The sequence below is a fragment of the Megalopta genalis genome, chromosome 2 (genome assembly GCF_051020955.1).
Source record: "Megalopta genalis isolate 19385.01 chromosome 2, iyMegGena1_principal, whole genome shotgun sequence".
Taxonomy (NCBI): Eukaryota; Metazoa; Arthropoda; class Insecta; order Hymenoptera; family Halictidae; genus Megalopta; species Megalopta genalis.
In genome coordinates, this window is record NC_135014.1 from 29968203 (window position 1) to 30108849 (window position 140647).

The 140647-nt window shown below is 43.5% G+C and overlaps 11 protein-coding genes, 2 long non-coding RNA genes and 1 pseudogene across 34 annotated transcripts in view; 7 read left to right on the forward strand and 7 right to left on the reverse strand.

Moving 5' to 3' along the window:
* The first annotated feature begins 1144 nt into the window (after window positions 1-1144).
* On the forward strand, window positions 1145-26299 carry LOC117229708 (uncharacterized). Of its 7 annotated transcripts, none has more exons than XM_076519072.1 (10): window positions 19357-19914; window positions 19980-20176; window positions 20258-20364; window positions 20501-20644; window positions 20718-20945; window positions 21064-21255; window positions 21342-21513; window positions 21601-21715; window positions 21910-21951; window positions 25882-26299. In XM_076519072.1, the coding sequence occupies exons 3-10, from the start codon at window positions 20270-20272 to the stop codon at window positions 25884-25886; spliced, it is 993 nt and encodes a 330-aa protein (XP_076375187.1). In that variant the 5' UTR covers window positions 19357-19914; window positions 19980-20176; window positions 20258-20269; the 3' UTR covers window positions 25887-26299. The 7 variants fall into 7 exon arrangements, with proteins under 7 accessions (XP_033342277.1, XP_076375187.1, XP_076375186.1 ...); XM_076519071.1 differs by lacking the exon at window positions 25882-26299 and adding an exon at window positions 24544-24784; XM_033486385.2 differs by lacking the exon at window positions 25882-26299 and adding an exon at window positions 22563-24140.
* Window positions 1461-15508, reverse strand: LOC117229695 (putative multidrug resistance-associated protein lethal(2)03659). Of its 5 annotated transcripts, none has more exons than XM_076519058.1 (15): window positions 13833-15508; window positions 9186-9329; window positions 8530-8640; window positions 8285-8419; window positions 7998-8202; window positions 6933-7155; window positions 5671-6842; window positions 5311-5592; window positions 4991-5220; window positions 4418-4917; window positions 4113-4343; window positions 3584-3918; window positions 3267-3512; window positions 2884-3186; window positions 1461-2689 (listed from the first exon to the last, which is right to left on the reverse strand). In XM_076519058.1, the coding sequence occupies exons 2-15, from the start codon at window positions 9257-9259 to the stop codon at window positions 2552-2554; spliced, it is 4185 nt and encodes a 1394-aa protein (XP_076375173.1). In that variant the 5' UTR covers window positions 9260-9329; window positions 13833-15508; the 3' UTR covers window positions 1461-2551. The 5 variants fall into 5 exon arrangements, with proteins under 5 accessions (XP_076375173.1, XP_076375170.1, XP_076375171.1 ...); XM_076519055.1 differs by having other exon boundaries at window positions 9186-9644; XM_076519056.1 differs by having other exon boundaries at window positions 9186-9667.
* polo (Serine/threonine-protein kinase polo) lies at window positions 15661-19294 on the reverse strand. 2 transcript variants are annotated; one of them, XR_013032741.1, is made up of 8 exons: window positions 19054-19294; window positions 18555-18779; window positions 18258-18475; window positions 17891-18186; window positions 17515-17808; window positions 16981-17381; window positions 16590-16843; window positions 15661-16478 (listed from the first exon to the last, which is right to left on the reverse strand). XR_013032741.1 is itself a non-coding variant. In XM_033486377.2 (7 exons), the coding sequence occupies exons 1-7, from the start codon at window positions 19144-19146 to the stop codon at window positions 16646-16648; spliced, it is 1725 nt and encodes a 574-aa protein (XP_033342268.1). In that variant the 5' UTR covers window positions 19147-19293; the 3' UTR covers window positions 15661-16645. The 2 variants fall into 2 exon arrangements, 1 of the variants encoding a protein (XP_033342268.1); XM_033486377.2 differs by having other exon boundaries at window positions 15661-16843; window positions 19054-19293.
* On the reverse strand, window positions 26170-31481 carry LOC117229706 (uncharacterized). 2 transcript variants are annotated; one of them, XM_076519067.1, is made up of 6 exons: window positions 28826-31481; window positions 27728-28292; window positions 27445-27501; window positions 27248-27375; window positions 26965-27161; window positions 26170-26891 (listed from the first exon to the last, which is right to left on the reverse strand). In XM_076519067.1, exons 1-6 carry the CDS (start codon window positions 29066-29068, stop codon window positions 26813-26815), a joined length of 1269 nt encoding a protein of 422 aa, XP_076375182.1. In that variant the 5' UTR covers window positions 29069-31481; the 3' UTR covers window positions 26170-26812. The 2 variants fall into 2 exon arrangements, with proteins under 2 accessions (XP_076375182.1, XP_076375181.1); XM_076519066.1 differs by having other exon boundaries at window positions 27674-28292; window positions 28826-31480.
* Window positions 31482-31739: 258 nt separating this feature from the next.
* On the forward strand, window positions 31740-34997 carry Taf5 (TATA-box binding protein associated factor 5). 2 transcript variants are annotated; one of them, XM_033486369.2, is made up of 11 exons: window positions 31740-32209; window positions 32358-32543; window positions 32621-32823; window positions 32907-33103; window positions 33163-33367; window positions 33441-33560; window positions 33621-33772; window positions 33844-33981; window positions 34044-34237; window positions 34305-34596; window positions 34668-34997. In XM_033486369.2, the coding sequence occupies exons 1-11, from the start codon at window positions 32096-32098 to the stop codon at window positions 34880-34882; spliced, it is 2016 nt and encodes a 671-aa protein (XP_033342260.1). In that variant the 5' UTR covers window positions 31740-32095; the 3' UTR covers window positions 34883-34997. The 2 variants fall into 2 exon arrangements, with proteins under 2 accessions (XP_033342260.1, XP_033342261.1); XM_033486370.2 differs by having other exon boundaries at window positions 33627-33772.
* A 385-nt stretch (window positions 34998-35382) lies between these two features.
* LOC117229710 (uncharacterized) lies at window positions 35383-43832 on the forward strand. Of its 6 annotated transcripts, none has more exons than XR_013032744.1 (8): window positions 35383-35514; window positions 35621-38220; window positions 38318-38694; window positions 38759-40726; window positions 40859-41195; window positions 41510-41822; window positions 41944-43180; window positions 43650-43832. It is a non-coding gene; the product is annotated as an uncharacterized LOC117229710 (long non-coding RNA). The 6 variants fall into 6 exon arrangements; XR_004492617.2 differs by lacking the exon at window positions 35383-35514 and having other exon boundaries at window positions 36670-36803; window positions 36876-38220; XR_013032745.1 differs by lacking the exon at window positions 35383-35514 and having other exon boundaries at window positions 38137-38220; window positions 38759-39427; window positions 39505-40726.
* On the reverse strand, window positions 36321-44031 carry LOC117229697 (uncharacterized). The gene is made up of 10 exons (XM_076519060.1): window positions 43826-44031; window positions 43057-43163; window positions 42500-42636; window positions 41518-41718; window positions 40832-41175; window positions 40541-40760; window positions 40176-40481; window positions 39533-40093; window positions 38733-39460; window positions 36321-38660 (listed from the first exon to the last, which is right to left on the reverse strand). The coding sequence occupies exons 1-10, from the start codon at window positions 44029-44031 to the stop codon at window positions 38285-38287; spliced, it is 3186 nt and encodes a 1061-aa protein (XP_076375175.1). The 3' UTR covers window positions 36321-38284.
* Window positions 44032-115897: 71866 nt separating this feature from the next.
* Window positions 115898-117685, reverse strand: RfC3 (replication factor C subunit RfC3). The gene is made up of 8 exons (XM_033486620.2): window positions 117427-117685; window positions 117277-117341; window positions 117068-117195; window positions 116834-116996; window positions 116608-116767; window positions 116336-116547; window positions 116185-116262; window positions 115898-116119 (listed from the first exon to the last, which is right to left on the reverse strand). The coding sequence occupies exons 1-8, from the start codon at window positions 117462-117464 to the stop codon at window positions 115974-115976; spliced, it is 990 nt and encodes a 329-aa protein (XP_033342511.2). The 5' UTR covers window positions 117465-117685; the 3' UTR covers window positions 115898-115973.
* Window positions 117686-117839: 154 nt separating this feature from the next.
* LOC117229805 (26S proteasome non-ATPase regulatory subunit 6 pseudogene) lies at window positions 117840-119418 on the forward strand (annotated as a pseudogene).
* A 588-nt stretch (window positions 119419-120006) lies between these two features.
* heix (UbiA prenyltransferase domain-containing heix) lies at window positions 120007-123968 on the forward strand. Of its 2 annotated transcripts, XM_033486618.2 has the most exons (3): window positions 120007-120330; window positions 120446-120940; window positions 121373-123968. In XM_033486618.2, exon 3 carries the CDS (start codon window positions 121386-121388, stop codon window positions 122382-122384), a length of 999 nt encoding a protein of 332 aa, XP_033342509.1. In that variant the 5' UTR covers window positions 120007-120330; window positions 120446-120940; window positions 121373-121385; the 3' UTR covers window positions 122385-123968. The 2 variants fall into 2 exon arrangements, with proteins under 2 accessions (XP_033342509.1, XP_033342510.1); XM_033486619.2 differs by lacking the exons at window positions 120007-120330; window positions 120446-120940 and adding an exon at window positions 120963-121288.
* A 147-nt stretch (window positions 123969-124115) lies between these two features.
* Window positions 124116-125298, forward strand: LOC117229808 (uncharacterized). The gene is made up of 4 exons (XM_033486621.2): window positions 124116-124406; window positions 124496-124622; window positions 124698-124848; window positions 124936-125298. Exons 1-4 carry the CDS (start codon window positions 124299-124301, stop codon window positions 125120-125122), a joined length of 573 nt encoding a protein of 190 aa, XP_033342512.2. The 5' UTR covers window positions 124116-124298; the 3' UTR covers window positions 125123-125298.
* Window positions 125299-126355: 1057 nt separating this feature from the next.
* Ube4B (Ubiquitination factor E4B) lies at window positions 126356-132259 on the reverse strand. Of its 3 annotated transcripts, none has more exons than XM_033487080.2 (8): window positions 131783-132259; window positions 130774-131064; window positions 130293-130697; window positions 128842-130208; window positions 128621-128768; window positions 127857-128543; window positions 127464-127785; window positions 126356-127096 (listed from the first exon to the last, which is right to left on the reverse strand). In XM_033487080.2, exons 1-8 carry the CDS (start codon window positions 131804-131806, stop codon window positions 127032-127034), a joined length of 3309 nt encoding a protein of 1102 aa, XP_033342971.1. In that variant the 5' UTR covers window positions 131807-132259; the 3' UTR covers window positions 126356-127031. The 3 variants fall into 3 exon arrangements, with proteins under 3 accessions (XP_033342971.1, XP_033342973.1, XP_076375192.1); XM_033487082.2 differs by lacking the exon at window positions 131783-132259 and adding an exon at window positions 131523-131699; XM_076519077.1 differs by having other exon boundaries at window positions 127025-127290.
* Window positions 132260-132608: 349 nt separating this feature from the next.
* LOC143258848 (uncharacterized) lies at window positions 132609-133515 on the forward strand. The gene is made up of 2 exons (XR_013032751.1): window positions 132609-133343; window positions 133455-133515. It is a non-coding gene; the product is annotated as an uncharacterized LOC143258848 (long non-coding RNA).
* A 416-nt stretch (window positions 133516-133931) lies between these two features.
* Tor (serine/threonine-protein kinase Tor) overlaps window positions 133932-140647 on the reverse strand; it is a 9012-nt gene continuing 2296 nt past the window's right edge. Inside the window, exons 2-7 of the mRNA XM_033487079.2 lie at window positions 136226-140647; window positions 136009-136151; window positions 135811-135951; window positions 135126-135750; window positions 134879-135059; window positions 133932-134793 (exon numbers count right to left, since the gene is read on the reverse strand). The exon at window positions 136226-140647 is cut by the window's right edge and continues 1866 nt beyond it. Coding sequence (XP_033342970.1) covers window positions 134778-134793; window positions 134879-135059; window positions 135126-135750; window positions 135811-135951; window positions 136009-136151; window positions 136226-140647 — 5528 coding nt within the window. The 3' untranslated portion in view covers window positions 133932-134777. The remainder of the gene's footprint in view (window positions 134794-134878; window positions 135060-135125; window positions 135751-135810; window positions 135952-136008; window positions 136152-136225) is intronic.

The following is a 140647-nucleotide window of genomic DNA, read 5'->3' on the forward strand; positions in this document are numbered from 1 at the left end:
GCCATCATCTAACCCTCATAAATTCTTTGTTTTGCATGCTTTGCCAAGTCGAGATGCTTTCCCGGGTTTATTGCCTGCAACGCTAGAAGAAAAGATTTCGCACTGTGTCCACATTGTACCAGTTCCATAGATCCGTCTCGCTTTGTTTTTGGTACAGTGTAACTCGAACGACGAAGCAAGCCTGACGCGGGCTTGCCTGCAAGTGTAAACAAACACATTTGGACGGTGTCGGGCGGCCTGTCACGCCACTGCGCGCGTAATGCGACACTCCGATGTAAATCAAATGGAACCATCGTTTCCAAATTCTCTCTCATCGTATTCAATTTTCGGCCACCCTTTCCAAATTCTCTCTAAGAATGCGTAGCCGCTAACAGATATATTGGTAGAATCGAAAGAAAATAATAGGCAAATTGGTATGAAATTTCTGAGGTTACAGAAACGTCGAGGAGACTTTCGTGCATCTGTATTGTGCGAAACGGTTTATTGATATCTGCGAATATGAACATTTAAAAATAACGCCGTTTGGGGATCCGTGTAGTGCGAAGCGCACGGTGACGAAACGTTCAAACCGGAAGACAAATTACTGGCTGCGACAAATTCTTCGAAACGTCAGATGTCACCACCGTGCATTTCCAGATGGTAATTTACTCCGTCGACAAATTTGTCTAACTGTTTGAGCGTTTTGCTACTGCCGTCAATGGCGCTGTACGAACACTTAAACGAAACCCGGCAAATTTGAAATATTGTACGGTAGAAATCCACACGCTTAAATCCACAAACTTAAATGAAAGCTAAAGTATCAGACTTAACGATTTAGCTATATATATTTATATATTTATTTATATTTATATAAAGTTAAACGGAATAATCGCGTGCGAGTTTGGTGGTGCATCGATGCATTTCGTCTTACGTTATGCAAGCTGCTGCTGCAGAAAAGCACGAAAACTAACATGGTCGATAACGTCGGTGTGGATATATCAACAAATATATTAGGCATGATTAATGACTATTTTCAGGTAAACAAAAAAAATGCGCCTTTCAAATCTGCCACCCGGGAGAGGAGGTAGTGCGCCTGCGTGATCGCAAGCAACCAGCGCCTGGTACCTGCAACGCGCATGTGGTCTGTCCTTCGTTCCGTGCCGTTTAGTTCGATCGCGACAGATCGCGAGTCTTGACACGGGAGGATCGTCGCTCGGACGTTATTGGTACAACACTGTTCATAAATTGTACAAAGATTAAATCAGTTTTTGTGCGCACACACACCTACAGTGAAGTGCAGTAAACAGTAAATTATTCATTTCTAATCGCGAGAAGGTACGCAGTAAACGTTACCAGAGAGATTCAAGAGACATTCAGCAACTTTATCGACGTCGAAATCAGTGAGTATCGTATCGTTCATCTATTAGAAGTATCGCGAAAAGGTATTGTCCATACCATATTGGTCTCTGAATAAATCAATATTATCTATAAAAGTGAACTTTTATTTACAGAATTCGTTATATTATACAATAATATTTCTCGTACATGTACGCGTATTCATAGAAAATATAGGATATTGTAATCTCCTGCGATGTTTAAAATTAACATTGACTCGATACCGGCACCAATAGTTCCTTTCTTGTATATATATATATATTACAAGTGAATTGATTATACGGGCATCTGTATATTGTACATTATAAACTGTTTTCTTCGTATGAAGTCACTTGGCCTGCTACCAGCATTTCTTAAGGAAAAACGAAAGCTTTTGGTGCGAGATCTTCTTTTATTTCAATGCCAAAATTAATTGCTCATTCTGTTCGATTTTATTATCTATTACGCCCATCTGGCTGGTAATTTGCCTAGGACTTGTTTTTTATGCAACGGCGAATACGAGAGCAAACATTAATTTGCACGCGAGACAGGACTTCTTCGACCTTGAATCGCAAAAATATCGCGCGCCCTTCACTTTTCTACAGCTATTTATTTAAACAACTGTTTCGCGTAACGATTGCCGTCCAACATCCGGCATGCTTGCTAGTATTGTTAATTGTTAACGTCGCATAATATGTACAGATTATGCGTGAAGTACTAATAAATCACATTGCGCGCGATTTTTGTATATTAACTATACGGTATAAAGAAAATATACTCTGTTGAATCGTTTATCGATCGTAAAAATTCATAATTCGAAGATTATCAAGAGTTGTAAATCACATAAAATGTATACTATAGAAAATTATAAGTATCTATTTGGAAGAGATGCGAGGCGCCGCTCAACGGCGCCATTATCATTTACAGGAAGTACTGTGGACAATATGTATATATATACATATATATATATTTTATATATAAATATATATTTTATATATAAATATATATGTATATCTGTTTGTTCGTTCAACGAGAAAAATATAAACGACTTTTCGGACGCGATTTCGGAACTTACAATAATACTTGGTTACAATTGATATATAATCGTACAATCGTTGCTTGTATTGATTATCAGAAGTCGAATCGGAAAAGCAAAAAAGAGAAAATGTGTAATCGACTACCGATATCCAATTAATCATCACTTCCCGTGCTTAGTGACGTAACACTGTTTCGCAATCTTAACTAATTGATCGAACATCGCACGATCAGTCTCTTTTACCAAAGAAGTGAACTGGCTGTGGCTGTTCTGAAGTAGTATGTGTGGGTGATCGTACTCCTGTAACAGAGATTAAAAATGATTTATCATACGGAAAAACGTTGGATACAGGTGATACGTTATCGCGGATGAAGATAACAACCATTGTGATCGGTAGTTCCCATAATTGTCGTCGAAAACTATAATGGCGCCTAAACCAGTATACATTCGAATACAGACGCGGGAATAGTTTACTAAAATAATTAGCTACTCACCGCCATGTGACCCTTATCCATTACTAACACTTTATCGCTGTCCATAATGGTGTTCAACCGATGGGCGATAGTAAGTACAGTGCATTTGGCGAATTTTTTCCTTATCGTGTGTTGAATTAAAGCATCCGTGTGCGGGTCAACATTTGCGGTTGCTTCGTCGAGCATGAGTATTGGGTTGTTCCTTAAGATCGCCCTTGCCAAACAAACCAATTGCCTCTGCCCGACACTGTAATTACTTCCTCTGTCGAACACTCGACTGCCTAAACCGGTGCCAGCGGTGACAACAGCATCTTTCAATTCTACCTGTAAATGAAAAAATTACGAATTCATTTCCGTTGAATTTATTCCTGTAAGAAACAAATTCGTTATCGTATCTGGCGAACCTCTTCGAGCACATCCCACAATGCTTTATCCGAGAACTCGTTGAATGGATCTAGATTTCGTCTCAATGTGCCGGAGAATAAGACAGGATCCTGGGGGATGATCGATATGTTGCGCCGTAGATCCTCTAAACAAATAGCACCGGTGTCTATGCCATCGATTTCAATGACTCCGTCGATCTTAGCTAGTCTGAACAGTGCAGCTATCAGCGAAGACTTTCCAGCACCGGTTCGGCCGACAATTCCCACCTGTAACGATTCACATGATCGTTATAAAATCCTATAAATTCCGCATTTAGATCACATAGAAACAAACGAACTTTCTCCCCCGCGGAAATGGCAATGTTCAGCCCCTTCAACACCGGAGGCTCGTCTTCCGCGTATCGCAAATATATCTGCCTGAACTTGATCGATCCTTCTGTGGGCCAGTTCTTTGGAGCATCGGCTGGAATCGCGACGGCTTTCTCGGTCTTTCTCGCAAATTTTCCTCTGTCGCGGAGGTTCGGTTCCGGCGGTACCAACGTGTACTCCAGCACGCGTTCCACGGACATCATCTGATTAGCCACTTCGGCGTTTTGTCGCATACCCCATTGAATCATTCCGGTCATCGCCATTACCTGGGTGATGGCTAAGCCCACTTCACCACCGGAGAACGCTGCAAATAGATAATAATGATAATAATGATATTAATCGGTCGTATCACGAGAACATAGATTACAGTAGGAGAACTCTATTGACATCTAAAAGCTCAAAGTAATCCTATAACTAGAATGTACAAGAAGAAAGCGATTATACGTTTGATTATTTAGTAGCCCGCAGAGTTGCTCCGTACAATAATAAGAGTCTTACATTGTTGTAAAAGAAGAAAGCTGAAAGTAACCAACGAAGTGAATACAAGGCAAAATATATCCAGAGAAAATCCAAAGGCAGTGCTTGCTACTATGTACATATAAACAGTGGATGTATGCACGTCTTGTAGCTTGTCGAATTCTTTCTTCAATATCTCCTGCGCGCAGTACGCTCTAATAGTAGTCAGTCCATTCAGCGTGGCATTTAGATGAGTGAATACCGGTGATCGAGCTGAATAAAAAATACCTGTATCAACCTGATTTCAACGAAGAACCAGCTGATGGATCTAGTCTAGCATTACTTACTGATTCCCTCCATTCTTTTGATGTTCTTGCTAGTTTTGAGAAATACCTTCCGTATCCAGTAAAAAACGAACCCCAAGAATACTATCGGAATCAGGAAAAGGGCATTGACCATGCAGGACACGACTAGAGACCCGACCATCATCATGCATATTTGACCAGCGTCAAGTATCGATTTCGGCAGTAATTCATCTATCGCTCCCATGTCTTTGGAGAATCTGTTGAGAATCCTGCCACTGGGATTTGTGTCGAAGAAACGCATACCGGTTCTGATCAACGCGCTGAACGCCATATCGTGCAGCTTTTGACTGCACACGATGCATACTTTGTAGAAGGTTATAGATCTGGTGATCCCGATGATGAATATTCCAAGTACTATAGCCGTGTAAACGTATATGTAAGGGTATGTGGACGACACGTCCGTTGGATCGATCATTGTGTCGTTGGTAGCGTTCAGGTTAGCTTGCTGAATTAAATAGTGTCGCGATTCCTCTGCATTGACTCTGAAAAATATTTTTGACGTTCGTAAAGTAGTCACGGTAACACCGCTGCTAAAAAAGAAAAAACAGTACTCACAAAATCGGAATAAAGTAATCGTTAAGACTGGCGACGAACTGTGTACATATATACAGCAGAAGTACAGTCGTTGCCAGGCACATGTTGGCTCCTGTTTGGAAGTACTTTATGAAAATCGGTCCCTTCACCTGTCCCTTCGATGTCCCTTCCAAACCGTCGTTCAATTTTTCTGCATCCTCGTTCTCCTCTTCGTCGTCGGTACCGCCGCTACTAGCTTCCGGTGTTCGGCTCTACCAAAATGAAAATATACATTTAGTCCTGTAAACGAAAAGGGGGGTTTTTACAATCAAAATAATGCAAGAGCACAAAATGCAACTGACTCTGGTACTCGACGACGAGAATTGTCTTCGCATGCCACTCCTCTCCAAAGAAGAATCATCATTGGTATCGCCCTCGGTCGCGAGCAGTTTACAGTACTCGGGTCGCTTGTCCAATAGATCTTGATAACTCTTGAACACTGTGATTTTCCCTTGTTCGATCAGTATGATGTTATCGACACTTTTCACGTATTGCAGCTGATGGGTCGCCAAAATTCTCGTTTTTCCCTTTAGGTATCGTTGAATGCATTCCTCGAACAAGTGTTTGCTCACGTGTGTGTCGACCTGAAATGGGACGTGACGTTAGCACGATAGATATGTAATTTATTCTATTTCCGCTCGCGCGAAAAAAGAACTACTCACAGCGCTCAATGGATCATCCAACAAATATATATCTGCTTGTCTGTACAACGACCTGGCCAAGTTGATCCTAGCCTTTTGACCCCCCGACAAAGAGCTGCCTCTTTCTCCGACCACCGTCTGATCGCCCTGAGGAAATTGCTTGAAGTCTCTCAAAAGTGAGCACGCTTTCACAACCCTTTGGTAGCGATGGCGATCGTAGGACTGGCCGAAGAGTATGTTTTGTCTAACGGTAGACCCAAAGACCCAAGCTTCCTGACCGGCGTAGCTCAAACTTCCATTAATTTTTACGTGACCTTCTGTCACCTCTATCTCGCCGAGAATGGCAGAAAGGAAGGAACTCTTCCCTGCCCCGACCATCCCAATTACCGCGTATATCTTCCCTTTCTCAAGCTCCAGATTCAGGTCGTCCAGAGTGTTCTCCGATTGACCAGGTTCCCATTTAGCTGTCACATTGTGCATCTTGATCGCGTATGCCTCCTCGTTCACCACGGACAAACGTTTCGTTTCCGGCTGGCCTTCCATGAGATTCGCAGTGTTCTTCAGCAAATCGCTGGCGACCACCACCAAACCGTTGTGTTTCCTTTTCTCCTCCGACCTGTCGAGATTCTCGTAGCCTTCAATCTCGTCATCGATGTACGGCAGATCGTTTCTAGACGTTTTGTTGGACGCCTGTTTCGAGTCCATGTTTATGCTACCGTTCAGACTAGCGGCGAACTTGTTCAGGCTGAACCCTTTCTCCTGGAACTCCTCGTACATCAAGAAGTGTTGCAACCTTCTCACGGCGACCCTGCACTCCGCTATCTCCGCGAAACCACGTACAAACATCCCGGACATGGTGTGCGCTAGTATATTGAAGTAAGAGGAGAAGACGAACACCTTGTCGGCTGTCAACTCGTTGCCGAACAGAAGCATGCTGATCAGAGTGCAATAGAGCGCCATTCTCGTGGTGAACAAATTGAATGTCATATAGATGCCTCGGATGTTCCCGCTCTTTGATACTACTTGCAGTTCCAGTTTCCGTGCGGTTTCAATGAGCGCGCAGAACGGTTTCTCCCACGCGTACATCTTAATTACTTGAACGCCCGATATTATCTCGTCCATTAGTCGCACTCTCTCGTCGGTTTTTATGGCGGTTTGCAGTCGGAACTTGGAGGACAGCTTTCCCGTGTAGGCTGAAATGCGTCATGTAATGCGTAAGTGTTACGCGCGTAACGGGTGCGTTCAGTGTAGAAGTATACGCATAGTCATTACCGAAAACTCACATTGAATTGGCACGACAATGAACACTGCGGCAATGCCAATTAAACCGGCGTAGCCAGCCTCGGTGTAGAGTAGATACGCTATGATCAATCCGGAGAGCGGCGCGGACCACATATGGTGTATAAAAATCGAGACGAGATCGAATCTGTTCACATCGTTCGCCACTAAATTGACTACCTTTCCTGGTGCTGTCTCGCCCAACGCGGTTTTGCTGAGACGTAGTGCCTGTTCGTAGAAACAAAATAAAAGATAAATAAATAATTGTCCGACTGTGCAAACCACACACACAATTTGCCTCATAAATGTATAGCGCGAACGCCTATCGAAAGTATAACGTCTTATAAGAGCTTAGGAACATTTACCATTTTAATTTTAATAGTATTCTATTCAAATAAACATTCTCTATCACGAGAAACATTATACAGCCGTGATATCAAAGAATAAGATACCCTTAACCTTTTAGATACGGCTGAATTCTGCGCGAGGCTATTTCTCTGTACAGAGTCTGATACTGTATATACAGGGTGTGCCAAAATTGTCTCGCAATCCGAAAGTGGCGGGTTCCTCAGGCCATACGAAGCAACTTTTTTCTTTACAAAAGAAATCCAGTTATTAACGAAAAACAGTGACCAATGAGAGGCGAGCTCGGCTGGCGCGTGGCGATCGAGCCAATGAGCGGAACTGGGCTTCGCGCGCTGGTTGGCTGGGCCGCCTCGCGTTAGCCGTACTCGATTCTTATTGGTCACTGTTTTTCGCTGATAACTCGTTAACGGTGCCTCGGAGAACATTTTTGTAAAGGAAGAAATTGCTTCAAATGATCCGAGGAACCCGCCATTTCCGGATTACGAGACATTTTTGGAAGACAAAATTTAAAATTTAAAATCCGGATTACGAAGACAAAAGAAGTGTGAAACAATGCATACGAAGACGATTATTTGATTCAAACGATGAGCGAGTGAGCTACTAGAGCAAGCCACTATAGTGGCGCGTCGTGCCTAAAAGGTTAACTCTCAACGGACCACATATACTTCTCTTCAACTTGATACTTGATCGCCATCTTTCATTACCTTACGATAAACAACGGAGCACGCTGCAACCCTAACTTTCGCGCCAACGTGGAACGCGCCGAAGATCGTCTGATTAATCGTAATCACGTTTATCGCCGTAGCGATGCAAATTCCCCCTGCATACAAAAGTGCAGTCTCGTACGTTTCAGTCGTGTTCTTCTTGAAGTAGCGCAGCAACCCTCCGAGAAGTATCGGTGTTCCCAATCTAACATTTCAATTGGATATTATTATGAATCGAAATTAGGCTTTTCGACGATTGAACAAAGAAACAATAACAAGTCATGTACCGTAATATAAATTCGTTTAGTATCTGCATCAGGCCAAGCAGACTGTACTCCCACAAAAAGGCACGGAATATGGCCCTCAGCAAACTGGGTCTTCGTTTGCTTTTCTTCGAGTTCTCCAGTTCTATCTTCCATTGTCTAAAAATGAAATTTTTAATCACACGACTTTTAGCAGGATTATGTTGTTGTTAAACGATCGGCCGTCGAAGGTTCAAATCGAACGCGTCGACGTTCATTCTGATACAAACTTCTCTAATCGGTCCCCGACCACGTGCGATCGATCGGTCTTCAATGGATCATACAAATCGTCCGTCTGCAAAACTTTCTTGTAGCCTTTCTTAAACAATCCTATCGTCCACCTGTTAATAACGTGACAATCGATTTATGAAACGTACCAACGGCATCGGTTATTTTACGGTTTGCCCGTTAGTTATCAACTTGCATTATCTGTGTCGTTTCTGAGTAATCGTTTTCGCGGAAACGTTATGAAGCTTTTTAGTTCAAGCATTTTAAACTATCCGAACTGCCGTTCAGATAATTCTAAGTTCGGTGAAATTCATTAGTACGCTTGAAACAAGCGATTATATTGCCAGCGGAGTTTGCAGTTCTTTCGATAAATAAACGATTCGTTCATTCGAAGTATTCGTTGTTATTCTGTATTTTTATAACTCTTATTATATATAATAAGAGTTATAATAATATATATATATATGTAATAAGAGTTATAATATATATATTATAACTCTATTATTATTATTATTATTATATATATATATAATAAGAGTTATAATAATACAGAATAACAACGAATAATATATATAATAATTATAACTCTCTCTCTATATATATAATAAAAGTTATAATTATTATATATATTATTACAAAATAGTGTGCAAGAACTTACCACCATAGTAGCACGGAGATCAGGTTGGCCTTTTCTCGTGGATTCGGGTTCGATTTCACGTTGCTCGAATCCATCTTCCTGTGAGCACCGCATCAACTCACTTCTCGAACAATTAAACGATTCGAACGATACACTTATATATCACTAAACGGAAGAATAAGGTACGATTTTAAGACGTGATTCCAAATTCCGCGCACTCATGAAACCAGGAACAGCGTCAGCAGCGATATAAAACGGAAGCTAAGTTTACGGTCTCTTTTACGATTAATTACCGGCTAATTGGGGCCTATCACTTGAAAATTTACACTAGGCTCTCAGATAAAGCGACAATCATGAGACTCGATGTCACGAAAACTCTTGTTTGCCAAGATTGTTTCAACAAGCAGCTCCGATTTCCTGATAGACCAAGCAGATCCTTCTTCTTCTCTTCCATGAATAAGACGCGTATCGATCAAGCACCTGTATTTAAGGACCAGCAGATTCTGTATCGTGTTTCGAAATGTGTAATTGGGTTTCTCTTCTTTATCTCCGTACGCGCTGCTTTGTCATTGCTCAAACAAGATCGGGAGGGTTGTGTGCGCGCCTCTAACATACGCAATGTTACGTTACAAGGTTCGTAAAGCATTAACTTAAATCTTAATTGATCAACGGCATCCCCGATCCGACGTTTCAGACGTTGGTGGTCATTGTTTGAACAAGACAACTTTACAATATTCGATATGCTCGCCGTTGTTGATTATTATTATTTTTATTATATTATATTATATTATATTATTTATTATATTAAATATTATATAATATAATATAATATATATAATATAATATAATATAATATAATATAATATAATATAATATAATATAATATAATATAATATAATATAATATAATATAATATAATATAATATAATATAATATAATATATTTATTATATATTATATTATATTTTATTATTTAAGTAATATTTGTTATGACGTTGCTCCAGTTATTATTGTGCATTATTTCTATAACGTTATTGGTCAAGGCAGATCATCCAAAGATGCGACCCAACAGTAACTCACTCTCGTGGATCGTTACGGAAACAAAAATGCTGACGGACTATCGAGAAAAATTCGGCATTCGATCAAATCTTCGATCCAAGAGATGCGGATGAATTCATCGATTGCAGATATGTACACCATAAAGTCGAATATCTTAGAATCACGATCGATGATCGATCGATCGATCGACGTGTTGTAGCGCCACGCTCGCGGAATAGTTCGACGATAATTTTAACGAACCACAACGAATAATTCCTCGTGACTGCATCAGCACGTTTACAATTCCATTATCTCGGAGGAACATCTTCTTTTGTTCAGACACTTCTCGACTCGTGAATCGACTAGATAGAAGAGCCACTTGTAATTGTGTATGTATGTCCACGCTTGTTTATCATTTACTGAAAAATGATTTAAACGGTTTTCTACGTTTATTTATTTATTGGCATATTCGACTGGCCGTATTTGATATCATCGCACGACGACGTGGAAAGACACGAAGTTGTAAATAAATTCAAGAAAGTCGTGTTATCTCGTCGTTCGAATGTTGCACGGAAGTGTCCGCAGTTAAATAATTGTAGTCTTATTTTTAGTTATCGCGTATCAGCCACGACTAGAGTCAATGACGAAGATGAAACTGTGCCAGTAATCATCGTGACGTTCGTGATTCAGCAGAAACAGTATATATTCCTTATTGTCAGCATTCATTCTGGTCACGACAAAAAAGACGACCACGCAACAAAGAAGTCTTGGCACGCCTAAACGTTGCGAAAAAAAAAAGGAAAACGAATCCTTGATGATTAATTGTTACCGTATTCGTTACCATGATTCGTATTCTAGACTGATACATATATACATATGTATATGCATATGTTTCCATCGCTTGCTCCTTGTCTGCACGGTTGCCAAGTCGATGGAGCTCTACTGTCGTCACGACTATTCGAGACAAATTCCTATAAATTTTCCATGGGGCATATTGTGCATCATTACGAGTTATGTAATCTCGTTTCTCTACATTCATTGGTTCTCTGGGTCAATCACACAAATATCTAAATTAATACTGTGACTGGCGTGCCGGTCAAATTAATAATGATCCAACGCGAGCCTCTAGCTTCGCTGTTAATCTAAGCAGTTTTCCCCGTGTAAATCTATTTTAATATGTTACATCAAAAAATGAAACACTTCGAACGCGACTCAGCATTTTACATTCGGTGGTTCACTGGTTCTCTGTCGTATCGTGCATCGGTAAGTAGGCGTGCGAAAAACCTTCCACTCATTGCATAGAAAAATAACACAGTACGGTGCAACGATAGTAATCTGCTCGTACTTTCTTTAGGCACGATTCTGTACTCGGAATTAAGTATTATTCCCCTAATAATTCAATGTCACGTAGCCTGACATTTATTGCCTCTTATCGGTTGTGCAAACTTTCGTTTATTTCAGTTGCTACTGTATCCAGATTCGATTCGAGCATGTTCTATAATAAGTGGCGCAATTTCAGATCAGGATGAATAACTTTCAATTTGATATATGACACATCCCGAAACGGTGTATATATGTATTTTCTGAGCAAAATAAAATACGGTATTCTGCATTGTTAACTCCATCGATAAAGTCACGCCCGGTCCATGATTCGAAGATGACCGAATATGTATACAAGAGCTGTCGTAAAACAAGTTCCAACGAAGGTGAATAAACTATCAATTTCTCAATCAAACTTCTCCCCACGATTCATGATTTGAAATCTTGTGCAGCCTGCCTTCATCAATCGACACCGAAAATGTCCTCATGTATGTATAGTTAGTCCTAATCTGGTCACTAACTGTTTCGGCAATCGCACGATTCGTTTTCAGAACGGTTCAGTTCGTGAAAATTTTACTTTCAAATCGGACCCATTCTATTCCCGATAAACGACCTAACAGCAAATAAATTCTACACGATAACAAATCGTAAGAACGTCACGAGTAATCAAAGCCGCTTTGTACACACGTCATTACTTTCGCAAAATATCTTGCGATGTTACAATATCTTCTCTAAGAACACACCCTTACGACCGTTGATGTTCTAAACAAGCTCTGATCCCGGTTGCATTCTAAAAATCGAGTCTGACAATCTGTAAATTCGAACGCGACGCCGCCGATCGAGGAAATCGAACAGGAACCGTGGCGTCCTCCGCAGAGAATCGCAGTGTCCTTTAAAAACAATTGAAGCACGTTACGCAACGGAAAGTTAACCTGAAACATTCAGCGACCGCCGCGAAGGGGCGGCAGAACGAAGCTGACGCACAGCGTCGGCTATCTTTCTCGCGTTATAACGTTGGAGACTCGCGCGACCCGGGATACCACGGGACGGCAGTCCATCGATTTTCGACGCGTTGCCCTTCCCTGTCTTGCTACTTCCCGCCGAGAGACTGCAACGGGTGCTCGTAACCACCGTACACAACCGATTCGCCGCGTTCAAGGAGCCACGTCGCGCGGTAGAAAAGGACTAGGACCACTCGGTAGTTCGGCCGGCCAGTCTCAGCGGGAAAAGTGGGGAAGCGAAGGATCGCCCCGGCGGGCACGCATGTTAGCAAGACGGAGGGGGGGGGGGGGGGGCAAGGGGTTCGTACTGGCAACGCTGCTCGCGAGTCGCGACGCGAATCCAACGGCCAGCTGACGACGTCTAAAAATACATGTCAGTTCGATTATTAATCGCGATCATTCTATTTAACCGTTGCGGGTGTAGTCTTTTAGTTGTGTGACTCGACGCGTCCAATGGAGTTCCATCGAAACGATGCCACGCAAAATTGTTATCGAGACCACAGATGCTGTGAAGGGGTCAATTGCTAACGACACGTGATTCGTAACGGTTAACGCAATACGCTCTCGGGCGCCCGTAATTGAACTGGATCCGAGCTGGAAAACCGAACCGAACCTTTCCAAAATATTTATACGTACATTTCGCATAATTCGACCGATGACATCGACCAACGAATTGTGGTCACTCGAGAATATTCGAAATTAATCTTTTTTATATTTGATTTTTTTTCACCAGCCGAACACAATACTCGAGAGATTAATTTGTCACAACAACGAATACGGAAGCTCTCGTCGCACGTGAAAACATGCGAATAATTTGACGAGAAAATCAACGGTAGAGAAACGGTTAAACAGAAACACGCGGTTCACAACAATACAGCACGTGGTTGATTGCTAATTAAATGACATATACGCGTAACTTCTTTCGGTCGAGAACGGTAACGGAACTGTGTGTATGAATTTGCATATAAAAACAGTGTGGATCTCGGCCAACGAATTTGTATGTACGAATAAAATGTAACGAGACAGCTTTCGCACGAATTGCAGCTTTGATATGACGATTGTAGTGCCAGCTATATGTATGTATATGCTTAGACGAAGAGACCTTTTGAAAGTCCAACTGAATATATTTCGAGCCGGCAAGGTAAGAGTGCCTCGAACCAGCTATTACGTTGTCTCGACGTCACTCGTCAAACGTTTACTTGTTGTTAGTTAGTTAGTTTTGGTCGTTTCGCTTTGTGATTCGAAAGTGAATCGTCGGTGACGAATAGCTAACTCTAGCCTGTTTCATAATGGGACGCTTATATACTCACTGTTTTTTGTCAGTACATAGGTATGCAGTTCGTAATTGGATTTTGCTAGAGTATACGTGTCACATGCTGGAACGAGGGAAATAGAGACTTTCTCAACGGAGAATACGCGTGGAACGAATTCTAACCGACACGCGCGCACACAACACAAAACTTGCGCCGCTAGCCGCTACCAGCCGCTACTGACTGACTAGATCTCACTTTTCCTCTGCTTGGCTCTTCGCACTTCGCGTTGTAACGCACCAAACCATCGCGTACATTATACCAATTCGTTCCTCCTTCGTTGGAGTCGGTGACATCAGCCATAGCCCAGAGCTCTCTTTTCACGCTTAGTCCCTCTTCGATCGTTACACTCTTCTACGTAGAATTAAGCTTGTTTAAATCAAAGAAATTTCATTCGATCCTTTAAGGAACAGATTCGTAGATTTCCCTTTATTGTGAGATAGATATCGGACGTGTATGGGTACCCGAGTTATCGGATTCGGTCAGGTTCGGAAAAAGTCGGGCGGTCTCGGTCGGGCGTCCGTAACGCACGCGAACACTCGGGTCTGATATTTCGACATGTTGGGTAGTCTGATACAATTGGAATTTTGGGCCCAAATCGGCACAGTATTATGCGCCGATGTAATGCATACTTTCAGGGTTTTAACAGTTTCGCTGCTCAGATCGCGCGTCCTATTCTAATCCGAATTTAATCTTACACAGATTCTACCAACAATTATATGTACTTTATAATAATACAATTTTTCACCGTTTTTTAAACGCCTTGTTTTATTATTAAAGGTAGATACAAATCCGAGAAGCTTAGAAAAACAGAATATGCTTTTGCTAGTTTTCTGAAAAAAAACGTGACATTCGCAAATTCTGTAAAATAATTGTATATAATTAATATGATATTTATAACTGTTGTTGGATACACTAACCGGTCTGCATGGTCTTGAAATATGTTAATAGTGGCAATTATTGCATAAGAACATTGACTAGTTATGATTTTAATAAGATGCTGGAAATGACAAAAAATGGAGAGAGCTTTGTTGCCTTGAAAATGTACAAGACTTATGTTTTGCCATGCCAATACATATTTCTAATCTAAAATAATTAATTAATTAATTAATAATATAATATAATATATATTAAATAATATATAATTATAATTAATTATATATAATTATATTAATTCATATTAATTAAAATAAATTAATAAACGATCTATATTTGCACTATTTAACCTGCATGTGCATTATTTATACAGCATGAGCGTAGCCGATCGCTCACCCTACTTCTTCCGATCTGAACCGAAGCATCAGATAGTTTGAAGGTGTCAAGCTGCCCGAATTTGTCGGTGTGTGCCCGAAATCCCAATTGTATCGGACTATCTGTGTGTTCATTTATTATAGACGCCCGATTTCGTCCGACTCGATTGGACCCGAACGCTCGGTCATCCGATACATAACATAGTCTGCACGCTCCTAAACATATACATGATGCGAATACCGTCTTCCCCTATTTTTACAACTTTGTTGTTAGGATAGAATAAAAAATGTAAACACTCACGGTGTGGTTCTGTGAAGTTCTAAAAAGTATTGAGAACGGATGGTACGCTATGTGTTCATTTTGTCTGGCTAAGTTTAAAAATCACGAAAGCTGTGAATGATGTAGAAAAATATTTTATCTTACAATGACCTCGGGCAGCCCCGAGAATGTCACAATTATATTTTACATAAACTGCCACTATATGATGCTTTTCTCATCATATAAGTTTCCAAATAATATGAACACGCTAGATATATATATATATATTACATTTTTTGAACAACTACAGAACGACATGTTACGTATGAAAACAGTTTACTTCTTCATCAAAACAGTATCATAGGCTAATTACAAAAATAATCCTATTATTACAATCGTTTCAATACATTAAATGTTTATGCAATATTCAAGTATAATACTAAAGGATGCTTATATGTATGTACATTTATTTGGATCCCTAATCATAATTTCCTAAATCAATTCTTTTAAAAGCATAAACCCCAGGTCTTCTTATAAATATCGTCTATTTCGAATTGTTTCTATCGTTCAGACCTTCAAAGTTTTTCAAACCTCCTGCAAGACTTAAAAATACTCTTAGTTTCAGAAGGTTCAAGTATTTCACGATTGACATATATTATACACATTAGCAGACCTCAAACTTTGGTCAAAGGAGACTATGAAGATACTTCTTCTTTTTACGGATGAAATTAATGAAGTTTAGGCCGCTTGTTCTATACTGGTATAAATAAAGAAATGTTTAAATTGCACTACTCCGTCAGAGCACAACGACACCATGAACTTTCACTCTTTTACAACTGAGTTCAAGGTACTTGTGTGGAGTAATGTGCGCATCATGAGTGAAGCACTTAGATTTAACGTCTGTTTATCCACAAAATTATGTCAAAGTCCGAGTCTACACAATAGATTACAACCACAATTTAATCGTCAGCTGTTCTAAAAATAAAAAAAAAAAACGAAACCATACAGGTTCTTCTTCTCTATTGCTCGTTAAAGAGCCTTCCTTTTTCATGTATTTCTTTATGCTAATTGCATGATTCGTTGATTTTTTGCTTTGTTGTTACAATAAAAATATCTAATAAAAACTTCTATAAGAATCTACAAAATAAAATAGAAATAAAATAATTACTTAAATGAATTCGTAAGTTGCCGTGTGTAGAGATATTATTTTTATTACAAAAAAAAGAAGAAAAAAAGATAGCTCAATACTTCTACGAGATACTGTGTCGATAGCGCTTATACTCAATCGATACTCAACAATAATTTTATCGAGTTTGAGGATTCGATATCATCAGTAGAAGTTTTTCGTGAGCGTATGACAAGTTCTTTGCCAAACCCACACAGCATCCATTCTCTTGTATCGTTTGGAATCTATACGTCCTGAAGTTCTTTTCTGTGTCTATGTAAGTCACTGCTGCCATTAGTGGACACATAATAATTTTCGAATGATCAAGGAAGTTTATCTATAAGGACAATAAAAATAAATTAATAATAAATAAAATAAAATAAATTAAATAATATGAAAAAATTGGATAGATAATTTTAAAATAAAAGGCAGCCAATTTTATAATGTTGATGGCAGAACTTCGGTTTCGCTTACTTGCACAGTTCCATTAGTAAGTTGCATAACTACAGCACTCTGTGTTCTAAACCATTGATGCATGTACGGTATCCTGGACATGGCATCACTTGGTTTCACGGCGACAGAACTTCCAGCTTTCATTAGATGTTCTTTCATGTACTTCAAAAAGAAGTTCATCAATTTCATCTTTTTCTCTAATTCCGGAGGGTATTCACGAACAGTGTAATACAGCTCTTTTCCTTCGCGATTTATGTAATGAATATTAAAACAGTTAGCCAGCATGATTAAGCGGGTACCGTCATTATACATAACACCAACGCCGTCATCGGAAAGTTGATAGCCGAAACCATACTTGTCCGAATAGTCAACCCATTTACTTATCCATATAACAGGCTGCGCAGCAGGATCAGTCATTTCATCTAAATAATTTCAATTAGGATTATCTTTAATGTAAACTTTGAAGATACTTATATAAACAAAAAAAATAAGAGGAACGCTTGTTCGTACACATTTCAGTAAATATTTCATGCGAGAATCAATATTGTAAAGTACCTTCTGATAACGTTGCCTCTCTACTTGGATTAGCTTTCAATACTGCAGCCAGCTGCTCCCTTAACGTCCGAAGCATGTTCTTATTGTCATGATTTAATTTTTGAACTTCGTTTACCGTTTCCGTCGGTTTTGTCTTATGTCCAGGGCTATTTGGAACTCTAAATACAAAGTCTTGTCCTTCGACTATATTAATGTTCATTTCAGATAATGGTTTGCGTTGATTGTGCATTTCTAACATATCTAAGCGGGGCGCCATCGTTAGACACGATAGCGGTAGGCTCATTGGCATGAAACCTGGAAAAAAAATGTTCAGACTATCAATACTGGATCCTTCTAGCGATAATATTTCAATGTCACGATAGAACCGCATATTTACCGCTAGTAAAGAATTGATCTTTCATTAGTTTGCCTATAGATGGACGTTTGGTTGGATTTCCTTGTAGCATATTCGTTATCATAACCATGGCAGTGGAATTGATATGTGAAGGAATTTTGTACTGAACTTGCTTAATTCTAGCATAAGTTTCTCTTAAACTGGATGTCTCGAATGGTGGTTTTCCTACAAGTAAAGTGTACATAATACATCCGATGCTCCATATATCAACTTCGTAGGAATGACCAGACTTAGTCAAAATTTCTGGTGCTATATAATTTGGAGTCCCACAAACTGTCCTGTAAAAGAGACAAAAAGTTATATTTACTTTTATTCGTCGATCGCACATACGATTGTGTGTAAGCATTACTTCTTTCGTTCTCCTTCATGCTCCAACCTAGTGGCCAATCCAAAATCACCAATTTTAACTTGCAGATCGTCACTCAAAAATAAATTACCTAACTTCAGATCTCTGTGAATTATTTTATTTTGGTGCAAATAATTAACACCATCTAAAATTTGTTTCATATAATATCGAGTCTCGCATTCTGTTAAGGCTTTCCTGCGTTTATGCAATTCCATCATTGACTGGAAATTAGAATGGTTACTTTAAGGATACAAGTACACACACAAACAACCTGCTAATTATAATATAAAAATAATTTACCCTTTTACGACATAGTTCTAAAATTATATATATATTATGGGCATCGTCAAAAAATCCATAAAAACCAACAACATTTTTATGGTTTAAAGTTTGATGAATCGAGATCTCTTGTGTCATTTTTTCCCTATGGTTACCCTTTGTGATTTGTGCCTTTGGGACAATTTTTCCAGCATACACACGGTGCGACTTTGTTTCCCTAATCTCGTAACATTTCGCAAAGCCACCCTAAAATATTATATAGGCTATAAGACGCACATCGGCAGGATTCAAATGTATGTTTATTTCACTAATGTACATTGAGGTTGAGTAACAAGAATGGCAATACAATTACGTTTTTTTTTCTGTGTCATGTTTTAGTACACTCTCTATGCAATTCATAATTACTACATCAACAAGGGCTAAGATTTCTAAGCACGATCAGATAGACAAGCTGTTTCGTCAGAATAGGTTGCAAATCAAATAGAGTGAAAAAAAGAGGGCAAGAAATGTACTCGCTTACCTTTCCGAAAAATCGACATTTGATATAACTTTTTCCCGAGTGTACGTCGTATATAACGTCCGGGATAACACATTCCTTCTCGTCTTTCGACATTTTGATGAAGATTGTTATTCGTCTCTATTATTTGGACAGCGTGCGAGCAGTCAAACTTAATGTTTCAGTCTCGGTTTCGGGACGGAACGTCCAGTAATTGTGTACCACACGAATTTCACCGTTGAATATCTTCCGAAATGCAAACTACAGTTTTTGTCTCGCGGAAGACAAGCAACGGATTTCAATATTTAAATCCCAACTTCGCAACCAATCGTGCAATTGCCCGCGTAAAGTTAGCCAACATGCGGACACACATTCCCTATGACATGTGAGTCCAATGTGTGGTCCAATGGGTTTCTAAAGTTTTGTAACTAGAATAAAATTCCTAGCGGTTTCGATCTATTGCATGTTGCGTGTCTGCCTTAAAGCTACGTTGTATAGGCGCCAATTTAAAATTATTAATACATAATTTTTAAATTCACTTTAAAAATAAATCTTAGTATACATAATATCAATACACAAAAAAAAACATAAAGAAATTTATTTCTATATTTGTAAACATATCACATGCCGTTCGTAAGCACATGCTTGTCTCATTTGCTAAATTATCTACCGTACGTACATATAATGGAAACACATACGTATTGCGACGTCTCGTGAAAATAGGCCTTAATGGAAGGATATCCGGCAATGTCGGTGTAGCATGTAATTCGAGTGGCAATGGTCGATGCTTCTTTTTCCGGGAACCGGCGTCCATTTTCCTTGTTGGCTTGTCTAAAGTTGGCGCGTTCCTCATTTATGAAAGGATTATTTGTTGTTCTGTGAACCGTAAGTACTCTTCGATTCAAGCAAATTGTATCCGATAAACGATATCTTTATGCATTGTGATTAAGGTTTTCGATTTATTACGAAAAATACGATGGAAAAAGGAAAAACACTTTCGGCTTGACGATGGTATCGGATGGCGTCTATAGAGTGATTTAGAAATTGGGCAAATTGTAACCTCGTCTAAAACTCGGACTACTCAGTCTTTCCTTCTTATAAAATATTGAATCTTGTCTCGTGCTGGAGTTTTCTTTCTGTTCGAAAGGTTAAAACACAAAATTGAATCGTCGATATCATCTTATAATTTACATTGTTTTAGTTGCAATTTGTTCGTTTTCAATTTTAGGCATATAAATAAATGGAGGGTGCTTCAGCTGGTAGAGGTGGCTTCCGTGGTCGTGGTGGCCCAGGAGGTCCCATGAGAGGACGCGGCGGTTTTGGAGATAGAGGAAGGTAAATTTTCAATAATAATTTTGATGATGATTTTTGCAAATATGGAATTTGTCCATTCAACAAATACGTTTCCTTTAAAAGAAAGTTAATAGGAAGAGAGATGTAAAGCGTTACTCACCATTTATGAATATTTAAGGGGTGGACCGCCAAGAGGTGGAGGTATGATGCGAGGCGGTCGTGGCAGTGGTCCTGGAGGTGGCATGAGAGGCGGACCGCTTGGAATGAGGGGCAGGGGAGGTCCTCCAGGAAGGGGTGGACACGGCGGACATTTTCCTCCTGGGTACAGTATACCCAGCAAATAGCACTGTTCGTTGCATATTTTTTTATTTCTATGTTTGACTTTGAATGTATAGAGGTCCCCCAGAACCAGGAATGTCTAGTGGACCCGGAGGCAGTGGACCACCAGGTCCACCAGGAATGGGAGGTCCCCCACGAGGTGGTAGCAGAGGTGGAGGAAGTACTGGCTTCCGTGGCAGAGGAAGAGGAGACTTCTCAAGAGGAGATAGCCGTAGAGGTAGTAGTAATTTCCGTGGTCGAGGAGGGATGGACAGAGGCAGTCGAGGAGGATCCAGGTATGATTGGTAACTACTTTTAAATTTTTTATTTGAATGCTCCCTGTTTAATTTATGTATTTGAGTGTCTCCTCCCCTATAGTTTCCCATTGCGTTTTCGATTTTCTCATTGTATTCTAAATTATAGGGGAGGATCTGGTAGGGGTGGACCAGGAGGTAGAGGAGGTTTTGGGGATCGTGGAAGCAGAGGCGGCAGTGGGCGTGGCGGTCCATCGAAACGCGGAGGAGGTCCACCAGGTTCCAGTGGACCATCCAAGAGACCAAGGTTCGATCAACCATCTTCTCAACCTGCAAATGGTTATGCGACTCAGCCACCTAGGTAACTATATTTCTTTCAACATGTATTCCGAAAACTTATTCGGAAATAAAATCGTATTCGTGAAAAGTGAAATAATTAAATTACAGTCAAGGTGGATACGGAGGAGGCACTAGTAATGCGTATGGCGGTGGTCAGCAACAGCCGCAACAGCAGCAAGCAGTAGGATACGGCGGAGGCTATGGATCACAAAACTATACTCAGTCTTCTTACCAAGGCTACGAAAGTTATCAGCAGCCTCCAGATTATGGCCAAACAGCAGTGAGTCATTTTAATCAATGTTCCACACGATTCGCGTTAGTTGTAATATCGATGTAACTTGAGATATTTCTGTCTGCGTCTATATAGGGCTATCCACCATCGACCGCAGCCGATAACAGGTATGGCGGAGCACCTACCGTTCCTGCAACAGGAGCTTTCAGTACTGGTGATCCCTACAGCTATGGCAAAGCACCACCATCAGGTTAGTACAGAGCAGTAATACTAGATGGTTTTTGCGGTACTTTGTCAATTCTTTAAATCAAATAGTAATAAATGATTTTTATTGAGTAAAATTTCAAAACGGTAAAATTAATAAATTGTAACTGTAATTGGATCTTTTGTTCGATCTACTAAGCTACTAATAGATCAATAATATTCTGTTCATCGTGTTTATAGATTACTCGAATCAGGATGGTGTATACGGCAAACAGGATTATGGTAAGTACAGCTCACATTCCAACAGACATTATTAAATTTTGAGAGGCAATTTTATATTACAAGTAAGAAGTTTAGGCTCGTCTATAAATAAGCCGTTAGGGAAAACAGTTCTTAGTATAACAAAACGAAAGTAAATGAAAAACTAAGAACTAAATTGAAATGAGAATTTTTCATTCTCGAAAGCAAAAGAAGCAAATATAAAAGACAGAAGTTTTAATATTGAATGCAAGAATTACAGTATTTTAGTACAGGTTTATTTTTAATATATTTTTCGATACTGCAAAAAAAAACATGTATGTAGAAACTATGTGTCCCTACGATCAAGGGCGCAAATATTCTATTTAAAAGCATATTCAATTAATTTGATGACGTACTAGTACCTATTCATCTAAAGAAATACAGAGTACACAGTATTTGAATTGCATGACGAATAATCATATTAATGAAAACAGAAATTCCGAAACAGAGGGAAAAACCATGTACGTGTAGTTGATCAATTTTTCTGTGACAATTAATGTGTGTATATAAGTATATAGAATTTAATACAGAATCAAATAACAAAGTTATGCTTACAAAATGATTGAACGGAGGAGCTCTATGGTTGTTCGCAGGTGGCAGTGCTGGTTACCAAAACGCCCAGTCTCAGCGACGTTATTAAATTACACATTCAACTATTTAATTTTATACGTTAGATATCCAGACTTTTTTCCAAATTTAACGAAAAGAAAAATATATATATAAATATATATAGATATCATTCCTGGCGCGTGAAAAGTTGGACAAATGTTATTTGTCGTGAAGTATGTGTACAAGTATTTTACATTTAAACAATTGAACATACAGTGGTTTTTACCATAATGGAGAACAGAAGGGAGCATGATCCGCAATGATCAGATATTTTATGTTTCCTATCTTTATCGCGCGCTCATGGAGAGAAAAATTAATTTAAATATTGCGCGTTAGAGCGTAAACGATCATTTATGATTATGATTAAAAGTATAAATGACAAGAGCGTTTTATACTTGACTAGCAACATAGCATCTACTTTGTCATGTTTGACTAAAATAACTTCGTTTAGGATTAAGTTTAGTTTGGTGTACAGTCGAGATAATCCACGATTGTAAAATATTTAATATTAAATCGAGTACATACATATATACGTATATATATATATATAAAAATACATATTAGTATAAATATATATATATATCTATGCATATATATACACACATACACTAATGCCCACACACTACGTACACATATAATTGTCTGCATTGTAACAGTAAGGTACAAAGATGTTTACACTATTTGTAAAGTCGTTAAACAGTTGATCATTGTGAACACAGCTCAATTACCGCTATGAATTCTAGGAATAGAGTAAAACGAATACTATCATATGTTCTGTATAAACAAAGAAAAAAAAATGAGAGAGAAAGTAATTGTATTTCGTGGTGTATTTCGTTTACATATTAACGTATGAATCAAGGAATTCTAACATGTATCGGGTCATAACACCGTTCATAACTTGTGCGTTTATTAGAGCGATTACCAATTTTTTGACATTTTCTGCAAATTAACAATATAACGATACAATAAATCAGTCTTATTGTTGCGATTGTTTTCATTTCGTGTCTTTTTTTTTATAATGGAGGAGCAATTTTGGTGTGAACTGAGCGTAATACTCTGCTTAGAAGTGACAAGACAAGTGGTAATATATGTTTGTCAGTATCATGAAAATCGAATTACATGTTTTAGGATGGTTCGAAGAGTATTTCAATATAGGGTGATATGTATTAGTAGAAATGTCACACTGGCAGAGACAATCATAAAATACTCTAGAAGCTGATCAGAGTAAATCATATGTATTAAATTGAAAAAGTATATGCAGAGTAATTGTCCAAAGACAGCATAATGTGCATGAATAGATCAAAGTAATTTGTCCCAGCCAATTGTGTACATTAAGGTACAGAACCATTTGCGTAGGGCAAGCAATGAAATCTATTTCCACTTATTATATCGATAACTATCAAATGAATCGAAGTGTACTGAAAGTCTCATTGTCGCATGATGTCATCAGCATAGTAATAGTAAATTGATTTAGTATTGTAAGTAAAATAGTCTAACGATTGAAATGAAAACAAACATTGAAACAAAGAACCATAAAGAAAAAAAAACAAAAAAAATTTCAATACTTTTTCATATTTCTTATTTCTCCTCACCTTCAACACGAAAGATCACAGACTTAATTGTTACTAGCAAATGAAATTGATCAAACCAGCAACTGCCATAAAGAACCCAGAATGATCTCAACTTGACAAGAGAACATAACATGCTTATATGAGCGAAATGTAGGTATGAGCCTCTTTATTAAGACCACGATCTTTCTCAGAATTAATCTTTTTTGTAACGTTTAAATGGAGACTAAAAAAAACATACGCAAAAACAAATAAAATTTTTGTTTGTTGTACGTATACAGCTTGTTTGAAAAATATTTTTTAGTCAGAGTGCGATGTTTGTCGATTTTAATCGTCTGTTGGTGAAAAATTCTAGGTGTATAAAAAAAATTTGACGAAAATTAAGTTTATTTCACAGGCGTAGCAACAACCTGAGATACGTAGGGAACACAAAGAAAGAAAGAGAGAGCATACCTTCCCTCCATTACCAGCAAGGAGATACCGAATCTGTTAATCATACAATAGAGTATACAAATAAATGACGACTGATATGATAAAGTTATTATTGACCAATGGCACAGGTACCGCACACATTTGAATGAAATCTAGAAAATGTTATTTCTTCTTTTAGACTATTATATATATAGTACTTTCATTAATTAGAAGTTATATCTTTATTTCATTTCCTAACAAGTTGATCGGTACTAAATAGTATTTGATCGTTTCTTATGATGCACCCAATTTTTTTATTGAAAGCATATTGTCACGATTCTTTTTCTATATAAATAATACTGATCAGTGAATCTCTATTCTCTTACAAGTTACCGTGTACAAAAATTCAGTAAAGTTTCTTGCGCATATGCATAGCTGTACGTATGCATACATACATATTATATGTACATATATGATATATATATGTATTGAACAGAAAGCACACATTTAAGACAGAAAAGCGAACAGTTTCTTAATAAACAAGGGAAAAGCACGCAAGAGAGCTATCAAACTAAATCTATGCTAACATGTATTATATTTATAATATATTAAACAAAACAAAAATATATATACAAATGCCCGAATAAACCTCAACTCAAGCTCAGGTGAGTAAATATAAATCTATCCGTTTCTTAATAAAACAAAGCTATCAACTTATTACAAAGAAAATGTTAGCAAAGATAAATGCTACATAAACCTGCATCTATCGAGTGTAAAGTGGAGTTATTTATATACGTAGACAGGGTCATACTGATATAACATTCAACAGGAATATGGATGATTGTGATTTTTTTACATTCGATGTACTTTGCAATAATTTATCGAGTATATACATAAGATGTAGGAAAACAGATTGTTTACTTTTAATCAAGTAATTCAAACTACGCCATTTCATTGGAACATCTGAACCGCTTTATACGTGCGATACCTGCAGTATTGTATACCGCAATAGTAACATGAGAGGCAACAAATTGCAAGAAATACTATTTGAAATTTTTTTCCGAAATAAACTGTTATTTTACGAAACCTGGATTTACTGCTAAAACAATAAGACAAGCAGGGAAGGAATATACTGAATATATATCAACGAAGAGAACTTTAAGAATAATAATAAGAATAACAAAAATAATAATAATAATGTGTGATTTAAGTATTATTGTTTGTAAGCGAATATTAGACAATAGGTATATCGAGTATCTATAAGTTTAAATTGCTTCTGTTATCTACTGTCTTCTTTCTAATTCCGTATTATTAATTTCTTTAGGTTGATAACATCTGTATTGTCGTACAACGGTGGCACTACCATTGTTTGAGCCGAGCAACATCTGCCACATGACTGGCACCTACTTTGTTTTTCAAGAGGATTCGAGTGCTCTTCACTCTCACAAGAAACGTATTACCAAAAGGTACCCAGATGTTGTACTTTGCATTTAAAAGAAAGTATTTTTGACGTGGACGCAAACTCGCTAGCAAACTGCGACCTATGATAAAAAAAAAAGAAAATAAACGCCGAATTTCTGCAAACTTGAACAGGTTTTGACGTAACTTTAAGCTCATAAAAAATTTCCTTTTATTCTTGTTAATTATATTTTACGATGACCTTAACAGTACACGCAAATGTTATAAACAATATGAAAATGTACAAAACTGAATAATATAAAAAACGCAATAACATGCATTAATCTTACTGACTCTTCTTAAAACTTAACATCACATCGGTAATCGATTTAGCTTAAGGCAAATCGGCAAATGTACAAAGATATAATGTCATTGCAAATTTCATCCGCCTAGATTACACTTACAACTCAACATTATTCCTTTGTATATATACTCCGTGTTCTCGTCTATTATGCACCTTCAACTTCATTATATAATTTATATTCAATCGTCGAATATGTAATAAAAGGAAGAAAATAAATGGAAAATAATGGTCGACACCATGTACGCATATCGAAATTCTATGAATCAGATTATCACTCGTGAAACGTGTGTGTATGGGTACAATTATAATTATTATAAAATTAATAATTATAATTAGATTAAAATTAAGCTTACGATTAAAACAAATGCAACGTTGCATCGCATTTCGCAAAATGGCGCAAAACGAATGTGATATTATCACATTCAAGAATCATCTCCTTGCAGTCACTCCATGGCACAATGTAGTTCAAAAATTTGTACTGTGCGTGATTCTATCACTGACGATTTCTGTGGGCGTTATTGGACAACAGTACGAGTTGTATGTAACTGTGCCCTTCTCGCATATTTATTAATCTAAAAATTATAATTCCATAGCAGATGTGTGAATAATAAGCTTAAAAAGAACATGAACTAATTTCATTCTTACCGATTTTTCTCTTGTTGTTGTATGTGAACTCTGTCACCTCTCTGTAATAATGTAATCACACTGGTGTAACATGACACTTCTGTAGCTGATGCGGAAGACGCTGTAGAACACTTCACTAGTTTCTGAGTCTTGGATTCACCTTCCGAACTCAGAAGTATCCAATATGAGTAATTAGTTGGTTCGCCGAAATAAAATATCTGTAAATATCCGGAGGTTCGATTGATCATTCAATTTTCAAGTGGCACTACATATGATAATCCTGAAATATACATAATATACATACCTGAGCAGAGATCATGTACAGACCAGTCGCGGTAACTTCTATAGACTTCTTGTCCTCGACTAAGTGGAATTTATTTAAACTATATTGAGTATTGTTTTTGGTGCTCTTTACCCACGGTCCGATATAAACTAAAAGAAGCAGTTCGATTAATAGGTCATTTTATTAATCGGAAAACATCGCATGTTATAAATACACACCTGTATCTGTAACATGTTGCTCAGGAATTGCACCAACAAATGTTGCCACTAGAGGACCTGAATAACAAAAAAAGAGAAACAGCATTTGAAACATGTCAATTTTACTTTCTATAACAGTAAGAACAATATCTACTTGGATGGTCTACAAATAATTGTTATAAAGGGTTTAGTTGCTAGGAATGGAGGACATATGATAGAAAATACATGCTAACTAAATAATACTAGATACCCAATCGCCTGCGACTGCGTTTGGGCCGCCTTTTGTTCTTTCCCCGTTTTTTACCTCTTCCCTCGTCTCTTCGAGACCTTCCGGCTCGAGGTTCTCTCCTTAATACTAAATCGTCATTGACGTAGTCATTGTCGGTATCGTTATCGCAAACAACAGTCTCGCCGGAGTTCGAATCTGTTCGTTCTTTCGACGAATTTCCCTTGTCCATCGTTAATATCGCCCTTTCAATACGTAAATTAGACACGTCATTGTTCTCCAGTTTCTTGCCGTGTTCCGGCGTTGCTAACGAGTTCGAGCTCGTTTCTTCGTTCTGATAATCGTTCGTGCTACGAACATCGGCGTGCGACGGCTGTTCGTTCTCCGAAGGTCTGACGGGATTTAAATATTTACTATGCACATTATAAGCGTACGAGGTTTCCTTTGTTTCGTTACGAATACCGTCAAATATCTCGATGGCTTCGGTGATCGACGAAGCGCCCTCGAGGAGCTGTTTGATCTCGTGCATGCTCCTACGATCGTGAGATCTGTCCAACCGATGAAACCACGCTCGGTTCAAACTTCTGTTCAGTCGGTCGTATTTGGACATCAATACGAGCAAGTTCACGTTCACCGATTGCATCTAAAAATATAAGTTTCTAGTCAGCGTTAATCCTCTCTTTAAGGCTTGCGATTTCCTTTAACGTTTGCAATGGAATGTCTTTGTATCGAATATTCCGCAAAGTATATATAGTCATCGGAATTGCCGTTTAAGTTTCACGAATAGATTCTTTTTTTGATTTGTCATAATTAGTCTCGACCTGGCGCACGCAAACATTAAAATTAACATTTTATTTTTCACATTTATGATATATATATATAATATTATCTATATAATATAATATAATATATAGGAGGTGCGATTATAAATAATAATAATAATTATTATATATATTATATGAGTATAATTATATAATTATATATATTAATATTATTTATATTATATATATATATTATATGATATTTATGATAATATTCACATTTATGAATATTACATCCTGTTTGCCGCAGACATTTGGAAAGTTAACTTTCGAAGCGATCGGATAAATACAAAATTTATACGAAACATAAATTAGCGAATTTAATAATCGATCTGTATATTTTGAATTTCATTACCTGTATCTGCAAGGCGCGAACTTCCTTCCTCAGGTGAGATAGTATAACAGCGAACACGATCGCCAATAGGAAGAGAATAATTCCGCGCGATCTTTGGAACATTTTTGATTTCTTCACGTTCGACACGGTCACGTTCATGTCGACGTTCAATTCGATAAAATTCGTTGAATCTTTCGCGGGACCAACACCTGGCTGCTGGTCAATATCACCCCGGACTCGTTCCATTTTAATTCTCGTGACCATCCGGACGTGTACCGACCATACGTGCCGGTCAATCACACGGACTAGTTTCTACAATAATCACACAAATGCCCTGAAACACATTCTGTATTCGCCACAATATCTTTCACGAATATTTCGTTGTCGTTCTCATCGTTATCCTCCCACGTTCTCGAAGCCACGTTTCGCACGGTAAGTCAACGACGATGTTTCAACGGAAGCATTTTATCGATGGTTGTTAAAACAGTCGATCGATTATTTTTCGAACGGTTCGGATCCACGTGCACGAACGGTTTAGAACGAAACGAAGAGATAACGGAACAGGATACGTTCTCCGTGCACTTGACCAGAGACTGAGAGATCTACTGCATGCAATTGTTAACAAGAATGTGCATATAAAGACTTTATTCGTCATACTTTGCAAGTTTGCTGACTGGTGCACGTACAAATGTGTCATAGCGATAACCGAGAAAGTATAACGCTATATCGCGCGTTTGTAATCTCATTTGTAAACCAATCTTGACAATTTCTAATCTTACTCGACTTTCATTTACCATTATCACTTTTCATTATTGTTGGAAATGTCGATAAAATCAAGCTCAATCATCGAAGCAGTCGATCAATCGTTTAATCTTAAATCAGAGATTTGTGTACGTTTATGAATGAAAGTGCAAACTTCCCTGCACAATAGTGTTCTGATTGAAAAAATTCAAGTTATCTCACACTGAATTCCATTATTTCAGATTAGAAGTTTTTCTAATCATCTCTTTTCGCGACAAAAATGCAAAATTTGATATTTTTCATAGAGCGAGAGAAAAAGTAGGCGTGCATAGATACACATAAAATTGTTAATTTTGCAATTATGAGATAGAAAAATGAGAAGCGTTTAACCTGTTTATCCGAAGATTTATTTACCGACATTTCCTTCTCCGTGGAAAATTGCTTGCAATATCCACAAGACTCCGGTCACTGAGCGGTCGTTAGTTTTAGTAAGGGATCTCGCTTACCTAAGTAACATGTTCTCGGTTCTCCATAGGAAGCACCTTCGACGGAGCAACAGGTGAGGATAATCGATCTACGAGATGCTACCTCGTCTTCCTGGCTGTTGGCAGCGTGGCCACCGAGACCGAGACTCACATTCTACAGGTCCGAATGTAACCGTTCCTGACCATCTTTTGTTTACTCAGCCAGTATGCAACCAAGCGTCGTCTCCAAGCCTTGCGACGAGTCCGTCCACTTGACCGGTTTGGCTGGGTTTGGCGGCTCCTCGGTACGAGCGCTGCCAACATACGGTTGGCAAGAAACTATGTTAACTGCCTTTCACTCGGAAGACAACGAGAACAATGGTTGATAGTAAATTCGTACGCCCCCTTCGTTTATTGTATCCTATTTTATTACAAATTTTCTAACACCATAAATTATATTATTCCGATCAGGACTGGTCGCATAATCGTAAAAACTCCACGACACAACGATTCGTGCAACGTGCGGAAAGAGTCGCAAATTCTACTGAGATATCTGCTCGCGTCTAAGCGAAATATTTGATTCGAAAGGGTGGATGCGAAGGACTACTAAAACGATAAGATAAGGCACCTAGTCGCAAGTGTACACAAACGAAGAATTCAAGAGATTCGCAGGGGAACGATAGTGAAATCTAATATTCTGAAAGAACGGGAATCTCTTCGGATTCCCACCTCTATAAGAAACTCGTTTTCAAGGACGACGGATCCTTGCGTTGCGTAAAATTGACCTGGATCCATTCGGTCGCTCGTTTCGATGATTTTACCCTTTTAAAGCGACTCTATAGGTCCACTCTATTTGAAATATTTATTTATATTTGCATCAGCGATTTTAGATTCATAAGCAGGCTTTACTTATAATTTTAACCCTCGTAACGGGATCTCTAGAGACCTTCCTATTTTATCAACAGTGACGAGGCTGCGTGTGTATTAGTGAAATATCGATGTGAGTCGTGAAAGACCCCATTACCGTAGAGCGAGTGACCATACTCTGAGGGTTAAATAGTTGTTACGATGGAGGCCCACCAGAATGCAAATCCCGCTTAGTCTATCTATCTTGTGGCTCTAGATAAGGGGTTGATAAATTATGATAGTGCAAGTTCGAAGAATCAATATCTAAACGCATTGATTCCCTTACCTTTGCAATACTGCTTCACCGAATATTTATGAAAACAAATAAACATTGTTCAAAAACTGAGCCTCCCCTTTGTTACTATTACAAATTTTTACATGCCTTGCGATTTTTGCTGCTATCTTACCTTCCATGTCATAAGGCACTATATATTTTACGGCAACAATAATTTTTTTAAATAAAAATAGCATCTCCGCATCTCCGTGGTAAAATATTCAAAGTGTAAAATTTCCGTGAATTCGCATCTAAACAGAATAAAATTGTAAGTTGTTTGAAAATAGAACTTTCCGTATTTCCAGAAAAATTCTTCGAAATCAAAAGCATTGAAATATGTATTTACGTATGTATATTGTGTATTTTTTTATTGAGAGATTGTGGCGCCTCTGGTGGCGAAATCAAGAAGACCGTACAGCGACAATTAGTAGGCGACGAAACGCCCAAACTGCTAGCGAAATCCAATCGTCGCTAATTTTGTCTATCAGCTTCATTGTTTCGCCGCTAGGCTAATTGGCGCTGTACGGACCGTGAACGGAGCTTCGAGATACTGCCACAGTATAGACGCTTTTTTTCATGGGGTGAACAATGCTGTGAACGATTCAATGTTGATTCGTTGAAATGCTTTTGTTTTGTAAGGCTCATGTTATTTATATGTAAATATCAGGATATGAATTTTAAGAAGGGGCATTTGTATTTTTGCGTGGGTTTAATATGGTCGCCCAATTTATCTGTACATATGTATACTCTTGATTAGATATTTCAATGAGAGTTTCATATCTGATATAGCATTCTGTGCTAACAAACTGTGATAATAAACTGTGTTTGTACATATACATGCATGCTATGCATACTATTGCATACACGCATTTGGCGGAATTGGTGTGTAGCGAGTTAGGTCCTTGAATGGTTTGTCAACAAATATTTCGATTTTGTAACAGAAATATTTACGAAAAAATGGACAACGATAAAAGTACTATGCTGGCGGTTCTTCAACTGCTCAGAAAATATAATCTGAAGGTATGACAATGATAATTTGGCTATCGAATGCTGTTTAACCTCAACAACCGTATTATAAACATTGAGCGTTATCGCGGACGCACAGCAATTATTATTAAATAATTTAAAATTGCAATGTGACACACAGACACGATTAATTTTTTCACAGGGAACAGAAGAGTTATTTAAAAAAGAGGCGAATTTGACTGACATTTCTGCGGATGAAGCTCAACAGACAGACTCCGAAGTTAATAGTGTTCTCTCTGCGTACAAGAGCGAAGGAGATCCTGCACTCTATGAGAAAGCGTATAGTGAGCTAAAAAAATTTGTAGAAGGTTCATTAGATATATACAAGGTAAATTATTGCATACGCGTTAACTGTATTTAACGAAGCCTATGAAGGATCTGAAATGTATTTGTTATTGAAAACAGCATGAATTGGGTACTATATTATACCCAGTTTTGGTACATATGTACCTCGAATTGGTATATAATAATCACTCGGAAGAAGCGAAGCAGCTCTTGGAAAGATTTGGAGGAAATTTGGAGGAATATTATCAAAATGACTTGAAAAGACTGTCTAATGTTACCAGACGCGAGCAGATGGCGGGAAACGAATTAACCGATACTTTCAAGTATGTGCTTTCTAGCTATACATAAGCGAAATACAATTGCAAATAGATATTTCGTTGTACAAATTCTATAAAATGGTCCACAGATCAAATCAGTTCATAATTAGGATGTCAAGAGACACGCTTTCGATAATAAAAAGGCATCTACAAGAAAAAAAACACAGCGTGCTGTTGAACATTATACAAGAACATTTGTATTTTGATATGTACGAAGGAGTAGCAAGAAATAAACAGCAAATCGATGCCACTTCGGGTGCTGTAGTAGGAGAAGCAACGAGACAAGGTATTGGATTTTAAAAAGATCCCAGCAATTCAAAGAAATTAAAACGACTTTTATCGCAGACAATAAGGCCAAGGTGTATTACGGACTTCTAAAGGAGCCGGACATCCAATCTTTGCCGCCAACAGAAGAAGAAGAGGACGATACAGGTGGCGCAGACGGTGATAAACCAAAAAAGAAGAAAGCAAAGAAGGATCCTCTATTTTCTAAGAAAACCAAATCAGACCCGAATGCGCCGCCTGTAGGTAGAATGCCCTTGCCGAATTTGTAAGGAAGTCTTTCGTCGAGAAATATGTTCGTGCCTTTCGAAATTAAACTAATCTAATTGTTTCGGATACAGAAAAGATGCGGACAAATTGGAGAAAGTAAAGGCGCTTAGGGAAGCATCGAAACGGGTTGTATTGGGTCCGGACATGTTGCCGTCTATATGTTTTTATACGATTCTGAATGCAGTTCACGCGTAAGTTCCTCTAACGAATGAAATTCTGTTTAATCGATCTGAATATTTATATAATATTAGATATAGTGTGACAGCGGCAGAAGTAGCCGAGGACTCGAGTCTATTAGCCATCGGGTTCAGTGACTCTAGTATCAAAGTATGGAGCCTAGTCCCACAGAAATTAAGACTGATGAAGACCGGAGAACAACTGCAGGACATCGATAGAGAAGCAGGTATTGTTGAAAGAACAGAATATTCAAACGTTCGCAAATACAGAGTAAACATGTGTTTTGCATAATAACAGATGATGTATTGGTGAGGATGATGGACGACCGTACAGCGGAAACAGCGAGGTCTTTATTCGGGCATAATGGTCCCGTATATAGTTTATCGTTTAGTCCGGATAGGAATCTTCTTCTTTCATCCTCGGAAGATAGCACAGGTACATCGTGTTTCATACGTCTGTAATTGCTCGACAAAATGTTACATTACATTATATTACAGTTAGACTGTGGTCCTTGCATACGTGGACATGCGTCGTTTGCTACAAGGGACACTTGTTCCCAGTATGGTGCGTGAGATTCTCGTCTCATGGTTATTACTTCGCGACATCCTCACACGACAAAACTGCCAGACTCTGGGCGACCGATTCGCATCAACCTCTACGAATATTTGCTGGTCATTACTCGGATGTAGACGTGCGTTGATTGTTGACGCTAATTTCTGTTAGACTGAACGTTTTCTGAAATTCGGAATTTTTTCCAGGTGGTACAATTTCATCCAAATTCGAACTACGTAGCGACAGGCTCCAGCGATATGACAGTAAGATTATGGGACTGCGTCACCGGTAGCCAAGTGAGATTAATGACCGGGCACAAAGCTCCGATTTACTCCCTTGCTTTTTCCGCAGAAGGTCGATTTCTAGCGTCAGCTGGGGCAGACCATCGGGTTTTAGTTTGGGACTTGGCGCACGGTCATCTCGTCGCTGCCCTGTCGAACCATACCGGTACCGTTCACTGTTTGTCGTTCAGCAGGGACGGTAATATACTGGTCTCGGGTTGGTATCGACGATTGCTAAATTCCAATCTATCGCAGAGCAGAAACGTATGTAACTTCGATCATCCACAGGGTCGTTGGACAGTACGATTAAATTGTGGGACTTCACCAAGCTTGCGGAGGAGATGAGTTTAGAGGACGTGAACGTGTCACACAACCCGGACGTGAAAACGAACGCGGAAACCTACCTTCTCAGGACTTTTGCGACCAAAAACACGCCCGTTTTGACGTTGCATTTTTCCCGAAGAAATTTACTCCTGGGGGTTGGAATGTTCGAGTCAACATAGCGAATGTACACACATCCTGTCGTCGAGTTTCAATTCTATTTACAGAACACTGTCTGGCATTGACTTGCTGTTGTTATAATATAAAAGCTTTTGTTAATAAACTTTTTCACATTGATTACGGGTCGCAGATATTGTTACTTATTTAGAAATTATTCAAATCCCTAATTCGAGTCTGCGATTAGAAATTGTGGTATATTACCCAAATAATAGAAAGAAGGTATCGAACGGCGAGCAGCTTGAACATTCTTCCGTAGATGGCGCAACTAAATTAACAATTAGCTAAAATGTTAATTATATATAAACGCTGATATCGAACGTAATAACCATTTGATCGAGGAAGTACCACACAGACGACGGGGGAAAAAATAGTGAAATACAGAATTGTCGGTTATCGAAGGACTTTTGTCTGTCTGCTATGACGTATTAATATTTATGAATTGATCAAGGGATGTTTGTTTATAATTGACGAAACTCCGAAGACAAAGCGGATGCTATGGATTCACGAGGATCCAACGGGAGAGAACTTAAATTACAACTAGAATATGGATGGATCATGGACGAGCTCCTCGGTGACCATCATCCATATTCTATTCCGATGACTGAACACTCGGAACTATGGAACCGCGATTGTGGTTTGTTTAGAATTCCACTCGCTACCTGTTGTATTTTGATGAGCTTTCCTTTGATTGATTGGCGGACCGAAATTATTCCGATTATGTATCTTGCACTTGTCGCCAGGGGCCAATTCCTGCGAGTGCTTTCGATATCACCGTAATCAGAAAATTCAACGTGTTCGCAAGAGACACCGAACCAAGAACAGACAAAAAAAAAATAAGGCGTTTAACGTTCCGGATCGGGACAAGAATGCGGAGACGAAGGTAAAAGAAGAAGGACGACAGAGTTTCATAGAGGAAACGTTTCAAGTAAGCTCGAATAAAATGTTGCTGGCGCCACTGACCCACATCGAACGTTTCATTTGGGCCGGGATATATTCATGGTTGACCGACATCGGGTTTTTCAAACGCGTGTCCTTAAAAACCACCAGATACCGAGAGACGGTTTAAATGAGACTGAAGGTTCAGCGAATTGAATACGCTCGTTAGGTCAGAAGGTCAGCCAAAAAGGGAACAAATATGGCCCCTTTTTCCCGGATACCTTTTCTCGCTTCACCGGATCTCAATTAAAAACGCAGATAGAAACGGAAATGCGACCTTACGAAACATCGCCGCGTTTCAAATATGTGCTTGCACTTTAATGTGTCAACACTGCGAGTTTTCAGACGCGGTCCACATGTGTATGTATATTCGCGAAACAGGAACTCCTGTGACGTAGCCAATCGAGCCGAGATAGGATCATCGATAAATATTCATGAACGATCGCGACGTCTAATTAATTCGAATAAGAGGATGCTGGGGGTTTTGGACACCATCGAAAGCAATTTCACGCGAGAAATTTATTTCCGATTGTTGATACGCTTACTTCTATCACAGCATACAGACGTAAGTTATACGCGCTTGTTACCATACTTGTGTGTATGTACTCATGTATGTAGTATGTAATGTATGACGTGACGTGAATCCTCTCTCTTCTACATATGTCTCCTTCTCTCTCTCTCGTTCATTCCCTTTCTCTCCCTCTCTCTCACTCTATTTTCTCTCTTTTTCCCTTTCATTCTCCCGTTCTCACTGTGGTTCCGCGCTCGTGAAACGATGGCTTTTTAGTAGTTAACACTTTCGTAACAGGGGGGGGGGGGTGGATGGAGGAGGGGTTACAATGGTGCGGCGTTTCTCATCGTCTTTTTTTGTCCGCCCTCGCGCATACCTCTCGTATTCACGTTCGTTTAAACTTAAACGATAACCAACTAGTATACATCAATCTCTACGTCCCAGTCACAAGCCTCGCGCATCGATATCAAACCTAGGTTATATGCGTGATCTTTATCTATATGTTATATCATCTTTGATAACGTTATGCACTTATGAAATCTGTATAGGTTAAGTTCATGGTTAATGCAGGAGCATAGGGATCCCGGTGCCCGGACTTTCTCGGTGTTCCTAGAGCTCATTTTGTTCTGAAGTAGACACGGGTACGTATTCGTTTCGAACACACCGTTCGGAGCCTTTAATCAACGTTTTTCAAATAATTTCAATGAAAATATGGTCATAACATGTTCAGTAATAAACAACATCTTCGGTAATAAAATTCAAACGATAAAATCTCATCCCTCCGTAACTAACCCCTATAATATCGATAATGGCGTCGCTAAGCTCCCGCGTTAACGATTATGGTTGGCTGCGTGTCTCTTACAAAAAACGATGGAATTGTCGACGGATCGACGCAGATCACATCGATTGATTCGATAACACGATGATGGATCGGGAGGGTTTACGATAACGCTTTTGGTCGTAAAATCCTTACGATAAAAAAGTTTGCATACGACTATCCATTGTTCGGATAAGACGGTTATAAAATTATACGGTAAAATGGACTTTAAAAGCGACAGACATTGGTGGAAATTATTTTTTGCTTGTTTTTTTCTCCGTTTTTTTTTTCTTTTTTTACATACTTCTCATGATATCGGATCCCATGCGCCTTGTTTACTTCAATTTCCAACGTGAATCACAGATGTCTCGTTTTTTTGCGACGAACTTGCGATTCGAAAGTCACATGGTTAACAGCGTTATTACCGACCGTCTTCCCGCCAAAAAATCTGTTCTCTGCGTCGTTTCCGGTCATGGACGTTTGTGGCACTATTTCTTCGGCAACCGACCCCCTTGATAAAAATTCTTTCTCGATGCAAATTACGATTCCTACTTCGTTTTTTTTTGTTTTTTTTTCTTTAAAAGCATATACTTGCATTCGCTTCTCTCGTTTTACTTCTCCGTCCCCTTCATTTCTCTTTTCCGGTAGTTTAAATTTTTCCCGCTCACAACTTTGAATCTAACACGTGTGTCCCTAAAGCTACCGTGATACCGGGGTCTTCGTCAGGAAAATCATTTACACGATCGTTCCACCGACCGGATCTAGTCTTCGCTCTTGAGATACTCTTGAACATTCGTGGTGTTACCATACGAATGTGCGCGAGATTCGACCAACGGTTCCCGATCGAAGCGTAGATCGTCGTTGAAAACTCGAAACGACTCGGACTCGTTCGTTTTTAAATGCCTTCGAGAATTGGTCTATGGTATTCGAATACGATTATTGCGTACATGGTTTCGGCGCGCTGCGGCGCCAGGAACGATCGATCATCTCTCTCTCTCTCTTTCTCTCTCTCTCTCTCTCTCTCTCTCTCTCTCTCAGTCGATCGTCCGTCTTTGGTGGATCCAGAGGCCAGCGAGGTAGGCGTAATTTAAAAATCTTAATTATTCACACGGTGGTCTCGATATCGGCGATGGCGTATTGTCAACAAATACTATCCTTCCCGTAATTGTCCAGGTACATCTCCTGAGGCGTGGCTAGGTTGTAGCGTCCGCTCAGGCGACTACCCGTCAGGCCATTGTTGTGATGAGTATGATTCACGTGAAGGTGATTGGCGTTCAGGGCGACGTTCTTTTTTTTCTTGCGCGCTTTGTGACGGTAGAGGCAGTACTTCAAGCAGCCAGTGGCGAGTAAAAGGATCAGAAATATTCCTAGGGCACCGGCACCCACGGCCACATACAGTAAAGTCACCCCGAAACGGTACGAACAGTTGGCTTCCTCCTCGTCGAATCCGGAAGGACAGTGACGGATACCGTCGCACCACAACACCGAGCTGATGCACGCCTGGATCTCTGGACATCTGGAAGGAGCAATGATACGAAATTTAATTAGAGGTATATAAAGCTTTCTACTAAATTCCGAAATGTCTGACCTGTATGGACATTCCTCCTGTGGCAGTATAGTGAAGACGTTCGAGCTGACGCTCGGGCTGGGAGACCGTTTCGAAATGGCCATCCAAGTGACGGCATAGAATCCTGGTTCTCTCTGAAGGAACTCGACCACGAAGCTCCTGGAATGTTGGGCCATCGCGACGCTGGCATCTACGGCGCTATAGTTCCAGCCGCCGGAGAAGAAGTCGACCGTTCTGGCAGTGTCGACGCCACCCTCGGGGCATATCACGCTGCGGTCCTTCGTGTTCGAGGCCGAATAGACAACGATGCGATTCTGCGTGGTGCAATCTTCAACGTTGTCCAGAGTGATGCTGTATCCCGCGGTTCTTAAATATAGGAAATTGATGCGCGCGTCCTCAGGCTCGATCAGCCAAGGCTCGTTGACACACTGGGTCGCGGTGAGGTCCTCCGTGTTGGTCAGGATCTCTTCGACGGCGGCTACGCCGGGAATGATCCTCGGCAGGGGACTTCTCAGAGAGATTTCACCGCTGGTACCACGCAGCCGTCGTTCCTCCAGCTTGGTCGAGCAGCCCTGCTCGCTCGTGTCGGCCCCTAGAGAGACGAAACGGTACTCTCCCTCGAAGAAGAAGTCTCTATAATCCTGTGTGACGTTCATGAGGGTCACCGCGAAACGGACCTCGACCACGTGCGACGTCAGGGTTCTCAGAGTGATCCTGTCGGTGACGTTTGAGCATAGGCAGTCGCGAACCTGAAAGTTTGAATCGGTAATTAAAATCACAATCAATTTTCTAGAAGCTGTCGCCCGGATGGAGAAGCCTACCAATTCGACTCCTTGCCAAGGGTACTCGGCGATGACCAGCTCCGCGCTGCCGAACTTGGCGGAGTCGAAGCGCCGGTCGCAGGTCCATCGGTTCACCAGGGGATCCACGTAGGAGGAACATCCTTTGCTTCCGAACGAGGCTCTCGTTATGGACAGTTCTATTCTGTGGTCCGGCTCGGCCTCGAAACGATACACACAGCTAACGTTCTGCGCACCACCGCGTCCATAGAAGAATACACTTTTCGGCGACGCGAATCTGCCGATCTTCGCGGAGGACAGGGACAAGGAGGACGTGGAAGACGTGGATGAAGCTGACGCGGAACCGAACACGTGATTGCAGGGCACCGCCTCGTGCACGAACTCGTACCGCAGAACGAAGCTGATCGGGTAAAGCGCGCTTCCTTGGCGCAGAATGTGCTCGAGGGTCAGGGCTCTGCCGGTGGACACGTAGCTTTCCGCGAGGCTGCACGGTCTCGCGTGACGGCTACCGTTCCGCAGGAGGCTGTGGTCGCAGAGCCTGGGAGTATCGTCTTTGCAGAACTGTCCCAGCAACGAGATGTTCTGCGAACGGAAAGTCTTGACGTGAGACTTCTGCCGAAGTTATCTCCACGCGGAGACGGAAACAAAACGAAGAGGATACTACCTTCCGGACAGGTGTCTCTTTATGTAACGTGTGGTCGCCGTCCCATATCAGCAGCGTCGCGTTACAGTTGGACGCGACGTCGATGCTCGCGGCTGCTTCCGCGCTGGCCGCGTAATATTTGATGAAGGACAACCACACTATCTCGTTCGGCTTGCCCTGAAAGCGATAGCGGCAGGTTGTGTTCGGGGGCAACGAGTGCTTGGGGTTCTCCAGGACGCCCGACGAGCTGTCCTCGCTGGATATATAAAAGTCGCAGTTGTGGTTCTCCTTCACGAACGTTCTCGACTTCTCGTCCACGAACAGCACCTGGAACGCATACGCGATCGTAGTGAATCGCTATCGGCGTTTCTTGATCTAACAATTACCTGAACCTCGAGCTCGAAACCGGGCAGGAAAGACAAGGGGACATGATGAAACGGCGAGTCGTACGGCGACGTGTGAAACTCTAGGAGCATCGTGTTGTGGCTGCTGACGATATCCGGCACCGCGTCCCCTCCGCACAGTCTGACCAACACTTTGTCGTACGTGGAGCCGCCGTCGTACACCGTCAGGTAATCTTGCGCCGTGTTGCACTGATCCCAAACTCTGAAAAACAGCTCCGGTTAATCGGTCGGTGTTCAAGATCAGCGCAGGAACGGTAACACACGGCGGCTTACTTTAATATTCTCTGGCTTCTGTCGTAGTTCGCGATCTGGTCCTTGATGTGGATCTTATGGCTGTTCCGTTGGCTGACGGCGAGCAACGCTCGATGGCCGGGCGGCGCGCGATTTTGCTCGACCCGGTAGTAGCAGGTGACATTCCTGGGGTAGACACCTGGATAATTGGGCGACTGCAGCCGACAGGCCCTGGTGTCGCACTTGGTGAGCACGCGGTCGCAGTACGTGCCGTTCACCAGCTCACCCCGCCACGTGGACATGCTGCTGTTCCCGTATCTGAGATGTGCCTCGCTGCGTCTCAGGAACTTGTACGACAACTTGAAGTCGAAATTGTAGCCACTCCCCTGCGAGCAGACGGGCAACGGTAACGGTTCCATAGCGATCAAGACCGGGTACAGTAATGTCTCCCTTACTGACGCTCGGATTGTCCACTGAATTGGATAATTTGGGAAGAGGAGACTATAGCGAGGTTTATTATTATAGTTATAAATTGTCCACAATTATAAAAACGAGCAATTATAGTCACGAATTGTCAACAACTATAAAAAACGAGCTGCAAGGCTCGACCAATCGTATCTGCTCTTCCCATGTTGTCCATTTTTGTGCGCAATCTGGGCGTCAATTAGAGAGACATTAGTGTAATAAAAAGTGTTCTCTCTCTCTCTCTCTCTCTCCTAGCTACTTGCCTGCTCGGACAGTCGCAGTATGTACAGAGTCAAGTTGATGGAAGGCGTCTCGCTATAATACACCGTGTAGCCCCACGCGCTGCCGCACCATTGCCCTCCGGTCGCAGGACGACCTTCTTCGCGGATGGTCATATACCCGTCCGGACAGCCTTCCGACATGAACGACGTGAACCGGCCCACCATGAATTTATCGAACGTCAGCTGCGGATCACGGATATCTCAGTCGATTGGTAGCTTCGCTGGACTTGGTCTACATTTAGGATTCAAGCGTCTTGTTTTTATAGCGGAGGAGCAGGATCTTTGAGGCAAGGATAAAGTTACAGCGAGCAAATAAACAGGAGTGTATTACCATAGTCAAGATGTCTAACACAAACCAGATATATCTTAGTTGGTTAGATTTACCGAAGTTACAACTTTCTATTACAGCGTCTACTACATCCAGGATTCAAGGATTCTTGTTCGTGGTAGGGAAGCAGGATATACAGGAGGTGGGACAAAGTTCCAGAGTGTCACGGCAAACGGCGGTGTATTACCGTAACCGAAATACCGAACGGTATAGACCGCCGCGAAAGAACTTGGGAGCGAGATTGTTAGGCGGTTGCCGTGATTAAAGGGGCCGGGACACGTGGAAAAAGAGCCGAGGAGCACAAGTTTGCAAGAAGCAGCGCGGGGAGGAAATGTTCCTCGAAGAATCTCTGCGGCTACCCGATAGAACTGATTAATCGTTGCGCGAGGAGCAAGGGGGCGGTGAAGGGGGAGGAAGAGAGGAGAGGGACACCGGGTTAAACAAACTTACAAGTGCAATTTCGGGAGACAAGGTGTTCTCACGGAAACAGGAGCGACGTGGCACGAGGAGGGGAAAAAATGATTATCCGAGTCTGGAGGCTTTGTCTGGCCTGTGACAGGGCCCCCTCCCCCTCTCCACTGGCGAAGGGAGTCAGCATTTATTTTCTACGAGGATCAAGCTGCTTTCTTGTCCCACCTGAACTAGGTCTCCGAGGTCGGACCCGGCGGCAGTGAAGTTGAGATGACATAAGAATGGCAGTCGATCCTCCCTCGGCCGGCGGACTTCCACCCAGTAGGTTCTGCCCACGTCGCCGTACAGGGTTCTGTTGCACGCTGAAAACCCATCGAATCTCTCGCGACCCTAATCTCGAGCAGTGGCCGATCACCTGCCATTGTCGTCGGAGCAGATCGACCGCTGTCGGGACCAAGCTAATTGCTACGGACAAGCTGGAAGAAAATGCAATTTCCCTTCTCGGAAAATTGTGCCGCGGTTTCCATCGGACAATGCTTCGAGGAATCCTACGCGGTCTGAATTCGAGCGAACGAGCGAGCTTATTTTTAACTTTCCGAGATGCTGTGAACGCGATCGATCGAACGTCGAACTTGCTCGCGAGTCACTCGAACCCGTCGCTAGCCAATCCCTTCGATCGGCCCGACTACTAGCTCCGACGAAATCGCCCGTGAAGCCTCCACAGCGCACGCGTTCAAATTTCCCGGGCTATCGAATTCGTAAGAATTTATTGGTAGACTCACGGGTGCAATATTTCGGCTCGTCGGACTTGTCGCCGCAGTCATTTTCGCCGTCGCAGTATTTGTCCTGGGCGATGCAGTTTCCGGTGTCGCACAGGTACTCGGATGGCCTGCGAACGAGACGCAAGTATGTAAACCGTGAAACGGCTATTCTTCCGCAACACGTGAAACTGAAACTTGCGATAAATCTTTTGTCTTGTAACCATCAGTTCCTACAGGTCATTTGAAGCAACTTTTTCCTTAGCGAAAATTCAATCCGCGGCTCCGTTTACGAGTTATTAACGAAAAACCGTGACCAATGGGCTGCGTCCGCTCGTTGGCTTGGTCGCCTCGCGCCAACCGAGCTCGCCCCTGATTGGCCACTGTTTTTCGTTAATAACTCGTAAACGAAGCCGCGGATTGCATTTTCGCTAAGGAAAAAGTTGCTTTAAATGAGCTCAGGAACTCATTATTTCTCGCAAGTATCATAATTTTAGGACGATATATATATTTTTATTATTCTGTTCTAATTAAAACCAGTTGACACGTTGACCATTTCTTGAATACAAAATAATAATATTTCCTAATATTTCCTATGGTAAATTTTCTAATTCCAGTGTCATCAATTAAATAGCTTCAAGAACGATTCTACGAGTTCACCATTGATCCTGTGAATCGAAGTTCGAGCCAGATGCGTTCTTAAACACCGGACTCGAAGAGCAATCTTAAGTATGGATACGTTAGCAGCTAACAAAGACACAATGTTCGTCGTTCAACGAGCAGTGTTTGGTACCTGCAGACAGCAACATTGTCCAAGTAGGAGGCCGGCGTGATAGTGGCGCTGGACGCGGACTCTGAAGACGTCAGGCCCGGATAGGCCGCGAAACCAGGGTATCCGGCGTAGTCCGATGAGATTCCAGGATGGTAACTAGCGGAGCCAGCCTCGATCGAGGCCGTGATCGCGGCTGCGATCAGCAGCAACCGCCGGCACATCAACATGCCCCCTCACCCTGAAACAATATTTCGTTCAATTGTAAAACCGTGACGCGGAGGATGCGCATATTTGGAGAACGAAAGGACGTTTTGCGCGAAGAACATGGATGAACCTAGTTGAACCCTCGGAAGTGGCGACATCGTGTCAAGGTTATTTGATTAATATATATATATATATATATATAATATTATTATATTATATATTATAATATATAATATATTATATTATATATTATAATATATATATAATATAATATTATTATATTATATATATTATTAATATATATAATTTTTAACTCTAGCAATTGTGAACGTACAATTTACTGGCGTAGATTGACTGTAGAGCGGAATAGGTTATTCATTTCTCTAATTATACAGGATGATCCAAAATTATGGTACTTCCGGGAAATGAGAGGTTCTTCAAGTCATTTGAAGCAACTTTTTCCTTAGCGAAAATGCAATCCGCGGCTTCGTTTACGAGTTATTAACGAAAAACCGTGACCAACGAGAGGCGAGCTCGGCTGGCGCGAGGCGGGCCGAGTGAACTGGGCGGAGCTGGGCTTCGCGCGCTCCTTGGCTGTGCCGCCACGCGCCAGCGGAGCTCGCCTCTCATTGGTCACTGGTTTTTCGTTAATAACTCGTTAACGATGCCTCGGAGAACATTTTTGTAAAGGAAAAAGTTGCTTCGAATGACTTCAGGAACCCTCTATTTCCAGATCGCGTGACATTTTCGGGAAATCCTATATAACACTAAATCTAGCAACCAAAAGTAACCGCGTTGTTTTATAAAAACGACGAAGGACCGTATTTATGGAGACTATAAAAAAGTCCTTAAAATGCGAACAATCGTAAAACACGAAATGTTAAAAAATTCTCGCCAGCGTTGTGTTCGAGACGACTCGTAGAGAGCGTAATGCCCGCGCTGGGACGATTTTAATACACGACACGAGTCCGAGGGCTTATTAAAGACGGCGAATGCGGGTTCTGGGGCTGGCGTAGTCCGGCAGCAAGTGGATTATGCTAATTCTATTCAGGCCGGCTATATTTATCCGCGGGGGAATATGTTTCCTTATTCCCGTAACAAAGGGGCCCGGCTCGTCCCGAATTTTTCCTGGCCTTGTTTTATACCTGTCGATGACGAAGAGGCGGCGACGGGGCTCCTGGCAATCTCATAAAGGATTACCAGATTTCGGGGCGCGGGGGACGGAGACCGCCGCTGCGTGGAATACGCGTGCCGGCTAAAGGCTCTGTTTATTAAGTCGGCAAGCAGAATCTGGGCCAAACCCTCGGCCCGGCCCGTCCCGGCCCGGGGAACACGTAGCGCCGAGTGGAATATGGTAATTCCGAGCAGCCGTCTCTCCTCCCGTCTCCTCCCGTCTCGTCTCGTCTCGTCACGCGAATACAGGGGGTGGTGGCACAGTAACTCGTGCGCCACGGTCAATTGAATGCGGGGGACATCTTGGGTCGGGAACAAGGTGGTCGAACGCTTGTTTTTCGGCACCAGGGGCAAACACGGTGGCCGTCGAAGGTTTGAAAAATCGGTTTCGGTCGTTATTTCGCGAGAAAGGACGGCGTCCTGACAATTCGACCGGGACGATACGGAGGACAGAGGCGGACGCGGGTTAAATTGGCCGCACCGGCCTCGAAATTGGGTCGGTGCACGGGAAAATCGACTGCAGATTGAGAGGACCTCTTTGCGGTGAATCAACCCTCTCCGTAGCGCCGCGCCGCGCCGCGCCGCACCGAGCCGAGCGCGGGGCGAAGCGGAGGCTCCTTTTCTTTCCTTCGAAAAGCTCTCCCGCCGATAGTTTCCATCGATGCGAAATTGGGGCTGGCGAATCGTCGGCCAAGAATAGGCGGCCCGATTCGAGAGGATCGACGATTTCTACGGTTCTCTGGATTCCTCCCTGATCGTTATGCCCGCCGCCCGCGTCGCTCTGCACGAGGGGGACGAGGCAAAACCGAGCCCGACGAACGAAAGAACGGCACCGCCGAACGCCTATCGCGCTCCAGTTCGACCGCACGTCCTGTAACAACGCATCAACCCGATACGCAAATTGGCCGTGATCCTCAGGCCTGCGAGCTGCAATGATTTCGGTGATCGCGTCAACGATTCCTGTAATTGGAACGACGGACCGTCGCTTCGACGTGTTCCGCGATCGTGGACACAGGAGTGTGCGACCGGGGCCGATGTACTTGTGGCGCGCACGAATGTGTTCGTACATCGTTTAAAACGCGAGCAATTTTTCCAAACCGAGCTAAATGACTTGAATTTTTTGTTAGGTGATGATAGAAGGACTGGTCTACTGGACGATGGCTGCAGAGGCTTTTCTTTCATTTTGCTGTTGCTTGGAGTGAAATGAAAAAATTGGAAATCTTTGTTTTCTGACTTTTTTGTCCGAGATGGAACGGAAACTTAAAAAATGCCTTTTGTAGATCTCGGTAAGATACAATATTATGTGTATATCTGGGAGAGGCATTTTTTAAATTTTCGTTCCAGGTAACAGCAAAATTAAAAAGAAAGAGCATTTCAGTCAATATAAAGCAGAGAAAAGATGGAACGAAATTAAGTATGTTGGATGTGTTAGTTTCAACTTATTAAAATTATTTAAGGAAGGAAAAATGGTCTGCAACTGATGCAGACAGTTCTTATTTTGCATAAGGTCGACAGTTTAGTAATATCTCTTTTCCAAAATAGTTCTCTCCTCACCCGATCGATTTAATTGAAAAGAAAAAAAGCAAGTGCACCCCATCGTATAAATAGAATTTTCGTTGATCCGACTATCTTTCCTAGTTTCCCACACAAGCGATTATTGTAATTATCAATGAATACACATACATAAAGACTTCTTACCGGTATATTAATAATAGTAATAACAACGATAATTGTTATAATATGATAATTGTGATAATATATGTATACATATATAAAGACTTCTCACCCGTATATTAATAATAGTAATAACAACGATAATTGTTAAATATGATAATTGTGATAATATACGTATACATATATAAAGACTTCTCACCCGTATATTAATAATAGTAATAACAACGATAATTGCTGTTGATAACGCCGAATTTGATCGGGTTCCTACAATCACCAACAATGATATCCCAGTTCAGCATCGTTGCTCTCGTCAACTAAATTCTACAGCGCGAGATACAGTAATGTCTCCCTAACTGACGCTCAGATTGTCCACAAAAATGGACAATTTGGGAAAAGGATATATGATTTACTCGAGCCTCGCGACTCATTTTTATAACTGTTAAAAATCGGCAACTATAAAAACGAGTCGCAAGGCTCGAACTCGCTAGGCTCCTCTCCCCAAATTGTCCATTCTTGTGGACAATCCGAGCGTCAATTAGAGAGACATTACTGTATCTCGAGACGAGATATCTCGCCGTTAGTCTCAGAGGCCGCGTAGATCACGGCGAGAGCAGCCGGCGGAAGAAAAAAAGCAAGAGGTCCGCGTACCATCGGCGTTCCATTAACATCTACCGTCCCTCCGTCCTTTAATCTTCCAGGAATAAGGTCTCGAGGAATCGTTTCCGGGAACGGTCGTTAAAGTCACCTTCGGTCGACTGGCAAGGAACTCTTTCCGCGTTATTGATCACGGGGGGCGTCGTTGATCGATCTAGCGACCGGCCGATCCAGCTTTACCCGTCGAATAAAATCCGCGTCCCTTTCCGTTGATCGGGCCCGTCCGCTCATAAATCCTCCGCGAAGAAGCCACCGCAACCTGTTGCTTAATTATAGCTTCTCGCGCTAGGCAGGAGAAGCCTTTCTCCGTTCGAATTGGTATGCGAGGCCCGAGGATCGATGGAAACCCTCCCTTGTTCTTTGTCCTCCCGTGTGCACCCACGGCTCGATATCGAAGAGTTCCGGGGCTCGGCGTCCGTTCATTTCGCCTTTGGTAGCAGCTGGTTCGCGGTTCGTCGCGAAAACCTAGCAGAGACCGCTTCTCTCTTTCTCTCTCTCCCCCTCTCTCTCTCTCTCTCTCTCTCTCTCTCTCTCGCCCTTTCCCTCCATTGAGCCCGAGCCCAGTCGGGCCGATAACCATCGACAGCGCGGCCATTCAATTCCGGCGGAATATTCGACGTCCGACAAAGTCTATCCGGCATCTAGCTTTATCACTTTGTCCCGTATCCGCGGACGTGGATGGCTGGCACGCCGCGAGATAGACCCGCCGGCCCGCCATTCAACGGTTTCGATCCGACACAGGGAAGGGTGCCAGGAAAAAGTGGCCGATCGACGGCGGCCGCGGGCCCCGACCGGTTTTCTAGATTTCTTTATTATCCAGCTTCGACGCGTTTCGTTATCGAAACTCTCCCACCCCCCTCGCCCACCCCCGACGAATATATAGCCGAATAATCCGCGAGCCAACGACGCGTTTCCGTCCGAAGAGGCGGCTGTGTATTTCGTTCTTCGGTTAGGGGTAGCGGACGGTACACGTCCGAGAGAAGACACGTCTGGCAAACGTTGCGCGGAAACACCATGGAAAGTTCGACGGATAGCGGAGAGTTTTTGGAAGTTGAACAGAGAGAGCGACGGCGATCTTTTTTCTTTTTTTTTTTTGGTCCTCCTCCTGTTTGGTCTAGCCGCGCGATCTATAGATTTCCGAGCGTAGCGTAGCCCCCCCCGATATCCGAGCGTACATCCCCCCGGGCGTTACGAGACAGATGCAATGTGTCTACCTATTCGTGGAATAGGGTGCCTTGCACATATGTGGTCGGACGAAGTTGGACGTTGGCAGGGAAAAGTGCCAGAAGGTACTGAAAAGGGAAGGAAATAAGCGCTGTACGTGGCGAAGGCGGTTTCCACGTTGCCAAAAATCAAACTTTCTGGACCGTGCTGCTCTCCACTCTCCCCCCTCTCGCTCTCTCTCTCTCTCTCTTTCTCTCTCTCAGGGAGAGGCAGGCTCCATCTCTTTCCCTTTCTCGGGGAGAGGAAGGCTCCATCTCTCTCTCTCTCTCTCTCTCTCTCTCTCTCTCTCTCAGGGAGAGGCAGGCTCCATCTCTCTCTCTCTCTCTCTCTCAGGGAGAGGCAGGCTCCATCTCTCTCTCTCTCTCTCTCTCTCAGGGAGAGGAAGCCTCCATCTCTCTCTCTCTCTCTCTCTCGGGGAGAGGAAGCCTCCATCTCTCTCTCTCTCTCTCTCTCTCTCGGGAAGAGGAAGGCTCCATCTACCTCCCTCTCTCTCTCTCTCTCAGGGAGAGGCAGGCTCCATCTCTCTATCTCTCTCTCTCTCTTTCTCTCGGGGAGAGGAAGGCTCCATTTCCCACTCCCTCTCTCTCTCTCTCTCGGGGAGAGGCAGGCTCCACATATCTCTCTCTCTTTCTCTCTCTCTCGGGGAGAGGTAGGCTCCATATCTCTCTCACTCTCTCTCTCTCTCTCTCTCTCTCGGGAGGAGGGAGGCTCCAAGTGCGAGGATAAATAAAATAAAAGCCGGCCCATAGATAACCGGTCGCGTATTTTGCAATATTATATTCGGCGGCCTGGTTTTCAATTGTGCGTTAGTCGTTTGCAGAACGGGAATATCCACCGGTTGATTAATATTTACCCGAAAGCCCGGTCGTTCCGCGCAGTAAAAGCGAGCTATTTAATTTGATCCTACGGGCCGAGTCATTATATAAATAAAACGTTCCCGGCGGGAACGGCCGGGAACGAGATCGAATTTTCAGCCGGGTTCGAGCCAGAGAGACGAAGAGGAATTTCGATGCTTTTTTTCCGAAAATTACGCGCGGACTCCTTGCTTTTTCGATGGTTTTTCTTGTACGAACCCGGGCGCGACGACCGCGGCGCGCGGTCTTTTAAGAAGGTTGTCCAATTCAGAGCCGTCAATTTTAAGCGATTTTCGCGACCGCGGCTCGGTTTTCGTAGACCTCGTTACAGGATTCGGTTTGTTCGTTCTAAAGAGAAACGTCGTCTTAAATCTGCGTAGAGGTAACCGTTTCCTCGTGAACCGGGAATAACGTGGAAAATAGATTCGGGTCTCGCAAAATGGCGGCCGTGTGCGGCAGGAATTCAGCGAAATATCGCGGTAAATATTACAGTAAACATCATAGTAAATATTGCATTAAATATTACAGTAAATATTGCTGTAAATATTAATTCTTCTTTCCTTCTGTTAACGTCAAAGAAGTTCTCCAATCGGTATTGCGATGAATCACGAGACAAGGGATGAAAAGGGATTCATCTGTTGGCCATCGAAGGGTTAATTTAATTTCAGCTGGAAATTACACGCGCGCGTTGTTCCGCGCGAACCTCGACAGGGAATATTCATCGATGGAGAATCGAAAGCCTGGATTCTCGCGGAGATCTGTGCGAATCGCGAGGGTGGAGCACCGCAAATTCGGCCGCGAGAGGCGAACCGAGCGCGCATACGGCGCAGAGGCAAAAAGAAAAAAGAGAAGAAAAAAAAAAGGAAAAAAAGAAAGAAATGGAAGAATCGCGAGGGACGTTTTAATCACGACGGAACAAATTTCGGCCTCCTAATTTGGCGCGAGATGACGCGAACGTGTTCCCCCTTCTATTTTGGCGGGGCATTCAGTCGAAAATGCTGAAGCGCAAGCTTCGGGGAACCGGAGGCAGAGGGGAACCGACGAGGTCCATTTGCGGGATATGTGTATGTCCGCGAAAAAAAAAAAATGTGTTAATCATTCTACTGTCGTGGTGAATAAATATTACCGTGCGGTACGGGAGGGCAATTATTCGCGCGCGGGGCAAATCCGGCGCGTAATTACCTTGTCCCGCGATTGTTAACCCTCTTACGGTGCCGCGGGGTCTCCCGCGACCCCGGCGAATTTTTCTGCACGCTGAACCTTGCCAATCCGCGAGCCACTAGGGAACGCGAAGCTTTCTTACGAACGTGGACATTCTGTAATCGTAATTTATGCACCGAACCCTGAAAGTGTTGCGTTGGAATCTTTCCAAAACACGGAGAGTGTTTTATTTTAAAGTAATTTATTTTAAACATTCAGATTTCAGAATCTATATATATATATATATATATATATATATATATATATAATTAATATTATTATTATTATATTATTATATTATTATTATAATTAATATTATTATTAATATATATATATATTATATATCTATATATACACATAGATTCTGGAATCCGAACATTTAAAATAAATTAACCTCGTTGCCGTATCATTTTCTTCGCGGTTGCAGCGATTAAAAAAATTTATATTAATTTATATTTATCGTATATCTATATCAATTTGAGCGTTTAAATATTGATGACACGGAACAGAATTTTAGTCTTGCTCAAAAGAACAAAATAAAATTCATGTTCATTAATAACATATTTGTTGAACTGTTAAAATATATAGAATATTGAATCGAAGTGTCCTTATTTGCAAAGCAGCTGAGTTGTATAAGTAAATAAAATGGACAATTTGGGAAGAGGAGGCTTGCTCGACAATCGGTAACCATAAAAACGAGTCGCAAGACTAGAATAATCGTATCGCCTCTTCCCAAATTGTCCATTTTTGTGTCCAAGCTGACGGTCAATTAGGGAGAATTTACTGTATACAAATACAAGAGCAGAAGTTTTTCCTTTCGCTTTCCTTATTCATAGTGTTCTGTCGATTCTGGTTCGTTCTATTATGGTTGTCGAATCTTCTAATTAGTTTTTAGACATGACCGAGCTAAACGAGAGACAAACTGCAAGATTCTTCAGCTACATACACACCTATTTCTGTTCCTGATCGTTTCGAGAGGTTCGGAATAATACAACAATACCTTAGAATTCTTGAAATGTTTTTACCGTTCTCGATACGATCCACGCATTTTTATCATACAATTTTGATCGTAAAATTCGCGATCTACTTATAATTACAACTGCCTAACTGTATTCTACTAATACGCAACAGATTGAAAGAAACGTAGGAGACGCAACGATTCGGCAGATATCAGCACGAATTAGGCGAGCATCCCCTACGCACGGATGCCGCGCCGGGGTTGCAGGGTTGAACCTGCCGGCGAAGGGAAGAACGGCGGAATAAAATTGATTCCACTTTGCCCGGTGACACAATTACGTCAGGCCGGCGGAAATCGATACAGGGGAATATTTTCGATAACGGTTCCGGCGTCGGGTCGAATTTCCCCCGGTTTCTCTGTACAGCACAGTAAATTTACGGAAAGCCGTAATGCAGTCGTCACGTGTGTGGGATTAATACGCAAACGGTGCATTTATTTAACGGAGCTGTTTATTTGCCGGAGAGAGAGAGCGAGCGAGAGAGAGAGAGAGAGAGAGAGGGAGAGAGAAGTCGGCCGGGGAGAGGCCCTCGTGAAATTTACAGCCGGCACTGGTGTCGCTCTTCAAATAAAACTCCCCTGCCACCCCCGTGCACCCTCCGCGCGCTCACCGGCCGCCCGCCACCCACGACCCGCTGCGAAAAATCGATGCGCAATCACGAAACATCGCTACGAAATCCGCTTGAGGCAGCATCCTTCACACTTTTCACGCTCGGATACGGCGCGGACGTGTTCCCATTTCGATTACCATACCCGGGTCACTTTATGCCCGGCATTGGACACTCGACTGATTCGATTCGCCTCGCTCGTCCCTCCCCCGCCCCGCAGTTTACACACGCGAAAGCCTTTGAATTTTGATTGGCGACACGCACCGGGGCCCGATCGAACGTCGAAGCTCTCTCTCTCTCTCTCTCTCTCTCTCTCTCTCTCTCGCGGCCAGACGAAATTTTTCCGATTAATTCGCACGATTGTGACAGGACCGCCTTCTAAAACTGGCAGCCAATTAATTAATCGATATACCTTTCTCGCTCGATTCGTCGCCGATCCGCGCGCTGGCTTCCGCCGGCCCGAAAGTCGGCACTAAAGAACCGACTGAAATTTTCACACGTTCTCGATGCATCCGCGACCGAGGGAAGCTCTACTAAACCGAACTTTATGCCGCCATAATATCCGTTCCATGCTCGGTTATAACCGCGGGGACTCGACGTTCTGCTCCTGTGATCGTATCGATTTCAACGTGAACGACTCCTTTCAGACTCGAAATATAATCGAAACAAAAATCTGTCGCCGTCGCACACAATTCTGACAATTTATAAGCATATTTCCTGTTCGCCTTTCTACCTTCCTCTGTACGCATTTCTTCTCTCTTCTTTCATTCGCTATCCGTGCACAATGAATTCTCCCCGATTCGCGCTCGGATTCTGCACCAGAATGGACAATTTGGGAAGATTGTTCGATGTTATTACGATTACAGTAAATTCTTCCTAATTCACGCAGAGATTGTCCGCAAAAATGGACGACTTGGGAAGAGGAGACGCGATTATTCGAGCCTTGCGATTCGTTTTTATATTGGGTTGGAAACTAAGTAATTGCCGATTTCAGTTATAGATGCGCTCTCACTCCCATTTTTATGATATCCGTGAATGTTATATTATAAAATTATTATTATTATTATTATGTTATATTATGTTAAATTATGTTATATGATATATGAGATATATCTATTCCCACATGCAACATTCGAAGCCTACGCTCTGACATTGGTATCTTTATTTGTCCTCTTTATTAACGCTGAGCCTACCGAGCAGTAATAATACCAACTGGCACGTACTGCCTCACGAAAGCGAGAAGTCCGAATTTATTTGGAATTTGTAAAGTCTTTATTATTGGGTTGGCAACTAAGTAATTGCCGATTTCAGTTATAGATGCGCTCTCACTCCCATTTTTATGATATCCGTAAATGTTATATTATAAAATTATTATTATTATTATGTTATATTATGTTATATTATGTTATATGATATATGAGATATATCTATTCCCACATGCAACATTCGAAGCCTACGCTCTGACATTGGTATCTTTATTTGTCCTCTTTATTAACGCTGAGCCTACCGAGCAGTAATAATACCAACTGGTACGTACTGCCTCACGAAAGCGAGAAGTCCGAATTTATTTGGAATTTGTAAAGTCTTTATTATTGGGTTGGCAACTAAGTAATTGCCGATTTCAGTTATAGATGCGCTCTCACTCCCATTTTTATGATATCCGTAAATGTTATATTATAAAATTATTATTATTATTATTATTATGTTACTTTTTATTATCCGTGAATGTTAGCAACTGGACAAATTGAATGCAACGGTCAAGGAAAAGCGAGCAGAATTGGTCGATCGTAAAGGTGTCATTTTCCAGCAGAACAATGCTAGGCCGCACACGTCTTTGTCCACTCGGCAAAAATTGATGGATATTGGTTGGGAATCGATGTTACACCCACCGTATAGCCCTGATCTCGCGCCATCGGATTACAACTTATTTCGATCCCTGGACAACTCCCTTCGTGGTAAAACTTTTAACGACGATGACGCTGTAAAATCTCACTTAACTCAGTTTTCGGCCGAAAAGGATCAGACTTTCTACGAGCGTGGAATTTTCAAGCTGTCAGAGAGACGGCAAAAGGTCATCGAACAAAATGGAAAATACATTACAGATTAAACTTCGTTCCAAGCAAAAAGAAATTTTTTACTTCATTGAACAAATCGGCAATTACTTAGTTGCCAACCCAATAGTTACGAAGTGTCGACAACTATAAAAACGAGCTGCAAGACTCGAATATATCCTTCTCCCAAATTGTCCATTTTCGTGGACAATCCGAGCGTCAGTTAGGGAGACATTACTGTGTTACGATCATTCGAGACCTGCGGGACAGTTTACTGCAGGGAGAATTTACTGTACCGCTTAATTTCTACCCCACCGTCTCCCCCTCCCCCGTTCTTCTCGTCGCTCCTGCATCGCTCCGTCGAAACGTCTTCCCGCGGAAGACACGGATCTTGCGTGATCTTTCCGATCGCCGGATAATATTTAGACATAGCAAGTGCACTCGATCGGCTCGCCGCTGATCGAGCCTGTAAGGGGTAGTTCCCGGCACTCGAGGCCGGATCGAAGCAGCAGCGCAAGGGTTCGCGCGTGTACGTGCACGTGTGCGTACGTATGTTCCCGCTGACGCTCTCGCAAAAAGCTAAACGTCAGGTCCCGGTTATATAGATATACATATAGATATATAGATATACAGGGTGTTACGCCAAACTGAGAACAGTGAAATATCTCGGAATGGAACGAAGCTACGAAAACAATGTTTATGCAAAAAAAGTGTTCAGTATAAAGAGATATAGAAATAATACAACGATAAACTAATAATAGAGTACAAAGAAATAATACAACATTGTATTCGTATCGAAACCAGCTATCGTAATATGACTACAAAAATGTATGGTCCCATTTAAAAAAGTCAGCTTGACCTTGAAATATCATTCGCTATTATGTCAATAAAAAAATTATTGATACTATCTAAAACATCTCTTTATACCGAACACTTCTTCTATAAACATTGTTTTCGTAGCTTCGATCTAGTCCGAGATGTTTCACTGTTCTCAGTTAGGCGTAACACCCTGTATGTATATAGATATATAGACATAAATATATAGATATAGATATATTATATATATATATATATATATATATACATATACAGCGTCTGCGGACCGGTGATGTATGACACGCGCACGGGACCAGGATACGGTACCGATGGAGCAAGATTACCGGCGACAGATAAGATCCTGATGATGCCAGGTCGCGCCAGCCGGCCTTATCCAACTTCTGATAGACAAGTCTGGTAATACATGTGCCTGTTTTGTTGGCGGGATCGCGATAGGTTCGCCCGGTCGCGTATAAATTGCGGAGAAGCCACGAGATTGAAAAGGGGCCGAGGGGGTGGCAGCCGGGGGGCGGGAGGCAGAGCCCGCTCCGGACCCGCCACCCTACGGAATGACGAATGTAACTCGGTATACGGGAGCGGTGTAAGCTCTCCGCGGCTGATCTTTGTTCGAATGACCCTGATGACGTCCGGAGATAAAGCGACGCCCGTCGGTTCTCTGAAAAGAGACATGCTCTGGGGGATTCGAATCGAACCAACCACCTCGTCGAATCCAACTGAAAAAAGGGAGGATACACGCGCGCACACACATACAGATAGAGAGAAAGAGAGAGAGAGAAAGAGAGAGAGAGAGAGAGAGAAAGAGAGAGAGAGAGCGGGACGATCCTTAGAATCTCGAAATCGCAACTGACCCGCGCGCCGCGTCCGCGATTCCTCGCCGCGGAATCCGCGGGGGTGGTTTCATTTCCCTCGGAATGGACGATCTTCGTCGTGGCAACATGTTGCGGACAGAGAATAAATCCGGCGGATCGGAAAAGGGACATTTATCAACGGCGAAGCTGCACGCGAGCCTGAATAAATTGACTTTTTGCTGGTGTCGCCGCCGCTGCCGCCGCCGCTTCTACCAACGTCGCCGAACCGATAGAAAGGAATTACCGGCCAGATAAAATCCTGATGATGCCAGGTCGCGCCGGCTAGCATTTACTTACTCAGCTTTCTCTCTCGCCGCAAGAAATGGCGCCTCCTCCACCCCCGCCGGAGATCTATGTTTGATCCGCGGAGATTGTCTGGCGCTCTACCGATCGGCTCGCGATCGCCGGGCTAATAAATAAATTCGGGGAATCGCGTGGCACTGTCGGCAATCGGCCGACTAATTTTCTGTTGAGATACCGGTGGAACGAACGATCGTGTCGCGGATTATTCTAAGGGTACGTTTCGCGTTGGAGCCGCGGCGATAAGAGCGTCGATTAACACCGGAATTATCGAGCCAAGTGAAAATGATTGGTTTCTGATATAAAAAGAGAAACTTTTATAATTTCGGACGTTATGAATGTACTTCTAGGAGAAATTTTTAGGCGCACTTCTGTATCGAAGTACGCAGGGTGTCCCGTAATTGTGTTAACAGCCGGGAAGGGGTGGTTTCTGGGGTCATTTCCTGAGTAACTTTATACTCGTCGCGCGTGAAAAGTAGCGACCGTTGGATATTTAGATTGTAATTTTAGCGGAAACGAGAGCATATTCTCGAATCTCAAGATGTTTAGAATATTTCGAGGCCGGCCAGAGAATAAAACGAACAAATAAAAAGATACGAATAAGATTAGAAAAGTGTCACGATAATTGTGGTGTTCGACGTGCGAAGTGCCATTACGTGTCGTTCCTTGCTTCGCTGCACACCAATTTGAATTTTTAACCTTTACCGGTATTTGATTTTTTCCTGCGTTTTATGATGCATGTGGTACACGCCGATGTTAAACGAACAAGTAAATATTAGTAATAAAATTGTTGACTTTGTAAAATAACACCGTCTGCCTGATCCAATATTTTAACAGCGTCCGCGTTTAATATTTTAACTGTGTAACTTTAATATTTTAACCGTGTTTGACGAGTATACTCGTCGGCGCTCGATTCTCGCGACACGTACAGAGATGCGCGCCCTAAAAAGAAGGCGCTACAGCTAATTGGTTAAGCGAGTGAAGAAGACGAAGAAGAAGAAGAAGAAGCAGCGACTGTAGAGGAAGGACACGGTAAATGTTGACACAGAATAAATATAAATTGTCTTTTTCTTCGAAGGAATTATTACAATCGAAAAAGATCTAATCGTCGTCCCTGTAAAGAAAATAGCACAGCAGGGATTCGGTCCGCAGTCTAGTCATTAACAGTAGCATTTACGGAGCACAAGAAACAGCTGTTTTATGTATTAGTTTATAAAAGCAACAATGAGACATTTATTCTGATTTTTAGCAAGCGTTATTGTAACATTTGCCGTGAGTAACATATCGTAAATGAAAAAATTAGTGACCCGCCATTTCGACGGGTTCCGTAAATCTATTGTCAAAGAAGCGCCGGGGGCATACAAGCACCGTTCGAATTTCCAATCTGTTACATCGTTCGATCGAAGTCGTAACAGTCCCCGTTTGCCGGGTGCAGTAATGTCTCCCTAATTGACGCTCAGATTGTGCAGAAAAATGGACAATTTGGGAAGAGGTGATACGATTATTCGTGCCTTGAAGCTCATTGTTATAGTTGTTGACAATCGATAACCATAAAAAACGAGCCACAAGGCTCGAACAATCGTATCTCCTCTTCCAAAATTGTTCATTTTTAGAGCACAATCCGAGCGTCAATTAGAGAGACATTACCGTACATCCATTAATTTCTGTTGTTACCGGACGCGCGTGTCCCTAGCCGTTTCGAAGACGGATAATAGGTTTTTGTATGGAAAGTAGGTCCGCCGGATTACGAATTTCAGTAGCATAAAGCGTTTAATTGTTCCGTCTCGAACAGCCAGTATCTCTTTCTAGCGCTCCGGATTCGTAAAACAGGGGATTATTTCGCGTGCCGTGATTCTCGTTCGCATTCATCGCTGGGAAAGATACGTGGAACGCCGGCCCCGATTCCACCCCCCCTCGGCCCCGGCTCTTTATATATTCATTTTACCATTTCGCAGAACAAAATGGCGGTGAAAATGTACGCGCACCTCGAGACCGAGGTTCGACGATCCCCGCGCGTTCCGAGCGCGTTCGCGGAAAAACACGAAAAACACATTTCGAATATATTCCATAAATTCGAGTCCGCGATACGCGCGCGCGTTTTGCTCATTATATTTCATTTTTCCGTTTGCTGGCGCGGATGAAAACAAAAAAACAAAAAAAAAAAAGAGAAGAAAAAAGAAAAATGAGCGCGCCGGTTAAACGACCGCGGATAAAACGTTCCTCCGTCTCTCGTGTTTCACGCGATCCTTTTTCGATTTTTTCGGGGCGGTTTCGCCGGCGGACAAACAGTGCCGCCGCGGCGCGCGGGCTCTTGTTTACGAGAGCCCGAATGCCGGATTACGCGCGTCACCGCGGCTAATATCGAAATATCAGGAGATCGGGCCGGCGTAACCTCGTTAACGGTAAATCAACCCGAAGCCCGAAGTTAGCCCGCGTATATCGATCCGGCGATGTTTCAATTCAACTTTTCGAAAGCGAGTTACGGAGACGCGAGTCGTATAACGCTTCGGACTGCCGCGGAGCAATGACGCGAAGTGAAAGGTTAATCAAACTGCCACCCCCGTGTTCTTCTCTCCCCCCTCCCCCCACCGTTCGATCCGCGTTCGTTCGACAACTCGAACGTCGATCTTCGAAATACTGTAATTTCTCCCGGAAATGCCGAAATTCGGGTTGCTCCGAATTTCCCTGTGCTGCTGCTACGCCTATGTAATTTATCGCTGCGTCTGGCTGGTGCGTCTATGGTCTGTACAAGATACGGTAAATTCTCCCTAATTCGCGATCAGATTGCGCACAAAGATGGACAATTTGAGAGGCGGAGATTCGAGCCTTGCGGCTCGTTTGCGTTATTTATTATATATTATTAAGATAGATATTTATTATATTATTAAGATATATTAGAAAGATAAGATATTATTTTATTATATTATTAAGATAGGTTATTTTTTATTTGTTTCAACTGTAAAAATATATTAAAAGATATCACAATTTATTTAACATTATTGATATTATTATATTTTATATACAGTTATATAGTTATCTATAAGAACGAACCACGAGCCTCGAATAATCGCTGCTCGATATTCTCGTATTCGCCGGTTTCGATTCCGACGTCCAAGTATTTCCGGCAGAAATTACTGTAATTTTCGCAGCGGCGAACGCGACGCGATCGAAAATCATTTCCGGCCGGTTTCAAACTCTCGGGAAAATCGGCAATTTCGGCGTGAATCGCGGGAACAGGGCCTCGCGCGCTGTTTATTAAAATTGTCCAGCTTTGCTAATTAATCTCGGCTCGAACGTTTCCCGTGGACCGAGACGATTCGAAATCTTCGTCGCAGGTTTCGCGATTCAAGCAAATTACAGTACCTCCGAGTTCTTAAACGACTGAATTATTTGAAAACTTGGAATAGACCGAATTGAATGGCCATTCTACCCCCATTCTACCCCCCCCTCCGCTCTCTTTTGTCGGTCCCTCTTTTAGTTCCAGCCTCTTTTCCTGGGAGCACGACGACGACGACGCCGACGCCGGGGCGTTCCACCGGCGAGCTTGCTACAGCTTTTACGATTACTCCTCAAATAGACGAGAATTCGTGATTATCGAGCAACGATCTCCTCGCGACAGCAGGTCACCGTGCCCGTATTAATTATCCACGGGTAAGAAGCCAGAAATAGGCGTCGGTGATCCGCGATATTCCAATCTGAACCGTTGCCGAATTTAACCAGCTAATAGCATCCGCTCGAAACGCCGAGCGAAGCTTTTCCGTTGTCTAATACGAATACCTCGTCCGATAGCAGACCGTAGCTTATTTTCGTGACACATGTGCCGAGCGACGCATCGACGCTTCTTCGTTATGTAGTAATGTCTCCCTAATTGACGTTCAGATTTTGCACAGAAATGGACAATTTGGGAAGAAGAGATACGATTATTCGAGCCTTGTAGTTATTCTTTATAGTTATAAATTGGCCACAATTATAAGAACGAGCCGCGAGGCTCGAATAATCGTATCTCCCCTTCCCAAATTATTCAATTCAGTGGACAATCTGAGCGTCAGTAAGGGAGACATTACCGAATATGTTTTTGTTTCCACTAAAATTACAATTTAATAGCCAATGGTCGCTATTTTATATTAATATACTCGCGGTGACACAAAATACTGTCACTTCTCCATGACGAGTACACTCGTCGAACACAGTCAACTAATTAAAAATGACGCATAGGGCACCCTCGCCATATTCGTCGCCGGACAAACTACAGTCGTTTTTACAGTGTCAATAATCCTTTTTGAAAGGACCGGAGAATCGGTGCAGCACACATAAGGAACAGGCGAAATTCTCATTCGGAAAGTTGAACGTTCCGACGAGATCCCGTTGTGTTCGGAAAATCCGAGAGCCCCGGGAACGGAATTATGTGCCAGGGGTGTTATATAGTGTCCCTGGTAATCGCGTTAGTAATTCAAAAGGCTTGAACGCGAGCTAATGAACCCGTCGCGACGGCTGCGAGGACGTTTCAGGCGTCTTTCTTCGGGAAACGGGTCGCGACTATTAGCACGAAAGAATGCACGACAAACGTGCCGCATTCTCCATCGATGACGACGTGTACGGTGCAGGTGGCGTGTAACGAAATGACGCTATCAACCCTTAACACCGGCGGCGCGTTCGCCGGAACTACAAACTATCTCACTCGAATTATTCTAAAGGCACCGTAAACCTTCGCCGAAGTATTCTTCGGTGTGCCATTTAACGCAACGTCTTTTAACACCCACTTGTAGTAAATGTTGCGCCCCCCCTTTTCACAGATGTTCCTGCTAAACAGCCTACAACAACCCTTCGCGATACTCTTTGGTAGCGTGTGCGCGAAGTCTGAAATAAACGCGTTATTTCTATAATTATTGTTGCATAAACGTTATCGCAAGTTTCTATAAAAAATCTCCCGGTCATCGAGCTTTGTTTACACACAGCTCAGCCATTCAGAAGCTTGTTAACCCTTCGCACACGGACGTCGCCGACACGGCGACACGATATATTCGCGTCAAAGTGCGCCGTCTCTTTTTAATTATTATTTTCCTTCGTACCGTACGGCGCGTACGCAAAATCAAAGCGCAAAATCTTTCATTCATCGATTCCTGTAAAATTTCGCAGCACAGTGATCTTTCGATTCGACTTTGTACAACGAAGTCTCAATGTTCGCGATTTAAATAACAATTTCGAAATCGTTGCATTACGATCGAATTTTTTGAATTATCGATGATATTGTCGCTTTCGAACGATATTTATGAAACGGCCTTCTTAGAAAACTGACGGTAAAGCATTAATAAGAACGCTCGAATACCCCAAAGAAATTGAAGCAACCGCATAATAGCGATTATTATGCGACAGAGCAGCGAGAACCTGCGCGGCGAATGGTTGATCCGGGTCACGGGGGACCCGAGGGCCGAAAAATGACCCGCCAAGTTTAATCGTCCGCCGGCGAAGAATCGGCTCGGCTAATCAAACCGCCACTGGTTTTCGAGAGTGGCGTCGACTATGACGATGCTACGGCGATGACGATGACAGAGCGGTGGTGGTACTTTGATTACCGTCTGCGACGTCTACGAGAAGAAAAGGGGCCTGAGCTAGTCGGCTCTGTCGATGACACCCACATTCACCCCCTTAACTATATCCACCTTGGTCTCTCTTCGTAGCACGTCTGCACGAGCGGAGCAGTGTCTTTGTGTCCTCGCAATCACGAGGAGAGACGAGCACCGCTATATAGCGACATCAAGGACGACGACGACGACGACGACGACGACGAGGAGGAGGACGGCTACGACGACAACCGGCGGCTAGGGAAAGAGCAAGGGGGGCAGGGACGAAGGAGGATAGAGGAAAAGAAGTCGCAGATTAATCGGGGACGCCTAACAATCGCGTGGTATTCTCCGTTCACGTGCTGCCCGTCCCTGGCTCGACTCCCTTTTCCGCACGAGAGGACGAGCCTCTGAATTCGACGAGGCCGTGCCACCAGAGAAACACAGGGAGGAGAACAGTGGAAATGCGAAAAGCAAAGAAAATGCGGACGCCGCGCGATGCACACGGAATGGCCCCGAAAACACCGGCTACCGACCGACCTATACCGAACGATTTTTTCCTCCATTCTATCGGGAAACGCGACGACAATAGCTCGTTTTAGGCTGGCCTCATTATCTTACGGTTTTTCGTGGCTACCGGGGACCACGGGTTTAGGGACGTTCGACCCACGCCCACGGAGGGACTTGACCCACCGCCCTAACATCTTTCAACCTTTAAGTGGAAATGCCGGGTCTACTCGCTCTCCGACATTTTCTCCGCCGAATATTTTTTACGCGGTTCCCAAACGTTTCAAGAGAAACGAATACGAATTTCTTCCGACCGTTGAATCGAAATTATTATGACGCGAGCGCGCGCATTCTCTTGGCGCTTTCTTTTCTTTTTTTCTAGGCAAAATTGTGTCGTTACGTTTGTAATAAATTATAGTGTGTACATAGTTTGTTCGCAATAGTTTCGATTGAATTAAGAAAGGTTTCCTCGATAATCTTTGCAACTTGAAAAGGATATTTTTCAATTTTTATTTAGTATTGGTTCTATTAATCTGTTCTGTTGCGAATGAAACAGTGTTCGCATTTACGTAGATATATTGAATATATTAAATAAAAAGAAATATTTTAGTTTTATTTTTATAGCTTCTCGAGCAGAGTTGCGCTAAATTAGATTGCCCGCAGACGCGCGTTTCTTCGGAAATAAAACGCAAGGCATGGGGTTAGTCGAATTATTTTCATTCAATTTCAATTGACTACGCTATTACACGTCTCTAATCATTTCTCCAATAGAAATGGACAATTTTTATTTTAATTATTATTGAATTATTATTTATTTTACTTATTACAATTTAATTATTATTTATTTTACTTATTACAATTTAGTTATTATTTATTTTACTTATTACAATTTAATTATTATTTACTTTACTTATTACAATTTAGTTATTATTTATTTTACTTATTACAATTTAATTATTATTTATTTTACTTATTACAATTTAATTATTATTTATTTTACATATTGCAATTTAGTTATTATTTATTTTACTTATTACAATTTAATTATTATTTATCTTACTTGTTACAGTTTAATTACTATTTGTTTTACTTATCACAATTTAATTATCTTCGTGTACATTCGCGTTCACCATACGTCCCCATATTCCGACAGCGAGACGATGGCGCGTCGCTTTCAAAGAAAAGCGTAACATCCGCGTTCAACGGATTCCGTATGAAATCTTCATCGCGAATCCCGGCCCGTTATTATTACACGTGAATGGGTCAAGCTTCCGCGTACGATATAAAGTAAACCGTAAACAGTATCCGAGGCAGCGCGCGCGGAATTTTATTTCGCCGAGCGCGCAAGGATATGTAGAAGCTGACGATATCAGGCCATCTAAAGACAGAAATGGGACGGGGGTTTCCATCCCGAGGGAGGGTTAATAAACTCCCGGACCTTTTTATGCGCAGCGAAGTTGCTTTACTGCTTGAAACTACAGGAAATAAAGAAAAAAAAGGAAAAAAAAAGAAAAGAAGAAAAAACGAAAAAAAGAACGAAAGAACTCGTTGCAGGAGAGTTTAATGAAAATTAAACGAACAACTTCAGCCCGCGCACCCTGGGTTATCTGCGAAACAAGTTTCATTATTACAGCTGCGAACAGGCGAATAAATCTCGCGCGGGCCGTAACGCGTCTGTTCGACCGTTTCGGACACCCTGTAGATGGCCGACCGGCCGAGAGAGAGAGAGAGAGAGAGAGAGAGAGAGAGAGAGAGAGAGAGAGAGAGAGAGAGAGAGAGAGGTCGAACAGTTTCCCCCCATTGACCTTTCGCGTAACCACCCTGTATACGCGTGGCTCGCGAAGCTAACGAACAGCTTGCAAGCGAACAAAAGCCTGTTGTTATTCGGGAAAGAGGGTAATTGTTCGATCCTGGCTAGCTGTGTCGAATTCCCGTTCGTTAAAATCTACAGCGGCATTTAGCCGTCGAACCGGGCCGCGGTATTATCCCGATAAAATTGAAACGTAACGGGAGGCCAGAGAGAGAAAGAGACAAAGATAGAGCGAGCGAGAGAGAGAGAAAGAGAGAAAGGGGTGGCGGAGAGATAATAGGGGATAAAGTATAACGGAATGATTAATTCCTCTCGAGCGACACCTTTCAGCCGATGCTTGGTTCCCCGTTCGGATCGGACGGCAGGTGGCGAGCTGGCTCACGGGAAAACATTTTCGAGCGGTCTAATTCCTTCTCTACCTCGGCCCGAACAATAATTTATCACGCCGTAAATTTTTCAAGAGGATTTTATACAAAGGAGAGAGAGTCCGCGAACTAGGAGGCTAGAATGGAGATAAAGAAAGAAAAATAGAAACTGAAACGCGCGCGAGAGGACGGGCACGACGAGCTTGAACGAAGAGGGCGCGGGAGGGTGGGCCGCGGGTACGCGACCGTGCGAGGGTGGGTTGTGAATGGGAAGGACGGGGACGGGTGGCTCAGGGTAACGAGAAATGTAGAGCACAAAATGAAAGACACGTTGAAGGGAGAATGAGGGGAAAAACGAGATAAAGGGAGACAGGAAGGGGGAGAGAGATGGGGAGATAGAGAAAGAGACATGGAGAAAAAGAGACAGAGAAAAAAGAGAGAGAAAGAGGGTGACAGTGAGAGAGAGAGAGAGAGAGAGAGAGAGAGAGAGAGAGAGAGAGTGCGCGGGGGTGGAATAAAAACACAGATAGATATACGGATAGATAAATGGATAGATAGATGGCTAGATAAACAGATAGACAATCGGATAAACCTTTTATTTCGGCGAACGGAGAATAAAGGAGTGTAGAAATTGCGGGGGTGCGGGGGGCCGGGGATCGAAGGAGGTTGAACCAGGCAAAGAATAGAAGCGAGAGACCGGGAGAACGAGAGAGCGAGAAAGGAATTGTCGAGAGGAGCACTGCTAATATCCCGGGGGCGGTCGTGGGATAGGGTGCACCTGCGCGTATGACAGATACGCCCCTGGCATAAAGGCGACATTTAGGTCACCGGCTTTTACCGCGGCAGGCTACGCTACACATGCAGACACGGGCCTCGCCTCACCCTTGCCGGTGATCGTTTTCATTCCTGACGCCGATCTTCCCTCTTTCGCGAAAAGACTCCACCGTCGGCAACATGGGGGCCCATGCTCGCTCGCGAACAACCCCCCCGCGGACATTCTCATTCGGAGCTATCAATTTTCAGCAATTTCGTAAGACAATGTGGAACGTGCCTGCACGATGTCTCTGTGGTTTTTGTAAGTCAAATGTTTGAATGTAACGTGGGCAATTATCCGTGTCATTGTTAACATTATTCTATAATTCCCGGGGAATTATATTTTCCACAGCGGCTACGTCTTGATCTATCGTAAATACGGTTGCTAACTTGCGAAATAGGATAACGCGGATAAAAATTGATTAACAAAGTCGCGCGAAGCAGAAATTCGGGAAGAACAACGCTTCGACGACAAGACACTCTTATCGATCTTGGGGTAATTCTAGTTCGCGAGATATAAAGGGATGTCTGTTCTCTATCGTCTCGAACGTTTCGAGACGATCGATCGAGCCGTGGAATTTAAATCGCGGAGAGACCGACGTCGAGAAGAATTTCCTTCGCGAAGATCACATCGTTCGCCGAGTGTGTACGGAATAATTAAAATTTGATTCTCGATACGGGGTTTAGAGAGACACAGACAATTCGTTGGAACGACACGCAACGAATAAAACGATCAACGCGGTTACGATTCTATGGTGTCGGAACCGCGGCACGGAGTAGCCGGCGATCGTTTCCCATTGGTTCGCGGCTCGGTGAACGTCCGACGATAAGACGGAAAAATAGTTTTCCATTGTTTCGGGGCCGGAAAAGTATTAACTATACCGGGCGTGAAGTTCTTAGGAAGCTCCGTGATTTTTCTTCGAGTGCCGGGTCGACCGGCCTGATCAAGTTAACGACCAAAATGGCCGCCGAGTCGGTTTCCAGTGTTTCGTTTCCTCCCCCGCCCCCGCCTCCCGCCGGCGTGTTTTTATTTCGAACGGAGCCATTCATTTTTCAATGCTCGTCCGGGAGACATTTCGGATATCGAAATTCGCTTGCCGAAACGATAGACGGATAATCGATAACACCATATATCGCTCGATTACTCGTTTCGTATTCCCGTTTAAAGCGTGCCAAGTGCGAGTACCCGCGCGAATGTCCCGCCCCCCCCTGTCCCCCTTCGCCCCCTCAATAATCCAGGATCGTTTCCCCGTTAAGGCGGCGTTTTCATGAGCTGCTGCAGAAAAATCTGTTCTCCGGGCTGTTTCTCCCCTTTTTTCCCCCCTGTCTCTCTTTCTCTCGCGGGGAGAACATAACACGACGACTGCATTAGGAATTTAATAGCGAGATTACGAACGCGCCCGGCCCCGGTGCTGTCTCCTAGAGACTTTCCCGGCGAACCTTAAATCACCATCTCTATTCTTTCCAAAGCCATTTTAATTTAGCCGATCGTGCGAGAGAGAGAGAGAGAGAGAGAGAGAGAGACGGGCAAGATATTATTCTCCGTAAGAAGCCGGTTTAGCATTTAACGAGTCGCGTCGACCGCTCTCTGAGCTCGCCAATTTTTCCGAATTTTTATTTCTTTTCCCTTTTTTTTTCGCCCCCGCAATACATTATTCAAGCAGGATATGCAGATAGGCTGCCAATGAATTTCATAAAATTTATCCTATCGTAATTTATTCTGCGGCAGAGTGCTCTATAATTGTGCCATGGTATCGAGTGCATAAATATGTAATGGGCCGCCTACATTCTGTTCCTGAGAGAGAAACAGCGAGAGACCGATGAGGGAGAGAGAACGAAAGTGAGTGTGTGAGAGAGAGAGAGAGAGGGAGAGCTAGAGAAAGCGAGATAGAGCGAAAGAGAAAGAGAGAGCGAGAGAGAGCGAGAGAGAGAGGCGAGACACCTCTGCCCACATTTGCCACGCTTAAAGTGCTCTGCATTACGGGCGCGTAAACGTGACACGGTCTGGCTAAGTAAATTCGAGTCAGATGTAACTGATTGACGTTATAATTCCCGGCTATTTGCAGCCGGCGCTATTATTCCTCTTACGTGATGGAAAAAGTAATCGATCGCATCGATCAACCGTCCACGGCGACCGAACGAACGGTCACGAATCTCGCAGAACCTCGATTCCTTCGCCTTTCAACTCGTGCAGAAGTCTCATTAATGTATTTAGCATAGGCTATTCATCGTACAAAGAACGATGTTACTCGGTCAGACGAGCCACGGACCGATTCCATGCGAAAAACTGCATCGAAAGTGTAGAACAATGTATTCGCGTGCAAGGTACCGTTGCCGTGATAATGGCGTTCGAATAATTGACGTCCGATCATGGCTGGCCGTTTCCACTTGCGCAGTGTACAGCAATGTCTCCCTAACTGACGCTAAGATTGCGCAGAAAAATGGACAATTTGGGAAGAGGAGATACGATTATTCGAGCCGTGTAGCTCGTTTCTATAATTATCGACAATCGATAACCATAAAAAACGAGCCGCAAGGCTCGAATAATCGTACGTCCTCTCCCTAAATTGTCCATTTTTATAGACAACCTGAGCGTCAATTAGAGAGACATACACACTTCGCAGCGGATTGTCTCCGAAACGAAGGTTTCCACGAAAAAAATATTATTCCACGTCGTAGATATTACATTTTCCGGTGTAGATAATACACCCGGCAGTATCAGAATTTCCGAAAAATCCTGCAAACCGAAATATTCAAGATGGCCGCTGGTGGATCCCGGAGGAGCCGGGCCGCAGCGAGCGCAGATTTCATTCGAACGCAAACAAAATCAATTTCCCAACGGGACATTTCACCCTTTTCGCTCTCTATAAAATCATGCGGTTTTATTTGCGACGTGGTTCTAACCTCGAGCGGATCGAACACGTCCATTTTACGAGGCTTTTAAACAAGATGGCGCGCCATCGTTGACCATCCCTCGGACCCGGAGTTTCAGCGGAGATTGCGAGCACAAAGCGTCTAACGATCGAGACGTGCATGGAACAGGAAAATAATTGTCGTCGAGAGAAGGTTACGTTTTCACTCGGCGATAAGTTATTGCTGAATCGGTCGTTTCGCCGCAGCCGGGACGATCCATCCCGCCAAAATAATTTCTCCCAGAAATGTTCGGAGGCCCGGAATTGAAACCGGCTGATCTGCGAATACTGAGTCGCGATTCTTCGAACCTCGCAGCTCGTTTCTATAGTTAACTACATAACTATACAACTATTGACTATATATGAAATAAACTATACATATTTTCTTTTTTTAAATTTATAATATTAAGTAAATTATAATAGTTTTCAATATATTTTTATAGTTGAAAAATAAGAAATAATATAATATAATATATATAATATTTAATATAAATATATAATATATATAATGTTTAATATAAATATATAATATATATAATGTTTAATATAAATATATAATATATATAATGTTTAATACAGTATAATATAATATAATATAGATATTATAGTAGAATTCGCGTCGCGTGCCGCATCCACGCTTCACCGACCCCGTCGCCCCTTATCATCGGCGTAGCAATAAATCACACAGGCGTAGGAGCAGCACAGGGAAATTCAGGGCGACCCGAAATTTCGCATTTCCGGGAGAAATTACTGTAATCCTGAAACGGCCGTCTATCACGTCCGCACAAACGCAACCGCGAAATGTACTCGTCGGCTACAACTTTCACTTTTATCTCCCTCGCGGCCCCGTTAAAAAACAGAGACATCAGCTTAAAACGGCAATAAACGGAACGGCTCGTCGTCGACGTTTCGTCTCGTCCCCGATTACGATCGGTCGCGATTATGCGCGCGCCGGAGGGCCGATCTGACGGGACTCTCGTTTCACGTCCGCGTTCCTCGACGCGATTTCGACGATAATGTTAAGTTGAAAGAACTTGCACAGAGCGACGAGTGTGATCTGATAAATTAAGCATGACGTTGATCGAGTCGCGCTCGCATGACGAACTCGTTGAATATCACCGAGTTCGGCCGCGTAGCGTATATTAACACTGCCGCGGGTCGCTCGCCCGATCGACACCGTTGTTTCCTGCGCGGAGTTCTTTGTTTTTTGTGTCTTTTTTTTAACCGCGCGAACAACCCTCGATTTTCCCGATTCCCCATAAATTCCGCAACGCGAGCGCCGGTGGCCGGCGAACGCACGGGAATGAAAGGAACAGAATTATCCGGCGTTTTTTTGTCGATACGTTTGTCCCGCATTATTCCGAGCTGGTCCTTTGGAAAAACCGACCGAATCAACAATGATAAATTCGGGACACGACGCGGATAATTGTACCGTGGCATGGAAAATTCGACCTCCGGAGGTGGGAAGCATACCGGGCGAGACAAAAGCGAAGGGACAAAGTGGTCACGACGGTGGCGTCCCCATCGATTCCAAAAAACCCGCGTTCGACGCGCGCCCTCGTTATTTACGACTTTTATCTGGGTGAAAAATCAACGGCTCCTAATGCACGTAGATTACATCGAATAAACGGCGCGTAGAGAAAAATCGGAAATCTTTTTATTACCGACCCAATGGCGGACCGTAACCGTTGCGTTAATTCCGGCGAAGGGTTGTAGGGGGGGGGGGGGGGGATGGAATGAACGCGAGAATTTAATGCAGCTGTCACGTGTCCGGCCCGTTACTAAATCTATGTGTAACGTCATTAAATCGGCGGGAAAACGCCAGCCGCGTTTTGTTTCCCCCCCTCCCCCCCGTCGCCCGACGTATTTCGCCGTATTGTAACGTGTGACCCGCATCGCACAGGCGCTAATTGTAATAATTTTCTGGCTCCCAAGCGTGCCGTAAAAGCGGCGAAAGGACACGTTCGAATTTAACCGGTGTACCGACCGATTCAAAATTATCCGAACGCTCGATTCGCGCTCGAACGGCCATCGCGTAAGAATCAAACCATTCGAACGATTCCTGACAAATCGAAAGAATTTATGCCCGTTCTCGCTGTGGTCACGAACTATGATAATAATGGAACGAATTCATTATTATCATCATCGACGCCGGTACATTTAACCGTTTGAGTCCCAAGCAGCGCGATCGCGCTGTTCGGATCTTGCGTCGCGATCGAACTTCAATAACGCACTATATCGCAAAGCTGCTTTTCTTCATTGTTTTTATTCTTTTTATTTCGTCCGTCAATCTTGACGAGCGCTGTCGCGCCGCTTGGTTCTCTTCGCAGTTAATTAACCCCTTGCCGTATTCCGACGTGTCCGGCTCGTCATGAACATTTCTGATAATAATTAATTGAGTATAGATGTTATTCTGTCCTTTGAAATTGGAATAAAATTCTAATCTCTCGTCATCGATATTTAAGCATTCGAGTAAATTTACGCACACAATAAGCATCAATTTTCTTTCCCTTCTAAGAAATGATTGCAATCGAAAAATTTCGAATTACAGTAACTGCGAAGAAGACGGCATGTCAAGGGGTTAAGACAAGCGCTGTGTCGCGCTGTTCGGCATTTTTCGACAATGTTTTCCGAACACAACCCCTGGGATTCAAGTGGTTAACACCGGGGTTCATTTCGGGCAGCGGATGCAGATACGAATGCCCGAGGAAGACGTTCCGTTTTTCAGGCGAAAGGATAAACCTGTTTAAAGCTACGACGGCAGTCTAGGGAATCAACGATATCCCGTTACTGCGTCAGGTTGAGGTTATGCTCGTTTGAGGAGTTACGCTTCAGGGGAGGGAACTCGTACGGCGAACAGTTAACGCCATAGATACGGAACAGTCGTTACCCTCCGGAAGTGTCTTGGAGCTTACGGATCCGAGCGAATGCAGCGACGTAGCCCGACAAAGCCTTGTCAGGATCGAAATTGGCGTCGGGACGATAATTTTCCTCTTGTTGTACGCCGCGCCGTGTCTACGCAGCCGTTCGCCGTACTCGAATTATTCTCACTTAGCAAACTAGTCCGGGGTTGACTAAATTCCCGTCACGGTGTCGCGGGTGTGGAGAGGAAACCGGCAAGTTTTATCATCCAGCGTAAACAAACCGTGTTGCCTCTCACAGTCGCGTCACGAGCAACGATCGCTCCACTTTTATTTTTAGGATTATTCAAGGAAGAACAGTCGTTTTTTTCATCGAATACAACAGGGGTGGACAAACTTTTCATCGCCGCGAGCGACCTGTTTTTTTACTTTTTTTTGAAATTATAGCCGGCGGTACACCGACATCGCGTGTGCTGAGTGATCGCGGGAAAAGTTGTAATCTAAAGCCAAAAATAAGATTACGTTTAACGCTGGATTTACGGGACCCGGCGAAATGGCGGGTCACTGATTTTTTAATTTACGTTTATTCGTGTCGTAAAGATACATTTATGAGTTATTTTTTTGTCGAGTTATTTGTATGTTGCTTACGGCAAATGTTACAACGATACTTGTTAAAAATCTCAATAAATGTCTTATTGTTACTTTTATAAGCTGATATATATATATAGAACAGCTGTTTCTTGTGCTCCGTAAATGCTAGTGTTAATAAACTGTAATTAAGTTAAACTTATAGTTAAAATAATAGTTAAAAACTATAATAATAGTTAAAATATAGTGATAAACTTATAGATAAATTACAATGTCAATATTACAATTTCAGGCAGGCCGGTGGCTAGGAATAGTTTAGTTCGACGCTTTGGCCACCCCTAGAATGTAACAACAAGTCCCGTGAAATTGTTCTCTCAGACGAACGTTTCGCAGGACGCTTGTAATTTCGGCAACAGAAGTCTCCAGGTGCGTCGATATTTACGAGAGTTGATCGCTGTTCAAACTACGCAAACGCGGCTTTGCTCGAAGATCAAGCGTTTCCGGGACGAGGTCTCTTAAAATTTCGCTCTAAAAGCATCGCCCGGTGCGGTGTACGTGCGGCAATAAAGATCATTTTGAACGGCTCTTCCACGGCCGCAGTTTCAACTGCTCGTGAGTTCCATTAGATGCTACAGTTTCAGCTAATAATTCTGAAACAGTCTGTAAGCTTCCTGGCCGGCTGTACACGGTTGCTTGGTGCAATGGGCTCGCAGCCCGAACCACCCCTCACCCCCGCCCCACCCCCTTCCGGCGAACACGCGCATTACCGTTTTATGGAGATTGCCAATTCGCGCGGCCAGCGAAACTTCCAAATTATTTAATTAGAAATTCTTGTTGCTCGGAATTTTACATGCGACTCCACCCCCGCCCCGCCCGTCGACGTAAGTACGCAAACTAAATGTGTACTTTGCGCTAAGCGGTCACGGATTTGAATACTTCAAAATCTCCGGCGCCCATCGCGACCTACCCTCGAGCCCTTCGAGTCGAAGAATTCGAAAGGTTCACGTTTCGACGCCGGCGTGCGAGTAAAGAATTGCCAATAGTACATATATCTTTCTTTTTTCCACCCCCGCGGCCGATGAAACATAGGGTGCCGCGCTCGCTGCACCCTGCGATCCCCATTTTCATCCGCATTTTCGTTAAAAATCGTTGAAACTCCATCGAACCGTCAGCTCCGGCTAGGATTTCGCGTGCGGGAATAAATTCGCGATCGCCGTGCTCAGAACTCGGCCCGATTTTTTTTTGTTTTCGCGACGAGAGTTCCTCGAGCTTTCCGCGAATTTCAATCCGGCGGGTCGGCGCTGTTTGACGATGATATAATTACTTGCCCGCGCGTATTTCGGGCAACCCGGCCCCGAGGGCATAGCCAGCACACGCGCTCGCGCACACAATCGGCGGCACGCACGCGTCCGCGCGCGGCGAAATTATTGCGATTACAATATCGAGCTCGGGGATTGGAATTTAAAAGTAAAACGCGCCGCGCCGTCGGCCGTGTATCAGAGCCTGCGGTGCCCGGTGATTCGCTAATCGAATTTCTCGGCCGGACGGTGTCCCGCGGCCCGGAAATCGAAGCAATTCGATTCGTTGCCGACCGGGTCTGCACGTCTCCTGTGCAGTAAATAAGAAAGCTGACGGATCACCGTCGGGCCCCGGACTTATTCCTGCTCGCATAATTGCCAATTGCAACTGCACTGCGAACAATACTCGGACCATTTTTTACCCCGATCGAAACCTCGAAATTTACCACTATTTTTGCGACTCTCTAAACGCTCCCTTTTCTAGTCCTTTTAACCCTTCGCCGGCAAGATACTATCTTATTTATTAAACGGAAGCTTGATCTTTTATTGTTCCAGCCTTTAAAAATGTTTGAGAAAATTCAGAGTCGAAGAATACCACGTGTCCCAAAAATGTCTCGTAATCTGAAAATAAGGATTCCGGAGGCCATTTGAAGCAACTTTTTCCTTAGCGAAAATGCAATCCGCGGCTTCGTTTACGAGTTATTAACGAAAAACAGTGACCAATGACGGGCGAGAACAGCTGGCGCGTGGAGGTGGAACAAATGAGCGGAACTGGGCTCTGTGCGCTCGTTGGCTGGACCGCCTCGCGCCAGCCGAGCTCGCCTCTCGTTGGTCACGATTTTTCGTTAATAACTCGTAAACGAAGCCACGGATTGCATTTTCGCTGAGGAAAAAGTTGCTCCAAATGACCTGAGGAATCTTTCGTTTCCCCGAAGTGCCATAATTTTTGGATACCTTGTAAAATGAGCGCTATAGCATCCAGGTCGATATGAATCAAATTATACTACGTAATAATTCGCATCGCAAAGAGGGCCATAACGGCGAGAGTTAACCTCTTCGATACGAGGCGCCGATTTTCGATATAAAGTATCATCTAAAATCCGGCCAGTGCTTCGTTGACCAAGGTTTCTCGAGGCCGCGAAGGAGAGAGAAGAAAAGAAAAATGTCAATTCAATTCGAACATTAGAGCATCCCTTTGTTTTCCGCATCATACTTTGTGCCGTACAGTCGGATTTTCTTTTCTCGCGACCCCGCGTTCCGATTCCACGGTTCCGCGCGAGTTCCCTTCCCTCTCAGTTCTCATTTCTCTTCATTCCCGACGCCATCCAGCAGTTTTAAATCCGGACCAAGGGACACGACTGTATCGAGGGATTCCCTTTGAACCGCCTTTAATAAAATTGAAGTCCCCGGAAACGATCTCTCCTCATTAATCTATTTAGCGGAGCCGAGGCTGCTCGCTCGTCAAAGCGTTTATTTCCAAGTCTTTCGCTGCGTACAAAGAGGGGAAAAAAAGGGAACGAGGCGACCCGGGGGTCGGTCGCGGAGGCCGAGAAGGGGCGGAGGAAGAAAATACAGGAAGGAGGGAAAAAAATGAAAATCCGCTTGCTTCGAAGTGCTTTCAACGAAATTAGAATTTCAAAAAGGTCACCGGTTAAACCACCCCCGCCCGCTCCCTTCCGCCCCCTCCCCCCTCCCGGCTCGCCGCGCGCGCGACCCGCCTCGATTATTAATTTCTTTTTCCTCTGTTTTTCGGTCGCGACACTCCACCCCTCCCACACCCTTTACGCTCGGCCTAGTCTCCTCTTCTTTCTGTCTTTTGTCTTTCGTCAACGTCGATGAAGCGATTCGCGTCCGTCCCGGGGGCTCATCTTTATTCATCGCGGCAACGACCCCTCCCACCCCGTCCCCCGATACACGTTGTACATTACTCGGCCGAACTATTAATTCTCGTTTGACACTTCCGGGACCGATGGCTCGGACACGTTCGAGTGTACTTTTTACGGGGATTTCCATGATCGATTGCCGGCCCGCCCGCGCGCCAAACATATGTACCCTCTCACATGGTGTTTTGCTTCGCCCCGGTCAGGTAAGAGTCTTCTCGACCTAATCGTGCTCTCTCGAGCTGCCGAGACACCCTTGGCATTTCGGCGAGGAAATCCGAACGAAGTCGCGGCGTGTATCAGGGAATATCGTTGCTCTGCGCTCTGAATAGTATCGAACACTGTTATGTACACGAATGTAACTAAAGATCTAAATGAAAGATCGATAATTTCATTTAAAATCTTCGCATCGATTTCCAATCCCAGAACGACAAGAAAATTTGTCAATTATCTGCAAACGTGCAAATAAATACTGAAACATTGAGGCTCTTACGAAGAAACAAGCAAAAATCTTCGACACACAAATATGTATTAAGATTTTGGTTACTTTCTACGCTTCGAAAATACTAAATAATATTTTAATCATCCGCAATCCCACGATGTTACCTATGCCGAAAAATAGGAGGGTTATGTCATCAACCCTTTGCACTCGAAGCCATCCTAACTGTAAATCTAAATTAATTTCTCTGACTTACGGTATTCCCATTTTATATGACGAAGTGCATTTTATGCGCATGAAATTGACTCTTGTGACTCATACAACAGTTAGACTTTTAACAACGTTTTATATCTAAACTTTGATCATGTAAAAATCATCTTAGAACGTGATGTAACAATTTTAGTGGTGTCTCAGGGTCACCATTCAAGTGCAAAGGGTTAATTCCAGGCATGAGTCTTGAATCGATTCAAAGATCGAGTTTCAAGGAAAGTAATTATAGATCGATTCACAATTTTTTATAAATAATTTCGTTAATATTATTGCGTCGACTAGACAGTTTCAAGTATAATATATCTTCAATATAAAGTCTCATATATAGAGAGAAAGAGAGCAGTTACATGAATATGAGTATAAGCTTTAAAGAGAAATGGAAGAGAATATCTTTCTTCCCCGTTTTTGCTGCCCGCTTCAGACTGGAATGTCGGGGGCGAATGAAAAACTTGGCCGCATTATCCGATCCTTCTTACCGGTTCCCTACGTGACACGATTCCTCCCTTAAGTTCCCTTGCGTTCGATCTTTTTGCGGAACGATCTCTTTGCACCGCGAATCGATTCTTCGCGAAAAATCAGCGCCCTTGCGACGAACCGGAGAGATGAACCGCCCTGGAACCGGGCGGACGTCCGGTCAAGGGTGCCACCCGCGGTGCCCCGAAGGGGTGACTCGGTGCGGCCGATGCACCGCAACGCGTTTCAAGATGGCGGCCGCGCCAATCGGCGAACCGCGCAAGCGGTTCATCCGTGGGATAAGCCTGGCAGTGGGAAAACAGCGAGCCCCGTCGCCTCTTAATTCCGCGAGCTGTCCGGAGCTCGTCAAACGCGGCGGGATGCGAGGCACGATCCTTCGGCCAAGAACTCGATAAGACACCGTACGCCACTCCGCCGATTCTAATACCAGTTTGACACTTGGAGATCGATGAGAATGGGAAAGTATCGTACATCGGCCCCCTTTGGAAAATTATTCAGCCGATGCGCGTTACGTGTGGCCCGGCTATAAATCACTGCGTCGGAAGAGGCTTATGGTAGAGAGCGGGAGAAGCTAGTTCGAGAAAAAGAGCGAGAGCGAAAGAGAGAGAGAGAGAGAGAGAGAGAGAGAGAGAGAGAGAGAGAGAGATGAAGGTAGATGAAGACAAACAGGAACAGAGGAGGGGCTGATATAATAACGATTCGTAGAAAAACGCGGGGAGTTCCGATTACAGTTTCATATTGAATTTTGCATCGCGGTACGTGGGCAGCCTCTTTCATCGTAATTAGATGTTCGATGCCGGCAGGCTGTTGAATAACGACACCAGCCTCGATTCTCCTTTTTATTTTCACGCCTCCGTCGCTCCAACCCGACAGACCCCGGCGCGCCCCCAACCCTTCTCCCTTGCCCGGCTCGTACCGGTTTTTATTTCTTTCCTCGCGCGATATGCCGAGACACAAAGTCCGCTCACGTTCCGCGAGCGCCCAAAGAACAGGTAACTCTCGAAGGAACTCCGGCAAAGTATCCTGTATTAAATTACAGACGGCCCGGGCGTAAATCTTCGCTGTGCGCGAAACTCTCTCCGTCTCTCCCTCTCACTCTCTCTCTCTTCCGCTTTCTGTTTTCCTTTTTTCCATCCCCACCCTTTTCCGTAACTTTTCGAGCCCGTTTTATATAATGGATGCTGTGTATGTGTGTGCGCGCGCGCGCGCGCGGGTGCCTTGTTTCGATGCCCAGACATACTTAAGGGACCGGCGAAACTTTCTGGCTCGTTTATTAATTTCTATGTTTCCTTCGATTCGCCTCTCGATCGGCGCGGCGAGCGAATATCGATCGAGAGGATCGATATTCGCGAATATCGGGATCCGCGGGGGCTCTCCTTTCGTCGCGAGCGTATAAAGAACGCGAGCCGTCGAACTCGAAGATGCGTTCTCTGATCAAAGCCGACGACAGCTTTGTACCCCTCGTTTTCTGTTCGGAACGGACACAAAGGATGATTGCGGAGGGTGTTCCGTTCCGTTCCACTGGTCTAAAACGTTCCGTGTTTTGCCCGCAGGGCCTGTTAACGTGCAGCCGTGACTCGGGAAACGAACCGATCGCCTAAAAAATTACGATACAAGCTCCGCGAGGACGGGGCTAAGCTCGCCCCGTGCACCGTCGATCGCCATCAAGAGACACCAGGATCGAGGGAGAATAGGTGACGATTTCTCCGGGAAATGTACGGAGGTTGGAATCGAAAGCGGCAGATCCGAGAATACTAAGTTGAGATTCTTCGGATCTAGCGGCTCGTTTTTATGGAAACTCGGGGCGGTTGGCTTAAAAAGACAGTGGCCAGCATGACGGTGTATTATTAATATGAATACATAGTAATGCTAGAATAAAAACGGCGACTTAAGTTTTTTATTTCCAAATTTTTTTCCACGATTTTAAGGCAATTCGGAGGTCAATTGACACGATTCGAAGGCAATTCGAAGGCCAGATGCCGCGATTCGAAGACAATTCGGAGGTCAATTGACACGATTCGATGGCAATTCGGAGGCCACTTAACGCGATTTGAAGGCAATTCGGAGGCCATATGATACGATTTTAAGGCAACTCGAAGGCCACGTGGCACGATTCGAAGGCAATTCGAAGGCCAGATGCCGCGATTCGAAGGCAATTCGGAGGCCAGATGCCACGATTCGAAGGCAATTCGGAAGCCACTTGACGCGATTCGAAGGCAATTCGGAGGCCATGTGACACGATTTTGAGGCAATTCGGAGGCCACGGTGACGCAATTTTAAGGCATTTCGAAGGCTTCATGACACGATTCGAAGACAATTCAGAGGTCACATGCCATGATTCGACGGTCACATACCTAGTACAGTAATTTCTCCCTAATTCGCGCTCAGATCGCGCACGAAAATGGACAATTTGGGTAGAGAAGATACGATTACTCAAATCTTGCGGCTCGTTTTTATACTTATGTATATAACTATACATAATATTTTCTTTCTTTAAATTCTTACAATATTAAAGAAATTATAATATTTCTTAATATATTTTTCACACTCGACAAATAAAAAAATAATATAAATTATTTTAATAAAATAATAAATATTGCAAACGGACCATTTTGTATCGTCTTCCGAGAATTTCCGTCGCGTCGCACGCTTGATCGACACCGTCGTCCCTTAGCATCGGCGTAGTAATAAATCACAAAGGCGTAGGACCAGCACAGGGAAATTCAGAGCGACCCGAAATTTGGCACTTCCGGGAGAAATTACTGTATTAAGTTAACGATCCCTTTGAATCTTCGTAAATGACGCGGCTTACGGCAGTTTGTTGAGATCACTGGAGGTGGGGGAGGGGGTTGCAGGACGGATTAGACGCGTCGGTTATGACGTGTCAGGAAAATGAAGATGGCTCCCTTGCCGGCTAAAGCTCGTTAGCATAACAACCATCCGGCGAGAGTGAGCACAGAGGTGTGCAAATTATTTGACCGCAGAGAGAGAGAGAGAGAGAGAGAGAGAGAGAGAGAGAAAAAAGAAAAACGAAACAGTCGCCGTGATCGCGTACATTTGCGCGGAGTTTTCGTCGCGAAATGTTCTCACGCGCAGCTTCGACGATAGTCCCGACCGCGGCGCGTTAAAAGTTGGTCGCGTTTCGAATAAACGGACACGCGCACAATTAATATCCGGTGAAAATATACTTGCACGTATCAGCGAACAAAGGGGATCGCTTTCGTCTTACATTCTCGAGTTGGGACAGTCGCGGTCGCACGCGCGCGCGCGCGCACACCTGTGGAAGGCCTCGGGAAGAACAAACGAAAAGCGGATTGACCCTGTTAGCGGCGGGGAAAGGAGCTGGCGCGTGGACGATAACCAGAATTTCACCGTCGGCTCTTAATAAAACTTTCCGGAACGCACGAAACGTAATAAACGGGCGACGTGTACAGCTTGAGACGGCTTCGGTCGACCCACTTTTTCCAAGATGTATGAATATTAGTTTAACGAACTCCCGCCGTTACGGGGACACCTGCCGACCCTCCGCCACCTCCCCCTGACGTCGCAAATTTTTTCCAACCCCCTCCCCCACGGTCCGGGTTAAACGGGCCGTGCTCTCGTGCTCGTGGCCGCCGGTAATCGACCATCTTATTTTCCTGGTTCCGGCCGGGCCCCTATGGTTAACTCTCCGCCTCGGTGCTTCTCGTCTCCTCCACTTAAGTGTCACAGATTCGGGGGGATTAGTCTCGGGCCGGTCGAAAATTTTCCGAATTTTCGCCGACAGGCTCGAGACGCGAGCGGCTCCGGTTAAGCGTCGGAAATTGGAGATCGGATGACAACTGGCGACGGGGAAGCTCGTAGGAGGATGATTACCGGTGAACTTTCGGAAATTCAATTAGCGGACGGTAACAGCCGTTGCTTACGAACTGGACAGTTCGTTTCCCTGGCGAATATTTCCCAGCGATTTTAGTGCATTCGGATTCGAAGAGCCGGGGAGCGGAGACGCGCGGGGGAAGTCGATTAGCGCTGTCTAAAGTAAGCGCTGGTATTACTGCGGTTTCTCGACGAAGGCGAAGTTAGACGGAGAAAATGAAGAAACCTTTTACGCCAATAAATTGACAAATTGTACTCGTTAGTCTCTTTAACGTGAGTATTTACTTTTCTCAAAATACTGGATCTCTGAAAGCACGAATTTCATTGGAAAACGTAATGTAATAAGTCAGTGAATGAATTAAAACTGCGATTGTTATCACCGGTGTGTCATAAATCATCGATATTGAACACAGAAAAAATGGCGAGACTCGCTATAAAAATATTAGATTTTATTGCTCTTATAAAATACCGCAGAATTTGGCGCGTCCGCAGTATTCGGCGCGTCCGCAGTAATAGCCGCGCATACCCGACGCGAGCCTCGATTATTTAAATATCGTTAACTGCGACACCGATCGATAACGGTTAAGACGCGTCAAGGCCGGCAATTCCGGCGCCCCAACGGGCAACAATTCGATCGTGGTTCCCCGGCTGAATCCACCGTCGGGGTCAGAGTAATAATTCGTGCGGAGAACATCGGAAACGGTCGGTACGTCTGAATCGCATATCCGGCCGAAATGGCCGGATACGAATCGGGTGTCAGCTCTGGGAATCCGGCCGGTCGATCGGTCGATTATACAAGCCGTAATAGACCGTCACGTATCTACGAGAATCCGTTGTGTACCGGCCAGGTTCGACGCGGCTCGGAGAGCCTGTCGGCCAGGAGCTTCTACACCGTGTGCCACGGTTCAGGATTTGCAGCCGGACACGTGTACAAGAGTATTCCCCGGCTGGGTGCACGCATCGCGGCATTAACACCGTGCGCGGCCCGACACCACCCGTCGAGCCACTTGTGCCGAAAAGGCCCAACACGCAGCCTTCGAATCAAAGGGAGAATATCCCGCGGCGCATCGATTTCCATATCTTGTCGCTCTCTCTCTCTCTCTCTCTCTCTCTCTCTCTCTCTCTCTCTCTCTCTCTCTCTCTCTGTTTGTCAAGGATTGTATGGTTATGTAGAGTCGATCATCCTGTTTCCTGATCCAGGATTTTTTTTTAGGAATTACAGTCATTTCTCCCGGAAATGTTCGAAGGTCGGGATCGAAACCGGCAGATCCGAGAATACTAAGTTAAGATTCTTCGGGCCACGCGGCTCGTTTTTATAGAAACTCGGGGCAGGGTAAAAAAGATCACTTAACTTTTTTATTTTTTATTTTTTGCCACGATTCGAAGACAATTCGGAGGCCACTGGACGCGATTCGAAGGCAATTAGGAGGTCACTGGACGCGATTCGAAGGCAATTCGGAGGCCAGATGCCACGATTCGAAGGCAATTCGGAGGCCAGGTGCCACGATTCGAAGGCAATTCGGAGAACACTTGATGCGATTCGAAGGCAATTCGGAGGCCACATATCACGATTCGAAGGCAATTCGGAGGCCACTTGACGCGATTCGAAGGCAATTCGGAGGCCACTGGACGCGATTCGAAGACAATTCGTAGGTTACTTAACGCGATTCGAAGGCAATTAGGAGGCCACTTGACGCGATTCGAAGGCAATTCGAAGGTCAGATGCCACGATTTGAAGGTAATTCGGAGGCCACATGGCACGATTCGACGGTCACTAGCGCCTCTCCTCTTCCCATATCGTCCATTTCTGTGCGCGATTTGAATGGGAGAAATTAGATTAGGGAGAAATTACTGTATCCACTGCGTAACTTGTAGCTCCGCGGTTTCTCTTACCTGACTCGCATCCAAACAGACCATTTTTATAACACATACGTAGGACCAGCACAGGTAAATTCAAAGAAACCCGTAATTTGGCATTTCCGGGAGAAATAACTGTACGCGGCACGGAGGAACTTATCGGATTGGAATTTAAGAATTAATTGTAACGATTCGCGTCGATCGTAGACCGTGCTAGACATTTCTGGGGGAACGAGCACGTTTCTACCGAATGCGAGCTAGCTAACCACGGTAATCGAGATTTGTCGTTAAAAGCAGCGCAGTATTTTAATGCCAGCAGACGAGATAGTTTATAGATCAGCCCCGACGGTCGAGTAATCCTGTCGCCAATAGGCAACACGACGGCACGAGTAACGTTCATCTATGAAGGTTCGACAGGAATAGGACGACGACGACGACGACGAGGAGGACGTCGACGTCGTCGACGTCGACGGGCTGGTGGGTAAGAGTAATCGGATTGCGGCCGTTCCCGTCTTACTCGCTCGCGCTGTCAGCTAGAGTGCAGAGGAAATGGTCCCAAAACAATCAGAGTAATCTTCGTTTAATTACGAAATTATTTCGAGGGCAGAAGCTTTCACGAACTCGTAATCGATTCGTCTCTAAACATCGAGCCGCTGCTTTTCAATTAAAACTTTTTACCGGCCGGAGGAGCGAGCCGGGGAAAGGACCATAGCGAAACGAGACGAGACGAGACGAGACGGAACGGCAGCCTGGCAAAAGCGATCGCCTCTTTCGCCGAGGGGTGAAGAACCGTTCCCCGTAATTAATTCGACGTTAGGTTCGTTACACCGTACTTTCTGCCGGCCAGACGGCAAAGTGGAATGACTTTCGCGAATGAAAAATAACACCGATGCGTGGCCCTTTTTAGGCGGACCGATCCACGGGGGCCTGGAAATACGTTGAACGGCACGGAACAGGCCGGAGCCGGTGCGCTCTCTCTCTCCTGCAAAATTTATCGGCGGAAACTCCGTCGGGGTCAGTTAAAGCCGCCGCCGCGGCTTTAATGCCCGCGACGAACGTGCAACAAGGGGATACACGTGTACACGCGTCCGCTTCGCGTTCGCCCACCGATTCCGGATCGAGTTAGGAACGCGGCAGATCTTTCGGCCACGATCGCCCACGAAACGAACGGTCCGCGCAACCGCTGATAACGAAACGTCTCCTCCAGCGCATCCCTAACCGGAAAGTTGCGAAAGCCCCGGGAACGACCGACCCGTTGTAAATATTCATTATTGCTGATTCGGAACGCCGTGTTCCCTCGGCCGGTTAGCTCTTGCAATCTCTTTGGAAAAGTGTGCGCAAGTTACTCTGTATAATCGTGCCGTGTACGTTTTGATGCTTCTTCGTGCACGAGTATGTGCGATACTTTTTGTAAAATGTATGCCCGTCAAATAATGTTCGCGGTTCATTTGTTTTCCAGAAGAATAGATTACGATTTCCTTTTCGCGCGATTTCTATACGATTCAACGCGGTGAAAATAATTATTCGATCTCAATTTTAAGGACCACCTTTTGTACGTTTCTTTTCTTTTCCGGAACGCGTCGATTCTGGCGCGATTTAATAAATAACGTCGATATCGATTTGGCAGCTGTCGGTTATAAATGAATAAGAAAATGTCAAAGCAGAGTTTACTTTGTCGCAATGGAGAAATTGTTTGAAATGGGACGAAACGATTGGGATAAATGGAAACTACAATTGCAAAGCGAGATCAGATATGTTGTAAATTCTCCACAATTTTCCTTCAGCTTTTACACGAAAATGGAGAATTCGTGTTCGAATTGCCACGATTCGAAGGCAATTCGCAGGCCACGTGACGCGATTTTAAGTCATTTCGAAGGCTTCATGACATAATTCAGAGGCCAAATGCCACGATTCGACGGTCACATACCTAGTACAGTAATTTCTCCCTAATTCCCAAAATTATTGTACAAGCGGGAAATGTGGGGTTCCTGCGGTCATTTGAAGCAACTTTTTCCTTAGCGAAAATGCAATCCGCCGCTTCGTTTACGAGTTATTAACGAAAAACGTTTGCCAATGAGAGGCGGGATCAGCTGGCGCGAGATCAGCTGACGCGAGGCGGACGCGCGAATGAACGGAACTGGGCGCACTGCGCCAGCGGAGCTCGTCTCTCATTGGTCACAGTGTTTCGTCAATAACTCGTAAACGAAGCCGCGGATTGCACTTTCGCTACGGAAAAAGTTGCTTCAAATTGCCTCGGGAACAACATTTTGCGTTACGACGCGCGTACTTGTCGAAAACGGTCGCCTGGCAGAGTCTTATTAATCGGATTCTTATCCTGATAACACGTATAATCTTTTAGAATAATGTTCAGATAAAGATCCGACGATGCTCTGAATATTTCCTTTTCATCAGAACGCCGACCGCAGAAATCACAGCAGTGGGTGCGTCACGGCAAGCTCGGTTTTTAATTTTCCTTTGTCCGAAAATTCGTGGGCCACACGTTCGTAGCCGCGAAAAAGAAAAAAAGAAGATCTACGCCGAGGTCCGATGGCGAAATGATTTTTAATTTCACGGTGAAAAGAGAGTCGCGAAGTTGGCCGTCGGTATTTTGCGTTTCACGGCGGACGAGGGGAAGAGGGGGGCGACGGGCGGCAACGATTCGTCTCCCCGATGAAGCAGATCTTGCGCCGGTGGTTCAGGGAGGTATCAGGCCGGCCGTGTCTTTATTAAAATCCCAATTAATCCAAGGCAATCTACTCCGATTATTCTCGAAGCGATTCCCGGAGTCGGCGACGTTGAATTGGCCGGCGCACTCAGCCGGTTACACGGGAATTCCGCGTCACGAGCGGTCTAATGAAACCGTTTTAACTGCGAACCCTTTGGCCGGGTACGACGATAAAGAATTGTCCCTTTAAAGGGCCATTCCGGTCTGGAGTGTCATCTTTTCTCTCTCTCTCTCTCTCTCTCTCTCTCTCTCTGGCTCTTCTTCTTTTTTTTTTTAAAGAGAACAGAAGACCGTATTGATTTTTACGCGCGCATACTATTTTTAGTGGGACTGTCTGCGAGAGGAAGATCGACCGCGAGGCGTGGGAAGCGTCGCGCGGAAATTCCGCGAGTCCCCGATCGAAGAATTTATCGACATCGGTAAACATCCACGCAGAATTTCCCTCTCTTTGAGCTCCTTTCGAGGCTGGATTCAAGTTACGAGCCGGCGTCTCGCAGAAATTGCCGCGTGCGCCGCATCGTTCTCCCGTCATTATCTCGCTCTGCCAATCTCTTTATAGCGGCACGGCCTGTGCCGTGCTCTAAAGGGACGAGAGGACGACGGCACAAAAGCCGCCGAGGAAGAAGGAACGAGATCGAACCGCGCCGATAGACGCGGAGACCAAACTGTCGCGGAATCGAGTCCGGTGCGCTGCCATAGTCTCGTAGCCGTTTCCAAGCGTTCCCGCTATATCCACAGAACATTTATAGGGTAGTAGAGAACCGGTCTTCTATGGCGGCGTGATCAATTGTTCCGCCTTCGGTTTGCTTTCGGGCATAATTCACTTCGCGTTTATCGAATAGGACATGTTACATTTTTCGCTTCTTTCGTTTCGTTTACTTTCTTAATACAAACACTACGTTACGTCTCGATCGATCAATTATTATTATATTATTATTATATTATTATATTATTATTATATTATTATAATATTATTATATTATTATTATATTATTATATTATTATTATATTATTATAATATTATTATATTATTATTATATTATTATATTATTATATTATTATTATTATATTATTATTATTATTATAATAATTATTAATTATATTCTTCTTCTTCCGACATTTTTAGCGTTCATGCTTCCATAGATTTCTACCCGCGAGTTCTATCAAATACGAAGAGATCGTGGAAAACGAACGATGAAAGAATACCCAATGATTGCTATGTTTTATCCTTGCATGCTTAGGAAAGCATTTGTATAGAATGTGTATAGAAATGCACGAACAATTTAACGGAATAATTGTGACCGAATAATATGACGGAATAATGATGACTGACAGGGAATTACAGTAATTTCGGTGAAATTCGCGCTCGGATTGCCCGCAAAAATGGACAATTTCGGGAAGAGGAGATTCGTCGATTTTTCGTCGCGTTTTTTACAGTCGTTGACGATCCTATCGTATCTGCTCTTCCCGAATTGTCCGTTGTTGTGCGCGATCCGTCGGTCGCGAATTAGGGTGAGATTACTGTGCCGAGAAACACAGAGACTCGATGTCGGCGCAACGCGTACGCGACACGTCCTAACGATCTCATAATTACAGGGCAATCGGTCAACGGCCACATCTGCAACCGTGCAAGGATGAATGGAGGCCGAGACAATGGCGGACGTCGTCTAGGAACGAATTCGGGACGGTCTGCGCCGGGTAGCGTTGGTCCTGGGGAACACGTTTCCTTGGTTCTTCTCTATCCGCGCCCTCATCTGCCAGCCGAGTTGCCGTTTCTTTTGAGGCAGCTCCATCTTGGAATTGCTTCACGTACAGAGTATTCGCAAGGGGTAGTAGGATTCGACGTGGAAAACGATCGATTCGGCCGGAGCCGCGATAGAAAGAGAAGGAGAGCGCGAGAGGGAGGGAGAGAGAACGATTGCCTTCCGCTCGGGCTTGCTCGATTTTCCCATTTCCTTTCCGCCGCGTACGCGGCTCGTTGCACGGTTTATACCTGGACCCGGTAATTGAGCGATTCGATGCCCTCCGACCGTTCGTTCGTTCGTTCGTTCGTTCGGTCGGTCAAAGTTGCGCCGCCGATACGCCGGTTTTAAGCACCCTCTCTCTACCCCTCTCTCTCCCTCTTTCTGTACAGTCGCCATCTTACTCTTGCTCTTTCTTGTTCTCGCTTCATCTCTCGCTCTCTTTCTCTCTCTCTCTCCATCTGTCGCTCTCTTGGTTTCTTGTTCTCTCTCTTTCTCTCTCTCTCTCTCTCCATCTCTCACTCTCTTGGTCTCTTCTTCTCTCTTAATTCTCGTTCTCTCTCCCTCTCTTTTTCTCTCTCTCTCTCCATATCTCCCTCTCGCTCTCTTTCTCTCTCTCTCTCTCTCTCTCCATATCTCACTCTCTTGGTTTCTTCTTCTCTCTCTTTCCATCTCTCGCTCTCTTTTTCTCTCTCCCGCTCTGTTTTTCTCTCTCAATTCTCGCTCTCTCGGTCACCCTCGCGCTCTCTTTTTCTCTCTAACTCTCTCTCCCTCCATCTCTCGCTCTCTTTCTCTCTCTCTCTCTCTCTCTCTCTCTCTCTCTCTCCATATCTCGCTCTCTCGCTCTCTTTTTCTCTCTCTCTCCATTTCCATCTCTCTCTCTCTCGCTCTCTCTCTCTCTCTCGCCCACCCCCCAATCCGCCGAATCTTATCTCGCTAAGTGGACGTCTTACCCGTTCGACTAATCTCGCAACGGAATGAACAACACCCGCGCCGGTCCAGGAATTTTCTGTCGCGTTCGAGTCGACGGACACCGAGCTCCAATCGCGTTCGGATTAACCGCTGAAAAATCCGGTAAACTGCGTCCAATTTACTTCGAGATTTATCCGAGAAATCTTCTGTTGCGTCCGGGGTCGATATATGGGCACACTTCGGCGGGGGCCACGGGAGATCTAATCCATTGGCGAGCGAACGATCCAGAATGCGATTTTACGAGTTCGAGAAATCTTCCGTCGAGAAGTTCAATGAACAGGCGGCCCCGATCTTGTTCGAAATTTGCCGAATCGGTCGAACGGACGGACAGGACACTCTCCGTGGACGACGAGCCGAAGGGGGTAGGGGAGGAGGGAGGGCGGAACGGTTTCCTTGATCGAAGTTCAATATTTGCCGTCGGTCGTCGTGTGTACTTCACGCAGCCGGCTGCTTGTTTAGGATCATTACGAGTGTTACGGTAGCTAATTATTGCGACGGAGTTTTATCGGGGCCAGTTTCACCTCTCTGTTTTATTGCCGCCGTCCCGCGGCCGCTGGAACGTGAAACTAGCCGGCGTTTTCTCGGCTGACTCTAAGACATTTTGGTAATGTTGCGCGGAGGGTGGGCAGTGGGTGCTCGAACCGACGAAGATATTTCACGAGTTTCGCCTCGCTCGATCAACCTGTTCGCCGACTTATTCGAACGACTTTCGCAACATCTTTCACGGTTGGATCGATCATTTTGCGATCGCTATGTTGCACCGGATCACGAGAATTAATCACGACGATCGTAATAAATCATTAATCGCGATTATATTCGGTGGTCCGTAATCATGAATTGGTAATCCGTAAAACGAACAACGAATATTCGTCTTTAATTTATGTTTTACAAAATATCGACGCAGAGATTCCAGCCCGAAAGCTGTTCAAAATTATCATTATTAACCACCGTAATACCGAAATTTCCGGTTAAGTATAATTAAAAAGAAATTAATCGTTACACGATCACAACGAGCATAATTTCGCGTTTCAGCCGTGATCGTTGGTCGCTGATCGGATTACGTTTCGTCCAGCTCGCGCTCGTCTTTCGGCGCGTTCGTTCGTTCGTTCGCACGCGCGCGCGCGAGCGACAAACGCTGAAACTTGTTACAGATAACGAACGACACAATAGGTGCCGCGTGAACGCGTTGGAGGAGTCACGCATCCGAACGTCGAGGACCATCGGGTACCAAACAATGGCGTATGTATCGATCTCGGAGGAAGCGGGGGAAGCTCGAAAATATTCTCCGCGGAAATCAGACAGAGCTATCGAATCGAGAAATGTCCTCGTGTCTATCATCGTTCCGCGCCGCGAGAACCATCAAGGATCCATAACAGTGTCTATCCACTTCTCGAGAAAAAGGGGAAAATCGTCGCGGCTCGGCACGAATAGAGAGAGAGAGAGAGAGAGAGAGAGAGAGATCCGCGCGCTCGTAGTATCGTAATCGATCATTTCGGTGCTCGTCGAACGGCCGGAACAGCTGTCATAAACCAGAATCTTCCGCGTCCCGAATCTTTCTGCGATGGGATCTAATGGCTCCCGTGTCACGCCTCCGCCATCCTGGCTCCGAGACGACGTCTGTTTCCTCTTCTTTTCTTTTTCTTTCCCTTTTCTTTTTTTCCCCTTTTCTCTTGGCCCACCGGTGGTCCGCCGGTGGATTTAATTTCACCGATCCAAGACGACGAAGAAGGATAGCCGGCGCGAGACGAGACACGTCTCCCCGGAAACTGCTTTACGATACACCCGAGTCAACGATTTCCGGCAGGAAGGGACACCATTGTGGCCACTCGGCGAGCTCTGTTCATTGTGCGCGCGGGGATCCGCCGGCCACGATCCTGTGCCGCGCGGCTTTTCCACTTTCTACAATCCTCGAGAAGCCGTCCTTCGCACGGGAACACCTCTCGTCTTTCCGTCGTCGTGCAACGATTTATCGCGTTTCGCGCGCTTAGGGACGGATCGGTACACTGGATCAGGCACGTTAAGCATATTAATTACGGCGGCGGAGGGAAGTATTGGCCCCAGATTCGCACGGAAGCTTAATCCTTTGCCCTACAAGCACGTCTGAGATACGCGGCAAGAAATTAGATCGGAAATGATCATCACGTCTGAGAGACGTGGTCAGATAATCGGGTCAGAAATGATTATCACGTCTGAGAGACGTGGTCAAAAAATTGAGCCGAAAATGATTATCACGGCTGAGAGACGTGGTCAAAAAATTGGGCCGGAAATGATTATCACGGCTGCGTGACGTGGTCAAAAAATTAGGCCGGAAACGATTATCACGTCTGAGAAACGTGGTAAAAAAGTCGAGTCAGAAATGAATATCACGTCTGAGAGACGTGGTCAGATAATCGGGCCGAAAACGATTATCACGTCTGAGAGACGTGGTAAAAAAATCGGGCCGGAAACGATTATCACGTCTGAAAACATGGTCAGATAATCGTGCCGGAAACGATTATCACGTCTGAGAGACGTGGTCAAAAAATCGGGCTGCAAATTACTATCACGTCTGTGATACGTGATAGGGTCAGATTTCGTTATAGGCTCAGATAACAAAGCTTTAAAACAAGAATTGTTTCTTTTCTTGCATCATCCTAAGCAACAGCAACCATTAAAAAAAGCATTCTAGTTACAGTCTAGTAGACTGGCCCAGTTCTAAAAAAAGTTATCGCGTTTTGGAAAAGTGTCCGAATATTAACGAGAGTCGTTGTATTTACATTCCGTAAGAAGTTCGCGATCGGCACAACTTCAGAGACGTTTCGCGCAACCGTTAAGGGGCTGGACGCGTGACCAATCTTGTTGTTGTTCGAAACTTAAATCGTAAGGCGAACGGTTAACACGTTCCGTGCCGAGCTTTTTTTACTCGAATCTTCACACTTTGATATTTTACTAAAACTTGATGTATTACGTGCAATTATTAATTCTCGTACACATAACAACGTAACAAAAACTTATCAACGCCCATTCTTGCGGTGGAAATTGATTCTTCGGTCCTAAATTTCTTGTAAACAATTTGTTCAGTTCACTAAGTAAACATGCAAGCGTGTACCATCGATGGTACACGTGGCACGGAACGTGTTAAGGGTTTGCGTTTTAACACGTTTCAAAATATGGATGCTAACTTTCGAGAAGATTCGCTTGTATTTGTTATCTCAGGATGCTGATATTTTTCTCGGTATAAATAATTTCGTATAAACGTTAAAAAATCACCGCTTTTCACATTACGATAAAGCGACTTATGCCACTTTCAAAAACTGTGTGCACTGTGTCCCGTGGACTATTTCGCGTACCAGAAACGGTAAAAGCGGATCCACAGCGGAGGACCGGTAACACTACACTCGCGCGGAACGCGAGATTCTACGTGTACAAATAAATCGAGAAAAAGGTGTAACATTTTTCCTTTTTTTTCACTTAAGGGTTCGCTTTCGACAAAAAAATTAGGTCGAAAAAAAATAATATTATTGAATAGGGATCAAGTGGCGCGTCTGGTCGTGACGTGCCAATTCTACTTCTCGTCATCGTGCCGCAAGCCGCGCGAACTTGACGCGTCTTCCGCGCCTCGGTTTTCTGGAAAAACAAGGCCCTCGAACGAAAAATGTTACTCTTTTTCCCCCGACTTATTTTCGCGCGTGGATTCGTTATCCGGCCGCCGATTGCGCCACGATTTTCAGCGCGCTCTGTGTCGCAGGGAAATGTTTATTTTATATAAAATTTGCGACTGTTTTCTTTCTTTTTTTTTTGATAAAATTGTAACGAGCATCGATAATTTGTCGAAGAGCGTGAACTTCCTCCGACGCGACTGTATATATGAGCCGTTTATTTTGAAAGTGGCATAAGTCGCTTTATCGTAATGTGAAAAGCGGTGATTTTTTAACGTTTATACGAAATTATTTATACCGAGAAAAATATCAGTATCCTGAGATAACAAATGCAAGCGAATCTTCTCGAAAGTTAGCATCCATATTTGGAAACGTGTTAAAACGCAAACCCTTAACACGTTCCGTGCCACGTGTACCATCGATGGTACACGCTTGCATGTTTACTTAGTGAACTGAACAAATTGTTTACAAGAAATTTAGAACCGAAGCATCAATTTCCACCGCAAGAATGGGCGTTGATAAGTTTTTGTTACGTTGTTATGTGTACGAGAATGAATAATTGCACGTAATACATCAAGTTTTAGTAAAATATCAAAGTGTGAAGATTCGAGTAAAAAAAGCTCGGCACGGAACGTGTTAAATATATCGACATAAAAAAACAAAGTGACTTAAGCCACTTTCAAAATAAACGGCTCATATATTTTTCTGTAAAACGAATCGCGCGACGACGAGACCGGACACACCGTGCAACTTCGCGCAACCTATTTTTGCGAGAAACGTTTCATTTTTCTCCGGGTGCGTTTCGCGCGATACGAATAGCCGCGTGAAATCGCTGTATATACACGAATCGACGAGAAAAATGTCGGTTACTTTTTATTTTTAAATACGTCGTAGAACAGCAGGCGGATGCGTCTTGAATAATGAAATAAAAAGAAGGCTTTTGTTGGCCGAAATGGCAGCCGACGGTGGAAAATACGGGACGGCGCGCACGCGAACGAATTATAATCATCGAAGCGTAACTGCGAGATAATGGTATCGAGAGAATTTAACGTTATAAAAGTCTAATGTTACGACGTTAATGACGTATCGGCTTTTTATAAATTCTTTGACGTCCAAAGCGGATAATCTGATGGCCCGAGGCCAACAGCCCGTGACAGATGGCTAATTATTCTAAATTATTATGCGATCCTTTCCAAGAACCGATGGATCCTCTCTCTCTCTCTCGGGGAGAGCCAGGCTCCATATCTCTCTTTCTCTCTCTCTCTCTCTCTCTCTCTCGAGGAGAGACAAGCTCCATCTCTCTCTCTCTTTCTCTCTCTCTCTCTCTCTCTCTCTCGGGGAGAGGCAGGCTCCACATCTCTCTCTCTCTCTCTTTCTAGGAGAGACAAGCTCCATCTCTCTCTCTCTTTCTCTCTCTCTCTCTCGGGGAGAGGCAGGCTCCATATCTCTCTCTCTCTCTCTCTCTCTCTAGGAGAGACAAGCTCCATCTCTCTCTCTCTCTCTCTCTCTCTCTCGGGGAGAGCCAGGCTCCATATCTCTCTCTCTCTCTCTCTCTCTCTCTCTCACTCTCTGGGGAAGGACGATAGCAACAGCAACAGATGACAGACGTATCTGCGAAGTACTCCTCATTTCTGCCTTTATCTAAACTGTCCATCCTTCTAGCAGTCTGTCGGCCGTTGCCACCCCAAACAATATTACAGCCGTGTTTCGACTGACGTTAAAAAGAAGAAAAAACAAACCCCTCCGGCCGTGCTGCATAAATTTCAATGTTTACGTTGAATGAATTTCAATCGGTATTAAAAGATTATTACGGGCACCGACGTTATTGTAAACGGATTTTCATCGAACCGACTCGAACACAAAAGTCCACGTTCGTTCTCCGCCTGTTGGCGATCGCCCCATACAAATCCGTTAGTCAAACGAAACGACTCTGCGAAGCTTTTCAAAAAAAAAGTGTAACACCGTTTTCACCGGTCTGCTATTCCGACGAAATTAATTTTCTAGTTATTGTAAGAAGATCGATTAACCATTGGAGGACCGGAAATCAATATCGCGAGTCGAGTCGTGACGGTAAGGGTTGCGAAAGAAATATCTGACTGACCGAGATCTACGGAACACATTTTTTTAAATTTTTATTATAGTTTCATGTTATTCGTATAACAATTTTTAGAAAAAAATCTACGGACCTATACGAGGCGATTCGCCGGTACTCTGCGGATCGAACTGCGAAAGTTACATCGGTTTGAAATTGTGAAAGGTGTCGTGTCCGAGCAGCGTCCGGTAAAAACAGTTAATGGATGAAAACGCCGGCGAGTTGGGCGTCCGATAATAATAACGTATAACCCGGCGAAACACGTGAAATTATTTAATTGAGTCGCGTTAGAAAAGTTTGCTCGTTTATCCAAGCCAAATGTCGCCGCTCTCTTTCCCACCCCATTAGTAATATTAAAAACTCCGGCGAACTACGGCGTTAAACCGTGGCTGCCGATGTAACTGTCTCCATAATTGCCGGTCACCGACCACCCTCCCGACGAGTGTTCCGCCGGTCATCGATGACCCCGCGGCAGACTGCGCGTTAAATTCCCCACCCCTCCTCCACCAACTGCACGCGTTTATCTCGTTCAATGCACGGAAAATTCATTTTTCTATTTACGAGTTTAACTACTGTTCTTCCTGCTCGAAAAAGAAAAAAGAAAAAAAATTACTTTTTCAAACACGCAGCGGCAAAAGCTGCGATTACATTTTGCACTCGCGTGCCCGCTAAAAATTGCGCTATCTTGAAATTGGAAAATCAAAAGTTTGGAAACGATTGGAAGTTCGAAATTCGAACGATCGCATCGCGGGTTTCGCGAGCGCGCGATTTTCAAAATCGAACGCGACCGTTCGATTTGCAGAACATTCTGAATTTCTTTTATTTCGCGTGATGAGATAATAATGAAAATATGTTATACGCTATATATATATATTATCATAATATTACTATATACTATTACTATATTACTATACTATTACTATATATATAATATACTATTAATACAATATATAATATAATATACTAATATACTATATTATACTCTCTATTACTATACTACTATATTATATATATTACAATATACTATTATATTACTATACTATTACTTAGTATAGTTACTATATATATAGTATAGTAATAGAGAGTATAATATAGTATATATAATATATATTATATATTGTATATACATAGTAATAGTATATATATATATATATATATATATTACGATATACTATTACTATGTATATACAATATATAATATATATTAATAGTATATAATATATAGTAATAGTATAATATATATATAATAATGATAATGATGATTGTGTGGAATTTTCTTTGGAAAAGCATTTTGTTTCGAACGCGAGCGAATCCGTTAATGCGAAAATGATTTTGGATACGGTTTGTTTGGGCATTCTCTGGCGGCGGGCTGGACCGAATCACGGCTAAAGAGACTGAAATATCGAGAAACTGAAATTTTAACGCCCGTAAGATCTCCTCGTCGGCCAAGTTGGGAAGCCATGGTCAAAGGGGTTGGTAGGTCCGGCGATCAAAGGTAATCGCGATGGCGGACGTAAAACAGGGTCCGTATCGAGGCTGCAGGATCTTAGTTCACGCGAATTTCTCGCTCTGCCCTCCTCTTTCTCTCTTTCCGTCGGAGTTGCGCAATCTTCCCGAGGGTGCTTTGCAACGAACCGGTTGTTACCCCGTCCCTCCCCATTTTTCACCTCTAAAGAGATACACGCGTCCCCCGGCCCGAAGGGCCGTCCCTGGTTACACGCTCTGATTCAAACCCAATCTTTCGGAATTATTTGCCAGACTCCCGGTCGTTTATTAAAACTCCGTAGTTTCCACGCTTATTGAACACGATCTCGGGAATAACCTTGATTTTTTTCTGAGCGACAACGGTCATTCTCTTCGAAGCTGGAGCATATGCTACAGAGCTCTGTTTCCAATTACCCCTCTCCGTCTCTCTGTCTCCAATTTACCCCTCAACAGGACCGCCAATCACTGCCAGTTATTGTTTCATTAAATGTTTGCGTATTACCAAATTAACCCCTTGCCATACTTCGACGAGTCTGACACGTGATGGAGATATTTAGGAAGAAGCTGTTAAGTATGAATATTATTCCGTTCTTTTAAGTCGAAGCAAAATTCTGTTCTCTTTGTCATCGATATTTAGGCATTCAATTAAATGCAGGCATACGATAAATATAATTTGTCTTTTTTTCTTCTTAAAGATTATTACAAGCGAAAAAATTCTAATCACTGCAATTATGAAGAAAATAGTACGGCAAGGGGTTAATAAATGCAAGTAAAAATTCACGTTGACACGTTGCAAGCTCGACGAGCGAGTTGATAGAAGATTATACGAATTTTTAAATAATTACTTTAACGGATATTAACGATGACCCGATTAAGGGTTGAAGACATTTTGGAACGATTTTATAGCCTTGTTTTGATCGTGTATCAAGATTCCACAGATTGTGCAGAAATTAAACAATGCACGAGGATCGCGTTTGATCTTTCTCCGAGCAATAATTAACATATATATATCCGAGCAATAATAACAGACACGATTCTGACACTATTTAACCCCTTGCCATACTTTGACGAGCCTGACACGTGATCGAGATTTCTAGTAATAACCTGTTAAATAAATTGATGAATAAAATTAAATAAATGAATAAAATCCTGATTTCTTGTCATCAGTATTTAAACATTTAAGTAAACGTGAACACACGATAAATATAAATTTTCTTTTTCTTCAAAGAAATTGTTGAAATCGGAAATCTTCTAATTATTGCAACAATGAAGAAAATACTACGGCAAGGGGTTAACCCACGCGAGTGCATCGACTGCGATCGATGCCGAATATCGGAAAACAAAAGAAGCACTGTGCAGTTTTAATCGTTTGATATTATTAGTCGACGTTATCATTAGTCGTCTCGCAGTGTTATACCGAACACCTGATCGAGGCGCGATGATCTAATGGACGATACTTCGTCGAGCCTCTAAAATAGCCTAGAAAATAACTACAATAATGTTTCCCTTATTGACGCTCAGATTGTCCACTAAAATAAACAATTTGGGAAGAGAATACACGATTATTCGAGCCTTGCAGCTCATTGTTATAATTGTGGACAATTTATAACTATAAAAATAGGCTCGAACAATCGTATCTCCTCTTCCCAAATTGTCCATTTTCGTGCGCAATCTGCGCGTCAATTAGAGAGACATTTACTGTAGCATGATCGAGTCGCGATGCCACGGGGATAAGTTTGCGGGATATTAAACCGTAAACAAGTGGAAAGAGGAAGAAGGGAATTTTTTGAAATCGTCGAACTAGGGAGACCCTTGAAGGGAAAGTCGGCCGATCTCGTCGAAATTCCGTTTCCCGTGGCCAATCGGATTTCCACCCCCGCGCTACTATTCCATCGCTCTCTCTCTCTCTCTCTCTTTGTTTCCCTCTCGCTCTCCGTCTATTTCTCTAGCCCTCTCTCTCCCTGTTTCTCGTTCCCTCCTCGCACACGAGTCGAGTGTTTACTCGCGTGTTCGAGTTCTGTCAGTGTCGCACGCCGCTCTCTCCGGCAAACAGATCGATCTTCGGCCTCCGCGGCGCCGCTTTTCGCCGATTTTCGTCCGGCAAACGACAAAACCGATCCCTCGGGACAGCGACGGGCCGCCGCCGGGATACCGGGAGTCCGGGAGACCGGGATCGAGCGCCGAAAGACGAACTTGTTCCCGTGCAACAGAACGTTTTAGAGAAGCCTGATCGAAGAGCCGGGGGGGTTGGTTCCCTCTGCGCCGGGCCTTCCCGATTGGTCCGCGGGATTTAGTGCTCGGGGGAACACGACTTTCGGGTTTAATTCCCGGGGAGATTCGTCCGGAGGGGCTCGACGATTGTTACGGGAATAACGAGAGGGATATACAGTGACCCTGGAACACCCGTGTCGCCGTTGATTTCTCTCCGCGCCGCGGTGTTTACCGCCCGAAAATCTCGCCGAGACCGCCTCAGAACTGTCACCGTTGTTTCGTCGCTGTTCCAACATCTGCTGTTTGAAGTTATATCGTAAAACGATCGACGAGCGAGACCGGAAGCATCGAGGTTAAATGCAAACGCCGCGTTCCACGGAGTTCGATAAAGGGCTCGCGAGCGGGTCGGAGAACGTCGCGGACAAGCTCGGCGAAGATTTTATGGGAATTTATGCTATCGGGAATTTATGGTGACAAAAATGACCCGGCCCGTTCGCGTCGTACGATTGAAACACGGAAATTCGTCGCGCAAAGTTGTCCCCGAGACGATCGAAACGCGACTCCGATTAACCGTTCTCGCGCTACGATATTTATTCAGGGTCGCGTCGAGATCCGAGTTCTCTCTCTCTCTCTCTCTCTCTCTGCCCTATCGCTGATAAATTCCCCGGCGCGGAATAAAATGTCTGTTTATCGCGCGGCAACCTTTACTTTGCCGTTCAAATGTTGACGATGGCAGCGGCGGCGGAGTTCGATCATCGATTCGACGAGACGGAATATTCACGGCGACGAGGCCGACGCGACGACGTTACCGAACGTCACCGTTACGAAGAAGCGACGAGGGTTGCGACCTCCGCGAGCAGAAAATAAGCGAAGAATAATAATAACAACACCGATACGCGGATTCCGGGACGCTCGAAACAGCGGCGTCGGGACGCGCTCGTAAAGAATCCCATCCCCTAAAACGCGACCCCGTTGAAACCGTCAACAAGGGCTGCGTGCAGGCCTGCGGAAGGTTTCCGCCGACTGTTCGGACAGTCCGCGGTGTTCGGGGTGGATGGTCGACGGGGAAGAAGGTTCGCGGCACCAGGATTCCTGACGAAATTTCGCTCGAGCAGCAGAGCTGCCTGGCGGCCCGACGCGGAAAAGTGTGCGGCTCTCGCACTCCGGGAAATTCGGTGGTGGTCGTCGTCGGACGACGTCGTTAAACGACGTTTACGTTCGAGTGTCACGGGGGAGGGTGGTACTTACATGTCCAAGTTGGGCCACGTTGAACGACCGGCCTAGGTAAGGACTGGCGGCGATGCGGCGACGCGTGTCAACGTCCCCTCGGACACTTTGTGGCGTGTCGGTGTGGTGTGGTGTGCGTGTGTGTGTGTGTGTTCGTCCTGGTGCCGCTCTCCGAATCAAAGTCGACGATCCTTTAGCCGGGCGTCGTTGCTCCTCATCTTGAGTCACTGGCTCGTCGAAAACACAACAGCGCGCACAGAGAGGGTGGTAGTCCTCGATCGGCACGACGTCGACGTCGACGTCGACGACGACGACGACAACGGATTGCTCACGGATATGCTCACTGTTCCTCACGCAGGTCCTCGCACCCCTGAACCGTTCGTTCTGCACTGAACGAGCCCCTCGTCCTGTCTCTCTCTCTCTCTCTTTCTCTCTCTCTCTCTCTCTCTCTCTCTCTCTCTTTCTTCTCGGCGAGAGAAAGAGAGATAGGTTGCGAGAGACGCAGCAAGCGAGACAGACAGACAGACAGACGGAGATATCGCAGTGGGGGGATGAAAGGGCGACGTCGAGGACGCGGAAGGCAGGTCAGGTTTGCGCGCGCGAGAGGCCGACGACTCCGACCTCGGGGTCCACGTCGACGACAGGGTGTAACGAGAGGTGTCCCGGTGGCCGAGGATGCACAGGTCGGCGGAGTCGAGCACCTGGGATCGAGCAGATCACTTGGACCGAACCGGTGGTGGACGAGGCGAGCTGGCGAGCTGGCACGGACGAACGAGGCGGCTCAGACCACCGGAGAAGGAGTAGGAGTGCGAAGAACGCCGGAGAAGAGGGGTGTACCAGTGCCGATCGGTGGGGAAGCGATTTCGGGCAAGGGTGGCGAGGGTGGCGAGGGTGCCTGGGTGGGGGCGCGGAGGGAGGCGAGAGGTGGCTCGCGAGCCCGTGCCTCTGTCTCTCGCTCTGCTCGCTTCGGGCTCCTCTCTTTCTCTCTCTCTTCCTCTCCCTCTCCCTATCTCTCTCTCTATTTCTCTTTATCTCTCTCTCTCACTCTTTTTATCTATCTCTCTCCTTCTCTCCGCCAGTCTGCTCGCCTACCTGCCTACCTGCCTGCTTGCCTGCCTATCTCTCCTGGCGCTGCCTGCGAGCCAGCTCAGTTTTGCTCTCACCCCTCCGCCGCTTCTGCGCCTCTCTCTCTCCACCAGCTATCCCAACCCCCAACGAACACCTCGCTCCGCGCTTCCTCCAGCTCTCTGTCTCTTTGGCTGCGCAGGACCCGCCACGACCCGGCCAAACCCAGACACCCAGCGTGTAGGTACCGCGGGCTCGCATTCGAGGTAGCTCCAGCCACCCCAGCTGCTCCATCCCCACCAAGCCAACCCCGTATCTCTGCCAGGGACGTAGCGGTCCGGCGCCGGCACCCCGACACAGCCGCGGAATTTCGATTTCGATTTCAATTTCGATTTCGGTCGAGCCAAATAATTAACAACGAGCAGCTCGACACGGTATTCGAACCCACGGACGACCGATCGTCGTGTTTGTGAATATTCAATCGACGACGACTGTCACCGCGTTCTCGGATTTGCTCGTCAGTTTTCCGAAATAAAGATTTGTAATCTTTTTAATCCGCGGGTATCTCTCGACCGTCTTCGAGACGCGAGTGTCCTTTTATACGGAATAAAAGTAATCGCCGGGCTCTGCGTGCTCGTAATGATTGGCTAAATCGGATCATTCAAGCAATAAGAATCGGTATTGTAATTGATGAAATTTGGATTGCATAGATTGTAACTCTCGTCGGAATGTGTTTAGGGTTGTCGCGAAGTTTTATCACGGAAACGTCTCGCAGCGCTATGTTCAATTGTGTCGCTCCTCTCTTATTTACCGTTGGCTGAAGGGCTTTGGCCCGTAAACAAATATTATTATTATGATCAAAACAGATCCATGAAGACTCTTCTTGCGGAACAGTCTTTCCGTTGTTCACAGCTACGAATTCTCCCTAAGTTTCCTTCAGCTTGCAAACAAAAAAGGACAATTCTGGAACCGGAGATGCGATTATACCCCTTGCACTTCGTTTTTATAATTATTAACAATCCATCAAACTATCAAAGTGAGCTGCACTTCCGAAATTGACCACTTCCGTTTACAAGCTAAAGGAAACATTGCGGAGAATTTACTGTATTCGCTTCGTTTCATTGCCGAAAATTGAGCGATCGGGCGCCGATTTCGACGCGTTGGGTGAAAAATGACCCGGTAACCGTAGCGCAAGGAATACAGTAGTGTCTCTCTAATTGACGCTCAGATTGTTCAGAAAAATGGACAATTTAGGAAGAAGAGGTACGATTATTCGATCATCGCGATTCATTTTTATAGTCGCGAATTGTCAACAACTATACAAAACGAGCTGCAAGGCTCGAACAATCGTATCTACTCTTCCCAAATTGTCCAGTTTTGTGTACAATCTGAGCGTCAATTAGGGAGACATTACTGTAGAGCGCAAGTCCTGCGACTTTTCCAAAAGTCGATCCCGAAAAAGGAGCCGATCTTTCTGTTTTGTTTATGATCGTTGTACGGTGGGTCTTTTATACGCCGGTCTTATAAGTCGATCGGTCTCGGCTTGATTAACGATCTTGAAAAGACAATGCCTTTTTTACTTTGATCGACGGATTCGCAGTTTCGGCCAGAAGCTCCGACTGCTCGTGTAAATACAGCTCTCTCTCTCTCAACGGCAACGCTTCGCGCAGACGGATGCACCTGCATCGTATGGTCAGCAATAGTCAGTCTGTCGTTTGATTGTTGCTCGTAAAACACAATTGCTGGGGAAACAGCTGCATAACTTTGTTATAGGGGCATCCGCGGATTTCTGTCCTGCGTCCGCGTAAGGGCATCGGCGCGATTAGCGTTTCTCTAGCAGATCCGATTCGAATTTTTTCGTCGTCGAACGGGGAAAAATTCCGTCAAAATTCAGGCGGAAAAGGTAACTTCGGCTTCGCGCTTCGTTTCGCAAGGAGAACGGCGCCGCGATCAAAGCGAACGGAACGGTGTAACAGTAGAGATTTCACCCTTTCACAATGGGCCCCGATAGACTGTTACAGAATTTTTGTTCACGAAGTTACAGCGGCGCAAACGTCGACGATTCTTCGATCGATTAAAGAATAATCCTCGAACGTTCCGATCTATGGTGTCTTCGATTCCCGTTTCTTCTTCCCCCGTCAAAATTATAAAATAATTGTATCGTATTACAATGGATAAACAACGTTTAATTTCGTTGGAAAGATCCAAAACGCGAGGCTTCGTAGTCCGAGCGAAGGGTTAATTTCGTTCGCCGTTTCATCAGGATTAATATTCGTTAACGAGCAGATTCTTCGGCGTTTTACTTCGAACGTGCCGGAAACGTGCGAGAGCCCGCAGACGAATAATCGGTTTGTTTTGTTTTCGATGAAACAAACTGCTGCGCTTGCGGGGGGCGGCCCCTGTTAGATACTAGGCTTATCTTCGCGACCGCTCCGCTGATTTGCCCCTCGCCGAGGGTTCGGCGCAGTGTAAACAGTAACCTGCTTATAACACCGGTGGAAGTATTCCTCACCGCTAATTGCGTTACCGGTTACCCGCGCAAATGGTGATTCGAGGGTAAACAAGAGGAACTTTATCCGGCATCCACTTCGATTCGAAGAATCCGCGTTTCCGACAGCCATAAATTTACACGCCGGTACAAAAAGATTCGTTCGCTTAATGCGATGCATAATTCTTAGTTGAACGTGCTGTCGTTCGGTCCCGCTATATTTCCATCAAAATTCGTTCTCATTCAAAAGGTTGTTATATATAATATATTAATATTAATATATATGGTATATTAATATAATATAATTATAATATAATTATTATAATCATATTATATTTTTATATTATATATATTATATTATTAATATTAATTAATATAATTATAATATAATATTATGGTATATTAATAGTAATTAATAATAATATTATAATATTAATATTATAAAGGTTATTATATATAATATATTAATATTAATATTATATATAATATATGTAATATAATAATAAATGCATACTATATTAATATTGATATAATAATAAATGCATAATATATTAATATTGATATAATAATGAATGTACAATATATTAATATTAATATTATATATTACCACGTTAATTTTAATGCGTTTTATCTTTCTGTCCCAGAGAGCAGACTGTTAGCTGTGCTGTTAAATCCCGATTCCGTTGAAATTCGACGAGAACAGCTTTGTTCCGCGTAAAAAAAGAACGATGATCAGGAATTTTTATCGACTCGTGAATCAAAGTTCGAATTTTTGTCAAAATGTTTCACCGTTTCACCGCGACTCGGTTCGGTAAAATTTTCGGCCGAACAAATGTGGAGGAACAGAGAAACGCTCGACGCTCGTGAAGGTAGAAAGCACGGAAAACGTGGAGAATCAGCCCCGCGAAGAAGGGTTGAAGCGATCGAGACTCCCTTTTTTTTTCTCTTCCTTCCGTTCGCGGAGAGCGTTCGACGGGTTTCGACGAGTAGCGTGAGGGGGCCGGAGGGGGAGGGCTCATTTACCGGTGATGTCGCGAAATTTCGCGTGATTATGTGCTCCCCGAGCGGAACAATCTCGCGTCGCGTCGACGCGAACAGGATGACGGCGCGGCGGCCGCGGCGACGGCGGCGGCGGGCTTCGGATTCGCGGTTAGATTTCGCGGAGTTACACGGCGCCGTGGCCGCGAATTATTCGACTGTGGAGCAGCTGGCCAGAATCTCCCGCGTTTGCCCTCCGTGGAAACTCCCCCGCGAATGCCATCAGCATTTTGTTTCCAGCGAAACTTTACTCCGCGATTCGATCTCGCAGGGCTCTCTTCTTCGAGGGCGGAAAAAGTTAGCAACTGTAGGCACACGTAGCTCTTCGGGCCGCTTAGATTAGATTTAAATCTTCCGGCTGTTACACCCTCCACGCCGAGGCTACCACCGCCGCAATTCGAAATCTTACATTCTCGACCGATCTGTCGTTCGAAGATCGCTACACAATTACGGTAATGTCTCACTATTCGAGCCTTGCAGCTCGTTTTCGTATCTCTTAACAATTCGTAACTATGAAAACGATCCGCAAGGCTCGAATAATCGCATTTTCGCCTCCCAAATTGTCCATTTTTGTGCACGAGATTGCTCATTTTTGTTGACACCATCTGAGCGTCAATTACAGAGACATTACTGTACAGTAATGTCTCCCTTACTGACGCTCAAATTGGACGCAGAAAAATGGACAATCTGGGAAGAGGAGATACGATCATTCGAGCCCTGCGGATCGTTTCTATAATTATTGACAATCGATAACCATGAAAAACGAGCCATGAGGCTCGAATAATCGTATCTCCTCTTCCCAAATTGTCCAATTTTGTGGACAATTTAAGCGTCAATTAGAGAGACATTACTGTACATCAATCGTAATGCCGTGAGCTGACTTAAGTTCAAAAGGTTATTATATAATATAACTCTGTATTTTTAATTAAAAGTACTAATTAACTGTGTATCAATCAGCTCGAAAAGTCCTGTCACACCATGGGGTTCTTTATGCTATTATTCCTCGCCGTGTGAACACCGCTGTCCTATTTAAAAATATCTTCGCTACTTTTCCCGCGAATCTAGGAAACCTCTTTGCCAGTCTGAACTGTGATTCCACGCCGACATCGATTATAATAACTTCGTGAACTTCTTCGACTAGTTTCGCTCGATGTTCCCGCAAAGATCCTTAATTTTCATCATTCGAGTAATCTACGCGCGAAATCAACAGTGCAGTTGCACCGTTCAGAATCAGTTGTCTGGTTATTATCTTTCTGCTATTTTTTATCGATATTTCATGGAAAATGTACCATCGATAGCTTTCAGACACCGGTCGATCCTCGAGCAAGAACCTCACCGAAAACCGTACGGTCGCTTCGAACACTTTAAATCGTGTCTTCGTCGATGTCAATAATTTCAACCCTTTCATAGGCACTGGCAACTAAGCTTCCCACCCGCTTTCAGCACACGTATGGACATCAGGCTCAAATATTTAGATCGTTGAAATGTGCTGCCATCTATATATGGGTCTCACCGCCCCTAATTTCGAAGGGTGAAAAATTGAAAAATAACAGGAAAGCGAACAACAGCCGCGTTACTATATGATGAAATTATACTAAATTATATTATATTAAAATTCGTATCGTGCCCGTGAAAGGGTTAAAGCTTCGATCGATCCATCTTTTTCGCTCGAATGTCACAGACTCGACCCCGTTAACGCTAGATTTACGAGGCACAAAAGAGAACAGCTGTTTTATATATTAGTCTATAAAAGATAATAATAATATAATAAGACATTTATCCGGATTTTTAACAAGCGTTATTGTATAACATTTGGCCGTGAGCAACGTATAAATCGAACGAACAACTCGTAAATGTATCTTCACGATATGAATACAATAATGTCTCCCTAACTGATGCTCAGATTGCGCACAAAAATGGACAATCTTGGAAGAGGAGATACGATTATTCGAGCCTTGCGGCTCGTTCCTATAATTGAGCCGTTTATTTCGAAAGTGGCATAAGTCACTTTGTTTTTAAGTCGATATATTCAAGGGTTTGCGTTTCAACACGTTTAAAAATATGGATGCTAACTTTCGAGAAGATTTGCTTGTATTTGTTATCTCAGGATACTGAGATATTTCTCTCGGTATAAATAATTTCGTATAAACATTAAAAAATCACCACTTTGCATTACGGTAAAGCGACTTATGCCACTTTCAAAATAAACGGCTCAATTATTGACAATCGATAACCATAAAAAGCGAGCCGCAAGGCTCGAACAATCGTATCTCCCCTTCCCAAATCGTCCATTTCTGTGCACAATCTGAGCGACAATTAGAGAGACATTACTGTAACCGTAAATCAAACAAAAAATTAGCGACCCGTCATTTCGCTTAATTTCCGCGAATCTAGCGTTAATTACTTCGCGTCATCGTAACGCACCCTCTCGTGCATTAAAAATTGCACCAACAGTTCGCGTCCTCGAATCGAATAAAAATTCAATCGACCGCATCGCTTCCTGGAAAAATCTGTTACGAATCCTCGCGCTTCGCCAAGGTCCCCGATGATATTTTCGGGCTTCGCCTTCCCCCGGAAAACGGGGCGGCTCCGTGCTCCCGCGTCCGCTCGTCGATCCACGAATTATCCGATCGAGCAACAACGAACTCGGTATCTGCGCCAAGAATCAGTCACGCGACGCCGCGGTGGTCGGGCCACACGATCGGCCCCCCTGTTTCGCCTACTTTTTTCCCCGGGAACGTTGTTTCCCCGAAGTTTGCCGACCCTCCGAGCTCGGATTCCCTTTCCGTCGTCGTCGTCGATCGGGCGGCGCGACATTTCCGTCGAACCTGGAACGGCGATCGCTCAGCCTGACCGTCGTCAGGCCACGGCTTCGCGGTCCGTTGTCTAATTAATTCGCGGGGAAGGGAACAACCCCCCTCGCAGCGCCCCGCAATCGATAATTCTTACGCGTACGCGGACGTCGTTTCGACGACGCTTTGTCAACGTCGTTTTCATATCGGTAATTGTTATCCTCTCGACTAAACGCGAACGATTATTCTTCTTAATTAATTAGCGGCGACCCAGCGGGTACCAAACCAGAATAAGAGAGGCGGCAGAGAGAAAGAGACGAGAGCGTAGGGGTGGGTTCGGAAGAAAAGCCCGACGGTCCCGCGGCCGGAAATTTATGCGCGCGGCGTGTAATACTACCGCGACTGATATCGATGGCCGTGGGATCGTGGCTCTTACAATTATTCCCTTTAAGCCGGTCCTCCCGAAAATTTCTCCTCCGTAGAGGCTTTCCTATTTCTCTGCTCCCTTCTCGTACTCTCTGTATGTGTGTGTGTATGTGTGTGTACGCGTGTGTGTTTGATTGCAAGCCATTCGAAGGGGAGTGGGAGAAGAGGACGAAGCGAGAGAGCCATTTGCGAAGCGAGAAACAAAAAGCAACTGGATAAGAGGCAAGAAAGTAGGACGGAGCAGTGTCTTCGGTCGCTTTCCTTCTACTCGAGACGGAGCACACCGGCCGCGTTTTTCTTCGGCCGTGAGAGGGTAATAGTCCTCGCGTGCTCGAAAGAAAATTTTACTAATATAGCCGGGACGAGCAGCGCAGCCCGGAATTGTAGTTTCGTCGCTGTTAATCGCTTCCTGCTTCTCCGACAGCCCGCCACCCTCCCACCCTCTACGGGCCGCGGATCCTCGCGATTTAGGACGCTCGGCGACGATCCGACGTGTCCGTTCGTCCATCGAGCGAATCATCCCGCGCGAGCCTGTCTCCCTCGAATCGTCGACCCTTCGTTCTCCTACGAGAACGTCGACTCCTTTCTCCCGCGTGCCGTTCACGCGGGAGGGTTGAATTACAATTCGGTGCTTGTTAACCCCTTGACGTACCGTTTTCTTCGCTGTTGCTGCGATTCGAAATTATTCGATTGCGATAATTTCTTGGAAAGAAAAGGGAATCGTCGACCGGCTGGTTCGCCGGGAACAAGATTTATCGCTTCGTCATTTCGACGGATCGCTCTGCCCTTAACCCGTTCGCATCGGACAACGAAACGCGAGGATCGTTCGTGGTTACCGCGTCGACGGAAAAACTTGTACGCGAATATTAGAGAGGGACTTTTGCGACTTTCTCAGAGACAAAGATCCGTTCCGAGTTCGAACCGACGCCGGTGGTCCCGCAATTTGTGACGAGTGCCTCGGAGCGGGAAAATTCCGCGGCCGGTCGGGGCCGCCGGGACGGGGCTTCTATTTATGGTCCCGTTGAGTTTATTGGCTCGCTACTTCGTTACCACCGAGTAGACACTGGATGTAATCCTCGTAGTAAACGCGTCCAATTGCCAGCGAGGCTGACATTAAACTCGCGGTGCTGCTTGCGACCGGCTCACCGTGACCGGCGTTCCGACCGGCAGTTGCCAGCGATTGAAAGTGGTACCAGGTTCTAGAGCGGCGCCTTACGGCACTAACGACAACCCCCTCCGATTCCCACCCCCGCGTTTGGCCACCCCTCTCGACCCCCTCGCGCCGGGTCAAGCTCCCCGCGATCAGCACCGAGCCGCACCACCGTATATAGATACCTATTCCGACGTGCCGTGCTCGATCGGTCTGCTCGAAATTACTCGCGAAAGACGTTCGTCGACGCTCCGAGGGCGGCCGTTGATCCGCACCGTACCCGCACGTAAATCGAGAACACGAGGAACACCCTCGCAGGGGACCGACGCTGATACAAATACGATTTTTTTCATTTTTTTTTTTTTTGGTCGAACTGGATGAAAGTTTGACCTGTTGAGAGACACCCTTGTGGTCGAGCTTCTACTTTCTCCTGTTTTTCTTTTTTTCTTTCGATTTTAATCAGGATTCTGTGATCATCGGATCTTTGTGCATAAAATCAAAATGTTGTTCAGCCAGCTCAATTAACTTGATCTAAATAGAAACGTTATTCGAAAATGATGCAACGGTGTCCTTGAATTCTCCGAATATTTTCGGAGTACTCTGTTTTTTCGATTCGTGCAATCTCTGCGTCGAATCCGGTGTCCGGTAATCATCGACGTCGATCCGAAGCATGAGAGACATCAAATTCCAAAATTTCACAATTACATATCGAGATCGTGGGACACGCTATCGGGATCCGAACGCCGGGATCCATTTTTTTCAATAAAAATCGTGCGACGTCTCGACAAACGCGATCCTCTTTCCAACCGTTCGAGGGCTATGCATCTTGTTTCCGGAAGTCGCGGGCCATAATTTGATTACGACGCCGACAGAACTGTTCGTTTCTCCGCGGAAGATATTTTTATATGGCCCCGGTTCTACGAACGCGAACAATTTCAGGGAGCGCCGAGCACATAGGTAACTTCGCAGGTGTTTTGCGTGCGGTCCCCCTGGCTCTGGCACCTTGAGAAACTACTTTCCTCGCCAGTTTCATCATCGTTCTTCCGGAACGACGACATTGTACGAAGAAAAAAAAAATCGAAGGAAAACGGAGCCGGCCTTTTTTGTCAGGGAGACACGTGACTCGAGAGGGGGGGTGGCGGCGGCAACGGCGAAGAGGGAACGTAAGACGCGGGGGGCCAGCCGAGTTTCCGATCGATCGAACACACAGCCGAAGAGACTCGTTGATATACAAACTGGAAGACAGCGAACTCGCCCCGTGCTGCTCCTCGCCGGGGCGATAATTATCTCGGGACCCGGTCTGGAACAGTTCGCTGGAAGTTATCTAAGCACGCGGCAACTTCCGAGATCTCTTTTCTCCCGGGGACGTGGGGGCCCCCGTGATCGATAACAGTTTTCGCGGCGCTGTGTTCCCCCCCGTTCTCTGCCACGTTCTCTGCGGTATTTCCACTGTGCCGTGCTGGCGGGAAAAGAAAAAAGGACGTTGATCGGCCGGGCAAAAAAAATACTTGAGCGGGAGCGCAGAGAGCGTCGCGGATGCGGGGATGAAATTTTTGGCGGCGGCAATGGCAGTGCAGGACACTGGCGGAGGATACGGAGCAGTGGCGGCGGCGCCTCGCGGACGCGCATCGATCACGCGCCATTTTCCAGCATCCTTTTTTTCTTCCTCTTCTTTAGGCAACGCGCATCAATTTCTAAGCATCGCGGCGGGATCCTCGAGCCAACCGGAAGCGGAAGAATCGATCGGCCTGGAATGGCTCGCCGATTAACGTCAACTTATTTCTCCGGCCCGGTATTTTCGGTCGCTGGAGGATCGATCTCTTTTCCCGGCATCGGCTGTACAAGGCTCTCCGAAATTAGGGTTGAGTGGTTGCAAATCCATTTGCAAGAGCTCGGCTGCCTCGATCCGGTCAGGTCGATTTCGAAAGTACAAGGATGTGTCTCCTCGAGGCTTGTAAAACTGGTCGAGCGATGTTGATGGGCAGTACTTAGAATTCTTAGAATTCTTTCGCATCGATGAACGAATCTGCGTCCCCTGTTATTTAGGCTGTTAACCGAGGCTGGCGTCCATTTCTACAAATCAATATTACATGTATTTATTTTTTGGAATCGACGTTCACGATTTCTTCGATCAACGACGAAACGGTCTGCCGGACAGAATTTGTTCAGTGGCGCAGAGAACGATCGTAAGAATTCGTCAAAAAAAAAAAAGAAAAAGGAAAAGAACAAAGAAACAAAAACAGGACGACTCTCTGAATAATTCGGGCATTGAATTTCTATCGGTGTCCATGTCACCTAATGCGGGAGCCGTTCTTCCCCTCCCATAAACGCAGGCACGAGCGACCATAAAAGAAACGGTGTCGAAGGTGTTTTTCGTTGTCGAATACACGCGGCAAGTTTCATTACGATCGGCGCGGCGGTGCCGCCCGCGAGAAAGAAACGCGGCTTTGTTCGCGCTCGTGCTATTTTCGAGCCGGCCCTGAATTTTAATGAGCATTACAATCGTGTCGACCCCTTTGGGATCATCCGACGGAGCGGGGCTCGAGTGACCTTAAAAATCCTTTCACGCCCCGAGAACCCGCTGCATCATGCACTTGTTACGCGGCCGATGAGTAGTCGGCCCCTGTTGCAAATAATTGTAAACGCGAGCTGATTCCAGATTAACCGCGACGTCGTCGCTCGCGGATTGGAAAGGTCGAGGTCTAACACCTTCAGAGTCTCTAGAGTCCCTAGGCTCTCTCTCTCTATCTCTCCCTCTCTCTTTCTGGCAACGGAACTTCGGACCTCGACTCTCCCCTCTGCAGTCCCTAGGGCTCTCGACGGGACCTTAATGGAGATCGATGGCGTTTCGAGTCTACCGCAAGTTCTCGGAGCCCTCGGTGTCCCTTGACAAAAGGGCCGCGAGAATTCTGCGAGTCCCTTAAAGGAGCCTCGGTAATCCCGTCTACAAACTTCGGCAAGCCGTGGTTCACGGTGTGTTCGGGCTGTTTTCGCGATATTTATAGTCTACAGCTGGTCCTCGGAGATCCGCACACTAAGAATCTCTAGAATGTAATTAAAAGTACATACCTCGGCGAACGCTGTCCGTAGATCGTAGAGGATCTCCGTAGAGCCCGGGGTCTTCGATCCCGCAGCATCTTCACGAGCCAATCTTCAGAATCTTGTGTGTCATCATCCGATGGCAGCCCTTGTCCTCGGCGGTCCTATACCGCGGGAACGTCCTCGAGAACGTGGAGGAGAAATCCCTGAAACATGATTAAGATTAATAATTACCCCCGTAATCCCGGTTATAGATTTTCCAAAGGGGCGCGCGCTGCTCTCGCAAAGCTGCTGTCCTCGAACCACCTACCTTCGAAGTTGTTTTTAGAGGTCCTGGCTATCTGGACCACGGTACCACCGCCGTTAGAAGCCGGACGTTCGTTAAATATCGGCGGAAGAGTGTCCCCGCAATCCCTTTCCCTGACTGCGGCCGTCACAAGTGTCCATTCATGGATACTTTAACAACTCCTGGCCAGAGTGCACGGTTGTTCCAAGAATCCAAACTCGGAACTTCCCAGGTATAAGTTTCTAGACACTCGAAGAAAGTAGTTCCGCGATATAGGAACGGAGAGAAAGAAAGCTGGAAGTCGCCGGTAGAGAGGAGAGGGCCCGTGCTGAGGACGGTAGAGAGGGATTCGATCGGGACATAAATCCCCGCGATTCTTCTCGCGCGGCAGCATTTCAATCTCTTGGAGCATCGGCCGGCGAGACACGGCTAATCGAGCGTGGACTGGCCACCCCCTCCCCCTCCTGGTCACGGACCCGCGCCACGGACCTCGTAGGTACACGATATTCAAGCCGCGCCTTTGTGCCTCGTTCCTGACCGTCGGCGATTTCGCGCTGCGCTTACAGGCCGCTTTGTCCGCTCTCGTTAAATGATGTATCGTTCGCGGCGCGGCTGGCCGGCTGGCTGGCTGGTCGAGCTGCCTGACTGGGCCGACTAGTTGGCTGGCTGACTGGACGTATGGCGACGGAGTCAGTCAAAAATTTCAGGCCGCGATACCGATGACATTTTTCTTCGTTCCTGTAACGTGCAATAAACGTTGAATAGATGAATACAAATGTTCGTCGCGCGCTCCTCGATTCCATGACGGAACCACCCCCATCGATTCCACCCTCTAAACGCTGGCACGCCTCTTGATTTCGAAACGCGCCGCGAGAAACCGGCGCAAGGGAGAAACCGACACGCGAACGCCCGTCGTCACGTATACGCCAAACAAATCCGCGGGACTTTAGACACGGTTCTTGACAATCCTGCTAATAGGGCGAAATGATTTATGCGCTTTAACGTTTCTGAAAGAGAAAGAGAGAGAGAGAGGGGGGAGAGAAAGAGAGGGAGAGGAAGAGCAAAGTTTCGTCGAAATCGGGTGACGACGACGCGAATCGTCGGAGCAATTCCGGATCGGGCACGGCGCTACGGCGCGAGTCGAAGCCGCTTAATCGCGCGTGAAATCGTCGGCAAATCAAACAGGCTGATGATCACTCTTTACGAGGGTGGCTCTCGAATTACACGGGGAACGGGGGCGAGGAGGGGTCGGATAGGGAACAGTCGATTCCCTGGAAGGAGCGGCGGTTCCATAGGAGATTAGCAATGTCGGAGCTGGTAGGTTCGCGCGAAGATTAGATACACCCAGCAAAGGTGTAGTTAACCCGGGTCTACCCGCGCTGATATACTAATTGAATTAGTTATTTCGAAGCGGAAAGTTAAGGGCACGTCTGCGAGCCAAGTTTTCAAGCTGAAATAACTCGGCGAATCGACGTGCTACCACCCCGGCAATGCTCTTCTCTCTCTCTCTCTCTCTCCCCCCCTCTCCCTCTCGCTCTCCTACCGCCGCCCTCGTCCTGGAAACTTCTTATTAACCCGAAAGTTTCGTTTGATATCGAGCATGAGTATTATTTAATTATCAATTCGGGGTCCCTCCCGGTCGGCAGCACGGTTCGTCGCCAGACTCGATACAGGTTCCCATGGACTTATACGTGCAATCGCGATCCTGAACTGACGGAACCAATGTTTATAATGCTGCGTTTCCTTACGTTGAAATGGACAGCGACGATAAAGATTGTCCCGCGGGGCCATTAAGCCACGCCCTCGTCGCGCGTGCCACGCCTACTTTGCTACACAGACTCTTCGAACCACCAAACCGGACGAAATGAAAGACTCCAGTTTCTTCGTCTTACAATTGCGGTAGAACCTCGTGGTTTCAGACTAAACGGTGTGACATGAATGTTCGCGTAATAGAATAGTTGCTCAGTTTTCCATATGGGTTGCCTTAGATCGTGCTGATCCAACACACTTTCCAGAATTCCGGCATCGAAGAGCCAGGTAATTTTGTGAATAATTACTGGACGCATCTATCTGCGGGCAAATAAAAGTCATGTAATATCTTGATAAATGTGGTCCGAGTTTTTGATTATTATTATTAATTTCCTAGGCTGATCTGCTATAATTTCCTAACGTTATTAAGCCTCGGACAACGTAAGAACGTTGAAGAAAAATAATTCGTGTCATACAAACTTCGCTTTGTGATCTAAATTCGATTCAATGAAACGCTCAGTTGCGTGAAACGTTCGAGGTTGTTCGCGTGGCGATCTAAAAGTAATTAAAACGAAACGAACTGTCCCGCGAGTTTTTTTCCAAGTTCGTCGAAAGATGATACACCTCGGTCGATCTCGAAATAAGGAAGGAAGCTATTACCGTCGCATGTCGAGGTCTGCTGGAAGCCGTCCGAAGTCGATTACGCGGGGGAGGAGGAAGTCGAACGACGCGTTTCCGGAATCAGCGTCCGCTGACAAATTAAATATAGCGCGGACAGGTCGAACGCGATCGATCTTTCTTTTTTCCAGCCGAATTTACATGCCCATTGTCGACGCATTACATTTACAGTCCGCTTGTTTTCCTGGCGAGCGGGTGCTCGTCGATAAATCGATCGGTGGCCGCCGCGCCGCGCCGCGCCGGTTATGCTTTTCACGAAAAGTATTCCCGTTAAAATATTTGCGCGGCCGTGCTTTACGCGTCCATGCGAAAAATACAAATTATTATGGCCGATCGAAACTCTTTTTTTTCCCCTCCCCACTGTTTGCCCGACGGCCACCCCCGATCGCGGTCACGCGACGAATATAAAGGAAATTCATACAATTGTAACGAGGCTTTCGCCGCCGCGTCCGTTTAAGTCTTCGTCCCGAAAAGTTCCATTAAAAGCGTATGAATTATTCAGCCCGGTTGAACGTTAATTAGAAAATATTTTTGTGCCGGATGACAGAGACGCGAGCGCGCGCGCGAACCTCCGCGGATCGCAGGGACACGCGATCTCGCTCCGGAAGTGTATATCACCGGCCATTAATATTTCGCAAGCAGCGCAACGGTGTCTATCTAATTTCAGCTCATTTTAATCGGCGCGACCCTTCTCGCATTGGTAATCGATTTCTATCTCGCCCCGGCGGAATATTAATAAACTTGGAAACTTTGCTTAAACGAATGTTTCATGCATATTTGAAGCTATCGATCGCCCGCCGGAAAAATGAATTCGTCGTCGTCGTCGTCGTCGTCGTGGACGCGCGAAGCTGAGAACCTCCGGGCCGCAATAAAACAAACAATATATTAATGTTTAGCTTCCGATTCGGAAAAAACGACAGCCGACGAAACGTTGTTGCTCGAGATCGCAGCGATTCGCGAACGCCGACGCGACGGATAGAACCGGGCGCGAGCAGCGTTTCTCGCCCTCTAAGCCGATTGATTCGAATAATAATCGCGGGTAGAACGCAACCGATCTAAGACTTGGATTCCAAGTGGCGGGGGATTAGGCGAAATAAGGGGATCGTGGATCACGAGGAGTTTGCACTCGCAAGTTCCGTTCAAGTGCGAGAGATCACGTGACGACGAGAGCGCAAGAAAAGGAGAGGCACCTAATGGCATGCCGGGCGAAAGCTAGGTCATTCCACTTGCCGGGATTGGATATAGACTCGCAGTGATACTGCACGACGATCACGAAGACGCGGCGGTGCAACACGCCTAAGCAAACTGCGAGCTGCAGGCTGCAGGGCTGCGACATTAGCGGACCGTTCGCGAGGCGACGCGAGACGCGCGTCGAAAACCGTAATGGTTTTACCGGGATTTAATGCCAATATCCGACCATTAAAATCTCTCATTGCAATCCATCTCGTTGACCCTCATTAATATCTCGCACACACCGTCGTTAATGTTAATCGATTCGTTCGCGCCACCTCGAATTTCGCGAGGGACGGATGATTCTCCCCGACGAACACCGGACACTCGCGCACGATGCACGCCGAATTTTCCGCGGCGATTGCATCAAGAACTTTCCGATTCGTTTCAGCAGCGTGAATCCGAGCTTACGGTCCGTAATTCACGTTGGTGCGTTTTTGCGGAACCGGGACCGGCGGCACCGTGTTTAGACGGGGGGGTGTCGCGAAACGCTCCGTCCAACGGGGGAAAACAATTAAAACGCGATAAAACATTTTATTAGGCTGGCCGTTAATAATCGTAAAACTGCTCGCCGAAGGGACGGCGACGTTAACTGGGAACACGCTTTATTCTCCGGTAAGCTGAAATCGGAATGATTCCACGAAAATTAAAGGCGCAAGGTGGGGCCAATATGCCTCGATCCGAACGGAAAGCCCCGTGAAAATGGCGGTTCTATTTTTATTTCATGAATTATCACAGTTTCTCAGAACCGAGGAACTGTGATTAGACGCGACATCGGGCGATTCCCGATCAAAGGCGACTTCCGAGAACACGTTGAACAACGCGGATACTAAGAACAAGAAGAAACGCACGGATAACGTAACTGTAGAATCGTATAGATTGCGGCAGATTATCGCCGGCTAAAACAGGTCGGTCGCGCGTTGCATCGATCGTGTCTATATTTCTTAAATTATTTACGAGGCGAGCGAAATAAAATGTAGTCCGGGAGCAGTTTATTATATTTTTCACGACCTATTCGTTTCGTATTTTCACCAATAAACGTCGCCTGTAGTCGTTAATTATAAGGAAATTGATGAGGCTCGATTTAGGAGTCCGATACCTAGTGCTCGCGCGTCAGTGGTTCTCGTTTCAGAAGTCGAGGGACGTGTCCCTCGTTTTTTGGGGGATACGTTAAGAGATGATTATTATGCGCGATAAAACTATGTCAGATTTCTCTCGATAAAAGTGCAGCTTAACGCTGAATCTATCATGTCGGTAAAACTGGCCGATTTCAAATTTTTGATTCTGAAATTTCGTTGAAATTACAGAAACTTTCTCTTTTTCTTTCAAGCATACGTTGCGATGAAAATAGCGACAAGTCTAAATAAATGAAGTGTCGTCATAAAGCGATACACTCGCGCTTTAATGCTTAGTTAATTTCAGTAAAAAGAAAACCTGGAGATCTAGAAACTGCGATGATCACCACCGCTGCCCACGGAAAATAGTGGCATCGCGTGTTACGTTTGTGGATGTTTTCGTCGAGTGATCGCGTGCTGATTGGCCAGTATTTGTCGGACCACTGTCAGACGCTGTTCCACTTGTACGATCAAATACAGACACGATGATATTGCAGCTACCGGGGAAACTTATCGTCCCGGGGATGAGTTTTCTATAACTCGGTTGCGGACGTGAGAGATGATCAACGAAACTGCGAGTCAGAATTTATGACAGTTCCGAGTCCGCTGTGACTCGACTGATTTGTGACCGGGACTTTGACAACTCATTTTTGGAGATCGGCCGCCTTGATAGGACTCACGAGAGAACGTAATTTATTACTGAATAGCATAGACGAAAGAAAGGCGGCGGGAAATGAGAGCGGGAGTGGCGTCGCGTGATGCGTAGTTTCCTAGACATAATCGGTCGTGACAATTGGAAAAAGACAGACCAACTTCTTTCTCACTTTCTCTCTTTTTATTGGAATTGGTAACAAAATATAGTACTTGAAATTACCTTAATGAAAAAACCTCACGAGACCTCGATATCGCGGGCTTTTTGAAACGCTGAAACGAGGGCGTTAAGTTGCACCGCCTCGCTGCAACCAATGGCAACCCTCTTTTCTATTTCTGCCAGTTTAATCACCAGATCGATAAGTATCTCGTCCGGAAATTCAACTGAAACGAAATAATTAAAAGCGTAGTGTAACTGCGTCGAATATCACCTTAAATCAGCTACATACTTTTGTTCACAAACAGATGGAGTTCTGTTAATATGTCTTGCAACGCGAGTCCCTTCTTCAGCTTTATGTCTTGTATTTCTGTGCAACAACGAATTAAGGAATATTTCACCTACTGAATAACAAATAGCGATCATAATACACATAAGGATACTGCCATAACAGAGTTCGTATGACTCGTTTAACAACCAGTTCACGATGTTCTTTATGTCGATAGGAAGAGGATGGCCGACGCAAGTATAAACAGTCTCTTCCGTGACTGAACCAAAAGCGAGCCACGTGCTCTGGAGAACGTTCAACACTTTTCTCATGTCGCCTCCGCTTAAAGTGATCAGTGCCTTTTTACCATCTTCGCTGACTTCCAAGCTGCAAGCATTCGTGTTTGTATAACGCATGAAAGAGCGTGTACACAAATAATCGACTCACTTCTCTTCCTTGATAATGTCGTCTAGCCTAGGTAAAATTTGACTTTCCGACAGTGGGCCAAATCTGAATTTCGTGCACCGTGACTGAAGAGCCGGGATAATTTTGCTGAGATAGTTGCATATGATGCAAAACCTTACATTGTCTGTGTACTTCTCAATGACTGTAATACAATACTTCATTTAAACATATTCTTTCACTTTTAAAAGTTGCAACGAACAACGCTTACTTCTCCTAAGGGCATTTTGCGCATCGTTAGTCATAGCATCCGCCTCGTCCAGGATAATCAATTTAAAACCAGACCTATACATCGTGCCCGTACTAGCGAAACTAAGAATTTGGCCTCTAACTATTCCTATACCTCTGTCATCCGAAGCATTCATCTCTAATACCTGTAGATAAAATGTAGTAACAACGGATCGCTGTATGATAGAAAGAAAATTGGAAAATAATCAAATCATACCATCGAATTGAATTGTCCTGCTGTGTATAATTTTCGAGCACAAGCAAGTATCGTACTGGTCTTGCCTGTACCGGGTGGGCCGTAAAACAGAAGATGAGGAAGTTGGTCATCGTCGATGAATTTATTAACTACGACAGAAGAAAGATATTATTTAATAACATATACAGTTACTTGATTATATAAAATCTGAAAACAAATAAAATACGAACTAGTTTTAATGATTTCTTCGTGAGATATGAGATCGTCCAACTTTTTCGGACGATACTTCTCAACCCTGCAGTAACAAAAACGAATTACCGATTTAATTGTTTTTACGAATGTTATTAACAAACGATCACAAAACGAAAAGAAATATTCACCAGGGTAAATTCATGATAGTTCCTGTTTTATGTGTCATGGTTTGCAGTTAAAGTTCTCACTGTACACTTTGTTATAAACACACTGCGAGGTTAGCGGCAACACGTTTGGCGGTATTTCGTTAACTGACACGACAGAAATGGCGCCCAACGCGCGGTGTCATTATTTCGAACTAACCTTTACGATTGGTGGCCATAGGTCGAAATGCATCTCGGGACTTTTCGTTGGAATTCAAAATGTACTCGATTCTTAATTGAAATTCTAAAAATAGCCGATTAACGATGCTATCTTCACAACATTCTCACATAAATTAAGATTAATCCTTTCACACGCACCAGGATCAACAATCTAGTGTACGATAAAGGATACATTTAAGAAGTACAAAACATTCTACAGTAACTCAAAAGTTGTCAAAAAGTATACAGAACATCATGAGCAATTCTGATTTGTGTCACAAAACTCCTGATTACATACTCCTCGCGAAAACTCGGTTCAAGTTAACCTTAAAGGAGCACCAAGTTGACGAACAATTGAAAAATGATTTCCTCGAGGCGGTGTTGCGCAAAAATATGAGCAATTATTACCAGGACGTATGCAAGGAATTGAATTGGAACCTGAACGAGGAACTGCTCGAACAGATGAAACATGCGAACGAAATTGCATGGAAGGAACTTGAGTCTAACGAAAGCTCGGCTTTGGATGATTCAGCGAAGACGAACTGGCGGGAGAAGTTGAACTTTTTATGCGAGATCGGTGATCTCGATCGCGCCACGAACATAGTCACCGTAGTATTCGAGGATCAGACGAATTCGTCAAGCGTCAGGATCGAGGCTGCGTTTTGTTTGTTCAGGTTGGCGTACGTCAGAAATAATTGTCGTTCGATGGGAAAAATCATCGGCGATATAACAGACCTGATGGAATCGGTCTGCAGGTCCGGCAGCGACTGGTGTTGTCGTAACAAATTGAAAGCGTACGAGGCTGTCTACTGTCTGGCAACTAGAAATTTTCCTCGTGCCTGCATGCTTCTGCTAGAATGTACCCCCACTTTCGAATCCTACGAGCTACTGTCTTTTAAGGAGGTCGTCGAATACACGGTGCTGTCCGGATTGATCTCGTTACCGCGATCCGATCTTGACCGTCAGGTCAACAATAATGGATTACTGCAACAGGCTTTGCTCACCGAGTCTCTCAGATACAGGGACTATTTCCTCTCCTTCTACGATTGCCGCTACAAAGAGTTCTTCAAGAATCTAGCGTGGATAGAAACCGAACTGAAGGCCAACCCTCTGCTGCATCCTCATTACCGCTACTATGTGAGAGAGATGCGTGTGAAAGCTTACTCACAATTGTTACAGGCATACAGGACAATCAATTTGGACAGGATGGCGACGGAATTTGGGGTAACCGAAGAGTACGTCGAGCAAGAAGTCGCGCGTTTCATCGCGAACGGTAAACTGCATTGCAAAATCGACAAAATGGCGGGAACGATTGTTACTGTTAGCACCGCTGGCTGCGACAGAGGTAAGGCACCTGACGCCACCTGCGATCGTGGACTAAGTTACCAGAACACGATCAAAAAGGGAGACGGTCTGCTTAACCGATTGAAGAAACTTGGACAAGTTATCGACTTTTGAAGTTATCAATTTTTGTGTATATTTCTGGAAATTTCCTTCGTAAAAAATTGTTGAGATAATAGAGTAACTATTTAACATCACGGATTCAAATCTGAGTTCAAAGTACATTATGCTCGAACCCGGGAGGGGAGATTTGGTACTAATTGTGTAATAGCTTGAACATTTTGCCGTAGGTGGCGATGCGAGGTATTTTTACATAAAATTATAATTGAAAATGTGGATAATAATTACTTATTAATAATGTGAAATATTGCGTTAAGAGACTATTAAAACTAGGAGTACTCTGTATCGCAAAAATTCTGGTCAGTTTCTTAGCTATAATTTACAATCAATAATACAAAATAACTTATTTAATTTTAATTAATTATTTAATTATTAATTTAATTATTTAATTTTAACACTACATGCTTATATGTATAGCAATGTTTTGTAACACCGATTGATAGTGTCCGAAAAAGGAATGTGAAAAGGATTTGCGCTATGAATTAATATATAACTAAAAGATGCTCGGTTTGCTACTTACCAGAAGAATGACAGATTGAATTTGATTAATCCAGCACACTGTATTTCGAAGGAGGGATGTCGATTTTTTTCCCAAACAATCGATTCGAATCGTTGTGTAATGAATCGACTCGTGAAAAGATCAATTCTTGCGAGATCGATTCATTATAAACAAAGACTTCCGAAAGCTGATACCATAATATAGAATGATCAATAATAAGTTTGGCTAGCATTCCTAGCCGTTGTTGAATACATAATCTAATTATCTTTGGTTACGTGTTCAAACTTGTATTATAATATAATATGTAGTGCTGCGGAAACTGTGAATCGATGTACAATATCTCGTTGAAACTCGATCGTCGAATCGTTTCAAGATTTAAAAGTCGATTTGAAAGATCGAAAATCGTAAATAAAAATATCGATCTTTGAAAAATCGATGTTTTATCGGCATCCCTATTTCAAAGACATCAACTGGCTACACAGATTTTGGTAATTGATTTAAATCAGAGTTTCTAGTTAAAGTTCTTTGAAAAATATCTTTACAAAAATGTGATAAACGACCGTACTGTCATCTATAGAATCGTGAAAAATACCTGGTTTCGAAGTATCAAGAATGTACATAAAATGTATCAAAAAGTACATAATTAAAATGATTCGAACAAAAGACAAGTTCAGTTGCACGGATAACTGAAGTTCATAAACATGAAAATAAATTGTAGTTGAATCTTTGAATTATGAACATAATTCCGTATAGCGGAGAACGTATATCAGGTTAGTGTATGTGAGAGACAGAGATAGGGACTCGGGACAGAACAGAGAACATAGTAGACTTTAATTGTTTAATATCTTGAAAACAAAGTTAAAACTGGAATTTTTTCATTCTCAGTTTCCTTCTTCTATTGTCATGGAGAATCATTCCTTAAGTTTTTTCCCACCTGTTGCCAAACACCCTGTACACGAAAAGTTAAAGAGGCTTGATAAAATAATTAATAAGGATAAAAGAAACATTTACGTGTGCAGTGCAGAATCTTCCAAAGTCACGGAGTAAAGTCGAAAGAATGGATAAGTGATTAGAAGTTCACACAATTAATTAGGAAGATTTCATATTGAATTTCTTTTGACAAAGCAACGATCGCTGATAGTAGTATTAACCGTACGAAAAAGGAAAGAAATATTTCAGAGAGCGCCACGTGCAAATTAATGAAAACACGTCACCGTTACATTTAACGTATACAAGAAGAACATCCGAAATTCTTTTGCGAACACGAAGTTCAAATGGAAACTATATGAAAATTGTTCGTCCGAAAAAATTTCGAAGTTTTCATGATGATAGAAATTCTAACCTGAAATTCAAACTTTCTCTATTTTGAACGAGCAGTAGGTAAGTTCATTCTTGACGATACAGTATTTTCGTTACAATCAGAAATTTTCGGAGTTGTTTATCTCATGACATTAGTTCTTCTACATCGCTACATGTTATGGAAAATGTAAAAAAATTCGCGATCGAGAACGGTGTTATATACCTCTCGATTAAATGTATTAATTTCAATAATTTTTCGGACATATTTATATTGTCATCTTCATCGCATGGAATATTATTTTCAAGCGGCGCATCAATTATATATTACTGTTATTATGATGGAAAAATGTACATTGCAAATAGTTCTTTTCTATTACATAAGTTTGGATTCACATGTACTAAAACATAAGAAGCACATTCGATATTTAGGTTGTAAACAAAATCAAACTGAAAATGAAATTGTTACATCAAATAAATGGTACAATAATAATAAACTATGTGTTTCATTTACAGCATAGTATAAAGTATGATGTCCAATGGTGTTCGGGTTTCTACAAACGAAATTGAACGAAGATCGATGTCAAATAACACAAAGTGTTCATCAAAATCGTCATCAACATTGAATTCGCCATTGATGAAGTTATCTTCCTACTTTCTAGCTGTACGACCATGGTCATTAAGCGCTTCGTTAATGCCAACACTTTTGGGATCTGTACTTGCATACCGATTAATAGGATTGACAAACTTTAGTTGGATATCATTTGTTCTTACTTTATATACAGTGTTTTGCGTGCATGGAGCTGGTAACGTAGTAAATACTTTTTTCGATTACATAAAAGGAGTGGACAGTAGAAAAAGTGATGATAGAATATTAGTGGATCAAATTTTATCAAAAGATGAATTAGTTTCATTGGGTGCACTATTATATGCAATAGGATGTTTGGGTTTTGTTTTGTTAACCATTATATCTCCTGCAAAAATGGAGCATTTAGCTTTGGTGTACTTCGGTGGTTTATCCTTTTCATTTCTTTACACAGGAGGCATAGGGTTTAAATACATAGCGTTGGGTGATGTTCTTATTTTGGTCATATTTGGCCCTATATCAGTTCTTTTCGCGTTTATGGCTCAGACTGGTTATTTTGAATTAGGGACAATATATTATGCTATACCTCTTGCATTAAATACAGAGGCTATTCTACATAGTAATAACACTCGAGATTTGGAGAGTGATAAAAAGGCAGGAATAGTAACTTTAGCCATATTAATAGGTCACACTGTATCTCACGTTTTGTACGCTTTTTTATTATTCACACCGTACGTAACATTTGTCGTGCTTGCGCTAAGATATTCGGTTTGGTTTCTTCTACCAGTCGTTACTCTGCCGACTGCCTTTAAAATAGAAAAGCAATTTCGAAGTCCACATATGATTCAAAGCGTGCCTAAACAGACAGCTAAACTAAATATGTTTCTGGGCATTTTGTACGTTATCGCGTGCTTACTCGTTGATCCTCTTCCTTACGTGTAATGTACATATATCTTGTATCATTCTTCAAAAGAAAACTTCATAGTTCAAGCAACTACATAAGCAGCTGATTAACCAATCCAAGGCATAATTTTAAGTTTCAATTGTTCTCAAATGGATTGTTGTGGATCATCTAGTACGCGAATGTGAGACTGTTTAGATTTGTTTTTTCTAATCTATAAAAATCTAATTTATTTGCCTCTCTTGTGCAAGCATTAGTATGTACATTACAGAATTTGTTACTCAGTTAGTGTATTATACAATCAAATTTTTCTAATACAATACACATTTAGATACAACTTTTCACTAATGTGATGATCCTTCATATGTACAAAGTGCCTGCATTATTTAGGATTTGAATTTGTACTTGTATTTCTGATATGTGTAATAAGCATAATATTTTGCACCTAAAATAGGTGTGAACGTAAATGCGAATTTCAAACATATACTTATTTAAATATGTTTATATACAGGATGGTCTATACAATTGTTCCAAGTGATAACTCCATTATTAATGAATTTACAAAAAAGTGCCACAGGAAGGTAAATGCCTCAAAGAACACTACATCTGTAAGCCCTTAGATGTTTTTTAAGTGTATCATTGCACGTGCAATTGACAATTACATAATTTCTTTAAATGGAAATGCATATTTTTTATTGCACAGATCGATTCCTCTGTTCATTCTATGTAAAAAGTTATTAGGTTATCATGACAAAAAAATTATTAGTCTCGAGATATTTTCAAAACTCTGTTTATTGAAAAAAATACTCAAACGCTGCTCCATCACATTGTAAACATTTCTGTTAACGTTTTTTTTATTGTTTTAGCATTTTTTCGTAAATGCATTAATAACGGAGTTAAGACCTGAAACAATTGCATAGACTATCCTGTATGTGTGTATATATACATAGATATGTATGTATATACATATATAATTTATCTAATTGTTTAGAATTTTAAGTAGTATTATTCGTACGAAACTGTATGCATATCCTAAAATGTTTTGTAATCTTGAAAACATAACATACCTGAACACAAAGTTTTTACATTTTATAAGTTGATAAATTTACAAAATAAGACAATAAGTTTCGACGCTATTTATTCAATCAAGTACTGCTTCATTGTTCTATAATGCAGATGAAAAATCGATGCTGTGACAATTAGAAGAAGTTATTAATTTAGCTGTGTCTATGATAGCGAACTTGATGTATCGTGTACCGTTTTCTAAAAGATACAGTATGCAATTACATTGAAGGATATTATAGAAGAAAAAAAATAGTAAGGAAAGAAGAGATGGATTTCGATGCTGCTCGTGTTTTATTTACTGTGTATAAAAAGATGTATTTTATTTGTAAATGCAAAAACCACCTAAATTAAAATGTTCATAACACGATGGAAGTAATCTATACGAAATGTAATGTAATTATTTATGACTTTGATAAATGCAGATACTTTATTAATACCGATGATTTCTATCGTATATTTGGGTAGTATGTAGTCTCGATAAACGAAAAAAAGAAATAAGTATAGATGAAAAAGAAATGAGTTTTTATAGCTAATGATTTAATAAATGATTTTTTTATCAATATAGATTTTCAGTGTTATTTTCCATTCATATATTATGAAATATTTATTTAAAAAGAAAATTAAAAGATCTTTTACAATTTGATATGAAGTTAGGCGATATGCATATACGAAGTGTATTATCGATACATGTTACAAAATCGATTAATCGCATAACAAAACTTAAAAGTTTCGATTCTCGTTTGATTCGGAGTTTACTTCGTTTACTTTACTTTCAAACTACGACGCTTTTGAATTGACGTTCCCAAAAACAAGTGGTTATTTTAAAATATATCTTGTTGAAGATACGTTTTATATTTATATATTGTAAGATAGATTGAAAGAAAAGAGAAATGTACAGGTACTGTAAATTAGATGATCCAGTCGTAGTATGCCCTTATAATAAGTCTCATTTAATTGTCAAATCTCGTCTTCAAAAACACATTGTTAAATGCGAAAAGGTATGTGTATTCATCTAAATGAATCAATTGTCAAATTCAATATTATTATTATATTAATGATATATATATTTATTTAAATACTGTTGTAGAACTATCCTGAAGATTATAAAGTTATGTGTCCTTATGATGCAACTCATCGTTTGTCTCAAGAGGAATTAAAAGAACACATTATGACTTGTCCCACACGTAATGTACAGGAGTTTGAAATGTGTTCAGGTTAATCCTTTGTCAATACTTAATTTTGTATTTCTAATTAATCAATCACTAAGATCAAAATGTTTTATTTCACAGAAACAAAAAATCATGGGTACGTCAATTTTCCAATGCCTTCGGAGGTTACTAGTACAGTTGATGACACAGAAAATTGGGATTCAGATCCAGATACTTGTAACGTTGTTTTAGAAGATGACAGTGTTTCAAATAATGAGTTTAACTTACGGAGGTATATATAAATGCTTCTTTAAATTTTTTGAATATACTTTTAAATGTATACTTTTACTAATTTTTTATTTAATTTTTGAACCAATAGATATGTCAATGAAAAAGAAGATTTGAGACCACCTCGTGGCTTTTCTGTAGCCGATGAGGATTCAGCTAATGAAGATACTGAATCAATAATTAGTACATTGGGAATTGGAAGAGGCAAACTTATACAAAGAAAGATACAAATGAAACTACTTGAGAGGGGTAGAGGAATTTCTCTGACAAGAGATTGATGATGAGAATATTGATATTATGGAATATATAATGACATAGTTTTCTACTGAAATGTGTGTGAAAGTATATTAAATCATAGTGGAATATAAATCTATATTTATGATACCATGAGAATAGTTTAAAAAAAACCTGTATAATTTCAATAATACATTTTTATATCATTTACAATACGAAATCGATTATTATTATATTACATGCTAAGTATTAGTTACTTAAGTTTAATTTATTGAAAAACGTTTAGTTTCATAAATCTTTTAATTTGGGTAATTTACATTAATCGTAATATTTACAAACATGATTTGGAATATCTTCCAAAAGATGAGCTATTCATAGTTTCTTTAATAATACATAAAATGTTGTTACGAGTGTTAGTAGCATATATGAGAGAGAACTAAAATTATTTACAAATATGGGATATTGCAGTGACTGTTTAATTTTGTAATACTTAATGATAAATTTTATTGAATATCTCGCGCTTTCGTCTATTTTCCTGACAAATTAAACATTATCATTACACAATAAATCATAGTTAGAAATCTATTATGATCATGATTCGTAAAATAAGGACACAATAGGTAATATACATATTCTAGTTGTAAATAATAATTAAAAAATTTATAACGATGAAATATGACAATGTTTAATGTTGATTGAACAAGTTATCTGGTAATTTTATGTTTATGCTATACTGATATTTCATGCACAGTAACTCATCATACATTGTGAAATATTTGTTTTTTGTCTCCATATTTACAATTACGATGCAATATATTCTAATGTCTTCAAAATTGTAGCAGTAGTCAATGGTGTTTAATGACAAGTTTATGGGATGTAAATGATTTACAGTTAAAATTGAACGCGAAAGTATAATTTTGTAAATGCGTTGAGTTATTGAATATAATTGTATCTTTAAACTTTCGGTATACATTTTTCAAATTTTCGGAATGTTATAACTTTTTGTTTTACAAACGATATATATATATAATTTCAATACGCGTATTTAAATATTCAACAAATGCAAAAAGCTCAGAGAAAAAGACTCCTTTATAAGTCATGTAAACAATCAAACTTTTTCGAGAAACGAGCATTCGAATTGATCATATAAAAAAGAAAAATTTGATCAGATCCACGATTTAAGTTATTAGAAAAGTACTCTTTTACATAACAAAAAATACTTCAATGGATGGAACAGTTCCGAATGACATATTATTATATACATAGATGCATATGCGTATCTTTAATCATGAAATTTATTGAACGAATATGCATGATACATTTACCATGTACATCTTCAGAAAGGAATTCGTAATTGCTGTAAATGAATTTCCTCTTATTTCATCAAAACCATTTTCATACAAACCTGGCAAGCAAAATTTTCATATTGGACAATATCATCCCTTATTTGGATAAGTGTATCGAGGTCACAGCAAAATCTGAGAGAAACTTCAATTATTTCCTAATGTCTATGCTGTTTAACTTCGTACTTGTCAAAAATCGAATGCGGGATATGCTTTTTAACCGTTTTTTTTTTCACTCGCAGACACGTGCACCGATACAAATGAGCCGGTGTTAAGTTTTACGAATCAGATTTTAATTTCTCTGAGGGAAAGATGAGCCAACCCGGCCTCGGTTGACTATTATTTACAAATTCGTTTACAGATATTTGTTGGAGTAGCGATTGATGGCAGTTACCTAGCTGCAGTCTGTTTAACGTTTGTTTTTTTAATGTATAAAAACCGTAGATTTATTGAGCGCAATTATTTGCACAGTAGCGAGATCATTGCACTATATTCATTTACCACACGAGAATAATTCGTTCGTAGGCTGGTGGTACGTATTCTTTAGTAACAACGTCAGCTGATATCGTGATGTCTCTCTGCGAAGCAGACGTCACAATTCAATCATAATTTATATATTTGTCGACTTTTTCTTTTGTTGTTTCCATGTTGATATCCTTTCTTTTAACTCGTGCACTAAAAAATATTGAAGAGTTATAAATGCAAACGTTTTTTACCTCTAGAATAGAAGATATTCCCTCTGTTCCATGTCATAATATTTTTTACAGCAATAATAACAATATGAATTTCAACATCCTTTCAAAGACAATGTATGCTCAAACAAGTAATTGGGAGCACAGCCATCTATTTATCCAGCTAGTATCGACAATCTATTGTATTAGACAATTAAAAAGTTTTAAAAACTGCGTACAAATATGGGACAGAGGTGGTATTTTAAATTTTTTCTTGAGGGCACATGGTCGTTCTAATGACATGTAGCCAGTCGAATATAAAGTATTTCGGTCACGTTTATTTTTAACCCAATGAAATCCTTTGTACTCACTTGGCATAAGCATATCTTCGCTGAGAGGTTGTCTACTGAAGGGGTCTGTAGAACTATTCAGAAGGTGTCTGATGATCACTGCTTTATCCATAACTATACCAGACGGTAGTTTAACAGGTTCTTCCATGAGAGTATCCATGAGAGGATCTCGAAATTCTTCCGGTGCGTCACCATAGTCCTCGTCCCGAGCACGATTGTCTCTGGCAATTACTGCAGCCCGTTCAGCGAGAGCTATAAATCTTTCGATTTCTGTCGTGGTTTTAATCACCGACCTCTGCAATCTATTCGCTGCATCGGTAAACAACTCTTTACAGAATGAGCGCTGTAATTATAAGTATTTATTGTAGCAGAAAAGGTTCTATCATTTGCTATGGTAAAGAGCGATAAAGTTACCTCGTCGCTAGCCAAAGCAGCTGCAAAGTTGTCGCAGTCGAGATGCAAATATATGTCGACCAATTGACTAAGTAAAGCTCTGGGCTCCCATCCGTATTTCTGTGGATTTCGTACCTTCAGATTTTTACATTTGGGGCCGCACAATTGTTGTAAATTAAAGTTCAACATGGCACATAATCTTCCCACCAATTCCGGACGTAGAAACGGTTCAGTGATGTCCACCGTCAGATAATGAAACATGGCCACAGTTTCTTTGGCTAGAGTAAGATACGACCTTGCTTGTCTCTCGTCCGCCGTTAATTGTCTCATGCGCGAATGTTGCTGTTCGGGCGTCAGAGCCGCCCACGCTTTCTGATCAGACATTAGCTCTTGGATCTCGTGTATACGCTTTAACGATTCTAAACTTTCATCTAGTAAAAACGTGGTGTCGTTCATCAACATGTTAATGAATTTGACGAATTGCTTGCCGTTATTGCTCTCGTTGATGATCGATTCCCTGTGCACCGGACTGTCCCACATGGACTTCAAAATTAAACTAATGTGATAACGGATCGAGAATTTGTCGTAGAATTCGGAGCTAGAACCGGTTGTTTCAACGTCAGTATAGAATTTCATGAGGTACGATGCCAATAGCGTTTTCGATACAGGATGAGCCATCACTTGATCGTGCAGCGATTCGGTTCGCCCCTGAGACAATAAATTGTTTTAAGACAATTAGGTCGTTCGAAGTACGTAAACGAGCACCGCATATAGACGAGAATTACCTGAACACTGGGATTTATCACAAACAGCACTTCAATAATTTTTGCTATTAAATATGGATTCCGTATACAATGTGGAGTACATACTACGACAAGTAACCACGTAATGAGCGAATTATCCATGTTATTGGTTATTACGCCAGGACTAAATCTATAAAAGACATCGAATCATAGCAATTGCGTGGAACACAGACCAGCTGCTTATATTACAAAGCGATACTTACTGAAGGGTAAACAATAAAAATTCTGCAATGTCTTCAACGTACCACTCTGGTAGCGCTGTAAACGTTTGTGGAACCTCTTGTGATAGAGGAAGTTCGGGAAGCGGATTTCCCGGTGTGGTTTGCGTCAATAGACTCAACAGAACCTCCGCCACGGAAATATAAAAATGCAAGCACCTTCTCAATAAGACGGGATCGATTAATCCAGCGTCGGTGCACGATTTTGATTTACCCAACTGTTTTAATTGCTCCTTGTATCGTTTGATTAATTCTTTATTACGTCCAGCGAATGGCGTGTCTTTCCATTGCGGCTCGGTTGCCTGTAGGTCATCGAGCATCTTTTGCACATCACGTAGTGTTCTCAACTTCCTTTGATATTTCTGTAAAGCTGGTAACAATGCTATATGATGACAATGTAACGTGAGAAACCAACATTGTGTCGGGAATTTTGGTTCGACCCACTTGTGGGTTCTCTCTAAGTGTTTTAACCATTCGACCACTTCTTGGGACGAAAGCTTCAGCCTTGTATCGTTTTTTATCTCAACGAAACTCGACGGATGAAACGGATACAGAGTATCCACTGTGTCTAATTTAATCTTCACAGAAAGCATTTGCAGGACCGACAACAAGTTTAACATGAAACCGTCTCCGGCAAGGGAGAACTCCTCCGTTTGTATCTGTGCACGCTTCTCATTATGGCGCAATAATGTTGCTAAGTACGTTAGCATATTGTCACGGCAGTTGCTGTTCGCAAGGATCGCGTGGAGCATTTTATGGAGCGACGTCCTGGTGCTTTCCAACTCTTGCTGCAACGTTAAGTTCATAGACTTGTCAACAAATGGATTACCACTGAAAAACTTCTCGGCCACGTTCGGTTGGTCCTCGGCAAACACGGACACTGATAGGAACGGTCCCAAAAAAGATGTTATGGTCAGCTCTCTGCCAGCTGCCTGAGTCATGATGTCCGGTAAGAATTGAACTTGATGCGTGATCAAACGACAGATCGGACGTACATTGCTGGTCGGCCCGCAACGAATTTCTATCAGCTCCTCTAATGCTTCTATCGGTCTTCGGTGTGTGTTACCCACCAAGCTTGCCTGTTGCATGTACATGTACAAGCCTTGCAGCAGCGGAGTAAATATTTTATTGAACACTACAGGATTTGTGTGTGTCCTTGCTACTAGCTCATGTAAATAACCTCGCGGTAGACTTTGTGATAGCACTGGATACAAAAGGAGTGTCATGGACAAAGGATGCGACGTCGAAGACTGAGGAATGCCCACTAGGCCTTGTAGCACCAAAGTGGAGTACTGAACACATTGTGCTCTCAAAACAGCTAATACATCGGAGAGTGGCGGGATACTGGATTTCTGTTTGAAACGAAAATAACGTTACTTTATCGTGGATTGCTTTATCCTGGCTAAGTGATTCCATCATAAAAAAGTATATTGTACCTTTGGGTGATTTCGTTCCTCGACAGCAACTCTTGAATAACAATCTAATAAATAAGTGAGACTCTTAGGCTGAGACGATTTACAACAAATATCACAACGACAAAGTGTCCCGACTGGGCTTAATAAAGGACTCGTTTGACTATTAGGACTATCTTCCCTATCCGATGAGGTTTCCACATTGATTTCTTTTAAGGGATCCTCTCCTCGTGTAAACATACACAAAACCTCCATTAATGCCTGACTGATGATCTCTGTAGCATCAACAACTTTCTGTATGGATGTTTGTGATGTTGTTTGTGGAAGGAATATAGTGCCCTCTGCTGGCTCCTTCCATGATATGCATAATACCCGCGAGACCACAGAATGTATTTGCTCTATGGTTACCTCTGTGCTGGAACTGGTGGTCTAAATAACAAGTCAATGTCATAGTAATTGTAATTGTAAACGAGTCTCTGTTTCCACACTAAAGTACAATGCTTACACGTGATCTTGATTTTGTGTCTCTTCTGTCAGATTCTTCCACCTCCATATTCTCAATACCAGAATCCACATCCACTCCAGACACGCATTGTTTGTAAAAATTGTCTTCTACTTCCATTGCTACTTCTGGATTTTGAAACTGTTGTCGATTCGAAGGAGATATCATCTGTCCTGTAAATGCCTTTGATGGACCCGGGGTACTTGGGGAAACTGGACCAGTATTGTGATTAGATGTAGTGGCTGAGCTTATGTTATCCAAGCCTGCTAACCGGGCCATTCTCCTTCTCCTCATCTATAATCAAAGTATAGATGATACAACTTGCTCAAGAGGAATGCATTTGTTAATGAAAGAACTGTGTAATTTTTGGTACAATTCTATAATATTCGATATAATAAATATTATATAATGGATCCACTAGCAACATGAGTAACAAAATGAAAGGATTAGACTATACAATTGGAACAAAGCTCAACTATATTTGTAACAAAGACAAAGGCCACAAAGAATGACATAATAGCAGCAGGGTAATTTGTAACATTGAAAAGAAATTATTTTAAAAGTTACATCTACTGTATGTTATACGTGATATACCTCTGCACGATAGAAAATTATTAAACAAAAAATACTGCTGCAACCAAGGAGATGATGCATGCTCCAGTTAATAACAAAGAAAGAGAATACCTCCTGCTACTTGAAGCTAACATTGTAAATGAAAAATCGGCAATAATTTGTTACCGTTACATAATTACTTTAAGAACGGAGCATCGATAAAACGACTGTTAATTTACGGTTGAAGTCGTTACCCGTCAAACGAAATGTTTCTTTTTTTCCTCTTTTATTTTTCATTGTGTTGTCGTTCTCTTGACCGCGTTTTCGCGAATGGGTTTATCGCGTGGGTTACGACAACGACGGTGCGAAAGGGGGGACCAAAATCGAGGAACTGACTCGAACGACAACAACAAAACTCATTATCGAACAATGATTGAGGACGGTGTTACTTGGTACTCACTTCCTCCTGGCTCAACTCGCTCATGGCGATCTCTTGTTTTCCTTTTCAAACCGTCTAACCTCCGACACTGTCCGTAAATCGTGTCCTTTCACCGTGCCGCGGAAGTCCAGTGGAAAAAAAAGGAAAAAAACGGTGCTCGCCGTTTTCCGGAGAATACTGGACGAGATATGTCAAAAATTTGGACAGTCACTCCACATCTGTTTGCGTTTGGACGTGAAAGTAGCGATTCCACGCTGTTCTACGGACAATCGCTGCCAGGCTGCGTCGATTCTTCAAAACAGCTGAGCAACTGGAGCCGGAACGCTCCCTCGCATCAATGACGATAACTACACCATGATCAACTTACACGTGTGTCTAATGGTTGCATTCGATCAGGCGTCATACATACGATGAACGCTCTTTAACATCTCTTGGCTCGAGATACGCTCGAGAGTAGGGGAAGCTGTTTCGTTCTCGCTGATCTTCACTTTGATTGGCCGGCACTTGTCACTGTAACTTGCAGCAGTGCCGTCTCACGGTCGGACGCAAAGAAATAATTGTTAGAGAAAAGGAAAGAATACGACATGGACATGATATGAACGCCTGTAAGGCGATATGTACAGCCAAACAGTGGAATAAGATTCCGTGTGGACACTGGTCATGAGAAATTGTTCGATTTCGGTTCTTTCTTACCCGCTGGTTGATTTCTCTCTTTCTCAAAGGTCTGCGCACTGATGCATGCGCAGTAGGATAGTGGGGATAGAAAACGTGACCGGAAAAGATCGTCAATGATTGGACGTACTGGAGACAATGCTGTATTGTGTACTGTACGAAAAATCGAATATCGTGCAACTAAGATACAGGCAGATACAAGTGCTCTCTCACAGTAGAAATTATGCTGTTCATTATTTTGTGGCCGGGCAACTAGCGAAACAACATTTTCAAATGTTGCAGCTCGCAATCGTTACTGTTTTGTAATCAAAAGTGGAACACGCGATTTTGCAAATCATTTGCATAATTACATAATTGAATACCACCATATCGATACACACAATTTAATCAAATAGCACGAGTTGCAAAACGCTTCCTTGTACTTTCAGCGTGCATGCTTTCGACTCATACATTGAGATGTGTTACGTTATCGTTTTATGTTGTTGATGATAATGAAACACGTAGTGCGAAATGTTCGAGTGATAGGTTAAGATTGTAGAGAATTTTTTTCTGTTATCAATGTAGGTAAGATATACAATCTACCTTTATCAGGGTCAGTGATTCTGTTTTGATTGGTAGATAGAAGACCTTACAAATAGGATTGGATGATGACAATGGATTCCAAGGGCAGTCCATTGGCTTCATCCAATCCCATCACTTGCTAGCGCATTCCGGCCCCCTCTGCGCAGATACTCGGATGCCGATATCCCCTCGGAACAGATACCGAGTAGAATGCCTGACACCATTTTGTACATAATAATTCTTCTATCTAATTGGAAAGTTATTCACAATTGAGTTTCGCGAGAAGTACAATTTCGCTATTAATAACCGAGAATGAACGCAGGCGAAATCGTTGTTTTCTCAGACCTAGGTAAACTCAATCTTTTAATATTTTTTACATTGATTATCATTAACAGTTGTTTATTTTGATAACGTGTGCTTAATCATTCATTTTGAAGCATCTCATAAATCGATTTCGTAGCATAACAGCATAATATTTCACCAAAATATGTATCCAACATGTACAGATAAGTTTCCAAACATCTTTTTTTTTTCATTTCATCAGTAAGTATACGTCGGTATAAATTTGGTAAACATTACATACATTCCAGAGCCAGATATTCAATCTCTAATCGAAAAGAGCGTGGCGGTTCGTGAACATTCTTACTCACCGTATAGTAAAATAAGAATTGGAGCTGCAATCTTATGCTGCAATGGAACCATTTCTATAGGATGTAACATTGAGAATGCATCCTACCCTGTTGGAACGTGTGCTGAAAGAGTAGCAATTGGGAATGCAGTGTCACAGGGAAACAGGGATTTCAAAGCATTGGCTGTAGTAGCTGATAAGATAGACAATAATTTTGTCACTCCGTGTGGTTTCTGTAGGCAAGCTATTTCAGAATTTGGTGACATACCAGTTTATATTTCTACTCCTGATATGAAAAATGCATTCAAAGTTACAGTAAGCAATTTATTGCCTTACGCCTTTAAGCTTGATAATGCAAAAAACTAAATACTAAATAATTGCTGAAACAATTTTTATATACTTTACCTTAATTTATATACTTTGTATAGTATGTATATACTACCTTAACTTGTGCGAGGAGATAGTTATTTTCAGTGTATTAGAATCATGTCCTAATCTTAGCATTACCTTGTATAAATTTATCTCTAACGGGATTATATGTATAATTTGAACGATCGAAATGTACAGGTATATGTACAAGTTTTGTGGGCTACTAAAGCAATCTTGAAGAAACCGTGTTGTAACTATACTGTATCTTATTCTTTAGAGTAGCTTTTTTAATGTTTACATTGAAAAAACTGTATTTTATAGCAGTAGTCGATTATCATGCGGTTTCTAAGATGCGCCATTTTCTAATATACATTATACTTAGAAAGCATGAGTAACATGAATAGTATGTACAATCGATGTAATAATATAATGTGCATATATGTGGTTTGAAGATAAAACGACAAAAGTCACGTGTCTTTTATACAAGCGTGTCATATACATTCAGCTTTTACATTAAACAAGCTTATATTAAAAAGAAAAAAAATTGTTTCAACAAACTTTTCCTTTAAAAACGCATATACTGCCTTCTATACCTCGATCGAGGTGTACATGAAATTTTTGGAAAATGTGACTTATGCCTTTGTCTTCGAACACGTATATACGTGTACATAGTGTCCGAACATTATGATTTCGATCGTGAGTATTTCTTAACAATAAAAATGCAAATACAGGAACGATACTGCATATAGTACACATCCAATATCTTTATGGATACTTATGTTACATTTACCAAAATGGACACCTGCAATGAGACATAATTAACATGAAACAATTATACAAATTGGAACACTTCGATTTTTTAGGATGGATAAAAACAATTCAATTACCATCCGATATAACACTGGCATAAATTCTCATTGTTGGTAGCCTGTTGAATCAAAAGATCAACTTGTCGTTGGATGTTCAATGTTTCTTCATGGGAGAAGTCACGTCCTGTTAATTTGTCCCTGACTCTAGTTATGATAGCAAGAGCTTTTTTATTCAGCGCTTCCGGTTGATTGGTGTCACCTATTCGAATGTATTCGTCATTTAGATTTGTGTATAGAAAGCAATCTCATATAGTAACGAACTTACCTCCATTCTCAATACTACACGGCACTCCTTTCTTTGGTAATGTGGCGGTAAGGGAGTCCAACGTGTCACCGTGTTCTTGATTGCTGCTGGCACTCATCCCTTGTGCGTCGGATCGTTTGCTCTTTGGCGTCGCGTTGTCCATTAATCTCCAATTCAGAAGAGGATCATAGACAAAAGCCTCCAATACCGCCATCAAACTATCTTTGTTGCGATGCAACACCGACATCACCGATTCGCACGTTCTTCTGTATGTGCCCTCAATCCCAGTGACTTCCATAGCGTTGATCAACATACGTGTCAACCTGAACGGTATCTTCTCCGGGAATTTCTCGCGTGTCATAGCGACCTCAAAGCAATCTCCAAAGTCGATGTGCAATATCTTTCCGCTGAGACGATCCAACATCAGATTCGATGGATGCCGATCTCCTAAACCAAGAATGTAGCCCACCATTGACATCACAGCGAGGGACCTGGTGTAGTTTGTCCTACGATCGAACCATACTTCGCTTGATGGTGATTTCAACCAAACTAATCGCGACAAATCGTCGCCGTGAGTATGCTCCAGTGCATGTTCGAACACTTCAACCTTCTGCATGAGCATAAGGTGATCGTAGCCTGGAGCCATCTGGAAATCAGATCGTTCATTAGAGTCCTTCAAAACATAAATATTAATTTAGGTACTTACCCGTAACATTATTTTGTGCTCTATGTTAAGTAATATCTTCTTCTTTTCCCTATAGTCCCTGATCAGCGTGTGCAACGTATCACAATGCGGTACCCATCCGATAAGTCCACTGTTCGTTGATAACGGAATTACGGCATACCTCTGAAAGTGAAAGAAAACAGTTATCTGGAACTATAAATTCTGTTCAGCTTCGCTTACCTGGATAGTGAGGTTTCTTCTAAATGTGTCGGGATCGTGTAACAGAAGGGTATTGACTAGACCAAACAATTGCATAACACGTTCATCCTGTCTAAGGTCCTCGTGTCCTTTCAGTAGGAACATATAATCTTTACCGTTACTTCCTACAAAATTGAAAAACCATGGATTAGCGTTTTCACATTGAATAGATTGAACACACAAAGGGCTAGGTATTTACCTTTTATACATAACTTTCGTGGTCGTTGTTTACTTGTTATCACTTGCATAGAACTATGTATGCTCGCTATTCTAACTACTGGTTGCCCAGGACTATAACTTCCAGGTACAGCTAGCTCCAAGTCTCTGCAAAGAAGCAGCTTTGGACTAACATACTGAAGCTCCAGACTAGTTAATGTTGGCAGCTGCCTAGATATTCTTCTGAAAACATGATAATACAAATCCCAAGCTTGATTTAAATCCCGAACATTACGAGATGCTTTGTATTTCTGACACCACTCCTGCGCTTCCATTAGATCTCTACCATAAGCTTGATTGAACGACGTTTCTTTCAGAGTTTGCGGTCCCCTTTCCAGCATCGCGTGCAAGGGATCCAATATATCGAACATTCCTCTAACGTTTCTTTCCCCAAAGTATAGTCTACTAGCTTCTTCTAAGCCTTCGTGCCACAACTCATGCCAAAGGATTGCTACCCTGATCAGTTCGTCGCTGGCCATCATCGCCTGTTGCACCAAAGTCGGACTGTGTTCGCACATACTCCTTAAGATCCTATTCGCAGCGGTTTTTCGAGCCTGGCTAGCACTCTTCGAAGCCACTGTCAATGGATAAATCAGTGCTTGAGGATGTGCTTTCCCAATATCTATCAGAAGATGATGTATACAACGACCGACCAAAGCTCTTGGTGTATCTATTCTTGCTATTAGCTGAGGAATTACTTGCAACCAAGTGTTGATCTCAATCAATCTGATTCCTTCTACAATAGCTTCATACACCTCTGGCCACTGACCATAGTCGAACCATAATGTCAGCAACCGAAGAGTATCTTGTAATGAGTTGCCATGAGAGAGGTTGATCGATCTGAAAAATCCTTCTACAGCTGGTACAGTGAATTTCGATATGTACTGCGAGCTAGAGAGATTGTTTCGTGTCCCATTTCCAGGGGCTGCCTCTGTATTGGATTCTCCTTGCTGATGTTTGTAGAATAAGACAGTCTCGAAGTTGGTATAAGCAAACGCGTGCCAAGCTTTGTACCAGGTTGGGTCGTGTTCCGTAGCCGCGGCATAGTAAGATAGTACGGCTGGTATGGAGTGTTCGTTTATACCTTGCAGCGCTTCCAACCACTCGCCCAGTTTTAGGTAACATCTGGCCAGCAGCCTTTTTCTAGCTTCTTGTTGTTTCTCGTCCTCTTGATTCGTTACGGACACTGTTGTCGGCTGCCGAGACGTCTGCACGAACTTCTGAAGCTGACCGTATGCTTCCTCCCTTTTATTGGCAACCCACATGTGCTTGCAGTATGCGAATGTCACCTGGGGATGAGTCGTTGGCAACGGCTGGTCAGGAGTTAGCGACGGATCCACACCAAGCAACATCACCAAAGTTTTGTGGCACAACATCAAGCTCCCGCTCTTTCTGCAAAGACTAGCGTACTTCAGCCAGGTGTACATGTCGTCCTGTGGCGAAATCACCAACGTATGCACCTGGATTATCTTTTGCCAGTCCTCTACTATTCGTTGCCCACCTTGAAGCCTTTCCCACCACATGGACTTGATGGTCGATCTTCTTTCTGGAACTAGTTTGAATTGTATCACTTCTTCCAATTCCGCCAACTTTTGAACCTCCACCATGGCGTTGTAAGCTCGCTGATAGCTCTCGCCTGCCATAGCTGTCAATTCTGTATCCAGCAGATCTCTGGCGCTGTCGATAAGCTGATGAGCAACATTGTATTGTTCATCGTGAATCGCTAAGACAGCCCTATAGAACGCACCATCCTGAGTGTCTTTTGGTATCAAAGAAACATATTTCTCCATGCTCTCCCACTGGCTCAGGCCCCATGCCGCAGCCGCCGCCATTCTAGACATTCTCTGTTTAGTCTCGTCACTCTGGTTCGACCAGTATTTGGTGGCAACGTCGTGTAATTGTCCCCATTCACCCAGAGCCTCTAAACAACGCATCTCGCCTAAAGTAGATTCAACGTCTGTAGGATCTCCCTCCAATCTTTCTCTATACAACTGCAACGCTTTGTCCCAATTATGCAGTTTCTCGTACCATCGCACCTGTACTTTCAGGTCTTGTTGATTGTTTTGGTTCATCACGTACTCCAGAAGACCTTCGGCAGCCTCCTTCTGCTGCAACTTGTTATTGATGGAAATCAATGACTCGAACACATTGCTGTTCCTGCTCTTGTGAAATTCGTCCTCCTTGTAATGCAGAGCCTTTGCATAAGCTCTACAGTGCATCGCTCGTTCCCCTAAAATTTTGTTGTCCAATGGTAGCGGCCCTTTATCACAATGCTCCATGAACTCGGCCAGATTCAGAATCGTTTGCGTGATTTCCGGTAAGTCTGGAACCATCAACGCTTGCTGTAACGTTTGTATCAACTCAGCTCTGTAAGTTTCGTCCAATTCGGTCCAACAGGAAACGAACGCCGCATTGAATAAGTCCCTGGGTAGCTGAGAATAAGTTTGCGCTAGAGCCCAACAGGATCTAAGCGCTGGCGATGGCGATTCTTTGAGTAAACCGATCGACAGGCTTCTCAGCCACTCTAGCCAATCATCCTTCGAAACTCTTCTCGTCGCTGTCCAAGCCTTTTGAAGATTCGAGGCGGTCACGTGCAATCTCTTTATGGTGGTTGTGTCCGAAGAGGTCAGGGACAAGTCCCGATTCTTGTTTCTCGAATGCCGATGCCTCATCAACAGAAAGTCTTCACCGTCGGCAACGGTAGTCTCTGTTAAAATTTTATCGATTAGAACATCGTAACGCGAATTGGCGATCTTGTGTCTGGCCATGATTTTCTGTACCAGAGATATGAAGATCTGATACTTCTTTCCTAATTGGATCACCAGTGCGCACAATGTGTCCATGGCTGTGCTCCGCAGCTCTGGGCATTGGTCGAGAGTCCGCACCAGGGGATGCACGATTCTGGATGCAAAGTCTGTGAAATCCAACGTATCTGCAAGGTGGTCGATGGTTTCGAGAGCTACTTTGTTCACGGTTAACGGACAGTCTGTTGCATGAAACAGTTTCACTATCGGCGGCAACACCAGATGCAAATAGTTGTCCAGATTGTTTCCAAATTTCTGGAGAGCTTGGAGAAGCTTCACCGTAACGGATCTGTCTTTGCTGGTGTCGTGCGTCAGCACTCGTAATATCTGCGGCATCAACTGCGGCAAATAGATCTTGAACTCTGCACCCAACGCGACTGCAATGTGCTCGACCAGAAGAATCAGCGTGCTTTGCAGTGGGCTGTTGACGGTCCAGAATTCTTTGATCAAATTAAAAATATCGTCTAGATAATTTCTAATGTGCTGCTTCACAATGGCTATTAGAATGGCCAATTGTTGAAACAGGTATTCGCGGAAGTTAACGTCAGCCGTGCGAACGACGTTCAGAAAGCTGGGCATTACCTGAGAGATGTACGGCACGCACTTGATCCCCAAACTTTTAAATATGAAAGTCACTGCCTGTACTACCATGGTGTGATGCTGCGACAACGTTGGATCACGAATGATTCTCATAAGCGTAGCTATGGCAATCGCCGGATAGTACTCTTCCAAGGTGGACGAGGACATATTCACTAGCATCTCGCTAGTAGTCAAATCTTGCGTGTTCTCGGTTTCGCTTTTGGTATCGGCCATAGATGTGAGTGTGTCCAGTTGAGAATCTATTTGACCGAGATTCATTTTATGTTTATATGGATCTAAAGCACCTAACAGTCCAAGCACCCTTATAGTTTCTCTCCTAATGATTGGTTGCTGTTCGGTTTTCAAAAAGTTTATCAGCACATCCAATAACGAAGGATATTGCATATACGGTTTTACAACGTGTCCTGTACTCCCGACCAACTGACCTAGTACCCATAAGGCCACCCCTCTCTTTTCCGGGGAGCTGGCATCTACCAACATTTCAAGCAGTATTGAGAGAAGTTCTGGCATCCACTGTTGCATCTCAGCACCGTTGACCTCTGCTAAATCACCAATAGCACGTAGTACAGCTAAAATTACTCCGGGATTCGATTCGGGTTCTTTTAACTTAGGAACAAGAACCTTCAAAATAGGTTCCATGTACGGTCTTATGAGTCTTGGTGCACTGACAACCAAATGATCCAGCATGCGAGCAGCCTGCTCCTTGTTACGACCCATGCCAGAATGCTCTAACTCTGTTAGAAACTGTATAAGTGTCTTACGCAAAGAAGGCATCACGTAAGCGGGATTCATAGTGCTCAGTCTCCCGATCGTGCGGATAGCCAATTCTCTAATTTCAAACATTTCGTCATTCATGGCGATGAATAACGCAGACAGATTTTCCGCTTGCGCCAAGTGAATGTCGAAGGAATCGTCAAGGGAAGCCAAAACCCACAATCTCACATCAGGATCTGTGTCTGTTATACCTACAACCAACAATTTTCCAAGAACTGTGGAGACGG

Excerpts from the sequence above, each read along its gene's own strand:
- LOC117229695 (XM_076519058.1), bottom strand. The coding sequence starts at position 9,259 with ATGGATTCGAGCAACGTGAAATCGAACCCGAATCCACGAGAAAAGGCC. Across the intron at positions 8,203-8,284 it reads CTAAACGAATTTATATTACG|ATTGGGAACACCGATACTTC; the intron begins GTACATGACTTG and ends TTGAAATGTTAG. Across the intron at positions 3,187-3,266 it reads TGTGGGATGTGCTCGAAGAG|GTAGAATTGAAAGATGCTGT; the intron begins GTTCGCCAGATA and ends TTTCATTTACAG.
- polo (XM_033486377.2), bottom strand. The coding sequence starts at position 19,146 with ATGTCGAAAGACGAGAAGGAATGTGTTATCCCGGACGTTATATACGAC. Across the intron at positions 18,476-18,554 it reads TAGAACTATGTCGTAAAAGG|TCAATGATGGAATTGCATAA; the intron begins GTAAATTATTTT and ends TCTAATTTCCAG. Across the intron at positions 17,809-17,890 it reads AGATCAATTCTTTACTAGCG|GTTTCATGCCAATGAGCCTA; the intron begins GTAAATATGCGG and ends TTTTTTTTCCAG.
- LOC117229708 (XM_033486386.2), top strand. The coding sequence starts at position 20,270 with ATGGAGGGTGCTTCAGCTGGTAGAGGTGGCTTCCGTGGTCGTGGTGGC. Across the intron at positions 20,946-21,063 it reads GGAGGATCCAGGTATGATTG|GGGAGGATCTGGTAGGGGTG; the intron begins GTAACTACTTTT and ends TCTAAATTATAG. Across the intron at positions 21,952-22,562 it reads ATACGGCAAACAGGATTATG|GTGGCAGTGCTGGTTACCAA; the intron begins GTAAGTACAGCT and ends GGTTGTTCGCAG.
- LOC117229706 (XM_076519066.1), bottom strand. The coding sequence starts at position 29,068 with ATGGTCACGAGAATTAAAATGGAACGAGTCCGGGGTGATATTGACCAG. Across the intron at positions 27,162-27,247 it reads TGTACATGATCTCTGCTCAG|ATATTTTATTTCGGCGAACC; the intron begins GTATGTATATTA and ends GGATATTTACAG. Across the intron at positions 26,892-26,964 it reads CAACAACAAGAGAAAAATCG|ATTAATAAATATGCGAGAAG; the intron begins GTAAGAATGAAA and ends TATAATTTTTAG.
- Taf5 (XM_033486369.2), top strand. The coding sequence starts at position 32,096 with ATGGTTTGTCAACAAATATTTCGATTTTGTAACAGAAATATTTACGAA. Across the intron at positions 33,561-33,620 it reads ATTCTGAATGCAGTTCACGC|ATATAGTGTGACAGCGGCAG; the intron begins GTAAGTTCCTCT and ends ATATAATATTAG. Across the intron at positions 33,773-33,843 it reads GGACATCGATAGAGAAGCAG|ATGATGTATTGGTGAGGATG; the intron begins GTATTGTTGAAA and ends GCATAATAACAG.
- LOC117229697 (XM_076519060.1), bottom strand. The coding sequence starts at position 44,031 with ATGTTGATGTGCCGGCGGTTGCTGCTGATCGCAGCCGCGATCACGGCC. Across the intron at positions 42,637-43,056 it reads CGAGCCGAAATATTGCACCC|CGTGCAACAGAACCCTGTAC; the intron begins GTGAGTCTACCA and ends ATGGGTTTTCAG. Across the intron at positions 41,176-41,517 it reads TACTGCGACTGTCCGAGCAG|GGGAGTGGCTACAATTTCGA; the intron begins GCAAGTAGCTAG and ends GTCTGCTCGCAG.
- RfC3 (XM_033486620.2), bottom strand. The coding sequence starts at position 117,464 with ATGACACATAAAACAGGAACTATCATGAATTTACCCTG. Across the intron at positions 117,196-117,276 it reads CGAAGAAATCATTAAAACTA|TTAATAAATTCATCGACGAT; the intron begins GTTCGTATTTTA and ends CTTCTGTCGTAG. Across the intron at positions 116,263-116,335 it reads ATACGAACTCTGTTATGGCA|AAATACAAGACATAAAGCTG; the intron begins GTATCCTTATGT and ends GTTGTTGCACAG.
- heix (XM_033486618.2), top strand. The coding sequence starts at position 121,386 with ATGATGTCCAATGGTGTTCGGGTTTCTACAAACGAAATTGAACGAAGA.
- LOC117229808 (XM_033486621.2), top strand. The coding sequence starts at position 124,299 with ATGTACAGGTACTGTAAATTAGATGATCCAGTCGTAGTATGCCCTTAT. Across the intron at positions 124,407-124,495 it reads ACATTGTTAAATGCGAAAAG|AACTATCCTGAAGATTATAA; the intron begins GTATGTGTATTC and ends ATACTGTTGTAG. Across the intron at positions 124,623-124,697 it reads GGAGTTTGAAATGTGTTCAG|AAACAAAAAATCATGGGTAC; the intron begins GTTAATCCTTTG and ends TTTATTTCACAG.
- Ube4B (XM_033487080.2), bottom strand. The coding sequence starts at position 131,806 with ATGAGCGAGTTGAGCCAGGAGGAA. Across the intron at positions 130,698-130,773 it reads ACACAAAATCAAGATCACGT|ACCACCAGTTCCAGCACAGA; the intron begins GTAAGCATTGTA and ends CTTGTTATTTAG. Across the intron at positions 128,769-128,841 it reads TTTTTATTGTTTACCCTTCA|ATTTAGTCCTGGCGTAATAA; the intron begins GTAAGTATCGCT and ends TGTCTTTTATAG.